This window comes from Akebia trifoliata, chromosome 13, assembly GCF_017979445.1.
Source record: "Akebia trifoliata isolate Shusen 1 chromosome 13, ASM1797944v1, whole genome shotgun sequence".
In the NCBI taxonomy this organism is placed as follows: domain Eukaryota; kingdom Viridiplantae; phylum Streptophyta; class Magnoliopsida; order Ranunculales; family Lardizabalaceae; genus Akebia; species Akebia trifoliata.
In genome coordinates this window covers 16,149,897-16,292,783 of record NC_141387.1, presented here as the reverse complement: position 1 = coordinate 16,292,783, position 142,887 = coordinate 16,149,897, and the positions used below count along the sequence as shown (strand labels likewise).

Sequence of the window (142,887 nt, the reverse complement as noted above, 5' to 3'; positions counted from 1 at the left end):
TGATTTTGTATTTTAATCGGTTTCTTGAAAATGTAATTTTTATTTTGTATTAAAATTTAATTTGATTTTACGATTTTAAATTAATTTTAAATTTTGAATTTTAGTTTAATTTTTAATTTAAATTTTATTTTGGTTTAATTTTTTTATTTGAGTTTTATTTTCCTAGGGATCAAGGTCTCTATGTTAAGATTAGATGTTAAGGGGCGTTTTGGTCATTTTTACGATTTTTGATGATTTTTTTTTTTTTTTTAAATTTCTCTGTTTTCATCGATTTGAGTCCCGTTAGATTCGAAATCACGTTCTGAGTGTAATGGAGGTACTTTCGAGACTTTTCGGACATCCGAAATTTATGAGGGGTATTTTCGTCATTTTGATGATTTTTTACAAATTTTTACCAATTTCTCTGTTTTCATCGATTTGGGTCCCGTTAGACTCGAAATCATGTTCTGAGTGCAATGGGGGTACTTTTGAGACTTTTCGGACATCAAAAATTTATGAAGGGTATTTTCGTCATTTTTGTGATTTTTACAGATTTTTAGGAATTTCAACGTGAGTTTTCTTTCAGTCACTGTGTGAGTATTTCTAAGTTCTAAAGTTATATTTTCCTAGCGTAGCGAGGTCTCTAAGTTATCGATTTGTGTAACTAACCTATGCGTACGTGCTTGCTAAGCCAGGTGTAAGATGTAGCGATCCTAAGCGTGCGTAAATTTCTAGGTCGAGTAGTGACGAGTAGGGAGGATGAAAAGAAACTAGAAACAGAAAGAACCAAGCAGTACTCACAAGCCTTCGAGTTCTTTTATATTCATCATTAGGAATCCACCAAAATCGGGTGACGAATTGTCGAATTAGGCAGATGCAATAATGGGGTGTCTACACCTTAATTCTTCAAAATCCATTTTTCTCACCCCCCTAACCTAAAATCAATCCACATCAACCAAAATCTAAAACCAACCTATACCCTCAAAATCCATTCCAAAATAACCCCCAACCAATTCCTAAAATCCAAAATCATTTCATAACCCAAGCCCAAAACACTCTAAAGCCTCTAAGCCCAAATCCATATCCAATTCATATCCAACCTACAACCCTAACCCATCAACCACTACCCACATCAACCAATCACCATCTTGATAATCAAAGATGACACATGTCATCACCCCATCTCACCTCCCTCACCCAACTACCTCACCCAACTACCTACCCCATTAATTTGCTTTAAATCCCATCTACCCACACATCAACCCATCACCTTTTCTCTCAAATCAAACACATCTACCCACACCCCTAACCTATACCTCCCCTAATCTACCCTTATCATTCCCTACAAAACCCACATCTACAACCTAAACCTACACCATCCTCTCAAATCAAATACTCAACCTCTCCCATCAACCTATCCCAACCCTTCATTTCCACCCACTTTAACACATGCATTCATCTCCCTCACCCTCCCAAAATATCATCAACCACCTCTTTAAATCCTCCATTCTCTTAAATCAAATACCATTTAATCACAACCACCATCTTAAACTCACCTCACCAAACACTCCACCCAAATGGGTTGAGTAGGATCCAAACCATTTGGGTCAAAACTCACCCATTTAACCCCCCTTCCCTAAATACCCTCCAATCTCCTCTAAATTACACCTACTTCTCTCTCAAACCCATAACCATTTTATCCTTCTTTTTCACTTCACCCCATTATATCCTTAAAATTATTCCTGAACATCTATAAATACCCTCATCCTCTTCCCAAAAATGGCCCCCAACTTTCACTACAAAATTATCTCCAACTCTCACTACTAACAACCATCACCAATCCTCCTCAAGTCTCATATACAAAAAAAAATATTATACTCCACTCATCTCTCTCATCATCTTTTCTCTACTCCTTCAACCATACAAGAATTGTATTTTCATAAAATACTAAGGACTCAAGAAGAAGAAAAGAAGAAAGAAGATACAAGGTGGGTTCAAGGCAATCCCCCCCCCTCTCTCTCTTCTACACCCTCTCCTCCTCCTTCTTCTATCACCCTCTCCCCTTCATTTTATTTTTTAGGATGAATGGACCCCAAGGCTAAAGGTCTATAAGGGTCATTTCCATCAATGGAATGACCCTATGATCAAGCCGAAAATGAACCCCTATCTAGGGTACAAATGCACAACACGTGGCACATCGTTTTTCATATTTTTTTTAATCAAAATGACAGATTTGAGTTGAGGTTACCACTATCTAGTGGGGAGAAAAGGGTGCCTAACACCTTCCCTTTTCTCCAACCGAACCGCTTACCCAAATCTCAAGGGTTGATTCATCTTTATCCATCGAGAGTCACCAAATACCAAAAATGTCACATTTTCTAAAAAAAATGCACATCGGGTGACCATTCACACCCACTTACAAAAATGAATGGTGGCGACTCCAAACCATTGTAGATGTGGTCATCGTAATGGCGAAATCCCGTGTCTACAGAATGAATAGGCTTTTTGAAGTGCTTACAAACCTAAGTTCGGGTCTGAGAAACGTGACTCCAACTTTTTGAATCATAGAATGAGTAGGCTTTTTGAAGTGCCTACAAACCTAGGTTCGAGTCTGAGAAGCGAGACTCCAATTTTTTTGAATCATAGAATGAATAGGTTTTTTTGAAGTGCCTATAAACCTTAGTTCGAGTCGGAGAAACGAGACTCTAATTTTAATAGGATTGTTTAAGTTCCTCTAAACCTTAGTCAGAGTCCGAGAAACTAGACTCTAACTTTTTTGAATCATAGAATGAATTAACAGGATTGTTTAAGTTCCTTAGCCCGAGAAGTGTGGCTACAATAGGCTCGAGTCCGATAAATGAGACTCAAACTTTTTCGAACTCTAAAAAAGAATTTCAAATAGGATTTAATGAAGTTCCTACAATGTTATGACTCTAATTACCACATTGTTAAACCTTGCCATGATTGTTTCTATTGCATAAGTGCATCTCAATTTTGAATCATTATTGTCAGTGAGAGAAGATCTCTAGGACCTGACACATTTTTACTCAGTAAGCATCACACCATTGCACACACGTGCACTTTTGCATTAGTCAGGAAGAATTTTCTAAAATTCGAGGATCTGACATCGTCAGTGAGAGTTCAAGCTCGAGGACCTGACAACCTTTTAATTGGGGGAGAGCTTTACCCTCAAGGATCCGAACACCCCGACAAATTTCTAAATCAGGCTGCAAAATGAACTGTCACTAGCTTTAGCATTCGGATATCGCACTATCTACCAAAATAGATTTTGCTATCTAGTTTGCTTCAACCCTCGTCCAAAGAGGGGCATCTGTAGACACCTCATTTTTGCATTCGCCTGATTAATCAACTCGTCAACCCGATCGCAATGATTCCCAATGATGGATGTGTATTCCATTGCTTTATTTTGTTACCAGATATGTTTCAGAAATCCGGATGAGGTATCTCGAATTGACAAAACCTTAGAAACCACGCTACGCTAGGAAAATACGACCCCAGAAACATAGAAATCATCATCTTGCAGACCAAAAAAAAGTTTCACGATAAAAATCACTAAAAATTGATCAAATTACCAAAATACCCCTAACCTCAAAACAACCCTAGAGCCTACGTTACGCTTAGGAAAACTCTCTCGAACACATAAAATAACAAATCGGAGCCAAATAAATCATTTCACCAATTTTAACAGAATTTGACAAAATTACAAAAATGCCCTTCATAAAGTTCATGATCATTTCACACAAAAAATTTCATAAATGACACAAACTAAATTTCCATTGAATTCCTTACGGAAAATCGATTCTAAAACATCCTAGAACATTAAAAACCGACTTAAAACGTGAAAAGTCCTCTCCGAGGGTAAAACGGTAATTTCACAATTTTCATAATTAAAAAATTCGAAATTAATAAATAAAATATTAAATAATTAAAGTGAAACATTAATGAAATTAATTTAAAATTTTGAACCGAAGAAATCGATCAATCGGGTTTTCAAGTAAACTTTTTGAGGGTTCGTGAGATATTTCTTTAAGGACCCCTCCATTTGGGGGTCCAAAGAATTAAAGATATTTTAGAGGGGGGTTCTCCAAAAATTAAAAGTAAGTCAAGCAAGACTGAAGTCAAGGTATTAAAGTCAATCAAGTGAAACTGAAGTCAAAATTAAAGTCAATTAAGCAAGACTGAAGTCAAGATATTAAAAGTCAATCAATTAAGACTAAAGTCAAAACATTAAAAGTCAATCAAATAAGACCAAAAGTCATAATAGAGTTCTAATTAAATAATAACTCAATCTAATAGAATTCTAACTTAAAAACAATTCTACCTAAAACAATTCTAATTAAAACACAATTATACCTAAAACAAGTATAACTAAAACACAACTCTAATTAAATACTAACTCTATCCAAATCAACCCCTAAAAACATCTATAAATAGAGGTGCTCACACCCTATTTTCGTATCAAATCATAAATCCTAAGAGAAGTAGGTCTAAAAACCCCCTAGCCTCCCATAAACCCTGGTTTTGGAGCCCCAACTCCTTACCTAACATCCCTCCTTCAATTTTAGCCTAGAAAACACCTAAAAGCCCTCAAAAAATACTCCCAAATCCGTAATAAACTTGAAGAGTTCAAATAAAAAAATAAGGAGATACCTTGATCTCGGAGATCCGAAGTCAAATCCGGAGAAAGAACGAAGCAAGGGAGTACGGTACAAGGAGCTCTTTTTGTCAGATCTGAGGGAGAAAAATCCTTGCTATCGGAAAGGTATCAGATTTTTTTATTTTTATTTCTATCTAGGTTTTTAGCAATGTGATTTACTTGGAAAGTTAGTAGAGACCGGCTTTGGCCGGGCGGGGTTGGTGCCTAACACCTTCCAACCCCGTAACGTGATCCCCGGACTTTTTTTTTCTCTTTCGTAGATTTGTTTACCTTTTTAGAGTCAGTTTGGTTCCTAGACCTTAATAACTAGGTGGCGACTCCCAAACCTCAAGGGTCAAAAGCGGATCCGCGCACCCCGCGGATCGAGGGCGCTTTCAGTTACTGTGGGTTCCCAAAGTCGTTCATTGATCACATCACTGGTACTCGTCTGCCGGGGTTTGAAATCCTCTTTGGCATGGAATAGCCTGAAAAGGAAACAAGCACAGAAGTTAAAGAGAAGAAAGTTGAAGACTGGCAGTTCGATCAGGACTCCCTCAACATCGATCAGCTATTCATTGAAGATCATAGTATCTTAGTGTTGTCAGTTGAGAAAGGGATCCCAAATCCTTAGTCTGTAATCAAACCCATTGTTGGATGTCTCTCAAATTATCATGTAATTAGTCCTATGTTGCATGTCAAGGCTGGGTCCGTCGGTCCCACTAGTCCTGTTCAGTCTGACATGCCAGTTGAGTCCTTTACTTCTGTTGAGTCGAGTAAGTTAGTTGTTTCTGCTGAGTCTGTTATTTCTAGTAAGTCTATTTTTCCTGCTGAGTCAAGTGAGTCTTTCAAGTCTGCAATGAGTCTTATTACCCCATCTCTTTTTAATGAAATAAAAGAAATTTTTTATTACCCCGAGTGCAATAATAATTTAACTAATAATTTGGCTTCGAAGGGAGAATCTTCTGACGAGAAACCTCCCCCTGAAATAATCAAATTACTTGAACAAGAAGAGGAATGTCAGGCTCAACCTCTAATAAAAGAAGTAGAAGTTATCAACCTCGAAACAAAAGAAAGTCCTCAAGAAATTAGGATAGGGGTCACTTTATCTCCCGATGAACGCAAAGGGATAGTAGATTTGCTCAGAAAATTCAAAGACGTGTTCACGTGGTCTTACAAGGATATGCCGGGGGTAAACACAGATATTGTTCAACATCGAATTTCGTTATATTCTGATGCTCGACCAATCAAACAGAAACTTCGACGTATGAAGCCGAAATGGACTTTGAAAATTAAAGAAGAAGTTACGAAATAGATTAACGCTGGATTTTTGGAAGTAGTAGAATACCCTGAGTGGATTGCTAATGTCGTCCCAGTACCGAAAAAGAATAGAAAAGTTAGAATGTGTATGGATTTCAGAGACCTTAACAAAGCAAGCCCAAAAGACAGTTTTCCTTTACCACACATAGATGTCCTAGTAAATAGTACTGTAGGGCACGCTTTGTTGTCCTTCATGGATGGATTTTCAGGATACAATCAGATAAAAATGGATCCTCGAGATATGCAAAAGACATCGTTCATCACACAGTGGGGAACCTTTTGCTACAAGGTTATGCATTTTGGCTTGAAGAACGCTGGAGCTACCTATCAAAGAGCGGCCACGACTTTACTACATGACATGATACATAAGGAAGTCGAAGTCTATGTAGACGATATGATAGTCAAATCCAAGGAACGACTGGGGCACGTTACTGCGTTAGAAAAGTTTCTCACAAGGATTCAAAAGTACCAACTCCGCCTCAACCCACAGAAATGCGTATTTGGAGTAATTTCTGGAAAACTATTGGGATTTGTGGTCAGTCAAAGAGGGATCGAAGTAGACCCGGTGAAGATTAAAGCTATCCAAGAGATGCCGCCGCCCAAGACTGAAAAGCAGATTCGAAATTTTCTGGACAGAATCCAGTATGTTAGCAGATTCATCGCTCAACTCACCAACTTCTGCAAACCTATTTTCAAGCTTCTAAAAAAGAATGAACCAACAATTTGGAACGAGCAATGTCAAAAGACTCCAAGTCAAGGAGTATCTCTTAAACCCACCTATTTTGGTTCCACCCACACCGGGCAAACCACTTCTTCTTTATCTGTCACTCACAGAAGAAGCTATTGGATGCATGCTTGCACAGTATGACAAAAATACTCGCAAAGAAAGGGACATCTACTACATCAGCAAGATGATGTTAGAGTATGAACGAAAATATTCGACTCACGAAAAAACTTGCTTAGCATTGGTATGGGCTACTCAGAGACTCCGGCACTATATGTTATCTCATTCAATTATCCTGTTATCTCGGATGGATCCTCTCAAGTATCTTTCCGAGAAGCCGGCGTTGACAGAGAGAACCGCGCGATGGTTATTGTTGCTATCAGAGTTTGACATCACGCATGTTACACAGAAGTCTATCAAAGGGAGAGCTGTAGCAGAATACTTGGCAGATCACCCTGTAGTAGAAGGAATAAGGCCTGTCGATCAATTCCCAGATGAGAACATCTTGCACGTTAAAGAAGAACCGCAGAACCAAACATGGCAGTTGTACTTTGATGGAGCCGCCAATCAAAATGGGTATGGAATAGGGGCATTCCTGTTTTCTCCGGAATGATGCCACATTCCTATCGCTATTAAATTAGCCTTTTCGAACACTAATAACACGGCTGAATATGAGGCGTGCATTGCAGGGCTCGAAGCTACTTTGAACTTGGGCATTACAGAAATTGAAGTTTTTGGGGATTCAGCCTTGGTCATACATCAGTCATTGGAAGAATGGAGGACTAGGGATGAAAAATTGAAACCTTATCATGAGTATTTGTTAAAATTAGTCAGTAAGTTTAAAGCTATCATGTTCCAACACTTGTCAAGTGAGGATAACAGATTTGCTGACTCCTTAGCAACTTTATCTTCAATGATCCATTTACCCCCTGGCATGGACTTGAGGCCGATCACTGTTGAAGTCAAAGACAAACCCGCATACTACCATCAGATCAACATTACTACTCGACTACCCGATGGAAAGCCATGGTACACAGATATAAAGAGAGTGTTGGAAACACAAGAATTCCCGGAAGGAGCATCGAGGAAGGAACGACAAACCCTATTAAGATTAGCATCTCAATTCATCCTGTGCGCAGGAAGTTTATACAAAAGGTCTTATGATGGGATTCATTTGTCGTGTGTTGATGAAGATCAAGCTGAACAGATAATGGTTGAACTACATTCAGGAGAATGTGACCCACACATGAGTGGGAAAATGTTAGCTAAGAAAATTATGAGACAAAGTTACTACTGGCCCACGATGAAAACAGATTATCATCACATGGTCAAAACCTGTCATAAGTGCCAAATACATGCGAACCTTATACATGTGCCACCATCTCAATTAGTGGGTCTGACTTCACCGTGGCCATTCTCAGTCTGGGGAATTGACATTATTGGTAAAATATCGCCTAAGGCATCAAACGGGCATGAATACATTCTAGTTGCCATCGATTATTTTACCAAATGGGTAGAAGCTGCCTCTTATGCTGTCCTCACTGCGTCTCGAGTTGCAAAGTTCGTTCAAACAAACATCATCAGTCGATACGGGGTACCTTCAGAGTTGATCTCTTATAACGGGTCACACTTCAAAGCTGAGGTTATTAAATTGTGTTCAAAGTTCAAAATCTCACACTATAAATCATCTCCTTACCGCCCTTAGATTAATGGAGCAGTCGAAGCAGCTAATAAGAATATTAAGACTATCCTCAGGAAAATGTATCAATCACATCGAGATTGGTCAGAAAAACTGCCATTTGCCTTATAGGCATATCAAACCTCAATTTGATCCTCCACTAGAGCTACTCCCTACTCCTTAGTGTATGGCATGGAAGCAGTCTTGCCAGTTGAAATGAAAATTCTGTCTCTCAGGGTCTTATTAGAAAGTCAGTTGGCAGAAGCAGATTGGGTTCGCCAACGGTATGAAGAATTGAATTTGATCGAAGAAAAATGACTAAGAGCGTTGTACCACGTGCAAGCTTATCAGAGAAGAGTCACCTGCGCATTTGACAAAAAGATCAAGGCCCGTCACTTACAAGTCAGGAACTTAGTACTCAAAGAGAATCAGGCACCTATCTTTGACCCTAGAGGGAAGTTCAAACCAAATTGGGGAGGTCCGTTCATCGTCAAGGAAATATTACCAGGAAAAGCTGTCAGACTTCAAAATCATGATGGAATCGAATTACCAGAACTAACCAACCTTGACCAAATCAAACGGTACTACATTTAAGGAGGCCATCTTTGGCCAAATCAATCATCATATTACCCAGCTACCGGGTTCAACATATCCTTTCTCAACCCCTTTACAGCCTTTTCAAAAAGAAAAATTATGCCTTTTTTCTTTCTCAGCCCGATCACCTAACCTAGGGAAAGGAAACTTCGAATTACGTTTTGGTCTGATCCCAAAATTCTGGGGTACGTAGCTAACCTGAGAAGTTACTTCAGGCCCGACCACATCAAAATAAAAAAAATCTATTTCCCCACACAATAAAAAATCAAGAAAAAATTCAAAAGAAAAAGAAATCTAAAATGGGGAAGAAAATTTAAGGAAAAAGAAAACAATTTAAAAGAAAACGCCACACAAGGGGCATTTGGGTTTTTGACCTCAAAATTCCTTTCTTTTTATACCCAGTCCTAAGCTTACCTATAAAAGTCCTCCTAAGTACCGTACGAAAAGTCAAGGAAGATAGCAAAGCATGATCAGACAGTAACTCTAGAAGTTCAGAGGAGAAGAAAAAGATAAAAAAATGATGAAGCCTACTAAGTTGAAAACCCGAAAAGGGCGACTTAGGCAAAAATTAAGGCAAGCTCGCAAGGTTGAAAAATCTGAAAGGACAACTTTGACAACAATCAGAGCCAAGAAAAAAAAGAAAATCGCGCTAGATCAAAAATCTGAAAATACGATCTAGGCAAAAGCTAGAGTAAGCTCGATAGATTGAAAACCTGAAAAGACGATTTAGGAAAAAGTTAGAGCAACAAAGAAAAATAGAAGAAGATCCCAAACTAAGAGCGGTCCAAGGTGAAACATCAGAAGTCCAAATAATCAAGTTCAATACTTAGCTTAAACAGGGCATAAACTCATAAGCCACCAGTATCTTGTCTACGATCGATCTGAAAATGTTTACTTCCCCGAGTGAACCAATGGAGAAAAGGGTGAATTCTATGATGAGTCCCAAAAGGAAATATTTTGTTCTCTTGAGCCTGACTCAAAATCTTCAATAAAATTAATCAAAATTAAAAGTTGGATCTTTATTGCGCTTGTGGTAATCAAATATTTCAAACCTTCATACAAGGGGCATTTTCTTTCTTCTTTAATATAACTTTTCCCCCTTATACTAGGGGCATTTTTTTTAATTTTTGCATGATGTGTTCAATTATCTTCAATGCCATGTTCATTGTCAAACTATGGGCATTTTATTTTTGAGCAATGATAATGAGAACCCCAAACTTAAGGTTACCTTCTTGATAACAGTTTTTCAAAAAACTTTTGAGGTTCAAAAGAAATAAAACTCGGGTTTTAAATTCATAAAACTTTTGGATAAAACCTCGAAGTTCAAACAAAAGCATTTTGGATCTCACATAGGAGATAGGACATTCATTCTATCTCAGATCTCTTCATTTCTAGATCCAACCCCTCTTTTTCAGATTCATTTTCAATCGTTCTTTCCCAGATTTATTCCTTTAGTCTCAGTTTTACTCAGTCAGATGCCGCCGTAGGCTTTCTCAGAATTATGCTCAGATACCGCCGAGGATTTTCTCGAAACTATTCTCAGATGCCGCCGAGGGTTTTCTCGGAATTATGCTCAAAAGCCGCCGAGGGTTTTCTCGGAACTATGCTCAGTTACCGCCGAGGGTTTTCTCGGAATTATGCTCAGATGCCACCGAGGGTTTTCTCAGAATTATGTTCAGTTACCGCCGAGGTTTTCTCAAAATTATGCTCAGATGCCGCCGAGGGTTTTCTAGGAATTATGCTCAGTTACAGCCGAGGATTTTCTCGGAATTATGCTCAGATGCCCCCGACGTTTTCTCGGAATTATGCTCAGATGCCATCAAGGGTTTTCTCGGAATTATGCTCAGTTACCGCCGAGGATTTTCTCGGAACTATGCTAAGTTACCGCCGAGGGTTTTCTCAAAATTATGCTCAGTTACCGCCGAGGGTTTTCTCGGAATTATGCTCAGATGCCGCCGAGGGTATTCTCGGAATTATGCTCAGATGTCGTCGAGGGTTTTCTCGGAATTATGCTCAGATGCCACCGAGGGTTTTTTCGGAATTATGCTTAGTTACCGCCTAGGATTTTCTCAGAACTATGCTCAGATGCCGCCAAGGGTTTTCTCGGAATTATGCTCGGTTTATATTCAAATTATGCTCAGTTTATGCTCAGATTATGCCCAAATTATGCTCAAATTTTACTCAGTTCCAACTTAAACTCTTAGATTTTAAATCACACACTTGCACAGTTGTTACATCAGTCAAGGAGAATTTTCTAAAATTTAAGGATCTGACACCGTCAGTAAGAGTTTGCACTCGATGACCTGACAACCTTTTAATTCGGGGAGAGCTTTACCCTCAAGGATCTGAACACCTCGACGAATTGCTAAATCAGGCTACAAAATGAACTGTCACTAGCTTTGGTATTCAGATATCGTACTATCTACCAAAATAGATTTGCTATCTAATTTGCTTCAACTCTCTGCCAAAGAGGGGCATCTGTAGACACCCCATTTTTGCATCCGCCTAATTAATCAACTCGTCAACTCGATCGTAACGATTCCCAATTATGGATGTTATTCCAATCCTTTATTTTATTACCAGATATATTTCAGAAATCCGGATGAGGTATCTTGAACTGACAAAACCTTAGAAACCATGCTATGCAAGGAAAATATGACCTTAGAAATATAGAAATCATCATCTTGCAGACCAAAAAGAAGTTTCACGATAAAAATTCCTAAAAATGACCAAATTACCAAAATATCCCTAACATCAAAACAACCCTAGAGCCTACGTTACGATTAGGAAAACCATTTCGAACACATAAAATAATAAATCGAAACCAAATAAATCATTTCGCCAATTTTAACAGAATTTGACAAAATTACGAAAATGCCCCTCATAAAGTTCATGACCATTTCACACAAAAAATTTCATAAAAGATACAAGCTAATATTTCCATTGAATTCCTTACCAAAAATCGATTCTAAAACATCCTAGAACATTAAAAACTGACTTAAAACATGAAAAGTCCTCTCCGGGGGCAAAACGATAATTTCACAATTTTCATAATTAAAAATTTTGAAATTAATAAATAAAATATTAAATAATTAAAGTTAAACATTAATAAAATTAATTTAAAATTTTGAACTAAAAAAATCGATCAATCAGGCTCTCAGGCAAAATTGTTGAGAGTTCGTGAGATATTTCTTTAAGGACCCCTCAATTTGGGGGTCCAAAGAATTAAAGATATAATAGAGGGGGGTTCCCCAAAAATTTAAAGTCAATCAAGCAAGACTAAAGTCAAGGTATTAAAGTCAATCAAGTAAGACTAAAGTCAAAATTAAAGTCAATTAAGCAAGACTAAAGTCAAGATATTAAAAGTCAATCAATTAAGACTAAAGTCAAAATATTAAAAGTCAATCAAATAAGACCAAAAGTCAAAATCCTAATAGAGTTCTAATTAAATAATAACTCTATTTAATAGAGTTCTAACTAAAATACAACTCTACCTAAAATAATTCTAATTAAAACACAACTCTACCTAAAATAATTCTAACTAAAACACAACTCTAATTAAAAGAACTCTAATTAAACACTAACTCTATCTAAATCAACCCCTAAAAAAATCTATAAATAGAGGTCCTCACACCCTATTTTCGTATCAAGTCATAAACTCTAAGAGAAGTAGGTCTAAAAGCCCCCCTAGCCTCCTATAAACCCTAATTTTGAAGTCCCAACTCCTTACCTAACATCCCCTCTTTGATTTTAGCCTAAAAAATACCTAAAAACCCTCCAAAAACACCTCAAAATTCATAACAAACTCGAAGAGTCCAGATAAAAAAAAAGGAGATACCTTGCCTAGGAGATCAGAAATCAAATCCGGAGACAGAACGAAGCAATGAGGACGGTACAAGGAGCAATTTTTGACGGATCTGAGGAAACAAGGTCTTTGCTATCGAAAAGGTATAATTTCTTACTTTTTTTTATTATCTAGGTTTTTTTAGCAATGTAATTTATTTGGGAAGTTAGTAGAGACCGACTTTGGCCGGGCGGGGTTGGTGCCTAACACCTTCCAACCCCGTAACGTGATCCCCGAATTCAGTTTTTTTCTGTTCTAGATTAGTTCTTTATCCGTTTAGAGTCATTGATCGATTCCTAGACTGTAATAACTAGGTGGCGACTCCCAAACCTCAAGGGTCAAAAGCGGATCCGCGCACCCCGCGGATCGAGGGTGCTTTCACCCGCTGTTGTGGTGATAGTGGTCTCATAGCTCAAGGGGACTGCCTGATCGGAGCTATAGAGGAATGGTTTAGGTGAGCGTATGATTATGGGAGGTGGATCGGGTTTCATATTGAGAATGAGGGGTGGTGGTGATGGTTTGGAGGCAGTGGTAGTAGGAGGAGTTACGTGAGAAGCTGATGGAGTATATCGAATGACGTGTAGTGGACGTGGAGACGAAGGGTATGGTATGTTAAGAGGGGGTCGAGTTGTTCCTTAAGAGTATGGTGGTGCGTAAGGTATGACAAGGGGAAGCTGGGTCGAATTTTGATGAAGGGATGATCCGTGAGGTATGACTAAAGGTGGTCGAGTAGTCGTATTTTGATGAGTGGGATGGATGGTGAGGTCGACCAATCTGAGTGGCAGTGAATTTTTTGATGCGTTAGTTGTGTAGTGGTTAACTGTGTTAACCGTTGATGCCTTGGATTCCTTGGTTAATTGGACTCTGATTTTTGTCCTAATGGGTGTTATCAAATCAGAAGGATTAAAGTTGAGTTCTCCGTCGATGACATTCACCCTGTGCCCACTCCCCTCTCCATTGTGAGTAGGTAGGGGGTTTTGATTGATGTTCTGTGGTTGGGGCGGGTTGGCAGACCCATCCAGGATGAGAGCCTTTTTATCGATCAGATTCTGTACTTGATGCTTGAGTTGCCAGCATTGGTCTGTAGAGTGCCCTGGTGCACCTATGTGGAATTGGCAGAAAAAATTGGGATTGTACCCTGGCCCTTTGGCAGCCTCAGGATTTGGCGAGCGCTTTGCAAGATACTCACCCCTGAGTAAGATTGGCAGTAATTCCGACAGTGTCATGGGTAACTTGGTAAATACTCTGTTGGGTCGTGCCTGCTGGTTCTGCCCATACAGTGGTGCCTGCTGTGCAACTGGTGGAGGGTTTGCCCTGAATTGGTTCTGAGGTGGAGGGTTCCATGTTGGCGGTGCTGGTGCCTATGAAGTTGTCGGTACTTGTGGTTTCGGTGCTGGTGAAGGGATGAAGAGGGGTCGATTCGGCTGTACGTTATTGACCTAAGTTTCTTCCCTCTTTTTTCCTAGAGGCACTGGTTTTCTCTAAGAAGGGATTCCTGTTGTTGCTTCTAGACTCGTAAAATCGAAGATCAGACCGGTTCGGATCCCGTCCTCGACCCGATCTGCTACTTGTACCAGGTTCGAGAATGCGCCTGTGATGTGCCCCACCAGATGAGTATAGAAGGCGTGCCCTAGTGTCGAGATAAACGTAGTATTCATCTCTTGCTCTGTCATTGCGGGCCTTACTTGTGAGGCGGTCTCTCGCCATCTCTGCGCATACTCTTTCACCGTTTCCCTCTGCTTTCTTGTCATTTTGGCCAAGTCGTTCCGATCTAGCCCCACATCAGTATTAAACCAGTAATTTTGCCAGAACATTTCGGCTAAGTCTTGCCAGTTCTTAATGAGTGAGTGATCCAATCCAGAAAGCCATTTGAGTGCCTGTCCCGTTAAGCTCCTCTGAAACAATTGTACTAACAACCTGTCGTCATCGCCATATTGATACATGGATCCACAATACAACTTCAGATGTGACAGCGGACACCCTACTCCGTTATATTTTTCAAACTCTGGACATTTGAACTTGGCCGGCAATTGAGCATTGGGGTAGAAGCATAGATCCTTGAATCGGGTTCCGCTCATAGTGTTGAGACCATTCATCCTCCTCATCTTTTCTTGTAGAGATTCGATCTGCTGAGCCAGTTTTTCATCTGTCAAGCTTTTGGCTTCCGTAGCCCTGTACTCACAGTCATCGTCGGGAATGACCACAGGAGGTGGTCGATTCTGTGGGATATAGAGCGGAGGCCCTTGGTATTCAGGCACTACAGGTGGCATCGTGGTTTGTGGTCCCTGTGGAAGCTGCTCGGGTAACTCTTGATTCGACCCGGATGCGTGTTGCTGTATCGTTTGAGCTTGTAGGATGCTGGCATTGGCTAACACAGTACTCACTATCTTTTCTTGCCTCTAAATTATCTTTAATAGTGCTGTTATTTGCGGGTCGATACCTGACGCTTCGGTCACTAGGGGTTGTGTCGGTTCGGAAGAACTCATGGTGACGGTAGACGATCTGAGAAAATAGGGAAGCACTTCTGACTGCTTGTATTTCTTTCGTTTGGCCACCTGTGGGTACAGACAACCAAGGTAAAGTTGCCTGATGTTTTTATTAAGTCAGGTAAAGTTGTTTATTATGGGTTTTAGTGAAAACGTAATTTCTTGGCGCGGCGCCGGCACCAACACGGAGTTGGTAAAATATTTTACAAAAGAATTACATCAGCATGGAGTCGGCATCGACACGGAGTCGGCATCAACACGGGGTTGGTATCAGCACGGAGCTGGCATTGACAAGGAGTCGGTAAGATATTTTAGGAAAGGTAATTTCATCAGTATGGAGCTGGCATCGACACGGAGTCGGGAAAATATTTTGAAAACAGAAATATCTCAGCACGGAGCTAGCGTCGACGCGGAGTCGACATCAACACGGAGTTGGCATCAGCACGGAGCTGGCATCGGCACGGGGTCGAGAAAATATTTTGAAAGAATAATTTCATCAGCACGGAGCTGGCATCGACACGGAGTCGGGGAAAATATTTTGAAAGGGTAATTTCATCAGCACGGAGCTGGCATCGACACGGAGTCGGGAAAACATTTTGAAAAGTAATTTCATCAGCACGAAGCTGGCATCGACACGGAGTCGAGAAAATATTTTGAAAAGTAATTTCATCAGCACGGAGCTGGCATCGACACAGAGTCGGGAAAGCATTTTGAAAAGGTAACTTCATCAACACGGAGCTGGCATCGACACAGAGTCGAAAAAATATTTTGAAAAGTAATTTCATCAGCACGGAGCTGACATCGACACGGAGTTGGGAAAACATTTTGAAAAGTAATTTCATCAGCACGGAGTTAGCATCGACACTGAATCGGGAAAGCATTTTGAAAAGATAGTTTCTGAGGTAGATCGAGTTAGAACAACCTATGTTTTTGGTGACCTCCAATTCAGTTCTCTGAAATCACCACCGGCCAGGCAGAACTCCAAGGAAGAGGCGGCGCACAATGGTACTCTTAAATCACATTGTTCTCTGAATAGACGTAGTCAATCCCCCTCGAATCAACAGGGTAAGATCTTTCTAGGCACCGGCTTTGATCAAGGACTACAATTGGTGCTTTTTGAAATCTGGTTTTTTTTTTTTTGAAAAGGATTGATTGATTGGTTGTTTTCTCTGTTAGATCATGGACTTGGTTTGAAGTTCGATATGGATTCGGCTTATAGTGAATCTGGGTCATGGACCTAGGCGAAACGGATCTAAGTTGTAACCCCTTTAAAAATGGATCTGGGTCGTGGACCCAGCCAGAACTGGATCTGGGTCGTGGACCCAGCCAGAACTGGATCTGGGTCGTGGACCCAGTTGGATTGGATCTGGGTTGTGGACCCAGTTGGGAAATGGGTCTGGGTCGTAACCCCGTTAAAAATGGATCTGGGTCGTGGACCCAGTCGGAAATAAATCTGGGTCGTGGACCCAATCGGAACTGGATCTGGGTCGTGGACCCAGTTGGAAACGAATCTGGGTCGTAACCCCGTTAAAAAGGGATCTGGGTTGTGGACCCAGTCGGAAATGGATCTGGGTCGTGGCCTCAGTCGGAACTGGATCTGGGTCGTAGACCCAGTTGGAACGGATCTGGGTCGTGAACCCAGTTGGGAAATTGGTCTGGGTCGTGGACCCAGTTGGAAACGGATCTGGGTCGGGGACCCAGTTGGAAATAGATCTGGGTTCCAGTTGGAAATGAATCTGGGTCGTGGACCCGGTTAAAAAGGATATGAGTTTGGACCCAGTCCACAAAATCATTTTGAGTCGAAAAATCCACAAATTCTACCCCTTCCCTTTTCTTTTTTTTTTGTTTTATATTATATATATATATTTTTGAAAACATTGATTAACAAAATCCACCTTACTTAATTTGTCCCAAAACTTGAGATTTTTCTAACGATGCCATCAACGTTGGATCGATTAGTAAGTGGTCCCCTTCAAAAATGGACTGTCGAGTTCTCTCTATAGGGTCGAGTTCACTCTGGTCTGTGTTAATGGCACGGATGTAATTTTTATTCTGTTATCCATATTTTGGGCACAGATGAGACATCTACTGTTTCAACCGTGCTCAAAACACGGGTAAAGTAGTCACTGTTTCAACCGTGTTCCCAACACACATGAGGCATGCTTTGACTCAACCGTGTTCCCAATACGGATGATGCTCATTTTTGTCCATCCATGTCATGGACACGAACCAGAAAGAAATCCAACTTCTGAAAATTCACAGAACTATTTTCTTTGTCCATGTTTTTCATATCTCCCTGTTTTAAGCCCTTTGCTCACTGTTTTTTTCCTTTTGTTTTGAATGATGCTATGTGCATTACTCCCTTTTACCTAAGGGAGGATAAGAATAAATCGGAACATCTACCTAATGAACTAGGGGTACCCCATTGGGCTTACAACTTGGGCTTCAAGGCCCGACTATGACTTGTACAATTATAACTTTTCTTGGGGGTCAATGTAGCATTAAAAATTTGTGTCCTAGCCTCGTCTAATCGGGCACATGCATGTGGTTTAATGGGTGGCTTCACGGCTACCCGATCTTCAAATCTCGATGCATACCGAAGTACACACATCGTTGGTTGGTAATCGGGTTTGATGTGTTCATTCCCGACACTTGAAATAACGATCTCAAGCCGCAAAACTACTAAGTATCGGGGTTTATATATATTGAGGGTGGGGTGGCTTGGAAGTGAGGCTATGCTCGTAAGTGCACATGTGCATTTTCATATTTTTATTATTTTTCATCGACCCCCTTACAAATATGTAACAAAAGGAACAAAAGTAAATAAATATTACAATTTTGATCAAGCAAAAAAAAAAAAACAACTAACACATAAGAAACAAACAAACAATGTTAGTGAATAATAATAAAAAAAATCTGCTTTTTTTTTTCAAAACAACCGAATTGTCACAAGGGATGAACCATGGGTCCCCAGTGGAGTCGCCAGCTGTAGATGCGTGGTTTTCGTCGTTAGGACGACCACATCTACAATTAATTGGAGTCGCCACCATTCATGTTGCAAGTGGGTGTGAATGGTCACCCGAGGTACATTTTTCGGAAAATTGTCATTTTTGGCATTTTGGTGACTCACAATGGATAAGGGGTAATCGAACCTTGAGATTCGGGTAAGCGGTTCGGTTGGAGAAAAGGGAAGGGGTTAGGCACCCTTTTCTCCCCGCCAGGTGGCGGTAACCTCTACATAACTTGGTCCTTTTGATTTTAAATAAATAAAAAAAGGTGCCACGTGGGTGCATTTGTACCCTAGATGGGATTTGTTTTTGGCTCGATCATAGGATCATCTCATTGATAGAGATGATCCTTGTAGATCTAAGCCTTAAAGGCCATTAATTCAAAATAAAATAAAAAGGGAAGGAGGGGGTTTTAGAAGAGGGAGGAGGAGAGGATAGAGAGAGAGGGGATGTTTTGAACCTACCTTGAGTCTTCAAGTTCACTCTTGTTTCTTCACTTCTTCTTCTTCTTCTATGCTTCTTAGATCCTTAGTGAAGTAGGAGAGTGAAGTTGTCCCTTTTTAGAAATTGGTATGAGAGAGTAGTAGAGAAGAGATGAGTAGAGAAAATATTTTTTTCCCTTTTTTTTTTGTATGAGACTTGGTAACCATTTTTGGGATGAGAGGGGAGGTATTTATAGATGTTTGGAGGAGGTTTGAGGGTATAATGGGATGAAGAGTTGAGAGAATAGAAAATGGCATGGGTATTTGAAGTGAAAGGTATGAAATTTAAAGTGGAATGGAGGGTAAATGTGTAATGAGTGAAAATGGGTGAGGTTTAGATCCAAATGGGTTAGATCCTACCCAAATTCATTTGGGTAGAATGTTTGGTGGGATGAGATAAGTGATGGTTGATGGGGGGAGTGGGGGTGTAAGAGGGTTGTTTAGAGAAGGAGTGTTAGGTTGGTTGATGAGGTGAGGTGTGTAGATTTAGGAGAATGGGTTGTGTAAGAGGTTGTTAAATTGGTTTTTGGGAGGAAAGAGGGGATGATGCCATGTGGCATATGTGATGAGATTGGTTGATGGTGATTGTTTGATTAGAGAGAAGGGTGTGGGTTAGTTGGTTGATGATGAGGGAAGTATGGGTTGAGGTGATTTTGTTTGAGTGTTTTAAGGAAAAGTGATGGGTTGATATGTAAGGGATATGGGTGGTTGATGATGTTAGAGAATGATGATGGGTTAGGGTATGAGTTGAGGTGTGGGTGGTTGATGATGTTAGAGAATGGGGATAGGGTAGATTAGGGTAGGGTATGGGTTGAGGTGATTTTGGAAAGAGGTGATGTGGGTTAGATGAGTTGCTTAGAGAATGGTGATGGGGGTGGGTGATTAGATGAGGGAGGTGAATGGTGGTGATGACATGTGTCATCTTTTGATGTTGAAGGGTTGATTGGTTGATGTGGGTAATGGGTAATGGGTTAAGGTTATGGGTTAGGTAATGAGTTGGATATGGGTAATAGTTAGTGGGCTTTTAATGTATTGGACTTGGGTTTAGGAGGGTTATGGGTTATTTCAGGTTTGGATAAGGTTTGTTTGTGGGTTGGATTTTTTAGGGTGAGTTCACTTTAGGATTTAGGTGGTGTGGAATTGATTTTGGGTTGAGGGTAAGGTTAGAAATTATTTTTAGGAAAGGAATAAAGGTTTGTGGGCCTCGAAGGGGCTTAGGGTGTTTGCGGATCTCGAGGTGGAGCGGCGGAAGGTAGATGAGGAGTAGGTATCCCAAGTCTCACATTTTTATTTTTTTGATTTTTTTTGAAATTTTTGAAATCAATTATTTGATTAAAATGCCACGTGCTGACGAATCGGGCTTTTTGGGCCCGTTTGAAGAGTTTCATCGATCGTTCGGTTCCTTTTGGATATAAAGGAGGTGTGATGGGTTTGAACATGTGTAGGATGGGTTGCAACCCTTCTTATAGGTCCCCTAGACCATTAGGAGGTCTTAGGGCCTTGATTTACTCAAAATTGTCGTTTTTATCATTTTGGACCTTAGAATCCCATTGGCCTATTTTGTTGGGAAACCGGTATTTTGAATGGAGCGGGGTAGATGGGATCATGTCGAATCCTTTTAGTGGACCTACTAACCCATTGAAAGGTGTTAGAGGCCTTGATTTTGGCGAAAATCGATGATTCGGGCCATCGAGGCCTGTTGGTCAAATTTATTGGAATATTACTGTTTTTGGACCCTTTCGAGTGAGGGCCCGTTCAAATTAGGGTGTCTACAACTAACATAAATAGAGAAGACCATGTTGAAGTCTCAAGGTTCCACCTAGTACCTCGAGATCTAGCATGGGGATTTTTGTTAGCGTTGCGGGAAGCTACAAAGTAGTACCAGAGCTCATTAGTAGTTCTGTATTGGGATTACGAGCTCTTTCGTATTTAAAAGTCCGTAGAGCTTAGTAAGCCCAGGATAAGATCCTAGGTTTATTATGTTAGTAATGGAAATAGCATCCATTACTAAATTTTGGGTCAAGGTAATAATTCATGCTTTCATGATTGTAGTCCTTATTTTGATAATTGCCTTGTCGGAGATATACAAAATAGAAATTAGTAGAAAAGGCAGAGGCCGAAAGAGAAACCAAAAAGCAACAAAGACAGGACAGGCTTCTGGTCAAACCCCCAATCTGACAATGCAACTAATGTCATTCATGGGATAGAGCTAAAACGTACACTAAGTTTAGAGTGGAGATGTTCTAGTAACAGACTGGACTAGTCGGGGAGGTGGCTAAATTGATGAAGCGCCAGGACTCTTCATAAGGGACAAACCCTAGTCCACCCTATGTTCCACCATGGGGACCATGGCCACAAGTTATATTTGTCAGGAATGAGAGAATTTTCCAACCTTAAGAACAAACATTGTAAAACACCGAGTTTTTTATTCGTCTCGACGAAAAATAAATAGTTAAATTTTAAAAAAAATCATAAAAGTGGGACTAAGGGTAAAATTGTAGGATTTTATTCTAGCAATTTTTAATAAAATTTAACCTCACCATTGGATTCAAAATGGTCAAAAAACATACTTTAGCCTATAAGCACGCTCAAATGCGAGTCCGAACAGAAAAATTACAAAATTCTCGATTATCGAGTCGGACTAGGCTAAAATAATGACTTTTTGCTAAAGTAAAAATTGTTAAGATTCGATCATACCATTGGATTTGTAACGAAAAATTATTTTTAAAAAATTGACTATTTACTTGTCATTTTAGGAGTCCAAAAAGTTGAATTATCGTCAAAAATGAAAACGACGTAAATTTTAAGGTCCCATTAAGCTGAAAAAGTAAATTTTTTTTAGACATATAATTTTTAAATTGGACCACATCATTAGATCCGGAACGAAAAATTAGAAAAAATAGAGTATTTATTCGTCAATTTTGGAGTCTGGACGGTCAAGTTATCATCAAACGAAACAATAGGTAAAATATCGATTTCGTCCCGCACTTATATAAATAATTTTTTTTTTTAATTCAAAACGCTATTCATCACCTCAATTCGTCCAAAAACCAGCCAACGTATTTGATAAAAAAAAAATTTATTTTTTTCACGATTTTCAACCTCAGATTCATTACAATCGGGTAATCATCGACTTTCAACACAAAAGAAGAAAAAATCCGCAGCCTCGACATTTACAAAACTCACCCAATATCTCTTCGTTTCATCTTCTTTTTCGCTTCGTATCATCAAAAATCAATCATATATATATACGGGAGTTTCGTAACTTCGACCTTGGATTTCATCTATTTCAAAGTCAAACCGTCCTTCGTCGCATAAGGGAGAAATGACGACAGTATCGAGATTTTCAAAACCACCGGATGTAGACACTCCATTTTTCAAAACCCAATTGCGATGGTTCCCAATGATGGATGAATATTCCAATGCTCTATTTTGTTACTAGATATATTTTAGAAATTCAGATAAGTTATTTCAAACTAACAAAACTGTAGAAACCACGCTACGCTAGAAAAATATAATCCCAAAAATATAGAAATCATCATTTTGCAGACAAAAATAAGTTTTACGATTAAAATCACTAAAAAATGATCAAATTATCAAAATACTCCTAACATCAAAACATCCTTAGAGCCCACATTACGCTTAGGAAAAATCTTTCGAATACATAAAATAACAAAGTGAAACCAAATAAAATATTTCGCCACTTTTCACCAAATTTGACAAAATTACGAACATGCCCCTCATAGGGTTCACAATTATTTCATGCCAAAAAATTTATAAATGACACAAATCGATAATCCCTTCGAATTCCTTACGAAAAATCGATTCCAAAACATTTCAAAACATCGAAAAACGACTTCTCAACACAAAAGTCCTCTTCAGGGGCAAAACGATAATTTTTCAATTTTAACAATTTTAAATTTTGAAATTAATAAATAAAATATTAATTAACGTAAAGTGAAACCTTAATAAAATTAATTTAAAATTTGAACTAAGAAAATTAATAATCAAGCCCTCAGGCAAAATTGTTGATGGTTGCCTACTTATTTAAGTAGAAACCCCTTCATCTTGGGGCCTAAAGAATTAAAATATAATTAAGAGGGATTTTGCGAAAATCAAAAATATATTATGTCATTGTACGTAAGAATTAAAATCCTAATTTAAGGAAACCTAATCAATCAAATAAGACTTAAGTCAAAACCCTAAGTTAAATAAACCTAGTCAATCAAATAAGACTTAAGTCAAAATCGTAATTCACCTTATCTAAAAAGAGACCTAATCAAACCCTAATTCTTCCAAAAAAAATCTATAAATAGGAGCCTCTACAATCTAATTTCGCAAGTCAAAATAAATCCTATGAAAAGTAGGTCAAAAAGTCTCCCTGGCTTCCTCCAAACCTTAATTTTGAAGTCCTAACTCCATACCTATCATCCAAACCTTAGCTTTTACTCAAAAAACCCCCCATAAACCCTTCAAAAATATCCAGAAATCCCTAAAATTCAAGAAACACTCAGATCTAAAAGATAGATACTTTAACTTGGAGATTAGAAACAGATCCAATGATAGAGAAATAGTAAGGAAACTCATATAAAGACACTCTCTGCCAATACTGAGGACACCATCGTAATCCGTTAGGTAATGTTTTTTATTATTTTTTTATTGTTATTAGGTCTATTTTGCAATGTAGTATTATTTGGGAAAAGCAGAGATTGACGTTTGTCGGACAAGGTTGGTGTCTAACATCTTCAACCCCGTAACCTGATCCCCGAACCTATTTTCTGTGTAGATCAGTATCTTATCTATTGGTAGAGTCAACATTTGGTTCTTAGACCGTAATAACTAGGTGGCGACTCCTAAACCTCAAAAATCAAAAGCGGATCCGTACACCCCACTAATTGAGGGCACTTTCACCAGGCCAGATTCAAAAATCAATCGTCTTAAAGTCCGATCCGTTTCGATTTTTGCACCGTTCGTCTAGATTTTTTTGCATACACTTCAATTATTTTGTATAGAGATTGTATGAACTCTTAATTTCTATGGATAATCATAGATTGTGAAAATTGCATTTAGGATTTTAACATAAACCTGTAATGTGTTTCCAAAAATATAGAATTCTTTTTGTTATTTCAAATTCATGCCAGAACTTGCATATTTGATATGTTTAATTGTATTTTATAACAAATTATACGTGGGTAGGATATTTCACCAGGTTATTTCTGCCAGTTGTGTTCTGTGCATTGCTCGGACCCTATTTTGATATAAATTTTGTAATTTTTCAATGTTATTATAAAAAAATGAATTTCATAATTGAAAAAAAAAGATTTAATATTCAATGAACTCATATTGAGTTGATTAATATCAAAAAGTGAATATCTTGTTCGACAAATTGAAAACTACAAAAATTGAAAAAAAAATGGGAAAAGGGGATGAAATGGTAAAATGTAATAATCACACCCGAGGGGTGATGTCTGCATTTTATATTGTAATGTTGTATGTAAGTTGGTGAAGGGATATCTAGAGATAATGATTTATTGCATGTCTATTTAAATTCTGTTGGCGCAAATGCTCCAAGTTCTATTATTTATTTTAGGTCGGGTGGCTACAGTTGCATGGTAGGAAATTGGATATTTATTCTCTACTTTGTATTGTTAATTTCTCTTTTCTTTTCAAATGAAAATAATATATATATGTAGCTATTTTGTGAGTTGTTAAAAAGTCTATGAATGCTTGAAGGGATAGTGCGTCATATCATTTAGAGTGGTGTACTATCCTAAAATGTACAGTAAGGACAACCAAACTAATACATGGTATAAGACACGTATGAAAGTGGAGTCACAATTGAAATCCGGGTTTATTCCTCTCTATCTTTACTAGTAAACGTGTAATGTAAAGGTAGTCGTCATATACGAATGGATCATATATATGGGAATCACATGCACGCCTGATAGGCATAGACGAAGATAATTAGTTAGTAATCACTAATAATCTATAGTAGTCGAACGTTTTGATACATTGAAAAGAAATTTATTACTTACGGTCACGTCAAACGGCCAGTCTGAACTGGATAAATGGTCCCGCAAGTGTGGTAAATAGCGACCAACCACAAAATTAGGAATTAATACTTTATTACAAAACATCATGTTTCTACTAAGAGTGATTCAGTCATAAATCCCAACTCTCTAATTCCACTATTATACCATTGTATATTATGTATCTATTATCTTATTTTGATACATAAAATGAAATGCATGTTTAATGTTTCCATTTGGTCAATTAGATTTGTATAAAAAGAAAATGTTATAGTGAGTACTGTTAATTGATGTAATGTGAGTTTTAAAATGTTTAGTTGTTCATCCATGCCTATATGTACCAGTTAATCGTAGTTTTCACTATAATACTTTGCATATTTTAAAATGATTCAGTATGATTATTTGTTCATGTTAGAATAGGTTATTGGTAGAAATTGTTTGCTTCCCTATTGGGTAACCATTGTTACTCACCCTTTCATTATCTATTTTTTTAGTTTGAGATTCAGAGCTTGGCAAGGCAGGTATAAAGCACGAGTGATGATCAACTAGCAGGTCAGATAGACAATCAAAGTTCGTCACCTGGTGAGTATTGGGGCTATACCCCCCAGTGGTGTCGATTTGTCCAGACGTATTATAGATTTTGAACTAAGCGTTAGGACTTTTGTTAGAGTGAGAAATGTTTGTATAATCTTGTACTTTGTTTATCCTTCCGCACTCTGATCTATCGTACGCTATTAGATGTATATAGGCTTCCGCTAGTATTATATCGTGGCGCCCTGCCAAACGCTAACACAAAATCCCATGTCAGATCTCGAGGCACTAGGTGGCACCTCGAAATTTCGGTATGGTCTCCTCTATTTATGTTAGCATTCCAAAGCGTTCAACCTACACCTGATAAACGACATACATTATCCTGCATATATATACAAAATATAATAACAACGGAAGCCTATATATATCTAATAATGAACGATAAATCAGAGTACGGAAAAATAAATTTATATACGGGATTATACAAAAATTTCTCACTCTAACAAAAGTCATAACGCTCAACACAAATCTATAACACTCTTGGACAAATCGAATATAATCCCAAAACTCACTAGGTGGCGGACTCTGGTTGTCTATCTTACCCACCAGATGACCCTCACTTGTGCTCTATACCTGTCTCAACACGCTCTGAATCTGAAACTAAAAAAAATGGAGAAGGAAAGGATGAGTAATAATGGTTACCTAGTAGGGAAGCAAATAATCTCTACCAATAACCTTTCTTAACATGAACAAATAAACATACTGAATCATTTTAAAATATGCAAAATTTTACAGAAAAAATTACGATTAACTGGTATATGTAGTTAGGGATTAGCAACTAAATATTTTAAAACTCACATTACATCAATTAGTAGTACTCACTATAACATTCTCTTTTTATACAAATCTAATTGATCAAATGGAAACATTAAACATGCATTTCAGTTTATATATCAAAATAAGACAACATATACATAATACACAACGGTGGAGTAATGGAATTAAAGAGTTGGGATTCACGACTGTATCGCTCCCAGTCGGGACATGAAGTTTCATAATAAGTATTAGTTCCTGATTTTGTGGCTGATCGTTGTTTACCACACTTGTGGGACCATTTATCCGGCTCAGGCTGGCCGTTTAACGTGACCGTAAGTAATGTGTTTCTTTTCAATGTGTCAAAACGTTTGACTACTATAGATTGTTAGTGTTCAATGATTAATCATCTTCATTTATGCCTATCAGTCGTGCATGTGATTCCCAAATATACAAACCATTCGTATACGACCACCATTACAATACAAGTTCACTGATAAAGATAGAGAGGAATAACTCGGATGCAGTTATGACTCCACTCTCATACACGTCCCATACCACGTATTAGCTTGGTAGTCCCTACCGTACATCTCAGGATAGTACACCACTCTGGATGATATGACACACTATCCCTTCAGGCATTCACAAACTCTTTAACAGCTCACAAAATAGCTACATATATATATTATTTTCATTTGAAAATAAAAGAGAAATTAATAATACAAAGTTAATAATAGATATCCAGTTTCCTACCATGCAATTGTGCCCACCCAGCCTAAAATAAATAATAGAATGGAAAAGTAAACAGCGCTTCGCGTTAACAAAAAGTAAATAAACATGCAACCAGTAACATTATCCCTAGATATTCGTTCACAAACCTCTACACAACACAATAATGTAAAATATAGACATCACCCCTCGGGTGTGATTATGACATTTTACCGTTTTCATACCCTTTTTCCCTTTTTTCTAAAATTTACAATTTTCAATCTTTCAAACAAAATATTCACTTTCTGATATTCATCAACTCAATATGAGTTAATTGAATATTAAATTATTTTTTCTAATTATAAAATTTATTTTTATCAATAACATTGAAAAAGTACAAAATTTAGATCAAAACAGGGTCCGAGCGTTGCACAGGACCCAACAGACGGAAATAACCCGTTGAAATATCCCACCCACTTATAATTTGTAATAAAATACAATTAAACGTATCAAATATACAAGTTCTAGCATGAATTTGAAATAATTAATTGAATTCTATATTTTTGGAAACTCACCACAAATTTTTAATAAAATCCTAAATGAAATTTTTACAATCTACGATTACTAATAGAAATTGAAAGTTCTTACAATTCTATGCTAAAGAATTGAAATAAGTGCACGAAAATCAAGACGATCAATACGGAAATCAAGGTGGTTCAAACTTCGAGGTAGTTGATTTTTGAGTTTGACCCAGTGGTTTTGAAGATCTCGACGTTGTCGTCTTTTCTCCCTTCTACGACGGAGGACGATTTGATACCGAAACGGATGAAATTCGAGGTCAAAATTTCAAAACTCCTGTATATATATACGACAGATTTTTGACAATATGGGATGAAAAAGAAAGTAAAACGAAAAAAGGTTAGGTGGGTTTTGTAGAGAACGAGGTTGCGGATATTTCTCCATTCTACTTCGGTCGTCGACGGCGAGCGGTTCGCAACTAATCTGAGTTGGAACGCTGAAGAAAAATAATTTTAAAAAAAAAACTGTTGGCTGGTTTTTTTGGATGGGTTGGGGAAGACGATGATAAAAAAAATTAAAAATTTTATTTATATAAACTTTGAGATGAAATTGATAATTTGCCTATTGTTTCGATCGACGATAACTTGACCATCCGGACTCCAAAACTGACAAATGAATACTCTATTTTATCTAATTTTTCATTTTAGGTTTAATGGTATGGTCAATTTCTACAAATTTTATCTCTAACAAAAATTTACATTTTTTGCCTGAGGTGACCCATAAAATTGACGTCATTTTCATTTTTGACGATAATTCGACTTTTTGATATCCAAAAATGACAAGTAAATAGTCCATGTTCAATAATTTTTCGTTATGAACCCAATGATGTAATCGAATCTTAAAAATTATTACTCTACCAAAGTAATTATTGTAGCCTAATCCGACTCGGTAATCAAGGATTTAGCAAGTTTTATGTTCGGACTCGCATTTGAGCGTGCTTACAGGCTAAAGTATGTTTTTCGATCATTTTGAATCCAATGGTGAGGTCAGATTTCCTAAAAATGATCAGAAACCTCCTAAATTTTTACCCCTAAGTCTCACTTTCAAGATTTTCTCAAAGTTCCATTATTTATTTTCCTCAAGATACGAATTGAAAACTCGGGGTTTTACATATATTTTGTATGTATATATGTAGGATAATGTGTGTCGTTTATCAGGTATAGGTTGAACGCCTTGAAATGTTAACGTAAACAGAGAATACCATACTAAAACTTTGAGGCGCCACCTTGTGCCTCGAGATCTGACATGGGGTTTTGTGTTAGTATTTAACGAGATGCCACAAACATATCTAGGGATATGATTATCTGTAATGACCTGAAAATCCTAAAAATGTATCTCGATGAAAGAATTTTAGATCCGTGCATTGATTTAAAAATATGGATTCTTAATTTTTAATATTTGACGAAAATTAACTGCACCAATAGATTTAGAAGGATAAAAAATATATTTTAGCCTGTAAGCACGCCTAAATCTGAAGTCGATTGAAAAATTATCAAATCCTCGAGTTTCGCATTAGATATTTTTCCAACATGTAAACAACACTTTAGAGATGTAATTTGAGAAAATCGATCATACTATTAGATTCGTGTTGAAAAATCACCCAAAATAGAGTACAAGTTTGTCCATTTCGACATTCGAAAAAAATAATTCCCAAAATGACAAGTATGTCCCAACTTAAGTTATATAAATATCTGAATTCTATTAGAATAATTAGAATTTTCTTATTCCCCTCTCTAAACAAATCTCAATCATTTTTCCTCGATATTTGAAACTCAGATCTACGCCAAACGTAAATGATCCGAGCTTAGCCGTAAGAAGGAAAGTTGTTCATCTAGCCGAGGGTTACGCGTGGACGCAAAGAAATCTGATTTTCACCAAAGAAAATTTTGGAGATTGGCCGGAGGCGCTTTTAAATTCTGTTTAACCATTGAAAATAGCTTGATGTAGGTTGCCTTCCCTTCTACCTTCTAGTTATGCGATAATTTCATAGAAAATCCATGTGATTGTCGATAAATCGATCATTTCATTAAGTTTATACATATTTGAACGATTTGAATCATGTTTGCATGTTTATTTATCATTGATTTTAGTTCATTTGATGTGATATAAGCCTTTTATAGTTGGTATAATATTTGGATCGATTTTGGTCGAGTTTCGAAAAAAAAAATAAGCAATTCGGAAAAGTATCCAAATGTTAAGTTTGGTTCTAATTTTTTTTTTGTTGCTTCCATATAGTATGTATACCCATTTCCTACCTTTATTTCATTAAAAATAGTTAAGTATTACTTTAAATTCTTTAATAAATAAATAAATAACCCATTTTAAATTTTGACCTTGAAAAATCATTTTTTCAACACTTAGCCAAATTTTCACAGATTTCTAACTTTTACGTCTTGTGATTTTATCTTTGTTTTCGAGTCTTTCGACTCAACCAAAATAATCGAATGGAATTGGTTGATGCTATATGGATTTCAAATTACTTTAAAGGTAAAATTACTTTGATAGATATGTAGAAAATTAGATGATAGATTGATCGATTTAATTGATGGATGGATAGAGAGAACGTATGTTCTCGATTAATTGATGGGACAGTGCCTCCAGTTCTACATAGTGGCCATGCCACGTAAAACGTGATTGATAGATAGAGGAATGAGATGGTTGATGAATGGAAGTGACAGATAACTGTCACTGGAGGGCAATACCAGACTTTGTTTGTATTTTTTATTAAAAGAAATGATATATTATATACAAAATAAACTATTTTGTTTACCAGTAACGGTTTGTAGAAAACCTATCAAAAGTGGCGCGTTGCTGTGTATCCGGTAGCGGCAAGTCAATTTAGGATAACACTAGATGTCATATGCTCTAAGGTAGTATGGGATACCTTAGAGCATATTACAGCTTATGAAATCCGAGAATTTCTCCTACTTATTTCCTGGGAAACGTTGTGTGTAAAGGCGGTCTCTGTATAGTGTAGAGCTAAGCGGGGTTCACATGCATTGCCTCTTGACAGGCTTCGACGAGAGGGGTCTCCTGGGCTAGTTAGTGATCACTGTTAGTCTGTAGTCGTCAAATGGTCGACCTCACCGTTAGTTGAACTCAGTATTGGGTTCTTGGTCAACGGTAAGTCTGAGCCGGATAAATGGTCATCCAACTGTAGTATGCTAGACCGGCCACAACATCAGATTATAACGATGGGATTCCACATCGAAGGTTAAGTTTGAAATATCGTATTTCCATAGCCGAGGCGGTTATATCGACGTGTTCCTCTGTTCTCTTATCAGTTACACCGCCGTGTTCTTATTATGTATCTTTTCCTTATTTTGTAATGATTGATAGATGTTTCCATTTAAAAGATGCATATGCTACTTTAAATAATTAAAAATGATAGATTAAAAGTTATTATAACTGTTTATTGAGTATGTTTAGACATTTATCGTATGTTACATTATGAAAAATTGCATTAGTTAATTGTTCTGATGATTACTCGTGCATGTATGACTCGCTGTTAGAATGGTGTTCATCCTGCTGACTAACATTCCCTTGTTACTCACCCTATCCTTCACATTTCAAATTATTCAGCTCTTGAGGAACCGTTATTTGAGGAGTCTTTTGAGGAGGTCCCCGAAAAGGAGCAGATTGATGTCTTGCCGCCACCGTGTCTTTGAGGATTAGTAGAGGATCCTAGCAGTTTTTGCTTGTAGATAAGAAACATGTTAGTTTAGAAATTTTTAACCTGATGTATTATGAGATTGAGGATCTTGACTTATATCAGTGTTTGTTGAATTCTTTCGCTTACTCTAGACTCTCTTATAGATGTTAGTTAAATGTTTATTCCGTTGCGTATATTTTCTTTTCATAAGTATTATTATTTGTGAATGTTCTATCAGGTTGTGTGATTGATTACCTCACACCTCGAGATTCTGACTGATGTATCGTAGGGATTTGTGTTGGGATTTTGAGGCGTGACAATGTGGTATCAGCTCAATATTAGTTCCAAATGGGACGAGAGCTCTTTTATATCTAGAGGTCTGTTAGAGTTTAGATTTGAAGATAGGATAAGGAATAATAGGAAATTTCTTAAAGGTATTATGGACGAGAAAATAATTAATTGAGGAATTAATGGATTGAGTGGTATTAAATGAAATATGTTTGAATGCATATATACTTGGTGTGTAATTAGTACTCTGCCTGAAATTTGATGACATGTCTTTTGAATTCGGAGAAATAATAAATATTGTTTAATTACAGATTTGATTAAATGGCAGGCAAAGGTAGGCCAGGCAAGAGTCCCCAACCCACAGATGCAGGGGCATCTAAGGCTAGACAGCCGACAGAGATGGAATTGATGATGTAAGCCATAATAACAATGTCTCAGAACCAAGAAAGAGTGCAAGAAAGACAGATGAAGATGATAGAAGATCAGGCGGTCTTGTGAGCCAGTTGACCGGGATGATAGGGGGCTAGAACCAGTCGGGTGGACATATACCCATGGCTGCTCCGGAGCACACTCCTGATTCTACACCTGATCAGGGTATACCCCCACCCCTACCAGCACAGATACCGAGACATGTGTGGTTGGTGCGTCCACCATATCAGGGTCATGCAGGTGCTCTTCTGAGAGAGTACAGGAATATGAGGCCACCCAACTTTGATGGAGCTGTAGACCCCACCATAACGAAGGAATGGTTGGAAGAATCCGACAAATACTTGTGCACTATGGAGTGTTCAGACACCTAAAAGGTCTTGTGTGCCTCTTTTATGCTTCAGAGGGGTGCAGCACATTAGTGGACTTCGGTGAAAGACAACCAACCAGATATTCAGAACAATTGGACGATCTTTCAAAGAACGTTCCTAGATAAGTATGTTCCCGCTAGCTCCAGGGACAGAAAGAGGATGGAGTTTGATCGGTTGGCACAGGGTAACATGACTGTGGACCAGTACGAGTCCCGCTTTACTCAATTGGCTCGTTATGCTCCCGAGTTGATTTCCACCAATTAGATGAAAGCTGAAAAGTTTGTTAGAGGGTTGAAAGTCACCTTCAGGAGTAGGATGGCAGCCTTCAAAGTTACTAGCTACTCCGAAGTGGTTACGATAGCCCAAAGGTTAGAGCGAGCAGATGAGGTCATTCACGAGCAGAGTGTTGGGATGAGGACGGTACCCCCACCAACCAAGAGACAAATGATTTACAGGCCCAGTAGTTCAGGGCAGCAATGGACCAGCCAACCACAGGGTCAGAGCAGTTTTCGACCCCCAGTATCTACAAGCAACTTTTCACGAGGACAGCAGCACCAGTGCAAGGCAGGGGTCAGGTTATTCGTTCGTAGAGTCAGACGACTAGAGGCCAGGGACAGACTTCGAGGCCTTAGGTTCAGACTGCTAGACCTCCACTACCGTCACAGAGGACACCTACAGGTCAAGCCAGTAGAAACGATTAGATGTTATGAGTGTGGAGAGTTGGGACATCTGAGGAGACAGTGCCCCAAGATCCCCCAGCAGACCCGTGATTCGATGACCCAGGCTAGGGTCTATGCTATGACGCAGGCCGATGCTACAACTTCTGAGGATGTCGTGGAAGGTATAATTATGTTATACAACTGTTTAGCACATGTACTGATAGATTCGGGTTCCACGCATTCATATGTATTATCTAGCATGGTAGATAAGTTAGAACTCTCTACAATAGACACCAATATCACACTTTCATTGAGGACTCCCTTGAGAAACAAAACAATACCACATCGGGTATGTAACTCGTGCATTCTTAAGATAGGAGATAGTTCGTTTGAACTGAACTTGATAGTCTTAGAACTTCAAGATTTCGACATCATTCTAGGCATGGACTGGCTAGCTGCATACCATGCAGTTATAGATTGTTATGCAAAGACAGTTAAGTTTGGCGTGCCGGGACAGCCAGAGTTTAAGTTCAAGTTTAAGGGAATTCAGAATCGTGTAATCGAGTGATAGAACCATCTAAGAATGGGACTGATTGGGATAGATTGTATAACATGAATGCTATCGTTAGTGAGGTGAATGAAGAATCACTAAAGGTGGAAGCAATCCGAATAGTATGCGACTATCCCGATGTCTTTCCTGCAAAGTTACCTGGGTTACCCCCAATCAGGAAGATTGACTTCTCAATCGAACTGATTCCAAGAACTAGACCCATATCAATTCCACCTTATCGAATGGCCCCAACAGAAATGAATGAGCTAAAAAGTCAGTTAGAAGAGTTGACAGGTTTGTGTTTCATTCGTCCGAGCAGCTCGCCTTGGGGTGCTCCAATTTTGTTCGTAAAGAAGAAGGATGGGTCAATGAGATTATGCATTGACTATCGAAAACTAAACCAAGTGACGATAAAGAACAAGTATCCACTCCCCAGGATTGATGATCTATTTGATCAGCTAAAAGGTTCCAAGTACTTCTCAAAAATTAATCTAAGATCGGGATACCACCAGTTGAGGATCAAAGAGGAGGATGTTTCGAAGACAGCATTTCGAACTCGATTAGGGCACTTTGAGTACCTAGTAATGCCATTCGGTTTGACTAATGAACCTGCGATGTTTATGGATCTCATGCAGCGAGTGTTTTGGGATTTCTTGAATGTCTTCATTATCGTCTTCATTGACGATATCTTGATTTATTCGAAGATGGAATTTGAGCATGTGGATCATTTGAATGTCACACTTCACAGGTTGCGCCAAGAGAAGTTGTATGCTAAATTTTTCAAGTACGAATTCTGGTTAGATGAAGTGAAGTTCTTGGGTCATGTGATTTTCAAGAATGGGATATCGGTGGACCCGTCGAAGATTGAAGCGGTTATGAACTGGCAGAGACCTACTACAGTTACTGAGATTAGGAGTTTTCTTGGACTTGCGGGATACTACTGTAGGTTTGTAGAAGGCTTTTCGAAGATAGCTTCGTCATTAACGAAGTTAACTCAGAAAGGGCTCAAGTTTGAATGGACCGATAGTTGCGAAACAGCATTCCAGGAGTTGAAAACTCGACTAACCACGGCACCCGTTTTGATAGTCCCTAAGCCAGGAAAGAAATATATCATTTATGTTGATGCTTCTCATACGGGACTTGGATGTGTATTAATGCAGGTTGGTCAGGTAATTGCTTACGTATCGAGACAGTTGAAAATCCATGAGAATAACTATCCGACCCATGATTTAGAGTTGGCGGCTATAGTGCACGCACTCAAGGTTTGGAGACACTATTTGTATGGGAAGACCTTCGAAGTGTATTCAGATCACAAAAGCCTCAAGTATTTATTCTCGTAGAAGGATTTGAATATGAGGCAGAGGAGATGGATGGAATACCTGAAAGACTACGACTTTACATTGCATTACCATCCAAGTAAGGCCAATGTAGTAGCAGACGCTTTAAGTCGTAAGAGAGATGGGGTGTTTGCTCACATAAAGATTGAGGAATGGAAAATGCTAAAAACTGTAACCGATTATGCATTCAACATTCCCTCAGAAACAGATGAGTAGAAATTCTATGTAGCTCACATGAGAGTACAACCCCAGATTGTTGAAAGGGTTATTGAAGCGCAAAAGATTGATACGGAATTTGAAGGGTACAAGGAGAAAGCAGAGGACTTTGGTGAGCAGAATTGGAGAATTCATGATGATGGTAGTATACGGTTCAAGAGTAGACTTTGGGTTCCTCATGACGCCTTGTTGAGGAAGGACATAATGGATGAAGCCCATAAGTCGTATTTTTCTATTCATCCAGGGTGTACCAAGATTTATCAGGACATGAAAAAAAATTTGGTGGTCAGGAATAAAAAAGCACATTGCCTAGTATGTGAGCATTGTATGATATGTCAGCAAGTAAAGGCTGAGCATAGGAGACCTGCAGGGTTATTGCAACCACTTCCTATTTCGGAATGGAAATGGGAACACGTAACTATGGATTTTGTTAGTGGGTTGCCAAAGGCCAGTGATGGGATTGATGTTGTATGGGTGGTTGTAGATAAACTTACTAAGTTTGCTCATTTTCTACCTATCAAGATGACTACACTGTGGATAAGCTGAGCAGGATTTATGTCTCAGAGATTATGAAGTTACATGGAGTCCCAATTTCTATTGTATCTGATAGAGATCCACGTTTTACATCTTAATTCTGGCAGAGTTTTCAAGTTGCATTTGGTACGAAGCTGAAGATGAGTACAGCATTCCACCCACAGACTGATGGGCAGTCAGAACGTGTTATTCAGATATTGGAAGACATGTTGACGGCTTGTGTACTAGATTTTGGAGGTAACTGGAAGAATCACTTGGCAATAGATGAATTTGCCTATAACAATAGTTACCAATCTAGTATAGGCATGGCACCATTTGAAGTGTTATATGGCAGACCGTGCAGATCACCGAATTGTTGGGCAGAAGTCGAGATAGTATTCTGTTGGGATCCGACATCGTCTCGGAGACTATTGAGAAGATTAAGACAGTTCGAGAAAGGTTACGGGTAACACAGAGAAGGCAGAAAAGTTATGCAGATCATCGTCGATGACCGTTAGAGTTTGTAATTGGTGATTTTGTGTTCTTGAAGGTTTCTCCAAGAAGAGGAATCAGTAGGTTTGGGATTAAGGGTAAATTAAAGCCGAGGTATGTAGGACCATTTGAGATCATAGACAGAGTTGGCACGGTTGCATATAAGTTGGCTTTACCTGTTCAATTAGAAAGGGTTCATAACGTATTTCATATATCGATGTTGAGAAAGTATGAACCGGACCCATCCCATATCATTGACTGGCAGTCTTTGAATCTAGAGGAAGACATATCAAATGAAGCGAGGCCACTACAGATTCTTGACCGTAAAGAGAAAATGTTGAGGTCACGAGCTATTCCTTTGGTTAAGGTGCTTTGGAAACATCACAATGTCAAGGAAACGACTTGGGAAAAGAAACGGAGATGCGTGCTCAATTTCCGGAATTATTCTTCGATTGAGGTATGTTTAATTTCGAAGACGAAATTCTTATTAAGGGGAGGAGGATGTAATAACCTGAAAATCCTAAAAATGTATCTCGAGGAAAGAATTTTATATCCGTGCATTGATTTAAAAATATGGATTCTTAATTTTTAATATTTGAGAAAATTAACTTCACCAATAGATTTAGAAGGATAAAAAAAACATATTTTAGCTTGTAAGCACGCCTGAATCTGAAGTCGATTGAAAAAGTTATCAAATCCTCGAGTTTTGCATTAAATATTTTTCCAATATGTAAACAACACTTTAAAGACGTAATTTGAGGAAATCGATCATACTATTAGATTCATGTCGAAAAATCACCCGAAATACAGTATAAGTTTGTCCAATTCGACATTTGGGAAAAATAATTCTCAAAATGACAACTATGTCCCAACTTAAGTTATATAAATATCTGAATTCTATTAGAAAAATCAGATTTTTCTTATTCTCCTCTCTAAACAAATCTCAACCATTTTCCCTCGATATTTGAAACTCAGATCTACGCCAAACGAGAATGATCCGAGCTTAGCCGCAAGAAGGAAAGTTGTTTCTCTTGCCGAGGGTTACGCGTGGACGCAAAGAAATCCGATTTTTATAAGAAAAAAATTTTGAAGATTGGCCGGAGGCGATTTTAAACTTCGTTTAACCTTTGAAAATAGCTTGATGTAGGTTGCCTTCCCTTCTACCTTCTAGTTATGCGATAATTTCATAGAAAATCCATGTGATTGTTGATAAATCGATCGTTTCATTAAGTTTATACATATTTGAACGATTTGAATCATGTTTGCATGCTTATTTATGATTGGTTTTATTTCATTTGATGTGATATAAGCATTTTATAGTTGGTATAATATTTGGATCGATTTTGGTCGAGTTTCGAAAAAAAAATCAGTAATTCGGAAAAGTATCCAAATGTTGAGTTTGGTTCTAATTTTTTTTGTGTTGCTTCCATATAGTATGTATACCCATTTCCTACCTTTATTTCATTAAAAATAGTTAAGTATTACTTTAAGTTCTTTAATAAATAAATAAATAACCCGTTTTAAATTTTGACTTTGAAAAATCATTTTTTCAACACTTAGCCAAATTTTCACAGATTTTCAGTTTTTACGTCTTATGATTTTATCTTTGTTTCTGAGTCTTTCGACTCAACCAAAATCATCGAATAGAATTAGTTGATGCTATATGGATTTCGAATTACTTTAAAGGTGAAATTACTTTGATAGATATGTAAGAAATTAGATTATAGATTGATCGATTTAATTGATGGATGGATAGAGAGAATGTATGTTCTCGATTGATTGATGGGACAGTGCCTCCAGTTCTACGTAGTGGCCATGCCACGTAAAACGTGATTGATAGATAGAGGAATGAGATGGTTGATGGATGGAAATGACAAATAACTGTCACTAGAGGGCACTACCAGATTTTGTTTGTATTTTCGATTAAAAGAAATGATATATTATATACAAAATAAACTATTTTGTTTACCAGTAAAGATTTGTAGAAAACCCATAAAGAGTGACGCGTTGCTGTGTATCCGGAAGCGGTGAGTCAATCTAGGATAACACTAGATGTCATATGCTCTAAGGTATGCTCTTCGGTAGTATGGGATACCTTAGAGCATTATTAGCTTATGAAATTCGGGAATTTCTCCTACTTATTTCCTGGGGAACGTTGTGTGTAAAGGCAGTCTCTGTATAGTGTAGAACTAGGCGGGGTTCATATGCATTGCCTCTTGACAGGCTTCGACGCAAGGGGTCTCCTGGGCTAGTTAATGATCACTGTTAGTTTGTAGTCGTCAAACGGTCGACCTCACCATTAGTTGAACTCAGTATTGGGTTCTTGGTCAACGGTCAGTCTGAGCCGGATAAATGGTCATCCAACTGTGGTATGCTAGACCGGCTACAAAATCAGATTATAACGATGGGATTCCATATCGGAGGTTATGTTTGGAATATCGTATTGCCATGGCCAAGGCGGTTATATCGGCGTGTTCCTCTACTCTCTTATCGATTACACCGCTGTGGTTCTTATTACGTATCTTTTCTTTATTTTGTAATGATTGATAGATGTTTCCATTTAAAAGATGCATATGCTACTTTAAATGATTAAAAATGATAGATTAAAAGTTATTATAATTGTTTACTGAGTATGCTTAGACATTTATCGTATGTTACATTATGCAAAATTGCATTATTTAATTGTTCTGATGATTACTCGTGCATGTATGACTCGCTGTTAGAACGGTGTTCATCCTGCTGAGTAACATTCCCTTGTTACTCACCCTATCCTTCACATTTCAGATTATTCAGCTCTTGAGGAGCCATTATTTGATGAATCTTTTGAGGAGGTCCTCGAAGAGGAGCAGATTGATGTCTTGCCGCCACCGTGTCTTTGAGGATTAGTAGAGGATCCGAGCGGTTTTTGCTTGTAGATAAGAAACATGTTAGTTTAGAAAATTTTAACCTAATGTATTATGAGATTGAGGATCTTGACTTATATCAGTGTTTGTCGAATTCTTTCGCTTACTCTAGACTCTCGTATAGATGTTAGTTAAATGTTTCTTCCGCTGCGTATATTTTCTTTCCATAAATATTATTATTTGTGAATGTTCTATCAGGTTGTGTGATTGATTACCTCACACCTCGAGATTCTGACTGATGAATCGTAGGGATTCGTGTTGGGATTTCAGGGCGTGACATTATCCAATGACAATGTTCACTGAGATTTGATGGTTATTCCGATCCGATCGAGATTAAGGAGTAGATTTTAAAAAATCAAAAGATTCTGAGCACCATGCAGTGCCCGAGATATCAATGGGTGACAGTGGCAACATTTCAGTTAAACAGGGATGCTAGTCATTGGTGTCATTCCGAGAGGAATGTCTTGGGAGAATGACCATTTGAGTAGGTGGATTTCAAGAGAATATTCCTAGATAGATTTATATTCGAGACTGCCCAAGAGATCAAATACTAAGAATTTTTGGGGTTGGTGCAAGGTAACCTATCGATTACAGATTATGAGTTGAAGTTCACTTGATTGTCACATTATGCGCCTGAGCTCAGTCCGACAGACCTGTAGAAGGTCTACAGATTTTTCAAAGGATTGCAACCCTATCTAAAGGCCAGCATGTCATTGATTAAGACCACCAGTTACAAAGACACAGTGAGTCGAGCTCAAAAAGTTAAGCGAAATGAGATAGAACTACAGACTTCCAGGGGGTAGACCAATAGACCCCAGACTTCTTTCCCTCTTAGATCGGATTCGGCCAAAAGGTCGATGTATTCGAGGTTGAGATCCTTTGGGTCAACATATTCACAGCACAAAATTTTTCCACCGTCGAGTTTTAAAGCAGTTGGGGCTCCAAAGAGGCCAATAGAGCCAAAAAGACCAATCAGGGAAATTCAGAAATCGTAGGCACCTACTTACCAACCGTCCACCCACAAAGACCTATACAAGCAGAACCATCGACATGTTTCACGTGTAGGTAGGCGGGCTACTTCAGGAAAGATTGCCCTCTAGCACATTGCGAACAGGGATTATTCCCAAACCCCAAGGTAAGGTATACCTTCTGACCCAGAAGGAGGTACCTATTTCAGATGAGGTGTTGGAAGGTACAATTTTAATTTCTAATGTAAGAATTTGAGTTTTATTCGATACTGGTTCCTCTAGATCATATATTTCTATTAAAATTGCACGGTTGCTATAATTAGAAATTTCGGACATGAGACAAGTAATGAAATTATCCACTTCCTTGGGAGATCACTAGGTAGTCTAGAAATTATATTGAGACTGTGTAGTTAGGATAGAGGACCAAGAAATGATTACTGGCCTCATAATATTAGATTGTTGCGACTTCAACGTTATCTTAAGGATGGATGGGTCAGTATGGAACCACGATCATGTCAATTGCTTTGCGAAATCAGTTATTCTTAGGAGAATAGGATTTTCGAGGGTTAAAGTCCAGGGATCCAGGTACAGAAGATACAGCTCTCCGTACAAGCAGTTGAAAAATCTGAGAGTGTCAAAGATAGAGAAGTCAGTGGGTATGGTAGAGGTAGCCAAAGAATTTGGGGATATCTTTTCAAAAGAATTACCGAGTTTATCGCCATGTCGCAAAATAAAATTCTCAACTGAATTGGTGCCAAGCACATAGCCTTTTTCTATTACACCATATCGAATGGCCCTAGTAGAAATCCGAGAGTTGAAAATGCAGATTGATGAGCTTACAAGCTTGGTGTTTATTCGACCGAGTTCCTCACCTTGGGAAGCATCGGTTCTGTTCTTCAAGAAGAATGATGGATCGCTTCGATTGTGTATTGATTATCGGAAGTTGAATCCAGTGACCATCAAGAATAAGTACCCCTTTCTATGCATCGATGACTTGTTCGACCAACTGTAGGGTACCCACTATTTTATAAAATGAATTTGCGATATGGGTACCATCAGTTGAGAATCCAGGAGGCGAATATTCTAAAGACTGCATTTCAAACCAGGCTATGATACATTGAGTATCTAGTAATGCCTTCCGGTCTGACTAATGCATCGACATCATTTATGGATTTTATGCACCAGATATTTTGGGAGCACATCAACAAATTTATCATCGTATTTATAGATGACATTCTAATCTATTTTAAGTCGAGGAAAGATCACAAGAGACACCTCAGAATCACACTACAGATCTTAAGAGAGCATAAGCTATATGTCAAGTTTAGCAAGTGTGAGTTCTGACTTTGGAAGGTGAAATTCTTAAGGCACGTAATGTCTAGTGATGAGATAGCAATATACCCTTCCAAAATAGAAGCCATTCTATCTTGGAAATAACCAAGGACAGTGACAAGCATCTGAAGTTTCCTTGGGATGGTAGGCTATTATAGAAGATTTATTAAGAGATTATCCACTCTTACAGCATCATTGACGAGATTAACTCTGAAGAATGTCCGATTTGAGTGGGATTATAATTGCGAGACTACCTTTCAAGAATTAAAAAAAAGATTGACGACTGCTCCAATTTTAGTATCTCTAATTCTGGGAGAAGGTTTGGCGATCTTTATTAATGCCTCCAAGATTGATTTGGGAGGTGTACTGATGCAGTTTGGGAAGGTAATAGTGTACGCATAGAGGAAATTGAAGAATAATGAGAAAAACTATCATGTTTATGACCTGTAGTTGACTGTCATATAGTTCTCACTATGCATATGAAGGCATTACGTATACGAAGAGAAGTTAAAAAGCATTCTCTTATCATAAGAGCCTCAAGTATATATTCTAGTAGTAAGAATTGAATATAAGACAACGACATTGGATGGAAAACCTCAACGACTATGGCTTACCTATGAGTATCACCTGAGCAAGCGAATGTAGTTGTCGACGCGTTGAGTAGGAATATTGTAGCACATATGATGGTAAAGGAACGGTAGTTGCTTGAGCAAGCCATAGAAATAGTGTTCGAAACTCTGAAGAAAAAGTATAGACCGCATATTTATTTAGGTATGCTGAATATCGAAAATGTACTGATAGCATGAATTAGAAAATATCAAAAAACATATAAGGATATGTAAGAATATGGATTGAAAACTATGGACTTAACAGATCTAGATTGGTCGCAAGGATCAGATGAGGTTCTCAGATTCCGAGGTAGGATGTAAAAACTATAAGACTCGTAGTTGAGGTCCGATATATTGGGTGAGGCACACCGTTTCTGATATTCCATTTACCCAATATGTACAAAAATATATAGCCACCTGCGTAGAAATTTTTGATTTTCTGGTCTGAAAAAAGTTGTCACAGAATATATGAATAGATGCCTAACGTGTCAGCAAGTTAAGGCAAAACACAGTAATCCAACAACCTTACTCCAACCATTACCCATAGCAGAGTGGAAGTGGGAATATGTGACCATAGACTTTGTAGTCGGATTACCAAGAGCCAGTGACGGGTTAGATGCCATATGGGTGATTGTGGATTAAGTGATGAAGTCGACACACTTCATTTCGATTCGAGTTTCATTCGATGTCGACAGACTAAACCAAATATATATCACTGAAATAGTTTGACCGTATGGAGTGCAAATCTTTATCGTGTTAGATAACGATCCCAGATTTACTTCCCAATTCTGAGAAAGTCTACACAAAGTCATGGGTACTCAGTTAAACTTCAGTATGGCTTTTCATCCATAGTCAAATGGATAGTCTGAGTAAGTAATTCAAATATTAAAGGACATACTGTGGGCATGTGTAGACACCCCATTTTTGCACTCGCCTGATTAATCAACTCGTCAACCCGATTGTAACAATTCACAATGATGGATGTTTATTCCAATGCTCGATTTGGTTACCAGATGTGTTTTAGTAATTTGGATGAGGTATCTCGAACTAACAAAACTGTAGAAATCACGCTACGCTAGGAAAATATAACCTTAAAAATATAGAAATCATCATCTTGCAGACAAATAGAAGCTTCACGGTAAAAATCACTAAAAATGACCAAATTACCAAAATACCCCTAATCTCAAAACATCCCTAGAACCTACATTACGCTTAAGAAAATCATTTTCAAACACATAAAACAACAAATCAAAACTAAATAAACCATTTCGCCAATTTTCACAAAATTTGACAAAATTATGAAAATACCCCTCATAAAGTTCACGATCATTTTGCACAAAACATCTTGGAAGATTGAAAAATGACTTAAAACGCAAAAAGTCATTTTTCATGGGTAAAATGATAATTTTATAATTTTAATAATTAAAAATTCTGAAATTAATAATTAAAATATTAATTAATGTAAAGTGAAATCCTAATTAAAATTAAATTCAATCAAGTAAGACTTAAGTCAAAATCCTAAAATCAAGTCAATCAAGTGAGACTTAAGTCAAAACCCTAGTCAATCTAATAAGACCAAAGTCAAAACCCTAATAGAATTCTAATTAAACTCTAAAACTATCTAAAAGATTTCTAAATAAACATTAACTCTATCTAAAATAATTCTAATTAAACACTAACACTATCTAAAAAGCACCTAAAATTTTTTTATAAATAAGGGTCTCTACAACCTAATTTTGTATCCAAGAGAAAACCCTAGAAAAAGTAGGTCAACGAGCATCCCCAACCTTCCCAAAACCTTAATTTTGAAGCCCTAACTCCTTACCTAACATCCATATTCCAACTTTAACTCAAAAAACACACAAAAACCCTTCTAAAACACCTCAAAATCTATATATAAAAAATCAGAAAACTCATATATCTAAGAAGAAGATACCTCAATGATGAGTGTCTCCAAACACTCAATTATACGCACATTTTCCGGATATTTATCTTGATTTTTGTACCTATTTCTCTATATTAAGATAATAATCATGATAAGCCTCAAACCACCACGTTGCATGTTAATTAGGCTTAATTATATATAAATAAATTCATTTACTAGATAAATCTAATTACGTGTGTTTCTTGTGCAGAAAATCAACAATTTCGAATCAAAATCTCAAGGCAAAAGCATTTGGGCCCACTTTGGAATGCCCTAACACTTTGGAATGCCCTAATCCTTAACTCATATTCTCCTCTTTTGTCTTTTTGTGCAAAGAAAAGTGGAGGCTACTTTTAGACTTTTCTACACACATTTTTCTCTATAAATAGAGCCTTCATTTCTAGAGAAAGGGTCCCATCTTGGTTCTCTTATCCAAGACTCCTTTAATCTAAGGTTCTTTGCCTATTTTCTTATTTTTTATATTTTCATTTTCTAGTTATTTCCTTTTGGCTAATTAGTCTTGTAAGAAGTAGAAGAAGAAGAAGTTGTAATTTTCTCCATGAAATGAAGAAAAGTTCTTTTATCTCTTATCTTCCCTCTCTTGCAATGACATTAGGCTAAGTTCCCCTCCATTGGAGAGTGGAAAAGCCTAGAGCAAGTTCTTGTGTTATTTTTAATTTCATGCCTTTCTTTTATTTAAAATGCTTATGAATTCTCTTTAAGTTTCTTGCACCTATTATTCTTAATATAGATACTTTATGCTTAGATTAGATCAAGATAAAGTATGCTTAAACTAGATAATTGGTAGTAGGAAGTTTTCAAAGAATTCTACTTTGTTTATGTTCCCTTATTTCATTTCATTTGCAAAACTTTCCGATCTAAGGAGCTAACACCAAGCCCTTACGATTGAGTTACAAAAAGGCTTGAAACTAAGAATTGCTCATCAACATGTTCTAGGTAGATCCACCTCTAATGGTGTTTTAATTTCATAAGTTTACTTGCTTTTAATTTCATTTACTTTAGTCTCTTTTCTAGTAATTTTACATTTTCTTATAAGTTCAAAAATACAAAGAAAAACAGTTTTAATTCCTTTTAGTTAATTTGAATTTTATCTTCTTAGCTTAACTCTATTCCTCCTTTCTCTTGGGTTCGATCCCCTACTTGCCCCACAAGTAAGGTAAACGTAAGATTATTATTAACTCCGGTGAGAAGAACAACGATAGTCTCATCAGAACTTAGATATCTGAAATCAGATTCGGTGATGGGCGAATAGCAAGGAAATACATACGAGGATATTCTCCGCCAGTACTGAAGGAATCGTCGTAATTCACGAGGTAATTTTCTTTTTTATTATTATTATTTGTTGTGTTTTTGGTCTATTGTGCAATGTACTCATTTTTAGGAATTAGTAGAAACTGACGTTTGCCAGGCAGGGTTGGTGCCTAACACCTTCCCACCCCGTAAAGTGATCTCCGGACCCGTATTTTCTTTTGTAGATTAGTATCATTTGTCTTTTAGAGTCAATATTCAATTCCTAGACTGTAATAACTAGGTGGCGACTCCCAAACTTCAAAATCAAAAGCGGATCCGCACATCCCGCGAATCGAGGACTCTTTCAGTGGCGACTCTACTGGGGATTATTGAGGATCAGACTTGAAAAATTCCAAGTATGGGAACATTGCCAGGAAGATCTAGTTTTTTTATTTAGTTCGGTTTATTATATTAATTTATTTGTTTATTTATTTTTATTTTTTTTATGGTCGATTATTGATTAGTTGTTTGGACTTTGAGTATTTGGTTTTGGCATATTATTTTCTATGGCTCAATCGAGGGTTATTTAGAATGACCCTAAATAATTAAAGAGATCAAGAGGTTTAATTGGGGATGGAGTGATGATTAATGAACCATGAAGTTTTTATTTTATTTTTCATTTTTATTTTTTGTTGTTTTAGGGTTCTATCTTTAAGCATTTTTTTTAGATAAAAATAAAAATAAAATTTTTTTGTTTAAGGGTGTGTGATGTATCCTTCGACAACATTTTTTATATATTTATTTTTAAAAAAAATTAAGCTTCTGTTAACAGCAACAATGTATTGGTAGGGTTGGTGTGCCATGAAATAAGATTTTTTATTTTTATTTTACACCACCTTAATAACAATACATGATGGTGTGTTTCGTGTGCCAAAAATAAAATCATTTCTTTAAAATTTACACACCATCTTCTTCATTGATTTTATACCCTATTCCATCGTTATCAACAGACTTGAGAGAACTCTCAGTCTAATTGATTTCAACCTCTTAAGCCCAATCAGTCTAGCACCCATAACAAGATCGCATATTCCTCACGATGCGGAGAGATGGAGCTTGGAATCGTAAGCTCCTCTTGAGATCAACTCAAGCTTAAACAATTTTACCAGATTGATCTCTCTTTTCTCAAAGAAAATGGTGCTGGTTCAAATTGATGGGAAGTTTCTTATTCAAAGTAAAATAGTTGATCTCTCTCGTAGAGCCGGGATTTTTTCTCTTCAAAACCAAATCTTTGTTGGCTTCTTTCCAAAAACTGTTTTGATTCTTTGACTAAAAATTTATGTTTTGTGGTAAAACCCATTTTTTAGGGAAAAAGGAAGGCTTAAATGCCGATTTATTTCAGAATGGAAGAGATCAATTTGAAAACCGTTTAATTAGGACCTTCCAAATCATCGATTTAATGTTGTTTTTATATTCCGATTCAAAGCAGAAATTGATATCGAAGGCCGTGTCAATTGTTAGATTTTTTTTCTATATATATATAAAAGAAGCTTGATTGTCGATTCCTATTCGCCTGGGAAGTGGAGAGATCGATCTGAAAACTAGGGATCAGAATCATCTAATTCATCAACTGGTTTAAAACGCTCATCAAATGAAAATTTGGGGGTTCATGGATTTTTTTTTCTTTCTTCCTTTAGAAAAAAAAAAAAGAGAACATACATTCGGCTCTAAAGTTTTCGAATCTATCTTGGATTTGTTGGCAGTATATCAGTCATCATCCAAATCAGTTTGGTTGCTGATGCAAGATAACGATGATGGACCACCCCTCTTAACGATTTGTTTCCTTTCTTTCTTTCAATAATTTTTTGATTACTTAACCTTTTTATTAAAAAAAAAAAGTAAAAATGAAAAAGAAATATTTCATGTATCTGTTCTCAAATACATCATTCATTGGGTTTTAGTACGAATGGGAGGTTGGATTTAAACCATTTTCGAAATTTTTCTGATTTTTTTTTAAAAAAAGAAAAAAATAGATCCGACGAGAAACCACGGTTTAATGATTTTTTTTTAAATTTAATTAATGAAATCGTGGTTGCTTGGCTGATCTCATCTTGGGATAGTCTTAACACACTGATTTCTACTTGCAATGCACCAATTCGTATTTAAACGATTATTTTTCAAAAGGAATTGGTGCGTTGTAAGTAAATATTGGGGTGTTAATAATTTTTTTTTGGGACATAACCCTCTTTCACTAAGGAGATTGCTTTTCTTTTTGTCACGTCAATTTTTCTCTATAACACATTATCGGCGTTTGTTATTTATAGAGATTGGTGTGGCAATAATAAATATATTTTTTTTTAGAAAAATCATTTTTTAAAGGAAATCTCCCCACCCCCAAACATCACTCTATCTTCAATTTAATATCTTTTGAAATCCTGATTTATTTCAGGTCGTCTAGATTAACTCTTGAATGGACTATATATATTTGTGTTTTGGACTAAGAATTGTATGATTGTTTTAATGATCGAATCGAGTATTAGTCCTTGTGTTGATTGCTCATCTAACATTGCCATGATCTTGATTGAGTTATATGTTTGATGTGCTTATTTTTGGATAATATTCATGTGCAATCAATGTTGTGATGATATGATCAGGGCCATGGGCCCATTTGTTTGGAAAAGTCCTAGGCACACCCCACCCTGGTTTGCAAACACCACTGACACGTTTATCGCTTTGCACGCTTGCATGTCCCTTATAGCAAACGTGGCCCGGTCTCTTCGGAGATGCGACTTCATTCATGAAAACCACAACTCTAGTCATGTACCTTAAGGTATATTAAACTGGGGCATCAGTACCGTCTGATCAAATGACTCTGAAAGGTATATCGATGCACCCAGGCTGGAGTGACCTGAGCCTTTGACCTATTGTAAGCTGCACAGTCACATATCCCGTTTGCCAACGTAGTACTAGTACGTGGTCAGTCCCCTCGTGTGATACCAAACAGTTTATAAAAGCTACAACTCTTGACTCGTATCCATAAGTATATCGAAGATAATATAAGTACATCAATTGCACTTCTTGGCCAAAACCAATGCCTAAGCGAGATCTTGCTCCGATGTACTACAGTACTAGGAGGATAGACTAGGTCGATTTTCGAAAAGACGTGATTTAATAGTGCCTTTGTTCAAGTATCGCGCGCCACCTCTAATCTGGGGATTAAACTGGCTGCTTTTGACTTCAGAGAAGTGAGTTAAAGTTTTACATTATCACCTATACGGTATATCAAATCAAATCACCACGTACCATCTGATTGAGCATGCTCGAGAGGTATATAGGTGAACTTGGGTAAGGGTGGCCAGATAAATTGCATTGCACGTTGTAAACCTAGAGTCTAGAAACATCCCTATAGGTCACGGCTCGAACTTATCGTGGGTGTTCCCGGGTTACTCTATCTAATCCAACCAAAAAGTAAGTGGATGAACCGGTCTACACCGCTCCAATCGAACCCACAATATCGATCCAACCCAACAGACTTAATTGATGAGACATACTGGTCAATATCATGTTAAACCAATTAGCCCAATTGGTAAATGGATCTTATGGATCGGTTGAACTAATTGACTTAAAAATATTGGATGAAGTGATGCAAGTGGAATATTTAAATTCATTGGGTCGAACCGACCCAAACTCAAATGGGTACATAGTTCCAATCACCTTGCATCGGCCAGTTTAATTCAATGGATTGAATATTTCATACTTAACAAGATCAGTAAATCATCTTCATGTATCCAACACTCAACTCTCTTTTGACCAAATCCTTCTCATCCACTTAGTAATTCATAAGCCTCCTAGCCCCCCTCTTACTAGAATGACGGTCCCTAATGAGTTTTTTGCCACCAAATGCAGCCTTAGCTAAGGGAGAAAGTTAGTTTGAATAAGGCAAAGATTCTAAAAAAGAAGACTCAGTCCTACTACTTGGAAACGGTGTCCCAAGTTCTAGTCTGTAATCAAACCCGTTGTGGGCAATTGTCTCTAGTTTTTTTGAGTCTTGAGTCCAGTTTTTTTATTTTATCAATTCAATAATCAAGATTTTTTTTTTATTAGTCAAGTTAGTTTGTCGAGTCTGCAATGGTGTCAGTCACCCCATCTGAATTTAATTGAATAAAGGAAATTTTTGAATACCTTGAGCGCATTAACGAATTAACTAATAAACTGGCTTCAATGAGAAATTCTTCTAATAAGGAACCCCCTCTTTAATGAGAAGATAAATGTCTTGCTCGATGAAGCAAAGGTCATTGACCTCAAAACAAAAATAATTCTCAAGAAATTCAGATTTGAACTGACTTATCCCCAAGGAACACAAAGAGATGATGAATTAATTTAGAAAATTCAAAATACTTACTTGCGTGGTTCTATGAGGATATGTTGGTTAAGTTTGGGTGTTGCTCAACACGAAATATATACTCATCCTATGGGAACATCACATGTACAAACTAGAATGGACTCACATAATCAGAGGAGAGGTTACAAACTATATCTACGCTAGACTTCTTAACATGATAGAGCTTCCAGAATAAATTACTATTCTCATACCAATGGAGTAATTAAAGCGGCTAACAAAGATCTTGAAACTATCATCATAAAAGAGGTGTCGGTCACACTGTGATTGTTCTAAGAAATTATCTTTCACACCCTTAGTATGTCAAACTTCGACTCGATCTTCTACGGAAGTTATAGTGCTTTGTTATATAACATGAAAGGAAAGTCAGTTGTTAGAAACAAATTAGATCCGTCAGCAGTATGAAGAACTAAACCTGATTGAAGAAAAATTACTTAGATCTCTATACCACATGAAAGCTTATCAGAGAAGAGTTACTCACACGCTTGACAAGAAGGTCAAAGTCAAGGATTTAACCATCGTACTTTAAAGAAAATTGAACACCCCTCCTCAACTATAGAGGAGGCTGAACCCAGTTGGAAAGATTTATTCATTAAGAAAATACTGTCTAGAAAAGCCATCAGGCTTCAAGGTCATGATAGAATTGAATTACTGGAACCAACCAACCTTGACCAGATCAAGCGGTACTATATTTAAGGAGGCCATCTTTGGCCAAATCAATTCCTATTACCTAGTTCAATATCTCCTTTCTCAATCCTTTACAGAATTTTTTTTATAAAAAAAATACATTTTTTCTTTTTCAGCCTGATCACCTAACTCAAGGGAGGGAAAATTCGAACTACATCTTGGTTTGATCCCAAAATTATGGGGTATGTAGGCAACCTGAGAAGTTACTTCAAGCCTGACCACATCAAAATATAAAAATAGATTCCCCGACAAAGAAAAATCTAAAAAGAAAAAATTCAAAAGAAAAAGAAATATCATCCAAAATGGGGAAGAAAATTCAAGGAAAAAGAAAACAATTTAAAAGAAAATGCTACACAAGAGGCATTTGGGTTTTTAAGCCTCAACATTCCTTTCTTTTTATATCCAGTCCTAAGCCTACCCATAAAAGTCTTCCTAAGTACTGTGCGAAAACCTCAAGGAAGATAGAAAAGCATGATCAGACAGTAACTCCAGAAGTTCAAAATGGAAGAAAAAGAAAAATGAAACCTGCAAGGTTGAAAACCCAAAAAAGCAACTTAGGCAAAAATTAAGGCAAACTCGCAAGGTTAAAAATCTGAAAAGACAACCTTGACAACAATCAGAGCAAAGAAAAGAGAAAAAATTGTAAGATCGCTAGATCGAAAATCTAAAAAGACGATCTAGGAAAAAGCTAGAGCATGCTCACTAGATTGAAAACCTGAAAAGGCAATCTAGGCAAAACTTAAAGCAACCAAAAACTAAAAGAAAATCTCCGTTGAGTTGAGAAGTTGAAAAGACGGTCCAAGCTGAAACATTAGAAGTCCGAATGATCAAGTTGCAATACCCAGTTTGAACCAAATATAGACTCAGTGGATACAAGTATCTCGTCTATGATTGATCTGAAGAGTTTCATGTCCCTAAGCGAACCGACGAGGAGAAAAAATAAATTTTATGATGAATTTCAGAAAGAAATATTTTGTTCCAATTTCTTTAAGCCTGATTCAAAATCTTCAATATAAAAAGTCAAAATTAAAAGTTAAACCTTTATTGCACTTGCGGTAATTAAAGATTTCAAACTTTCATAACAAGGACACTTTCTTTTTCTAAAGAGTACAGTTTTCCCCCTAACACTAGGGGCATTCGTTTTCAAATTATGTTCAATTATCCCCAATTCAATGTTCCTGTCAAACTAGGGGCATTTTGGTTATGAAACCTAGTCAATTTCAACCCCAAAGGATAAGGTTAACTTTGAATTAAAGGTTACCCTCTTGATAATAATTTTGAAAACTCCTAAGATTTAAAGAGAGCTAAAATATTTACCAGACCTTCAAAAATCTAATTTTTTATTTAAAAAAAATCAAATGCTGTGTAAATGCCACATTTATTCTCAAAAAATTAGTTCATTACTCTTTCACTCTAAGTAGGTAGAATATAAATTCTCAAAAAAATTAGTTCATTACTCTTTCACCCTGGGTAGGTAGAGTAGGACTCCCAAAAAGCTTAGTTCATTACTCTTTCACTCCGAGTAGGTAGAGTAGAACTTCAAAAAAAAAAAGAATTAATGCATTACTCTTTTACCCCGAGCAGGTAGAGTAGGACTCCCAAAAAAATTATTTCATTACTCTTTCACTCCAAGTAGGTAGAGTAGAACTTTCCAAAAAATTAATTCATTACTCTTTCACCCTGAGCAGGTAGAATAGGACTCCCAAAAAGCTTAGTTCATTACTCTTTCACTCCGAGTAGGTAGAGTAGAACTTTCCAAAAAATTAATTCATTACTCTTTCACCCTGGGCAGATAGAGTAGGACTCCCAAAAAGCTTAGTTCATTACTCTTTCACTCCGAGTAGTTAGAATAGAACTTCCCAAAAAAATTAGTTTATTACTCTTTGACCTTGGGCAGGTAAAGTAGGACTCCAAAAAAGCTTAGTTCATTACTCTTTCACTCCAAGTAGGTAGAGTAGAACTTCCCAAAAAAATTAGTTCAATACTCTTTCACCCTGGGCAGGTAGAGTAGGACTCCCAAAAATTAGTTTATTACTCTTTCACTCCGAGTAGATAGAGTAAAACTTCCCAAAAAAATTAGTTCATTACTCTTCACCTTAGGCAGGTAGAGTAGGACTCCCAAAAAGCTTAGTTCATTACTCTTTCACTCCGAGTAGGTATAGTAGAACTTCCCAAACAAAAAATGAATTAGTGGATTACTTTTTCACCCCAAACAGGTAGAGTAGGACTCCTAAAAAAATTAGTTCATTACTCTTTCACCCCAAACAGGTAGAGTAGGACTCCTAGAAAAAGAAGTTCATTACTCTTTCACCCCGAGCAGGTAGAGTATGACTCCCAAAAAAATAAGTTCATTACTCTTTCACCCAGGGTAGGTAGAGTATAACATTCAACTTTTTCTCAACTTTTGCTCAGATTTTTCTCAAACCTCAAAAAAAATTTCAAGTTTTGTTTAAAGTCAAATTTTTTCTCAGGTTTTCTTAGATTTTATGTTTTGCTCAGATTTTACTCAGTTTTACTCGAATTTTGCTAGACCCTTTGAGATTTATATCAGATTTCACGTGCACACACTTGCACATTTTAGTCAGGAAGAATTTTTTAAAATTCAAGGATTTGACACCGTCAGTGAGAGCTCTCGCTCGAGGACCTGACAATTTTTTGTTCGGGGAGAGTTTTACCCTCAAGGATCCAAACGCCTCGATGAATTGCTAAATCAGGCTACAAAACGAATTGTCACTAGTTTTGGTATTTAGATATCGTACTATCTACTGAAATATATTTACTATCTAGTTTGCTTCAACCCTCTGCCAAAGAGGGGCATCTGTAGACATCTCATTTTTGAACTCGCCTGATTAATCAACTCATCAACTCGATTGCAACGAATCCAATGATGGATGTTTATTCCAATACTCTATTTGGTTACCAGATGTGTTTCAGAAATTCAGATGACGTATCTTGAACTAACAAAACTGTAGAAACCACGCTACGCTAGGAAAATATAACCTCAAAAACATATGAATCATCATCTTGCAGACAAAAAGAAGTTTTACGGTAAAAATCACTAAAAATTTATCAAATTATCAAAATACCTCTAACCTCAAAACATCTCTAAAGCCTACATTACGCTTAGGAAAATCATTTTCAAAAACGTAAAATAACAAATCAAAATCAAATAAATCATTTCGCCAATTTTCACAAAATTTGATAAAATTATAAAAATGCCCCTCACAAAGTTCACGACCATTTCGTACAAAAAAATTCATAAATAACACAAACCAATATTCTCATTGAATTCCTTACGAAAAATCGATTCTAAAACATCCTGGAACATTGAAAAACGACTTAAAACGCAAAAAGTCTTCTCCGAGGGCAAAATGATAATTTTATAATTTTAATAATTAAAATTTTCAAAATTAATAATTAAAACATTAATTAATGTAAAGTGAAATCCTAATTAAAATTAAATTCAATCAAGTAAGACTTAAGTCAAAATCCTAAAATCAAGTCAATCAAGTGAGACTTAAGTCAAAATCCTAGTCAATCTAATAAGACCAAAGTCAAAATCCTAATAGAATTCTAATTAAATTCTAAAACTATCTAAAAGAATTATAATTATACGAGGATATTCTCCATCAGTGCTGAGGGAATCGTCGTAATCCGCGAGGTAATTTTCTTTTTTATTATTATTATTTGTTGTGTTTTTGGTCTACTGTGCAATGTAATCGTTTTTTGAAATTAGTAGAGACTGGCGTTTGTCGGGCAGGGTTGGTGCCTAACACCTTCCCACCCCGTAACATGATCCCCAGACCCATATTTTCTTTCGTAGATTAATGTTATTTACCTTTTAAAGTCATTATTTGGTTCCTAGACTGTAATAACTAGGTGGCGACTCCCAAACTTCAAAATCAAAAGTGAATCCGCACATCCCGCGGATCGAGGGCGCTTTCAACATGTGTTTTGAATTTTGGAAGAGGTTGGAAGCGTCACTTACCGTTGGTAGAATTCTCCTACAATAATAATTTTTAAGCTAGTACCGGCATGGCACCATTCGAGACTTTATACGGTAGATCATGTCGATCATCGATATGCTGGGCAGAGACATGATATATCATGGTGTTGGGACCAGAGATTATTGAGGAGACTATTGAGATAGTACGCATTATACGAGATAAACTAAAAATTACTCAGAATAGATAGAAGAATTATGCAGACAAGCGACGCAGACCTTTGAAATTCTAAGTTGAGGATAAAGTATTCTTGAAAGTATTACCCCGAAGAGAAATCTCCAATTTTGGTGTGAACGATAAATTGAAATTGTGATTTGCGGAATAGTTTAAGATAGTGGAAATGATAGGACCAGTGGCTTACAGATTGATTCTACTACCACAGCTTGAATAGGTTTACAATGTGTTCCACGTGTCGATGTTGAAGGAGTATTTGCCAGATCCTTCATACATAGTTGATTTGCGAGATTTAGAGATAGACGAAGACATGTCCTATGAGGAAGGTCCAATACAGATACTTAATAAGAGAGTAAAGTAATTCAAATCTAAATCTATTCCTCTAGTTAAGGTACTATGGAGACACTACAACATTGAAGAAGCTACGTGGGAAAAGGAAACTGAGATGTAGGCTAAGTATTCAAAACTATTCTATGACTAAGGTATGATGTAAATTTTGATGACGAAATTTTTATTAAGGGGGAGAGAATGTATTACCCTGAGTTTTTAATACATATCTCGATGAATTTTAAATAGTAAAATTTTGAAAAATGTCTTAAAGTGGGACTTAAGATTGGAAATCTCAGATTTTGATCTATTCACTTTTGAAAAAAAAATCCAACTCCTCTATTGAATTCAAAATGGTCGAAAAACATATTTTAGACTGTAAACACGTTCAAATTTGAGTTCATATGGGAAAATTACAAAATCATTGATTTTCGTATTGGAGATAACCTAAAAAGGTGAAATTTTGTTAGAGCAAGAATTTATAAAATTCGATCACACCATTAGGTCTGCAATAAAAAATTATAAAAAATGAAGTACTTATTCACAATTTTCAAATTTGGGAAGTCAAAATATTGTCAACCATAAAAACAAGTTAGTAATTACCAAATATGCCCCTTCAATCTTTATATAAGAGAACTATTAAGTTTTTTTATTTCATTCTCTTTTTCAACGATACCAAAACCCAGTCGACTCAACCCCAAGATTTCAATCCTCTTCTCACTTAAATTTATCGCGAACAAAACACCGTTGAGTCTCAGCGAATAAGAAAAAGTTGTTGGCGTCAACAAGTTCTATGTTCTCAACATCTTTGATCTTAGTTTATCTTCCTTTTTTCATCTCTCATAAAAAACCAGCGATTGAGTTGTGACACACTCCACTATAGGCTCAATTTATTTGGAGTCAAATTTGTCATCCATCGTAAAAGGAAAAATGAGTATCGTCATCAAGATCTTCACAAAATTATCTTTTGTTCGCATCCAAGTCCATCCAACCTTGATTTTTGTGTTATCAACCTCAACTTCTGTGACAGCTTTGCACTTCCAACAATCATGATCATTGGTAGATGACTTTTAATTCTTATTGGTAACCGTAGATTGCGAAAATTGCATTAGGATTTTAACAAAACTTGATGTGTTTTAAATTCTAGAATTATTTGCAATTATTTTCAAATTCATAGGAGACTTATGTGTTAATGTGTTTTAATCTCATTTTACACCAAATTATATGTGGGTGGGATTGTGTATCGAAAAATCGATGAAAGAATCCGAAAACTAGATGAAAATCCAATTTTCAAGCAGAATACCAGTTTTATCAGTAGGACTAGCAGTGCCACTACAAGAACTGAATTTGACATTTTCAATTTCACGTATTTCTAAAATTCCATTTTGATTAAATTTACAATAGTTTTTAATTATATTGTTAAAAATGAATTTTAAAGTTTGAAAATGATTAGCATTAAAGAAATTACTCAATTTTGACAAACGTTGGAAAAAGTAGTATGTTCGAAAAGATTGAAAAGTGAAAATATATATAAAAAAGGGAATGAAACGATAAAATACCAGAATAATACCCAAGGGATGATGTTTGCATTTTACATTGTTGTGTTGTGTGTGGGTTGATGAATGGATATACATGGGTAATTATTTCGATAGCATGTTTATTTCCTTTTTGTAACACAAGGTGTAGTTTAATTTATGTACTATTATGTATTTTAGGCCAATTGACCATGGTTTCATGGTAAGAAACTGGATATCTAGTATCAACTATGTAATGTTAATTTCACATTTGTTTTCAAAGAAAAATGACTATATATATATATATAGAAAGAGAGAGAGCTTGTGAATACGTGAAGGGATTATAGAAGAGTGATTTTTGATTTCTAAATATCACTTTTATGAAGGTTTGGAGTCTCCACCATTCATTTTGCAAAAGGGTGTGAATGGTCACTCGTAATATATATTTTTTGAAATAGTGTTGTTTTGGCGTTTAATGACTCTCGTTTGAACTAAGGTATCAATCAACCTAAGATCGGGGTAAGCGGCTCGATTAAAGAAAATGAAATGTGTAAGTCACCATTTTCTCTCCATCAAGTGGTGGTAACCTCAAAATAGCTCGGTCATTTTGGATGAAAATGCAAATAATAATAAAAAAGTATTACATGTTGACATCTTGTACCTTAAGTAGGGATTTGCTATCGACTTAACTTACAAAGATCTTCTCATCGAAGGAGATGATCTTTATATGGACCTAGCCTTGGGAAACAACATATGCTTCATGAGGTGAGAAGGACCCGAATACCGGTTGCCTCAAAACGATTTAAAAGGTTTAAAATTGATTTTTATTTTGAAAGTGGTTACAACACCTATACTTTCAACCAAGATGAAGTCCGATATACTGAAGATATGAGAGGGGGAACATCACATCTTAAATCTTTCTAAAAAGAAATTAAAAGGGGTGAGAAGGAAAGTGGAAGAGGGATATGGAGAGGGGAGAGAGAGAGGAAGTATGCAATTGTATCTTCAACTCTACCTTGAGGCCTTAGCTTCTTTCCTTCCTTCGTCTACTTTTTTTTCTTGAATCCTTATTGAAATATGAAAAATATTTTTTATAAAATAATGTGAGAATATGAGAATAGAGTAGAAGAGACTTGAGAAGATTTTTTTAGTCTAGGATTTGGTACCCATTTTGGAATGTAAGGAGGGTATTTATAGGTGTTTGGAGGTAATTTTAAGGGTACAGTTGGATGAAATAATGGAAATGGGTAGAATAGTTTGAGATTTATGAGATAGGGTATTTATAAATTGAGGATGGTGGAAGGGCATTTGTTTAAGGTGATTTAAATGGGCCATTTGTGATTCAAATGGGTTGGATCCTTCAAATTATTTGGGTTGAGTGTTAGGTGAGCTAAAAAGGAGTGGTATTTGGTTTAAGAGAATGAGAGTGTAAAGGAGTGGTTTGTTAATTTGAGTGTTAAGTAAGTTGAACGGAGTAATGAGAATGGATTGTGTAAGAGATTAGTTTATTGGATTTTGGGAGGGTGAACGAGGTGGTGACATGTCAAAAATGGATGGAGATTAAATAAGTGAATGAGTGTTTGATTAGAGAAGGGGGTGTGGGTTTTGTTTGTGAATATAAATTTGTAAGTAATGGTGAGGGTAGGTTAAAGAAAGGTATAGGTAGATGATTTTTTAGAAAAATGTGATAGTGATAGGTAGTTGGATGAGGGAGGTGAGTTGGAGTGGTGATATATGTCCCACTTTGACGATCAAAGGGTGATTAGTTGATGTGGATAATGGTTGTAAGTTAGGGTTATGGATTAGGGATGTGGATTTGAATTGGTTTGGGCTTTTGTATGTTGGGCTTGGGTTATTGGAAATATTTTAGGTTATTGGAATTAGTTAGGATTATTATAGAATGAGTTTTTGAGGGTGTGTATGTTTTAAGGTTTAAGTGATGTGGGATTAAGTCTAGATTAGGTTGGATAAGGTGAGAAATGATTTTTGATGAGTTGAGGGTTTGTGGGACTTAAACAGGCTTGGGATATTTTCGGTTATAAAGGTAGAGCGCTGAAAGGTGGAGGTATGCCAAGTCTCATTCTAAGTTCATGAATCCCTTTAGGGGTCTTAGGAATTGTCGAATTAATCAAAATGTCACATTTTGACGAATTGGATTTTTTAGTCCTGTTGGCAAATTTTATTAGAAAATCTGATATTTTTGGACTTTTTTCGAGTGTAGGCCTGTTCAAATTGGGGTGTCTACAGGGATAATCAGTCATATCATCCTGAGTGACATGTTATCCTATTATGTACAGTAGGGACAACCAAGCTCGTATGTGGTCTGGGATGTGTATGAGAGTGAAATTATAATTAAAATTTGGGTTTATTCATCTTTATCTTTGGTGGGACTACCATTGTTCTTCCTACCGGAGTTAATATTAATCTTACTTTTACCTTACTTGTGGGGCAAGTAGGGGATCAAACCTAAGAAAAAGGGGGAGTAGAGTTAAGCTAAGAAGCTAAAATTCGTATTAACCAAAATGAATTAAAACTGTATCAAGAAAATTTAAAGTTACTGGAAAATGAATCAAAGTAAATGAAGTTAAAAGTAAGTAAACTTATGAAATTAAAACACCATTAGAGGTGGATCTACGAAGAACAGGTTAATAAGCAACTCTTAATCTCTAGTCCTTTTATAATTCAATCGTCATGGCTTGGTGTTAACTCCTTAGATCGGAAAGTTTAGAAAATGAAATCAAATGAGGGAACATAAACAAAATAAATTCCTTGAACTTCCTACTACTAACTATATACTTTTGACATACTTTATCTTAACCTAATATAAGTATAAAGTATTTATATTAAGAATAGAAAGTGCAAGAAATCTTAAAGAGAACTCATAAGCATTTTAGATAAAAGAAAGACGTGAAACTAGAAACAACACACAAGAAATTGCTCTAGGTTCTCCATTCTCCAATGGAGGAGAGTTTAACCTAATGTCATCATAAAAGAAAGAAGGTAAGAGATGAAAGAACTTTTCTTCATTTCATGGAGAAATTTACAAATTCTTCTTTTTTTACTTCTTACAAGACTATTTAGTTAAAAAGAAAATAAACTAGAAGACAAAAGTACAAAAAATATAAGAGAAAAAGCTAAGAACCTTAGATTAAAGGAGTCTTGAATGAAAGAACCAAGAGAAAACTTTTTTCTAGAGATTGATGCTCTATTTATAGAAAAAAAGTGTGTAGAAGAATCTAAAAGTAGCATCTATTTTTTTTTTGCACAAAAAGACAAAAGAGGAGAACATGAGTTAAGAATTATGATATTCCAAAGTGGGTCCAAATGCTTTTGCCTTGAGATTTTGACTCCAATGCTGATTTTCTGCACAAGAAACACATGTAATCAGATTTATCTAGTAAATAAAATTATTTATGTATAATTAAACCTAATTATTATTTAATAACATGCAATATGATGTTTTGAGGCTTATCATGATTATTCTTTTAATACGAAGAAATACAGACAAAAATTAAGATAAATGTCCGAGAAACATGTGTATAATTAAGTGTTTTGAGACACTCATCAATCTTTATCAATGAACTTGTATTGTAAAGGTGGTCGTATACGAATAGGAATATATAATGGGAATCCCACGCATGCCTGATAGGCATAAACGAAGATGATTGGTCAGTGATCACTAACAATCTAGAGTAGTCGAATATTCTGACATATCAACAATAACCTCATTCCTAAGGATCACATCAAACGACTAGCTTGAGTAGTATAAATGGTCAACCTACCATGGTAATGCAGCGACCAACCACGAAATAAGGAACTAAAAATTAGTAAAGTATTTGGAATATCATGTTCTGACTGGGAACAATCTAGTCGTAGAATCCCAACTCTCTAATTCGACTAATCTACCATTGTGTATTATGTATCTATTGCTTTACTTTGACTTATAAATGAAATACATGTTTAATGTTTCCATTTTGTCAACTAGAATTCTATAAAAGAAAATGTTATAGAATGAATATTGCTGATTGATGTAATGTGAGTTTTTTAACAGTTTAGTTGTTCATCCTTGACTATATGTATCAGTTAATCGTAGTTTATTTTTTAAAACTTTGCATATATTGAAATGATTAAGTATTGCTTACTCATTCATGTTAGGTGAGGTTATTAGTATGAATTGTTATTGGACCTACTGGGTAACTATTGTTACTCAATCTTTACTTCTCATTTTTTTTAGCTTCAGAAACTGTAGTTGGCAAGACGGGCATCGAGCTGACGAGCGAGGATTATCTGGTGGGTCAGATTGATGACCATAATCCGTTATCTTTTAAGTACTAGGGTTACACCCACTAGAAATCACTTCGTCCATGATATATATAGATTTTAGGTTGAGTATTAGGACTATGTTAGAGAGAGGGCATTATTGTAAATCATGTGTATTTTTTATACCTTCTACACTCTGATCCACATTATATTACTCGATGTACATTTAGATTTCATTGTTATCCTATTTTGTTTAGTTATGCATATATGCAGGATATTATGGTTATTGTTTATCAGGTTTTTGAGTGTTTTGGAACGCTAACATAAATAAAGGAAAAACATGTCGAAATTTCGAGGTGCCACCTAGTACCTCAAGATTTGACATTAGGATTTGTGTTAGTATTGCGGGGGCGCTACATTTTATATTTAAGAGTATTTTATTTCCTAGCTTAACTTGAGACCTTGATTGCTTTGGGTGTTTGTGAATAGTTCCAGGTGAGTAGACCATCACACTTGACCCACTTAGAAAACATAATTTTAAAAGAAAATTTTATTTTATCATATTCATCCCCCTTTAAGACTACACATGGTACAAAGCTCGTAATTTCAAAATTTGGAGGTACCTCCCTCTTTTTGTTATACATGATCCTTTCACGTTTGGTGAATATTTGAGATACCCATTATGTTTTCAAGTTTGTGACATGTCCTTTGACTTTAGTCTTCTATCATCAACTAATGAAAAGTGGCCTAACGAAAAACGAGTTGGAAAACCATTTTCCACCATCAATTTTCATCCCAAAATCAAAATCCTAATCTCATATATTCTTCTTCTTCTTCTCTACCACTACCACTACTATCACATTCGACCTCCACCCTCTCCATTGTCATCACCATCACCACCACCACCTTTTTTTAATTCTTCTTCTTTCCTCCACCTCCATCATCTCCATCATTGCCTTCTCTATTTCTCCTATTTTTCTTTCTCATGTTCCTCCCTCTGCACGACTGCCCTCTCTCTTTTTCTCTTCTTCCTATTAAAATTTTTTCCATAATTTTTTAGATGCAATCAAACATTGAAGATTCATTTTCCAACCTCACCCATTTTCTCATGAATTTCAAAAATAAAATAAAAAAATCCACGTGACTTTCCATACAATCAAACATACAATAAATGTAGTAAAAAATCTTTGATGTTTTTCATTCCAAAATCATTCATATTTAGAGGATCTCCAATGATCTCCTCATTTATTGCCCTTACTTATACTTTAAGAGGAAAAGACAAAACATGGCTCCTTAAATATTTCTCCATAATGATCTTCCTCATTTTTCTACTCAAATATTAGTTTGTTTTTGCACAGACAGTCTTTTCAACACCCAAATCACCTAATATTATCATTTTGTCACATTATATTTGTGCCACTTATCATATTAATGACACTAGTCATTAATAAATGATGGCATTATAAGTATTTTTCAAATCTCAATATATTATCATTTTGTCATTACATCTTTTTTAAAGTAATTTTTGTTTAAAAAGATGAGGAGACTATTATAACACTTACTTTTTTTAACTTCCTCATATAATTTTTCATACTTATTTTTGAGGATGGGGAGGAGGAAATGCTCTTAGCCTCTTTTAGATACATGTTGATGATAATGATGACAACGATGATGACCATGGTGGTGGGGATAATAATAATGAGATGTTGAGGACATTGATGTCATTTTCATTAGTTAGTAAGAGAAGACCAAGGTCAATGGTCGTCCTATAATGAGGAGGAGAGAGAGAGAGAGCCTGAGCGTGCTCGTTCGAGAGAGAGAGAGAGAGAAAATGCCACGTGGTCCAATAGAAATGTGAGGCAGCGTTCCAAAATCGCTAACAGTGTCAAGCCGATCGAGCGCATCGAGTTTACAAAGGCAGCGTTCAGCTGACGCGGAAGGCCATTAGGGTTTAGCAAATAAATACGAGTTGTGTTCTTCACAGAACACACAAGCAATTTTTTTTTTTTTTAAATTATCAATCTCTCACTTCGGTTTCCTAAAGAAAAGCATTACAACAACTGTAGGAAGAAGGAAGAAGGGCTATTGGAAACCCTAGAAGCTACCGATCCCATATTATATATAATGCCTCCGAAGGCTGCAAAATCGAAGGATGCTACTCCAACTGAGAGACCCATCCTGGGCCGCTTCTCATCTCACCTCAAGATCGGAATCGTATGCTACCTTACCCTTTCATTTACTGATTACTTTGAACTTCAATTATTCTGTAAAAAATTCAAAATGAAGAAGATCCCCAAGCTTTTACAAGAAGTAGGAATGATTTGATTGCCCCATTCATATTTGTTAAATATAAAAGACCAACCCTTCTGAAGGTTTAAATTGATGTGAACTGTAGTAAGTACAGAGACATTTGTGAATCTGAGTTGGTTATTGGGTCTAGTGTTTTTCTCTATAAAAAATTGTTGTTCCTTAATTCTAAACTGAATTTATGACTTACTATTGCTATCTGAACTTGTTCCTTTATTATTAGTGTTTTAGGTAACATAGACTTTATGTGGTCATTGTTTTTGATCGACAGAAGGATTGGTTTAGCGAATGAAGTCTAATGGAGAAAAAAATAAGATTTAATAAAATAAGAACAACTCAGCTCTTGCTTCTAGGAAGATCCAATACTAGAAGAAGAGGCGAGCTCTAAGATTTTGTAGTATCTCAGCCACTAGATCTAATCAAACTTACACTACAATGATGAAATTACCCTTAATCGATCCTTGACATAGTTTATGACCAAGTAAACCTTTAATGACTAAACTTGTTGAAAATAGGCCTCCCTCTTTAGTTACAACTCCTTTCTGAAACAAATCATGCCCTTAAGTGCACTCAAGTGCTAAACTGGCTACTTTTAATTTGCAGGTTGGATTGCCAAATGTTGGCAAGTCTACTCTTTTCAACACGCTTACAAAGTTATCCATACCTGCGGAGAATTTCCCTTTCTGTACTATAGAGCCCAATGAGGCTCGGGTCAATATTCCCGATGAGCGGTTCGAATGGCTTTGCAAATTGTACAAGCCAAAGAGTGAGGTTTGTGACTGAAGTATCTAAAAGAAAATTGCTCTATTTTTGAGATTATTTATATTCCTTGGTTCTGAGTTGTTGTCTCTTGCTTTGTTTTACACAGTTTAACAGATTTTTAAACATGACCTTGTTTTCTGAGATAGGGAAATCTAAACTGAAGTCTTTCTTTCTATCATGGCTCTTCTTTTCCTAGACCTGCCCATATTGAATTCTTGTATTTCGGTTTTTATATCCTTTGTAATACAATTGCATTTGATATGCTTGATTCTGTTAAATGGTAGATATGTAGGAAAACTTATGTTTGTTTTGATTCTACTAAGTTGATATTTTGTTGATTTGGGCATCATATGCATACCCTTCAGAGTACTCCAAAGGAGAAAAAGACACTTAGATTCATTGTGGATGGACGGAGTATGGACGAGCATTGTTGATCCTTATTAGGTCGTATAGGTGTTTAGGAGCAATTTGGTAACTTTATATTGATTTTTTAATAAATTTTCATAGGCTGAAAATTTAAGGGAAATTAAGTTACGGGACCGGGACATAGATTGTATTTCTGCTTTTTTTTTTTAAAATATTATTTAAGTTGTTTTAAGTTTTATTTACAACCATTGGATCTCCTTATTTTAGTTGGATGGTTGAGATTAGATTTAGGGTTTAGAGAACATTATAAATGCTTACTTCTTGCTGTAATTCTCTTCAATGATGAATAAATTGAGATTGGAGCTTTGATATTCCCATTAATGGTGTGGTGTGAGACCATTTTGTACTGAGTCCAAGGTAACATTTGTTTTCTCTATCGATTTCTCAATCGAGGTGGGTATTGTTTTTTCTTAACGTCAAGCAAGCAGATGGAAACCTTTCGAGTTTTTAGTTCTTGTGTCTCAGAATGATAGCCTGTATTGGTTTAACTGAAAGTTGGACAAAGGCTTGCGAGGAGGTGAGCTGAGTCAACTATAGCTTGCGTGAGGTGGGCTTGGCCTTCACCTAAACTAAGTTAGTGACCGTTCAAACATTGTTGTAGAAAGATTTAAGGAGAAAAATTGCACTGTAAGGAGGAAAAAGCGTAGTGGAAATGATAACGCTTAGGTCGTGTGAGAGAGAAGCTCATTGACATCGATTATTGATCAACCCCAATTTCTATTTGAAATCTGTTTAGAGTGTCAAGATGTGTGTGAGTAAAAAGATAATAGTGATCCCTCTTATTAATTAATAGAAACTCGTTGTGGTCATTAAGTTAGCTTTGAAGTTTAATATGGCCTATGGGTGTCAAAATGTGCTTCGATGTTTGATCCGTTGTCAGTTGTGCTTTAAGATGTGTGGTCCTGGCTCATACCTATTGTGCTATTGACAGAATTGTTGTCTACAAACTGATCAAAAAATACTGAACCCCACGACCTTATGTGATTACCTACCTACAAACTCAGCTAGGCCTCAAGGCTTTTGCCAGTGAAATGCCTCACCTCATACCTTGGCATAAAAAATATGATCTCCACAACCATTTTTTGAGAAGAACATCATTCAAAGTTTGTTCTTCTCAACCCCTAAAACCGAACTCTTTGGCATATGCACTAATTTTGAATTGACTACGTGGAATTTCTTCTTGGCTCTTCTACTCGGAAGGAATTTTGAATTCACCATTGATTTATTATGCATGTAATCATTACGGTTATGGCTTTTAATATTTCTCATATTCATGATGATTTCATTGCTGAGCTATGGGTAATGGTGTTAATGCATAGGTATCAGCTTTCTTGGAAATACATGATATAGCTGGGCTTGTTCGAGGTGCTCACCAAGGGCAGGGGTTGGGGAATAACTTCTTATCTCACATTCGTGCAGTTGATGGAATTTTCCATGTTTTACGTAAGCTATTTTCCAATCTTTTGAGAGCTTCTATTGCCACACCAACATTTGCTAACCCCACCCCAAGATGTGTGCATTTCTTTGGTGATCTACATATGAATTATGGTGGCGTTAGCAAAAGTTGGTGTGGTCATAGAATCTCTTTTTTTTTCTTCTTTCTAGTATGGTATGAACTTCGAGTTGCTAGTTGATCTTGTTTATCTTCTGACGATACTTCGTAGTTTATTCTTCTTATGGGGAAAACTAAATCAAGATATTTGAGTGGGAGACAAATGTTAACATGACCTATAACTCAAGGATTACTTCATCGGGGGGAGTGAAAAATAAATTCTGTTGCCCTTCCCGTTGTATTATTCTGTATTAAATGGCTTAAATCACCATTGCGTAGTATAGGGTAGTTTCTTCACTGTACCTTTGTACAAGGTTCTATACTAATAATTAATGAGAAGGTCTGGATTTTTGAGTGTTTCCACCTCATGTAAGATCTATTGTACAAATTTAGGGGCCTTTTGTAGTTGCTGTTTGCTTCCTAGAATTGAATAAAAATTGATTCCGGCCATTGCTCATTTATTATAATTAGACCAACTACTGTCATTCTTCACAGAAATTAGAAAAACTAATTCTCTCTCTTTCTCTCTCATGTAACAAAGTTCATTACAGAGGAAGAAAGAAAATAAATGGCTGAGAATAGTTGCCGATGTAAATCTTAATACCTGAGACATTATAATTTACTGTTTCAAATTTTGTTAAAAGGACACCAAAGATCTTTAGTATATAAGTTTTCTTTTACAACTGTACTACCAAGCAAGAAATTTACCTTTTAGCATGTTTGTTTAGGAGCATTTGAAGATCCAGATATTATTCATGTTGATGATACTGTGGATCCTGTGAGAGATTTGGAGGTTATAACTGAGGAACTGCGTCTGAAGGTATTTTGCATTCTATTGGTAGAATTCAGATATTCTCTAAATTATAAAGCACGCTTCAAATGTATTTGGTATTCACAACTCCAGATTTTTAAGAACTTCTCAATACAACTAAGTGTTCATCTTAATTGATCCAGCTTTGCTGTCAGTATCTGTTACAATGTGTTATTTTACATGTCTAGTTCTTTTGTACACCAGATGATTGCAAAAAATTTAATTCGACATTTCACTTTGGATTGCAATTTGATCCTGGTTCCACTGTTCTTTTTGTCGTGTTCATTTTTTGTTTCTTCTGTTACTAGAGGAGCTTTTGTTGCTGTTTATGTGATTTAATAGTCATGTTTACTTTTTAGTTTTATTTTTGGTAATTGTGATGGATGCAACAACTTATGAGATATATGCATGAGAACTAGCATTGTGATATCCGTTCTGAATTAGAAGTTGGTTGTGTTTGCAAGCTAGTGCACTTCACACAATGTTTGTCGAGTCCAAAATGGGAGATTCACGATGAGAATGACAAGATTGGGTGTATGTTAGCTGTCAATGCCACGCTACCTGTCAATATAGGTACCATCTTTGGATGAAATAGAGGTTTATCAAGATGTTTCTCCTTGGAGATTGCTTTCCACAGGCAAGTTTACCTCTCGTTGAATTTCACCATGATTTTCTCTGAGTCATCTTAATTAAAGTTTTTCATCTTAGTAAGTTTCTGTTTCCTCAAAGCTGTAACTCCTGCATGCAAGACCTCCTTCCCCAAGTTCCCTGGTTTCTTCGGATGACAAAGTTGGGGAGCGGATCATCTTGACCATGGTGTAGTTTCTTTTGCTAGAGAGAGAAAAAATCAGAAAGTATGATCAACGTTGATTCAAAAAGTTTTGAAATCACAAGGGGATGGAAAAAGAAACAAAAATAAATTTGGTTAACCGAAAGGAGGAACGATTGGATGGGTTCTATGTTTCTGTTAGATTCAGAAGCTCCCTGGGCTTTCAGGAAAATAGTGAACCAGAGAGTGTCCTTAAAATTGGATGGGTTCGATATTTCTGTTAGATTCAGAAGCTCCCTGTTGGCCTCTAGAGGATTTTATCTCATAATAATACCTGAAGATATTGACAGCCTGGATTGGAAAAGGATGGTTGAGGGGCTGAGATGGGATCTGTCGATTGCAATGAATGCCAATGAGAGAGTTCAGGTAGAAAAAATAGGTTTTTATGAAAGGCAATTTGAGTTCTCTCAAGAATGAAGATTGGGGTGAGGGATACCTGTTCTCTGGTGAATCATCAGGCGATCAAATGTGTAGATGAAAGGTTTTAGAGCCGGGAGATGGGCATCTTAGAAGGAAATTCTGTGTGATGATGTCATTGCGGCCATTTCATTATTGGCATCTGAAGAGTATCACGTTTGTTTGATGGGAACAAGAAGGGTAGAGTTTATTTCAAAAATCTAAATCAGATTTTGAATTCTTCTAGAAGATTGAAACCCTCAGAATTCATCATTTTGTTGTGACATTTAGAAGATGGTGGGCTCAATCCTACTCAGTGTTGAACCTGTGGTTTAAAGAGGGAGTTTGAATTGATATTTGTGATATGCCATTATTCCTGTGAATATCTAATGTGTTCTCTCTAAGTAGGCTTCTCCTTAGGGGGGTTGTTGGAGATATAAAACAAACTCTAAAGATCAAAAAGTTAGATGCGGTGCACGTTAAATTGGCTTCATGCGGAGCTATGATTCTGAGGTGTATTTTGATTAACTATGGTGGCCTTAATACACAGAGTAATAGTTAGGGTTTGGGATCTGGAAGTGGAAGAACCTGGGCGACCAATCAGGATTGAAATCAGAGAAAGATCAACCGGGTATTCGTATAGAGTTGGGGAAGACGAATCAGTTGTTGGTTTATAGCAAGTTGGATCTGGTGGTATCACTCCATGGATCTAAAGAAGTTTCAAATCTAAATGGCCAAAAAAAAGTTGATAATCAAATTCAAATAAAAAAGCTGATTTTTCTCAATCCAGACCGCTTGATCAAGATCTCGACTCCCATCTCAACGAGTGTCTGGTGAACTCTCGATCTTACCAGCCTCATCTATGGTAACAGATTCACTTAGCCACACTCCTCTGGTTTTAGATCTAAATGTAGGCCCGATGAACTTCTGAAAGGAGCCAAAAGTCAGCAATCCTCACGGATAAAGAAAAATGGCACCAAGCTCAACCAAGTCATATTGGAAGGGCACAAAATCTGGAGAAAGGTGGCTACACGTGTCTCCAGTCTGCGTGCCCCACAAAGAAAATGATCATTGATTCTCATATCTCGATGAAGCAGTTTAATTGTCGATGGACTCCGTAGGTGAGGTGAAGACAAATTAGAAGTTTCAAATCAAATCTTATGGACATGATTCAAGACTTCTATAATGAGTTTTTTTAGACTTTTGAATTGCTCGTTTATTGCCTTGATCCCAAAGAAGGCGGGGGGTTGAGGATATTTCAGACTTGTGGCCTATCAACTTGGGGGACTTTAATGATTGGGAATTTCATGATTTGGCAAACTTAACAATTCACCTCGATCATGCTCAATGGAATCTCAAGGATGACAATAGAAGGGAGTGGATCCGCACGAGAAACAATATCTTCACTGTCAAGTCTTTTTCCTTTGAATTGCACAATTTCAATAATTCTTTCGATCACTTTCCCATAACTCTCATTAGGGGATTGAAGATTCCCTCCAAGGTGCGTTTCTTTGCTTGGTTGGTTGTTCTAGGTGAATTACCTACTCTTGACCTTTTATTTCGAAGGGGTTTTGTGTCTCCAAATTATTGTTTCCTTTGCAATTCGAACGGAGAATCAATGGACCACATTTTGATTCATTGTGAAATCTCTTCTCTTGTGTGGTCTCATTTCTTCAATCTCTTCAAGATTTCTTTGGTGGTTCCTAGTACGAGTATCTCTTTTTTCCAAAGTTGGGATCTATCTATGTTTACGAGGAGAAGGAAAATTCTTTGGAGGCTTCTACCTTTTGCCATTACTTGGGAGTTATGGCTAGAAAGAAATAAGAGGATCTTCAAAGGCTTGGAGACAAGACCTCATCCTAAACATCTTAGGTCTCATGTTCTTTTGGTGCAAGCTGTGGCCTGACTATGTGTCTTGGGACTTGGCATTCAGAAGAAACTTGAACTACTGGGAGATCCCAGCTGTTTCATCCCTTGGTGGTATTTTACCTTGTATTGACTGTGAGATCCCACAAGCCTTTCTTCAAAAGCCCGTTTCTTCTTGTGGCTTGCTGCCTTGGATAAACTCATACCCAAGACCATCTTAGTGCGAGGGGTGTTTTGCTTGCAGATTTTTTGCCATCTTTGTAAGTCCGACGGTGAATCCGTTAATCATCTCCTTATTCACTATGGGGTGGCCAATCAAGTCTGGTCTAATTCCTTATCTTTGTTCAATGTCTCCTTGTGTTATCCTCGGTTAGTTTTGTTACTCAATTGTTGGAGGTCCATAGACTTTGTTGGCAACGAGATGAATCTTTGGAACTTCGTTACTCTAGTTATCTATTGGGGTTTATGGAAAGAAAGGAATGGACGCATTTTTGATGAAAAAGAGCACACCATCCAGGAAATCATCTTCAATATTGTAGGCTTATTGTTCTACTGGTGCAAGCAGTTTAGAAAATTTAGGGGGTTTTGGTTTAAGGATTTTCTATTTAGGTGGAGGTTGATTTGAAGTGGGTGATTTTGTTTTTGTTTTGTTTTTTTTTTTTTTCGGTTTTTGATATTGTTCTTGCTTGGGTGGTTGTTTTTCCTCTTTGATTTGTTTTCTTGCTTTGTATTCTCTTTGTGGACTTCTTGTCCTCTTTTTAATAAAATTTTAGTTATCAAAATAAAATAAAATAACACTAATAATGAATTAAAGGCCCTAAATTTACCGAAACAAATAAAAAGACTCCTATATGCTAAATTCATTCAGCTCATTAATGGCCTATAAAGCCCTCTAAATAATGACCCAATGGTCCCTCCAAGCACTACAAAAGCCATCCATTTGCATCTACCCAATGTGGGGTCTTCCTAATGCCATGCAAATGAGATCGTCTACCTCTAATGCTCCACAAAACCACGAACTAAGTTCAAATAAAAATCATCCATCCTCAATTGTAATGTTGGGCCTCTCCTCCCCCGATAGACTCTATATAGTGATGTCTTCATTGGAGTGATGAATATATTTCATTATGTGATTTGATGTTCTGACCATATTCACAAAGTAGGATACGAGTTTAAAATGGCTAGTTCAACTTGGGAAAAAACAAGAAAAAAGGGAGTAAAAAGAGAAAGAAACAAGAAAAAAGCGATAAAACATAAAAAAATAAAATTATATTAAAAATGATTAAAATGTGTGTGTGTGTGGGGGGGGGGGGTGGTAGTGTTTGGCTGACTATCTCAGGACGACAACATTGGTTGACAAAATTTGTCCTACATGGCTTAAACTTTTGGATTTACAAATTTATAATAAATCACTTTTGGTGGGGTTAGAACCTTTGGATGGGGCAGAATTTTTGTGAGGATGATCTCTATGGTGAGGAGATCATCCTCACAAAAAATCAGCCAAGTCTGAAACTTCTAACCCCACCAAAAGTGATTTATTGTAAATTTGTAAATCCCTTTTGATGGGGTTAGAAGTTTCATATTTGGCTGATTTTTTGTGAGGATGATCTTCTCACCATAGAGATTATCCTGATGCAGGACGGTGAGGGAAGAAAAGAAAATATGGAAGTTTAGGGAAATTTGGTTGGGGATTGGGTTAAGGATTGGAAATTTGGTTAAGGATTTGGGTGACAATAGGAAAATGGTTTCCAAAACATTTTCCACTTTTGAAATTACGATTAGGGGAAGGTTTAGGGTATTTGGATTAGATTTGGGAAAAAGATTAATGAAGTAAGGCTTACAGAAAGTGGGGAAGGAATAAGGGTAAAATAAAATGGGATTTGTAGGTTTCAAGAATCAAGAAAGGGATTTCAAGAATCAAGAATGCAGAAAGGGTTTCCAAGATTCAAGAATCCAAGACTTCAAATATTCAAGATTTCTTTAAAAATCAAGAAAGCCAAATAATAGAAAAGAAAAATAAAGATTAGAAGAAAAAAGAGAAAGTGATAGAAAGATAGAACCTTGGAATAACACAAAGGGTTTCTTGGAGCTCATTGAAACTCATTAATAATGGTGGAGAGCTCACTTCACTCGATGAATGAAACTTATTCTTTTTTCATCAAAGTTTTCGTTGTTCATTAATAAAGAAAATAAATCAAAAATCCTAGTCAAACTAAAATACCAAATAAATAAATTTAATTTTCTTAACTTTCTCTCTCCTAATTTCAAAACCCTAAAACTTCAATAAAAGATAAACTAAAGTTACTAAACTGCCCATAAATATTATACTAAGAGCATGAGCCGATAAAACATGAAAATAAGCCTAAAAAACATAAAAATAAAGTCCTAAAACAACTCAAAACTAAAAAATATTAGTTATCTAAATTAATCTTGAATGATAAAATGATAAATCTAAATCCAATTAAGTAAAAACCTTAATAATTACAAATTTTTTGTCGGAACCCTTGACCGTTGACTTGATTTGTAGTGTTCCACATTACATCCTCACACAAAATGAGCCCAATCAGAAACTTTTAAGCCATGTGGGACAAATTTTGTCAACCAACGTTGTTGTCCTAATATTGTCAGCCGAACACCCCTCCTATATATATTATACATTATACATTTATTCCATATCTCTAAATATTTTTGAGCAAAAAAACATACTATTGATCATCTATGTATGATAACATGATTTCACACATAATTATACATGTTATGATGCTAAAAAAAGTTTAATTATCAACACATCTTTTGTTCGAAATAACAACTATGGAAAAAATTAAAAATCATGACATCAAGATATTATTATTGAATCCCATACATCCTCATTTATGAATCATTGAATCCTGTGTTATGTATCGAATCCAACATTAATCAACATTCATGAACTAAATCATACACAGCCGTAAGGCCACACAAAACCATTCCTTTTCTTTTTTAAATGTGGTTGAAATGTAAAGATATGCGTTTAAATGGAAAAGCACGATTTCTTTAAAAAAAATGTGATTTTTGAAAAAAACACATTTTTATGATTTTAATCGTTAGGGATATATTATGCATTTCAAACTCATTTTTTTCCAAAACCAGGCCATTTTTTGACTTAAAGCCTGGAGGATTCAATATTTTTTATTACAAGCTAAGCTTAGGAAAGATTAGAACACTAATGGAGAAAGGTGATTCAAAGGAATTCTAGATCTTCTTAATCCTCGTTTGATATGTATCAATTTATTTTCAAGAAGTGTGATCATCGAAGAACCAAGATGATACAAAATGACTCGAGGTGACCGATTTAGGGTACTGACTAAGATCAAGATAAAAACTTTCTCGAAACAACTAGGTTTCAATTGAAATTAAATCTCTCAAAAAACAATTCATGACTAACCTATGAATTTTTAGTCCAACAAAACAAAAGGGCTTTGGTGTTGGTGATTATGTCTTGAAACTCCTTTCCCTTGCCATCAAACACTCTTTTGTTTCTTTCCGTCTACAAACTCCACAAGATCATAAATGGGGAGGAACTTCCTAATCAGTCCGCCTCTTGTGGAAAAGGCATTGGCATGCCATTTGCCAACATTCTCTTGAGCTGTGACTTAGGTATATGTGGTTATTGTTTCATTATCCTTGTAATGAATTTTGTTTGCGCCTATTCATGTGAACAAACAAAAATTTAGAGCCAGCGTACAATATACGTTTGTCCAATTTCTGGGTCACACCCTAAATGGTTGGAGTTTTATTTCTTTGTTTTTTTGCATAATACTGTTTCTTTTTCTTGATTATTTGATGAATTAGGCACACACGCACCCTCTCACGCACTCTCTGACTCTCTCACATTACATAATGTCTTTATGTATGTCGTTATTACTGTTTATGTTATTCACATCTACATCCATTTCATTTTTTTTTTTGCGTAACTTTTTTTTTTTTTTCTCCTGAAATTGATTAGTAAGAGTGTCTAATTGAGCTCAGTGACTCGGTGCTGGTGACCAATAGACTCTACCAACTAAGGTAGTTGGCACCTGCCTTTGTGCATGATGTTATTAACATCGACATCCATTTCTTTGGGTTCAATTCTGTGATTTATAGTCCAGCAGCAGATTCATATATCATCATCGAAGCCATATCCTATGTACTTTGGATTCACTGAAAACACATTTAACATTTTGAATATTTCATCATCGTCATCATCATCTATTGCTTTCTTTGACTTTCTCGCAATCTGTGGCTTTGCTTATCTCTAGGATATTGAATTTATGGAGAGGAAGGTGGAGGATATTGAAAAGAGTATGAAAAGGAGCAACGACAAGCAGCTGAAAATAGAGCTCGAGTGTTGTGAGAAGGTTTGAGTCTCATTTGGTTCCAAGTGATATTGTTTTATGATCTGCCTGTGTTCTTTTTTTGAATTTGTATGTATACTCATACTTGATGCATTATCACTCACAAATTGGTGCAGTCTTTCACTGTCCAAGGATTTGACCCATACAATTACTAAAGCAAAGTCTTTGTCATTGCTGGAGTACTTGTTTTTCATGGTGTTTATTTATTATTTCCCATTATTGTTTCTTAAAGTTAAATTCAGTGCATGTCTAATTCTTCTTGATATTACTCTTACATACATTCAAATGGAGTTCTGACTTTGTGTTGAATTTCTTCCATTTTCAAATAGCTTATTAATGTATTGAAGCTACAGAATGTTTTTGAAATCGGGGAAGTCATATCACTCACAAATTGCACTGATTGTGATGCTTTATTTACTTACAACTGGCAACGGAGAGGTACATGAGAAGAAATCTGTGGAGGAGGGATATTTTTCTTTGCCTTCAATACCTTTACCATGCCAAAAGACATGTGCACATTACATGTGACATTCATCATTCATCATAAGCCTTCTAGGTTTCACGTGAAAGATATGTATCTAGAAACAGAACAATCTGGAAAGTATTTTGGCAGTCAAATCCTGCACCTGACCATCAATCTTAAGGTCAATCTATCATTAGCATTTGTGTGAGTTTGATTTTTTTTACATTTAAATTTGATTTCCGGATACCCCTGAGCAAGAATTACACCCCCCAAACACTATATTTATTGAACAAGCTGATCTGAGTTTAAGCAAATATTGAAGTGCAAGTAGTAATTAAGCTAGATGTTGGATTTTAATCTTGTACATTTGAACAATTTAAGTTGTTCATGTGATTGGTCATTATATAGACATTAGGTCGGTACCTTGTGAATCTGATGTGTTGACACTATGAACATTCAAAGACTAGATGATGCAGGACTGTGAATGTTACCCGCCGAGGATGATGAACCTGAGATTAGACTTAATTAATATAGGGGTGCAACTTGGTTCGGTTTGAGGTCAAATTGGAACCGAACCAACATATGTTGGTTCCACTAAATAAGAACCACAACCGAACCAAATTCCTTTGGAACCAAACCAACTCGTACCGAATTAAAGTCGGTTTGGTTCGGTTCGGTTCGGTTATAGGGATTGCCAATATTCTATAAATTGTAAGTAATATTTTTAATGAAAAAATAAACATAAAATTTTATACAATAAATCACAAATGTATCCATAAAAAGTCATTAGTTTATTCATAAAATGATCACTAATCTTTGCCCTAACTCTTAAAATAATTCATAGTAATTGTTATATACATATATAGTTATTTATTGCATAGGGGTTTGGTTCTCGGTTTGGTTCGGTTCTAAACAAGCTTGATCCAAGAACTGAACCAAATTGATCGGTTCTCCATTTTTGTAACTCGGAACTGAACTGCAACTTGTTCCAAACCGAACCAAACCACCCCAAAACCATCGGTTGGGTTCGGTTCTTGGTTTGAACCGGACCAAGTTGCACCCCTAAATTAATATAAGCATTATAAACATAAATCGTGAGCTCATACATTCATAGATATGCAAGAGAATTCAAGCGATAATAAAAAACAGCCCTAAGCTTTGTCACAATCCTACAGTAATTAGCAATTTGATGTAGGACATCTACAGCTCTAAGTAGTTTTCTAATTCTATTAGGTTTTATTTCTATTTCTACATCTAGTAGGATTTCTATTTCATAGTTATGTTTGGAGTACAATTCATTGTTATTTTCTAATTTGTTTTAAATTCGTTTTTATTATTTAGACTATAGTTAGAAGTGTTTAGAAGTCTTCAATTTGAGTTCTAATAGGATTAGAAAGTTAGTATTATGTTATAGATTGGTTAGGAATGTTAATTTTTAATATTTTAGTAGGATTACAAGTTGTTATGATGGAGTTATCTTTATAAGGAGCTCCAAATCCGAAAATCAATAATCAATTCAATTATTTTTTTTTTCTTTTAATTACTTTTTTAGCTTTATGCTTTATTTTCTTTCAAGCTATTGCTTGTTTATCAATTGAATCTATTGATTCAGATTGATTTTGAGTGTTCCATTGAACGCAATCTATCGAATTTATTGATTCACACGTTTCCGCTACGTCACAATTCAAGTACTTAATGATAGGTTCCAATGGAAGACATGTTTTCATCTAGCCTAAGGTTTTGGTTAGATGCTCAAGATAGGTTTCTAAGTTCAATTTCAAAGCAAAAATAGCTAAATAAGTAGTGTTGCTTTGTTTGACAACAAGTTAAAAAGGTTTGGAGAAGTTGTAGGATAAAAAAATAGAAGGTGATTAGGTTTTTGTGGTTGTTAAGGTGCTGGACAACAAGTAGGGCTTGAAAGAGAAGGTTTAAGGTGGTTTGGAACAATGTGGTTTTAGTAGGGAAGGTTTAGGTTGGGTTTTTATAGGTATTAGGGTTAGGTTTCAATGGATGAAGGAATTTTGATGGGGTTTTGGATTATATAATGGATTAGCTAAGGTTTATGGATGGTTTAAAGGTTCAAAACAGAAAATTAATAGAGAAAGTGAGAAAGAAGATGTTAAGAAAACATTAAATACCTATCTCGATAGAGAAATTGGTAGAGAAAAAGAATGTTATCTTGGACTCACTATAAAATGGCCTCACACCCCACCCATTGTTGAGAAGATCAAAGCTCAATCTCTATTTTTATTCATCATTAGAGAAAATTACAACAACAAACATGTATTTATAATGTTCTATAGACCCTAAATCTAATTTCAACCATCCTACTAATATAATAAGATCCAATGGTTGTAAATAAAACTTAAATACTTAAATAAAACAAAACCAAAAATACCATTTGTAGAGGATATTTTTGTACGACATCAAATAGCGACATGTGGTATACGAGACATGTTCACCGAGCTCCGATCCCCGAGAGGTGAAGAGAATCCAACCTGCCATATTCACTTCTTGACAAGGTCGGAGGAAGGAAAGTCGGATGCATAGGGAAATCGTCTTCGAAACTTGAAACAATATGCCGGAGAACGGAGGAAAGATTCAGTCAAATCGAGTCCTTGAGAATCAAGAATTCAATCATGCTCGCGAGGATCATGGGAAATTCCTAATTAAAAGGGATAAACATATACGAAATAAGGGACAAGTATGTTCCTTATAAAGAGGAACCACTAAAACGGAAAGGGATAAAACTAAGGAGAATTAGGGAGGATCTAAGGATTGAGATCTCTATAAATACAAGGGGTAGGGGCACGAAAAAAGAACACAATTTTGTCTTGATAAATCCTCAACTTACATTTTGCACTCAGGTTCTGACTTGGGCATCAGAGAGGTGGTGTTACAGGCACACCAAAGGGCAATAAGAGGAGGAAACCTATCGACCAGGGGGAATCTCGAGGTAGTGCAAGTTTTTGCATCTACACCATCCATGTCCCAATCCTGTAACTTTATTTCCCTTTGATTTTCAACCTATAAAAACTCATTATAAACCTTGAATTATAGAGAGAAAAAACTCTATCTTATTATTCTACAATGGAGGTACAAGGCTGTATATATAGCGAAGATATGGCAATAGGTCTGCCACAAAATCTGTTATAACTGGCAGAGAAAAAATCCCTTAAATCAAGGGAGGAAACAAGAAAGGAATACTAGAGAGATAATAGGAACTGGATTTCCTTATCTCTTTATTCACATTGTAGGCTAATAAAGGAAAAAATATAGGAAATAGAATAGGGAAACTATATCCCTAGAGACTAAGAAATAAATCGGGAATTCAACACTCCCCCTCAAGTTGGGGAATATATGTCAAACATTCCTAGCTTGGAAATTAGTTCTTCAAACTTTATTCTTGGAAGAGCTTTCGTAAGAACATTTGCCACTTGAAGGTGTGTTGGGGTGTATATTAAGTTTAGTATCCCAGCCTCAGCCTTTTCCTTGATGAAGTGACGATCTAATTCTATATGCTTCGTTCTGTCATGATGGACAGGATTTTTAGCGATACTTATTGCAGTCATATAGTCACAAAACACCTTCATTGATTCCCTTGTTGAAATCCTTAGCTCGTCAAGTAGTCTTTCTAGCCATAGACCTTCACATATACTTAGAGCTAAAGCTCTATACTTTGCCTCGACATTGCTTTTAGAAACCATAGCATGTTTCTTATTCTGCCATGGTACCAGGTTCCCCCATACATAGGTACAATAATTAGTGGTTGATCTGCGATATGTTACGGAGCCTGCCCAATCTGCGCCTGAGTAGAAATCAATTTCTCTGTTTGTTCCCTTTTTAAAGAATATTCCCTTATCAAGATTCATATTCAAGTATCTACGAATTCAGTAGACTGCTTCAAGATGTTCTTCGTTTGGCTTATTCATGAACGGACTTACCACACTGACAGGAAAACCTATGTCCGGTCTCGGAGATAAATAAGCTTTCCTACAAGTCTTTGATACCTCCTAGTGTCAACCGGAGGATTGTCTCCTTTGAAACCAATTTTGTAGTTTGATTCCATTGGAGTATCTGCAGGCTTGCATCCCAACATTCTAGTTTCCTTTAGTAGGTCTAAAATGTACTTTCGTTGAGAAACCACAATAACCCTTTTAGAACAAGCAACTTCCATGCCTAGGAAATATTTTAGGGATCCTAGGTCTTTGATCTCAAATTCTTTTGAGAGAACTTCCTTTAGGCAAACCATTTCTTTAGTGTGATTTCCTGTCACAATAATATCATCTACATAAACAATGAGGATTGCAATTGTCCAGTAGAAGAAAACTTTGTGAATAGGGTGTGATCAGCTTGCCCTTGTGAGTACCCATGCTTCTTAATTGCCATTGTGAATCTGTCAAACCAAGCTCTAGGAGATTGCTTGAGACCATACAGAGACTTTCGTAATTTGCAGACTTTGTTGACATGGATTCTTGTCTCAAAACCAAGTTGGATTTCCATATACACTTCCTCTTCTAAGTCACCATTGAGGAAAGCATTTTTCACGTCTAGTTGATGAAGAGTTCAATCTATATTTGTTGCTAAAGACAATAATACCCGAATAATGTTTAGCTTGGCAATGGGCACAAAAGTTTCTTGGTAGTCGATGCCGTAGGTTTGAGTGAACCCTTTAGCAACAAGTCTTGCTTTATAGTGACTCACACTCCCATCTGTATTGTATTTGACAACAAAGATCCACTTGCATCCCATTGGTTGCTTCCCTACTAGTAAATCTGATAGTTCCCATGTGTTATTCCTTTTTAGAGCATTCATTTCTTCTTGTACAGCATTCCTCCATTCTGATTTTTTAAGAGCATCCCACTGGTTTCTTCCCACTGGTAAATCCGATAGTTCCCATGTGTTATTCCTTTTTAGAGCATTCATTTCTTCTTGTACAACATTCCTCCATTCTGATTTTTTAAGAGCATCATGAATATTGTGTGGAATTTCCACATTGGATAGATTAGTAGTAAAAGCACGATACTCAGAAGATAGTCCATCATAGGAAACAAAATTGTAGATTGGATGTTGAGTGCAAGATCTTACGCCTTTCCTTAGGGCAATAGGAATATCAAGATCACCAATAGTAGTACTATCAAACTGAGAAGTGTTACTTGGAATCTCTGGATGTAGTCTCGGATTGGATTCATGGTTCAGCTTGGGGAATGTACGACTCTCTATCTCCTCTTGGGCCTCCTTCTTGAATATACAATAAACTCTTTGTCAACGGCAACAGGTTGTGTGCAGGCAGGGGTGAAAGCGTTAGTGTTTGGCTCGGTTTCAGGAGTAATGGTCTCAGTAGCAGGTGGAATAGAGGTATTAGGCTCGGTGTTCTCGGTTGGAAATAATGAAGAGTTAAGCCAAAAACTTCATTCCTGTATGGCTAAGTTCTCCCCTTGAATGGATGTTTTTGGGTAGTACGGCCAATTTTTGAAAAAGGTGACATCCATGGAATTGTAAAATTTTTTGGTGATAGGTGAGTAACACTTGTAACCTTTTTTAGTGGGATGGTTACCAACTAAGAGGCATTTAACAGACTTTGGTTCAAGTTTGCTTTGATGATGTGGCTGAACCTGGACAAATGCCGTATACCCAAATATTTTTAATGGTAGGGATGAGATGATTTGGTTATCCGTGTAGGAACTAAGAATGGCTTGGCAAGGTGTTTGGAATTTGAGGACTCTTGAATGGCATCCTATTGATTAAATAAGAGGCCGTGAGGATAGCTTCGCCCCAAAAATGTTTGGGCACATTTGTAGTGAACATAATAGACCTAGCCACTTCTAGGAGATGCCTGTTTTTTCTTTCTGCTACCCCGTTTTTTTGAGGTGTGTCGACACATGAACTTTGATGCACTATTCCATGATCCATCAGATATGTGCCAAGTGAAGAATTGAAATAATCTTTGGCATTGTCGGTTCTAAGAACCTTTATTTTTGTTTGGAATTGGGTTTGGATCATGCTATTGAAATTCTTAAAAATAATGGCTGCCTCTGATTTTTCTTTCGGCAAATATATCCACGTTACTTGAGTATGATCATCAATGAATGAGACAAACCATTGAGTCCCATAGATGATGTTAACTTTAGAAGGTCCCCATATATCACTATGGATGATTGCAAATGAGTGAGAGGAGCTATACCCTTGTATTGGATAGTTGTTTCTAGCATGTTTGGATAATTGACACACTTCACATTGAAAAATTTCTGATTTGATATTATTGAATAGTTTAGGGAACAACCTTTTTAAATGCTGGAAATTGGGATGGCCTAATCTATTGTGCCACAACATTATAACACTATTTTTATTGGAAAAATTTGAAAAAACTGGACATGACACTAACTACAGCTTGAGCTTGTTCACTTTTAGGTCTGTTAAGAAGATAGAGTCTCGCACATTCCTTAACATTGCCAATCATCCTCCCTAATTCCTAGTCCTGAAATTCACAATAATTTGAGGAAAAATTAGCAACACAATTTAGATCTTTGGTAAGTTTGCTAATAGACAACAAGTTGCAAGTCATATTCGAAACCATAAAGACAGATTTCAATGTCAGATTATTTGTAATAGTAACTGATCCAATTCCTGTTATTTTTGACAATGACCCATTGGCAATATTGACGTAGCGGAAGCGTGTGAATCAATAAATCAATAGATTGTGTTCAATGAAACACTCAAAATCAATTTGAATAATGGATTCAATTGATAAACAAGCAATAGCTTGAAATAAAATAAAGCATAAAGCTAAAAAAATAATTAAAATAGAAAAGATAATTGAATTGATTATTATTATTTTTTGATCGATATAATTGAATTGATTATTGATTGATTGATTATTAATTTTCGGATTTGGAGCTCCTTATATAGATAACTCCATTATAACAACTTGTAATCCTACTAAAATACTAAAAATTAATATTCCTAACCTATCTATAACATAATACTAACTTTCTAATCCTATTAGAACTCAAATTGGAGACTTCTAAGTACTTTTAATTATAGTCTAAATAATAAAAACGAATTTAAAACAAATTAGAAATTAACAAGGAATTGTACTCCTAACATAACTATGAAATAGAAATCCTACTAGAAGTAGAAATAGAAATCCTACTAGAAACATAAATAGAAATAGAAATAAAAATCTAACCAAATTAGATAACTACTTAGAACTGTAGATGTCCTACATCAAATATGAACCATCAAATTTTCAGAACTAGAGCTGTAAGTATTAAATAGTGTGGCATTACCGGTCATATGGTCTGATGCACCTGAGTCAACTATCCAAGGGTTGTGTTTCTCTTTTTGAGTGCTCAAAGCCATAGGTAATTTACCTGTTTGAGCAATAGACCCAGTTCCCATAGTATTCTCGGCAGAGGCAGAATTGGAGCATGTTGTTTGGTGGCTAAACATCTTCTGGAGGAGCTCAATTTGTTCTTTGCTACAGAGAGGTTTTCTGCCCTATCTTTTCCTCGCTGTTGGTCATATAACTTCGGCTTTCAAGTGGTGCTCTCGGTTTCCAGTTTGCTTGTTTGCCGTGTATCTTTCAACATATATCCTTGGTGTGTCCAGGTTTGTGACGGCGTTCACACCAAGGTCTTCTCTGCCTCTTTTGCCGATCAGGTGGATAAGAGGACTAGTATTGGGGTCCATGAGCAGCAAGGGCCGAGCTTTCAGCAACAGGTGGAAGATCTTGAGACCCCATCATGAAGCGTTTCCTACTTTCCTCCCGGCGTATTTCAGAAAAAGCTTCACGGAGATTGGGAAGAGGCTTTGTTCCCATTATTCTTCCTCGAATTTCATCAAGGTTGTTATTCAGTCCTAGCAAGAACTTGAAAACCCTTTTCTTTTCAACAAGTTTTGAATACATTTAGTTGTCGCCAATTTTGTGAGTGAAGATTAAAATATTGAGTGACAGAGAGGTCACCTTGACGCATATCGTGTAGAATGCCTTCAATTTCAATGAGTTCTGCTGTGTTTTTGGTAGCAGGATATGTCTCTCTTGCTGCTTCCCATATTTCCTTAGCAGTTTCATAGAGAAGAAAGTTCTCTCTTATGTCGTTGGTCATAGAGTTTATTAGCCATGACATGACCATATTATTCTCTACTTTCCATGCTTCGAATTTAGGGTCTTTTTTATTCTGAGAGGATGCTATTCCGGTGAGGTAGTGATCTTTGCCTTTGCCACCTATGAGCATCATCACGGATTGAGACCATTGGAGGAAATTTTGCCCATTCAGTTTATGACTGGTAATGGGAAGATGAGAGTTGTCATTTGCTCCAAGGTTGTGTGAGATTGGAATTTTGGAAGGTTGTTTTCCGGTAGCCATTCCGGTGGTTGGGCTGTATTTTGGCATGAAAAAGTTTTTTTATATTAGGGTTTTGGTATTTACAGCTCTGATACCATCTTGAATTATAGAGAGGAAAACTCTATCTTATTATTTTGCAATGGAGGTACAAGGTTGTATATATAGCAAAGATATGGCAACAGGTCTACCACAAAATCTGCTATAACTGTCAGAGAAAAAATCCCTAAAATCAAGGGAGGAAACAAGAAAGGAAAACTAGAGAGATAATAGGAAACAAATTTCCTTATCTCTTTATTTAAACCGTAGGCTAATAAAGGAAAAAATACAGGAAATAAAATAGGGAAACTAAATCCCTAAAGACTAAGAAATAAATCGGGAATTCAACAATAAAATTACCAAATTTTTCGTAGACACCATACTAATATCATAGGCTAATAAAACATGAAAATAACCCTAGATACTAATCCTAAACACTAAAATCGGCTCTTCTAAGCTTAAACTAAATAAAAACATGAAATATGATGACCCAATGAGAATGGTCCATGAAATGGTGCTCCTCCATACTCCGTCCAACGACTCTGAATGTCTTTTCCTCTAGAACACTCTGAAGGGTATGCTCGTGATGTCCTCATCACTAGAAATGTGTTCCTTTCCTTTGATACGATTTTTTGCTAATCCATAAAACATCCTAACTTCTTGGCATGGTCAGGGTAGGAGGTGTAGATTTGAGATACAAGGATTCAAATTTTACGAGAGCGGTTATTGCCAAAAAATATAAGGGTCATCGGTGATGTTGAAGTTGTTAGAGAAGATGGGTAGAAACCATATTGCAAGAATCTTACTTCTGGCATTGTATTTCAATCTAAATGATACCAAAAAAGAGGGATTGGGAGAAATTGAAGAAGGTTGAATATAGGTAGATGGGTTGGTTCCGCTGTTATGTGTAAATGGCTCCAAAAAATGCATGGATGTGGTAGCGTCTGGGACAGAAAAGGTTGACTTCTTGAAATCATGCTTAATGGGTCATTCTGGTAGTAGGAAGTTGACGTAAACGTTGTGCTAGAATGAGTGTTGGGTGAAAGGTCATCACGAGATTAAGGTTAAGAAATTTGCTTATACCTATTTGTCTTTCCTTGTAGGATGTCCTTTTGGAAGCACATAAAGAGTTTTGTTATTCTTATGTGATGGCACAAGAAGGTCAAGGTGTTGTTTGTTCTAGCTCTAGATTTGAAGGAGTCCACGTTTGTTTCTTTTGTGAGAGAAGTAAATCTTGGTAGCAACTTTGGGGGTTGAGCTTTTGGGTTTTCTGATTGAATCTTTGTTGGAACCAGGGTTCAGAGGTCAAGGTGTTCCAGCTCAAGTTTCGAAGGATTTTGTGTGTGTTTCTTCTATGAGAGTAGTAAATCTTGGCAACAACTCTCGGTTTTCTCAGCAATGTAGAATCCCTTGTAGAGAACTTGTAGTGGTTGGTCATTTATTCTTTCCTTATGACTTGAACTTGCTTAGAGGTAAGGGGTTTGATGATCTTGTGAATCCTTTTCTGGAAGCCAGGAAAGGTATGTGGACCAGTTTATTTACTTCTTTCTCAGTTGCTTTCTTCTAAATTCGTTTGTGTTCTTATCGCTTGGTTACCTGGTTTTTTTTGTTTTACCTTTTGTATAAGGATGGGCAAATTGTAAAAGTGAATGTCAAGCTTCAATGTTATGTAATTGTAACAATTTTCCTTTAATGAAAGATCCTTTTTTTTATGCATTTACAAAATTGCCAAGTTCCTTACTTTATTCTATTTTATTTTCTTTTAAAAAAAAGTGGAGTGGGAGCGTAAAATAACTTAAAAAAAAGGGATAAGGATTATGACGATTAACATGCACCATAGATAAAACATCATGTAGTTTATGCCCTAGGGGCTACAAAATGCCCAAAGGCTACAATTTCATGATAACGCCTAAAGGCTACAGAGGGAGGCGTCACACAAAGAATAAGAAGATACAATGAAGATGGAGACAATGAAACATCATAGACTCAAAAGTGGCTCTGAACCCAAAGATTTCACGGTGGCTAAATGATCATATAAGGGGCTAAATTTGCCTTTGAACTCCAAATTATCTTTAAGAGTGGTGACCTTTACCCGTTGCACCCCAAGCATAGTTTCTAAATGGCTCAGCTCTGTTCTGGTCGCTAGAAACTCTACTTATTGTCCTTGAATATTCTTTTCTACGACGGTGATCCCATTATCAAGCCGCTCTAAATCGTTAAAAGGCAACACAACAATCTCGTATTGAGCCCTCAACTATCCAATGCCAAACCCGATGCGCTCATTCGTACAAATTTTCCCACCCCATAAATCTAACTGATCTGGGGTGGTGTCATGCAGACTTGTGGAGGACATGGCTCACACTACCTTAAGCACCTCTAACACTAAATGAGCCACCACACCATCAAAGTATCACACTTCTCAAAAAATGTCTTGCACGGCATGTGCCCGCGTAACGCATGGATGGCCTTATAAAGATTTGCATCCTTGACTACAACAGTTATGCAGTTACCTTGACCCAAAATCGAGTCGTAGTCACCCCTTCATAGCTCGTGGAATCAGTTGCATAACCAGCAACGGAGGGACTATCTTGCAAAAAGGTTTGACTAATCGATATCTCGGGGGTCAGAATTCTCTCTCGAGCAATCCTGGTGGAAACATAGGCAACATATCTACCAAGCCATTGCCATTATCTCCCTTAACTGCGAGCCGACTATTTCTTGACTGAATGAAGTCAGTTGAGAAGCACCCACCACAACACTGGTGGTGATGCCTCATGATCCCCTACTTCATGCGAGGATGGAACATCCTCATCTACTCTGGGTAAGATTGCTCGACAGAAGGGCTCCACTGCTTGCATCTCTCGAGGGGCCATCAAAAGAGCCTATTGCTTCCAACAACTAATCATCTGTATGGTGCCCCAATCCTACGATACCATCGAGGTCATCATCGGGTACCTCAAACCCGACTACCTGCTGTGTGTTTTGAATCTTCGCTTTTGCGCAAGTATCAAACATTTCTTGATGTAACTTTAGGGGAATGTGATTTGAAGAATTGTTTGAACCACTACTAGTAGCTTGACGGGTTGGTCACTTAAACAAACTAGGCGAGGTGGAAAGAGCATCATCATTCCTAGAAGCGTCTAACAACAAAGGCGGGGCGGGGGGTTGAGTACTGTACAAAAGGAAATGTAGTCATCAATAATTACTTCAAAGTTTCCTTCCTTTTTAACAAGAAAAATAGAGAAAAAAAATGAAAAGAAGAGGAATTAGAAACAATGACACACCGTAGAAGGTAGAAATTCTAGAGGTTCACCGCCAATGCCCTAAACTCCTGATCGCCTTTGCCTCTACTAGCCAAAACTTGGAGCCGTTGAAGCACTGATGAGATATGGGGATGATTGGCAAGAACTCGACTGTGTTATTAGCCAGTGGAGGTGCCACCACAGGTGTTGTGACCTGCCTAACCTTTGGCCCGCTGAACTCTAGGGCGGTATGCACAATTTCGTTGTACCTTACGCTTCTTCGACGGTGTCGAATCTATATCGGCATCTGAAGAGGAGGTTGCCATCCCTTTTCCTTTCCCCCCTCCAAGTGGGATCTTGGTTAATTGTGGTAACTCTTAAGAGAAATTTTAAAGACCTTATCTTGTATGGCTTAGGCAAAGAGCTTGCAAAAGATCACAAATAGGCGTAAGTGTCGACCCAAAATTTTTATGCCTTATCATTAACGAAACACTGCCTGCCACCCTCAAGGAATGGTACAAAGTAAAATTTCAACCTCTCTTAAAAGGGATCCGGAGAAACGTAATGTAACAATGCAGAACTCACATAAATCTTCTTAGGTATGGCGCTCGGGAGACCTTGATTAAACCCACCCTGCTTAGCACATGATCGGGACTATGATAATCGATAGACCACTCTCCACTTAATAACGACACAACGTATCCTAGATGAGCACTCTTAAAAAGATCCACATGGCCCTCATAGAGATCCTCCCACTCCTTAAGGGAAAGACTCATCCTTGGGCATACATTCTTATTTGAGATACACTGGGCAATAATGAGTGGTATGGGTGATGCACCACCTCGGTGAAGTCATCAATCATAGTAGATAGGGAGGGACTTAGTGGCTCTCACACTAAGCCAACGCCACACCTGCGACTTTCTCTCGAAGATGCCTAAGTGGCGGCATTACCATCCTTAAGGTGGGCCCTTTTCTTCTCCTTGTCTTTGGTGGCACTAGAGAAGGGGCATAATCTGGGAAATGCTCCCATGCCCATAGTTGCAAAAAATTGGTTGATTAGAAGGAATGTACCATACAAAAACTGTTTGATATCCCCAAGTCCTCCACAAGTAACGGTAAGCATCGATAAAGGGTGCCAAGGAAAATGGGGCTAGAGGGGCTTGTCATCCTTGTGCGATCTTTACAACCAAAGGAAACAAAAATTCTTGAACCTTCTCATGGGGAGCACATTCAACCACGTGGCGGGATAACCAATAAGTCACAAACCCGACCAAGTGACATGTTTTCCTCCTTACCTCACACTTGTCCAAACTATAAGGCCTATTCCGACCCCAAAAATACCTTACCCACCTGACGAAATTTGCTTGCCTATAAGTCTCATTCTTCGTGCAAGCACTAACGTTGGGGTGCAAATTCTTCCTGGCTGCTACTTGTGCATCATTTAAATAACCCACGATCTATTTTTCTTCTGATGTCAACCTCAAGTCGCCTTTACAAACGTCACCCAATACGGGAAGCCCAAGGATCAAGAAAACATCCTCTAAGGTGATCGTAAGCTCTCCCCAAGCGCAAACAAATATATTTGTGGTGCTACACCAACGAGAAGCTAAATCTACTAAACTAGGAGCAATGTTGTCAAATGCAATTGCATATGCGAATATGTGATCGCATATGCGAATATGTGATCACATATGCCTTTTCCAAACTATATTTCATCACATATATAAAAGTATGCTATCTGCAAAATATGCGAGTGCATACTACGATATGCGATGGAATACTTTTTGGGCACAATTTTCTTTTTAGCATAAACTCATTTTTCTCTTATAAATATCCCACTTCTACCCCCATTCTTCTTTTACAACATCTCTTCTACCTTCTAATCTCTTTTACCCTCACAAAGCCTCCAATTATTAAATCTCATTACATGTTCTAATACAGTCTCTCATAATTTTGAATATTCTCATAATCTCTACTCTACACTATTACTCTAAAAGTTCTAGTCTCAACTAAACTTAAGCCACTCTCTCACTCTCAAGACTCGAAAGAAAAAGACAAGTACTTTATTGAAAATATTAGAATAGTTAGTTCTAGTTTGACTAATATTAGTTTATGCCTATTATTTTTCTGTAAGGGCATATATGTCCATTCACTTATTATTGGTTATAAATATATGCCAAGCTCTCATTATGAGACTTGACTTTTCTTTTCTAAAATTCTTCTTGGTATCAGAGCTAAAGAAAAAAACCTAACGCCACCTTCTTTGGCCCTTCCTCATCGTTTCTCCTCCTCCTCCCTTCTTCTTTTTCTACACTAATCGAAATCACCTAGCAGTAGTCTCATCCGGAGTTTCTCCCCTTCGGGGGTATTTTTTATTTTTTATTTTTTGATTCATATTCTCTTGATCGCATGTTGTGATAGAGACTTTATTAGCTTTACACATGCTGCAATAGAGATTTGCACTATGTTTTTTGCCCTACGTTAGGGTTTCTCTTTGCAATTAGCCCTAGTTCTGTTGGGTGAACTTTGATCATCCCTATAGGCCTTCGCTGTTTCTTACAGGTCCATACCTGCCCTGCAATCTGGTTTACAGGCCCCTACCTATGCTGTGATCAGACCTTTTGGACCCAATCTGACTTGCGACAACATCATACAACAACATACAATTGTTGAATACACTTTGATCAGCCCTACAGGCCCTGATCTACCATGTGACAGCAGCAGACAGGTGTTGGGTTCACTCTGATCAGCCTACAAGCGCTAGACTGCCTTGCGACAGCAGCATCAAGCTATTGGGTGCCTTGGATTAGCCTTATAGGCCCTGCGACATCAACAACAAGGGGTTAGGTGGCTTGCGATCAGCTGTACATGCCCAACGACAGTTGCAGCCAAGTGTTAGTTGCCCTTGTGATCAGCCTATAGGCCCTGCGACAGTAGCAGCCAAGTGCGTTCAGCCCTATAGGCCCTGCGACAGTAGCAGCCAAGTGCGTTCAGCCCTATAGGCCCTGCGACAACAACAACCATGTGTTAGTTGCCCTTGTGATCAGCCTACAAGCCCTGCGACAGTAGCAGAGGCTGTTTTTGTGACCTACGCCACCTCTACTTTAGTTGTCCTTCCCAACGACAGTAATAGTAGCTATTTTGGGTGTTGTCGACAACAATCAATAGTATTATTTGGCCTTCAACAGTACTAATACGGAAGATTTCCCTTCAATCCAAAGTTTCTTCCTGTTCATAGTGTGCAATGACAACGACTCATGAAACTAAGGACTCTACTTGAACCCTTGGGGCTAATTTCTCAGTCCAGCATATAACTAATGCCCCACTAGATGGTCGTAACTTTCAGATTTGGTCCTGGTCTGTGCGATTTGTAGTAGTGGAAAATCTGGGTGCCTGTCAGGTGTTATTTCTAAGCCACCCCTCACTGATCCAAAATTTGAACAATAGGAAATCGATAATTGCACCATTCTTGGATGGTTATTTAATTCCATGGAGCAACACATCTACAATATGTTTATGTATCATGAGACTGTCTCTTCTTTGTGGTCAGTTCTCACTCAGACATATGCACATGCTCGAAATGACTCGAGGATTTATGAATTTTACCGTGATATTGCTCAAGCTACGCAAGGAAATCAGAGTGTTGCAGATTATTTTGGATTCCTTCAGTCCCGTTGGGAGGAGCTCTCGCACTATGAGTCTATGGTTGAGTTGTCTGCCGAGGCAGTCAGGTATGTGGTCAAGAGGATTTCTTGACATCAGAAGTTGGGGAGTTCCAATAGTGACATCCCCGCTTAGTTTCTTACCTTAGGTTGGTTTGCCCTCTTAGTTGGAGGATAGTTGGGCTTGGGTGGGGAGTTCTAGTGGGATTTTCAGTGCCATCTTTTTATTCCCACTTGATTCGGTTGGGGAGCCCCCCTTTCTAGTTGTTTTGTTTTGATTTTCGATTATTCCTTCAAAAGTTGTTTTTCTTCTTATGGCGTGTGGTTTTGGATAAGCTTCTCACTATCGATTATCTTAGAACGATGGTTCTTGCGGAGTTTTGGTTTCTTTGTAGGTCTAATGGTGAATCAGTTAACCACCTTCTTTTCCACTGTGGGTGGCTCAACAAATTTGGTTTTCCTTTCTTGCTATGTTCAATATTTCTTTGTTTACCCCTCATTCGGTCGTGAACCTTCTGGATTGTTGGAGATCTACTGACGTTGTTAGTAAGGAAAAGATTCTTTGAAATTTCATTCCTTTGACTATCTGTTGGGGTTTGTGGAAAGAAAGAAATGGGCGCATTTTTTTAGGGAAGAAGAATTCTTTTCAGGAGATCTTTTTTAATATCATGGGGCTTTTGTTTTATTAGTGCAAGTAGTTTTAGAAGTTCATGGGATACCGCTTTTAGGATTTCTTGGTTAGATAGGAGCTTGTGTCTAGAGGGTGATATCGATCTGGTTTGTGGCAATGCTTGTTTGTAGTTTTTTTATATTTATTTATAGTTTTTTTGTTGCTTCTCTTCTTGTTTGTTTGTTTTTTTTGTTTTTTTTTTTTCCGTTTCTTTTTCCTTGTTTCCTTTTGAGGACTCCTTGTCCTCCTTCAATAAAATTTTGGTTATCATAAAAAAAAAAGAAGGGATGAGAAAAGGTGGAATTAATTGTTTTGAGTTTCCTATCATTTGTCGAATTCAATGACGCTTTAGGTGTTTGGAGAATTACACACGTATGACATGGTTATATTTGATGTAGGAGAAATATGAACTTTATTTCATTTTTGTCTAATTTCACTCAGAGATTGAAAATCATTTTGGTGCAAATGTGTGCATTCTTACATTTGATCATGATAGATAACATACATCAATTCTCTTTTGAAAATATTTATCTGACAATGATATTATACTTGAAACTTCTTGTGTGTCTATTCCTTAATAGAAGGGTATTTGTGAACGAAATAATAGACCCCTGATCGAAGTAGCTGAGGTATTGATGTTAAATATAAATATCCTTAAATGCTTCTTGATCAACCGCATGCCTTTTGCTCTAGGTATTTACGCCAGTGCATACCATGTTTTGTTGTGAAGCTTTACCACTATGGACTTGCAGTTCAGAAATTTACTGTCACTTTCCATGTCTACTACAGGTCAAAGCTTGGCTTCAGGCAGGAAAAGATGTGCGTCTAGGTGAGTGGAAAGCAGCAGATGTTGAGATTTTGAATACTTTCCAGTTGCTCACCGCCAAGCCTATTGTCTACTTGGTATGTTATATTTTCATTAAGAAATAGTGAAGATGATCTTTATGGCTGGATAAATTCAGTGTTGTTGATTACTTTCCTCTCTTTGATTTTAGTTTTAGAAAGAATTTGTTTTTTTGATAGGTAAAGAGAATTAAGAAGAAAAAAATTCAAAGTAGGAGGTCGAGATGACCATCCTATGGATTGCCAGAGAATAAAAATGAACAAGGGAAAAAAAACAATAGAGCTGGAGAACAAAAAAGAACTGACTTCTTGCTGCTCATATAATCCAACATGAACCCGAAATCATAAAACGGAAGCACTTAAACTTCTTATAGAACTGGCACAAAAAAAAATCATTGATAAATGACTAAGCATTTGCATGTAGGAACTCGGGAAGTGGAAGGTCCTTCCAAGTTTAACCTAGTCTAGTAAGTGACTCAGCATTTACCCCTAAGGTACTAGAAAAGGGGAAGGTATTCCCAATGACAACTTGATCTGGTCAATGATTGAGGGTCTACCTTGAAGTGATTTCGGAAAGTGTAAGGAGCTCTGATGCTTTATCCTATTCTGCTAAATAACTAAGTCTTTTTTACCTGGATGCACATGGAGCAGAAACTACTTCATCCAAGAACATGACTAAGTAAGGGCCCCGAAGATAACTACCAAGTATAGTAAATGAAAAAGTACATCCTTAAGGTACCTAAGGAAAAAGGCATCTTGTAAAGACATGGACACGCAATATCTCATCTGAGAGAGAGAAGCAAATGGGATTATGAAGGAAAGGGGTGCATCATTACAAATAATAAATAGTAAAACGCAGAGGAAAAAAAAAATCTTGCATGCTATACAAAAAAAGGTAGAGTTAGAAGCATTTATGAGAGGCGAAGCATAAAATGCAAAAAAAATAAAGAGAAGTATAGAAATCAAATCAATATTAGATACAATAAAGAAATATGAATATACAACAAAGTGCCCCCTCAACAAGTTGTACTTTTTTATTTTAATTTTAAGAAGATGCCTTAGAGGACTTTCATTTAAAAGGCAAAAAAAAAAAACAGTTAAAAAAACCCTACGCAATGGGTTGAAAATAGTGAGATTGGTAGAAGAGGCAACGATGTTAGGATCATCTCGAGTCGACAAGTTCACAACAACCTCCTCGATAGTAGGTTAAAATTGTAGCACTCAGGTATTAGACAAGACCACATTAGGTTGACTTCTAGGCTGGTCAACCTCCATGAGTTTAGCCTGCTTGTTTTCAGCAACTACCGGAGATTGTGTTTGGAGATGATCGTTACTACGTAGTTTGGGAAGGCCATTGTTCAGTCCTAGCTTGGTCCTACCCGAGAGATTCCAAGTTGGAGTGGATTGCCGACCCGTCAGACTGAAACAATTCATTAGCCTTGGCCTAGGTTCTATCCTAGGCTTCCTGAATGCAACATGCTTATCTTTCTAAAGTTTGTTTTACAACTTCTCAAGCATTCCTATGTCTTCTATCCGATCCTCTTCCCTTACTGCTAGGTAGTCGTCATCAACCTCCTTGGAACGATGTGGGTTGGTGGTTAGGGACTTGTGCAACTCCACCTCTTGACTCTTCAGTCAATCCCTCAACTACTCCAATTCTTCCTCCGTAACCTTCTTTTTAAGGGTGGGATGGGTTTGGGATAGCTGTTCCAGGTGATAGAGATTATCATGCTTCTTCACTTCCACTTCCAATTAGTAGCTTGAAAACTGTTTGATGACCTTGGTAAGGTGTTGGCAAGCCTCGATCTTGTGTAATTGTGACTGGGCAAATAAAGAAAATATGTATGACACATCAAAGTGAGTTCGTAAGTCCAGAATAAAAAAGGCTTTGGGTTAAGGAAATACCTTGGCCATCTCCTGATGCAACCTCATGAGTAGTTGCTCCTCAATAAGCCTTCCAACCTTTTCCAAATGTAGAGAAAGGCACGCCATCCCTTTCGAGATCTCTTTGTAGGATGCTTGGACTCTTCAGCTTCTGCAGGGCATGGTAGGTGTACACCCTCCCGATTAACCACCCCAGTTGGTTGAGATATGTGCGTGATACGGTTGGGATTGGAACAACATAGGCTGATCTAGGGGCTTGATAGGTCAAATGAAGGGGGCTAGGACAAAATTGTCTAGGTTAATGTCCATGTTGGCAATTGGGAATAGGTTGGTAGTTGGTAGAGGGTGTTTGGATGACTTGTTATGTTAGCATGATGGGAGAAGAAAGAGGAACGAGTTGGTGGACTGGTTCGACAAGAAGATGAACTCTATACCACCCGAGTAGTGTACCTTCTATGAGTAGTAGGAGTAGAAGTTGCTACATACCATTTGCAACAAAGAAACAAAATTAGCATTTAAAATACTAGATAAATAAAAAGGTTTCAGGGGGGGGGGGGGACAAATGAATAATTTACCTTGGAAAGTCCTTGGGACACAAAAGGCCAACACATGCTTCGGAGCCTAATTCCCCCCTTTGAATTGTTTTTTCTCAAGAATTCGATTAACAAATTGATAGAAGTTCCCAACAATTTTCTCAGGGCGTGGTGAAGGGGATTGAGAAGACTCCTTCCAAATGGGTTAAGGGGAAAAACAAACCAACGTTCAGCTAGCTTGCATTGATAAAGATCTTGTTGGTCCCTTGTTCAGACTTGTAGGCAGCCCAATGGAGATCTACTTTAGTAGGAATTTTGTACTTCCTCCTAAGTTCTAGTTTATTCACAACCGTGGAAATGGGAAAAAGTAAAGACGAGAAAGGGAACTAGAAAATGAAAGATTGGAATGACACATATTGAAGGTAGCCTAAAGAAGAGTTCTCTACCGAGGGAACCCCTATTTATAATAAAAGAATTTGGTAGGAATCAATCGGATGTTTACATGTAGTGAAAGCTTAACCATAAAAGACAATGACAAAGCTCATCATTATGACTCTTCGAACAGAGGTGCTCCGAGAAGTGTAATGAAAGCGTCTCCTCAAAAAGGCATATTGAATTGTGAAGTGACATGTGTCAGTATGTATCTTGGGGAGACAAAAAGCTATTCTTTATCCCTAGAGGGAGTTTATTTGGATAAAAATATGCATTCGATCATGATGAGATATATCAAGTTGGGTAGGAGAGTAGATACCTCGCAAAGATCTCTTGAAAGAGGAGAAATAGAGCTTGCTTGCCGTTGAAGGGTTCCAAACATCGGGTGGGCATTGTGTTGTTTTGTACCGATGAGAAATGCTTGGCAAAGATTAGGAAGAATGCTACTTCAGGACGGTGTATTATTCCACACGATATTTAACCGAGTCCACCCAATAGCCAATTGGCATGTTTTGTCTTCTTGGATGGGATGAGGGTCCAAAAGTGTAACGGTTGGTGTGAATCTCGGAAATGGATAATCATGGCTCCCTAAGATCATGGGGAAGACGTTATGGAAGAAAATTACCTAATAAAGAGGTGAGGACGACTTTATTTTGACTTTTGATCGTTCTCTACACTTCATATATATTGTAACTTGTGAATTGGAGACTCTGACAAGTACCACACCAGTGCCCGACAACAACGACGACATCTACCATGGATGTGAACTGTTGATCTCGAGGTGTTTGTGATCAGTAGAAAAATCAAACCACAAAGCTCAATAAGGTAGAAACATTTGTGTGGATACTTTATACTTCCTTGCCTACTAAGGACTCCTACTAACTTTGACTCCTACTGACTTTAGGACTACTATTATGATATACTAGTTTCAAATTCTAACAAACATAACCAGATTACAGAAAATAGAAAAAAGCCGATTCAGTGACCTGATGTCAGCCTTTATTGTGCCATCGTGGGGCTTCGTGCTCTCTTTTGTGGGAGGAAACATGTATGTGTGTGACATGATGTACCAAAACTCAGTGCTCTTTGCTGTACCCGCTTGTGTTAAACCTTCACTAGTATCTACGGAGGTACTGGAGGCCAATGGGGTCTGCTTCTACCTCATAAACTACATTGAACAAGAAATGAAGCTCTTGCACAAATGCCGTGTGGACTTGATAACTTTGTTAAGTTCAATTATCTTGTATGTGAATGCTGAAATCCTGAATCTCTGCGACATAATCTGATTCCTCATTGCAATTCTTTATAAATTACTACAATAAAATAAGGGCAAAGGGAGCTGCTCTGCTGCATCCAAAGTTACCACTCCAATCAAATCTAGGTTACCACTAGATCCTGGCAAACACTCTGGATGTCATTCTCCCACAAATATGTGGATTTAGAAAAATAGCAGTCAAAACTTTTGGAGAAGCTAAATCATTCGGGTTGTTTTGTCTGTTTTTCAGTTTTCTGAACTGGAGTTTCTTTATCTTCTTCCATTTTCAGTAATGATGTATTGACATCTTGATCATATTTATGCTTTTGTATGCAGGTTAACATGAATGAGAAAGATTATCAAAGAAAGAAAAACAAGTTTCTCCCGAAGATTCATGCCTGGTATGTCCATTTGTTTTATTTTCTTAAGCTTGTCATTGCCACATATTGTAGAAGAGTAGAAGAGATGAAAAAAAGATTGAAAAGTTGGGAGGAGTCCAACTTGGTATTGTCCACCTCCTCTATTACCATTTATATTAATAAACAAAAAAAAGATTATTCTGCCCTTGTGCACAAAAATGTATAAATAAATCCTATATTCTAGCACTCCCCCTCCGACATTCATATCATGCATACTCTGCTTGTTACACAAAACAAAAGAAAGTACCTTTGCTTAATGCTTTTGTAAACATGTCAAATTGATCAGCAGAGTAGATATATAGAGTAGAGTAACAAATTTCCTACATAGAATCATGTCAATAATGTAGTGGCAATCAACTTCAATGTGTTTCGTTTACTCATGAAACACCAAGTTACATACAATGAAAACAGTGCTATCATTATCACATTGCAATATCATCGGGTTAGGAGCATCGAAATCCATTTCTTGAAGCTAAGACTTCACCCAAATCATCTCATATGTTGTATGGACCATGTATCTGTACTCCGTGTCACACCCCAAAATCCTAACACACATCCCCATGATTAAGTGTTGGAATCACGAGATGTGAGATATTTCCCATACAATGATAAACACATATAATTCAACAATTTCAAACATTGATATGATATATCACAGCGAAAATATAACTAAATACAATACATTAATAAAAGCAACAATCCTATCTCATAACTCCCTTTATTTATATATAACAGAAAGAAATATTGGCACATACTTCCAAGAATATATGAACTTGCTATCTCATCATGAACCTAATACTCTATCTACTAAGGCTCACAACACACAAGCCTACTGATCCTGAAGCGACAACAATCATAAAGCTAATCATTGATCGTTGGGACTTCTTGAAACTAAAATGATTGGTAGGGTGAGTAACATAGGAGTTACCTAGTAGGAAACATATATTTTTAAATCATAGTCCTAGTATGCAGATTAATCACACAAATTCATTTGTAAACAATGCACGTTTATCAAAACATAAATCCATTTAAAAGATTTCAATAATTGTGAAAAAATAAAAATAAAACACGGTCAACTTTAAGAAATGGGTCAAATAAGTGGGTCGCTTTCTTGACTACTATAGACTGTTAATGATTATTGACTTGTCATTTTCGTCTATGCCAATTTGACGTGCATGACATGAAACTTTCATCTTTTTCGAAATATAAATCTTCTTTTAAAAAAAAATATTAAATGAAAAATAACAACCAAGTATGTGAGTTGAATACTCAGTTTATCACTCAACATAATACACCATCTTTTTTTTTCACTTCTTTTTTTCATTTCATTTATTTTCATGTTTAGCACGGCAATGAGCCAGAGCATTTCACTCTTTTTTTTTTCTCGTGTCTTACACAATACTCGAATCGAAATGGTCTCTCATATCTCTCTTTCATCTCACATCTCTCTTTTGTCACTTACATGACGTACGCTCAAACATCTCACTATTGGATACTTACTCCACATACACACTCAATTGAGAATCACGTTCTCACTAACATCATAAGTTATCACATCTCCAGTGTGACTTTAATATAAAGGAATTATAATCTCTTTTGAAAATCATTTTTTTTCCATCAATACAAAGTGAATAAAAACATTTTTTTTTCTAAATCACGATGAAATACAGGAGCGTCAAATATCTAATTTTTCATAAAATTTATTTTGTTCAGTTAATTAAAATCATCGAAAAACTTGTTATAATTTTTCATTCTAAGAGTCTTTCAAATTTTTTTTTTTTTTCACAACAATATTTCTATTTCTAAACTAAATGGTTAATCAATTAGCTCAGGATCTTGCTCTATTATTCCATTTGTTTTAGTAATAAGAAATATTATTGCTTTTATTCAAAACCAATTTTACAAGAAACACTTTTACGATTAAAACATTTTATAGGATTGTTTTGGTGCATCAACAAAATCTACTATAACATAAATACAACAATATATGAAAATTTTAATCTAACATGCATGAATTTGTTTTTGCATAATACATATATTGAACATAGAATTTGAAATAACTAATTTACTTTGAAACAAAAACATTTTTAAAATAAATCTATGACGACAATTATGAAATTTGAAGTTCCCTACCTCATTGGATTCAATTCTTAGCTTCAAACCTTGACATCCTGAATCTTTATTTAACTAGTCTAGCTTTCTATTCACTTATACTTCTTGACAAGATCAACACGTAAATTAAAAGCCAAGAGATAAACAACTTTAGGATTCGACTTCTCTCAATAGGTTTAATAGAAATGAATATGAATTAGCTCTTTATATATATATATATAGGAGAACGCTAACGTCTAAGACCCCATGGGGACATTAGCATTCTCCAACACTTTTTTTCCAATAATACCCCTATTCATCGTCTTTTAGTGAAAAAAATAGGGGTATATTGGTTTTGACATAATAAATGCTTGTTTGCATTGATTGCCAAATCATTTATTGCAAATAAGACATTTAATTCTAAAGATTAAATGCCCTTAACATTTATTATGTGAGAGACAAATATTTATTATGTAAATAAGCATTTATTACATAAAATGACTAATATACCCTTGTCTTTTTTAATAAAAGACAAAATGAGTTGGGGTATTATTGGAAAAAAAGTGTTAGAGAATGCTAGCATCCCCATGAGGTCTTGGACGTTAGCATTCCCCATATATATTCTTATTATATATATATATATATATATATATCTTCTTCTAAAATATCTTTTTGGATCAATTAATTTAATTAATCAAATCAAACTCACACAAAACTATGCTTCTTGACAGTTCTAAACCTATAAACAATACGTGATTGACTTACAAACTATCCCATCATAACTTTGATTAATAATCAACAAATTTTATAAAATTTATTCTGCGAGATACGTAATAAATTTTCAGGGTATCACCCGCCTCTATACTTTATCTAACATCTTTTTTAACATCATTATATGAAGAAGTTATTATCCATCAAGGTGTAATACCTAGATGTGGATTGTTTGTCAAAATGATTGTCGTCTCGTCTTCTATTAGAAAAATCGAACTTTCAATTGTTGATATGGTTTATATAATTTGCCTTTTACTTGGGGCTCATTTTAAATACTATAAGATACGCTACACAACACTTCATTGTGGTTGTCGATATGCATGCATAAACTAATTCACAAATCAAACTGCGAAGGTAATATCTATATGAGTTATAGTGAGATAAATCTGCTTCCCTACTAGCCATCGGTATCGTCTAGCATCATTGTACAAATCCCATTGATCACTCTAAAGATTGTAATCCATAAGAATATCAATGGGCTTAGAACCCAACATACATGTTTAACATGTCTGTGACATATTTCCCCTATTAGATAGTAATACTAGCATTATACCTCGCAGCCTATATGCTAGATAGAGAAGGGAATCATGATCCTTGCTGTGAGCATGGTGGCACAAATAGGTTTTTAGCATTACAATCCTATCGGTGGCGCTCTTAGAGAATAATGTCATCCATATACACTAGAAGGATGGTCACACCAATAGAGGTGTAACGAACAAACACCAAGTGATCAAAGTGTGCTTACTAAAATCATATTGCCTTAAACTATCAAACCAAGCTTTTAGAGATTGCTCAATTCATATATTATTTTTTACAATCGACAAACAATGTTAAGCTTTTTGCTAATCAAACAACATGGAGGTGGTTGTTGATACACTTACTCTTGTAAACCACCATTCAAGAAGACATGTTTTTATGTCTAATTGATATAAAAGCCAGTCCATAGAGATGACCACAAATAAAAGAACCCGAACAAATTTAAGAAGTGTAACATGTGAAAAAGTCTTAAAGAAGTTTATAGCCTAGGTTTGCGATGTAGATAGGCTTGCCAACACTTATCTCAATGCCTATGATCGAGTTAAGATGCATCGAATGAATAAGCAACATTGACTGAGTCAAATCAGTCAAAATCGAGTCAACTTAGTTTGACTAACTGAGTCAACTTAGTCCCATCTTTGACTAGTCTACTAGACTTGGTCCAACTTTTCTTCAAGAATCGTTCTTTTATTGAGTTTCTATTTTTTAAATTACTTAAGTAGTTCTAGTTAGTTTCTTTTTCAATTCTAGTAAGTTTCTTTTCCTAGTTAGTTTCTAATTTGTTTTATGTCTCTATTCTTCTCTAAATTCGTTTTTATTCTTTAGGTTATGAATAAAAGTGCGTTTAGGTGTCCAAATTGAGTTCTAATAGGATTTGAAGGTTAATAATATGTTATAGATAGATTAGAAAGTAACTTTTTAGTATTTTATAAGGTTCCTAAGTTGTTAGGAGGGAGTTATCTATATAAGGAGCTCCAATAAATAAATTTAGCAGTTAGTTTTTTTGGAGATTGATTAATAAAAGAAAAAGAAGACTTTTTATCCTCTTGGTGTTTTTTTTTTTTACCATAAGAACTCAATATTGGTTCTTAATTTTAGTGTTTGCGATTGATTTCCATTAATCTCAGATTTAGATTGAACTTTCTTGTCTATGTTGCTTGACATAGAGATTCTTCATTACTCCTAGTTCTTGGGATTTCACCTTAGAACCTGATTTTTATCATAAACTCTGGGTTTGTGTGTACTCTACATTGGCAACAAATGTTCCATCAAGTAGAGATGATTCTTGATGGTGTATATATACCCGTCGGCAACCCATTGTCTGTTTACCTGGCATAAAATGCACAGTTTTATATCCATAGCTTATTTCTATCTTGATGAAGACAATACCCGTTGCTAGTATTTATAAATAGACAAAAAATAGAACCAAAGCAAAACTAAGAAATAATGAGGTAACCCGATGAAAAAAGTCAAAATCAGCCAATGGATGATAAGTCTAAGAACGATACCTTTACGTAGAGCAATGTGTAAGTCAACAGAAAGATCCTTAGTGATAGGAGGGGGATGGAGGTTTAGGCACTCTAGCTGATGTAGACTACAAGATGTACTTCTTGTTATAGATTTGTAGAAGCAATGGTTATGGTTGTTCCACATATGTAGTATCAATGGAAAGAAGTAAATAAATGGTACAAGAAATGGAATTCTCCTCCTGAACTAGCAAATATGTTAGTATTATACACTGACCATCAAGAGAAAAAAAAACTACTTTAAAGAAAGTAATATCAACAGTAACTTAAAATCGTCGAGACATGGGGCAATTGATAGCCTCTTTGTGTACAAGAATATTCCAAAATATACATTTGATCGCTCGCGGAGAAAGATTATCACAATCACATTCTAATTTTTGTACAATAGAAACACAACCAAAATGCGTGGAGCAAGACCAAAAGAAGGTAGATTGAGGATGAATACATAAAAAATAATACCCACCTTCTAGAACAGACAATGGAAACATGAATAAGCACATTATCTCCCCTATAAACTCTTCAAAACATGTATAGTGATCATTAGGGTATGGGCAACGTCTAGCAAATATCGATGTTTGACCACATCATTTTGTCGAGATGTTTATATGCACAAGAAGTATGGTGTATGATGCCATTTTGGGTACAAATGACTTGCTATTCCTATTTGCTATATATATTCAAAAGCATTACCAGGTCTAAGGATACAAAGTGATGTACTAAACTGAATAACACTCTTTATGAAAATAACTCAAAGTGATCTTTCATCAGAAATAACAATTCCATTCTACAAAATCATAAATAAAACTTAACTAATTATAAAAAATCATACATACTCTTGACTCTAGCGAGATCCCACGTCTTTATGAATAACATCAAAAGGATTTGACTTACTACTATCTACACATTTGGAAAATGATGTAAGGTATTTGTCCAGTTTGCAAGCTTCACGTTCTGAGATTGACATAGGATTCATTGCAACACGGCTTTGAGGTCGTGGGTTCTAGTCAGTTTGCAAGTGTTAAGCCTCACACTGTTCAAGCTTGCTGATGGAGTTCAATCAGAATTCAATTTAGTAATCCGTTGCGAAGATACTTTTTCTTTTACCTTGCTATCTACCCCGGACTGAAACCTCAGACAACTACATCTATTAACATAGGCACAATGTTTATTTCAATTTCTTTGGAATAATATAATTGGAATTTCATCCATTCGTAAGGATTGTCATTGCAGTCTTGCAATAATCAACTTCATTCATTCTTAAAGGCTTGACTGAGGAATATGGGTGTTCCGAGCTTAAGAAATTTTGCCACTCTGTCTCATCAAGGTCTAAAGAAATATTTTAACAAGAAATGCTGCGACTCTCCCGTTTCATATTTCTACGGAACTTATGCTTACCAAAGACATTCTTTTTCCTCCATTAAGCATAATTATTATTATTTTTTTGGCAATATACCTAGTATCCAGTGAACACAAAAGATTTGTACCTTTACTGAATTTTTTTCCTACCCTAATGCTATTTTGAGATCTCTCTTTTATTGGAAGAAGTCATACTTGTATTAATTTTTCTAGGGTGCAACAGCATGGCGGCGAGCCAATTATCCCTTTTAGCTGTGTTTTAGAAAGGAATCTTGCTGATTTACCGGATGATGAAGCTGCAAAGTATTGTGAGGAGAACACGGTACAAAGGTCAGTTGAATCCTTGTTATAATTTTTCCTTGATGGGGAATACATGATTGACTGGAACATTACACTAGAACTAATATTGATTCTTTTTTTAAAATTATGTTTAATGCTTTGTCTTCTTTTAGTTCGTATGTGTTCGTATCCGCTGTTGGTACCTTAATCCATGTTCATTTGGTCATCCTTTCTCTCTTCTAGAACCTTCAATTTGCACATTCCATCTGGCTGGGGCTGTAATTGGATTTTGTTGCACATGAACAAACCATCTCAGTTGACTTTCCCCTAATTCGTATGTCTTCATATAAGTTGTTTTTATGTTCCAATTCCTTGTAACATATATGCTGTTGTTATTGGTTTATCTTAACGTGTTTATTCGGTTTTGAGAACTGTAGCATGTTTCATTCAGATGCAGTCTTGCTTGCCTGATTCATGTTTGACTAATGACCATTGTGCCATATATACATAATAAGGGGCTACTTGCAATAGATGAGTACTAATCGGGTAAGCCAAATGACATGATCTGAATTTCATCCACCCTTCCAAAACAAATAAAAAAGAACTAGTAAAAGCCAATTTGATCCATGAATAAGCCAAAACAAATTGATTGCTAAAAACCCTCGATGGCTGAGAACTTTGAAAGTTTCTAGAAGATCGAATACTTGAAGAAGGTAAAACTATGTTAAAGAAGATGGTCTAGTCCTATCTCAAAGAAAGATGAAGCTTTTCCAAACGAAAATTCAATTTTTTGGATATAAAATAGAAAAAACAGACAATTACCCCCAATTAATAGAGTAATTCAATTTGGTGACAAATTCCATGATGAAATAACAAATAAAAAACAATTACAAAGATTTCTAGGCTGTTTGAATTATGTTCTTATATTCGTTAAAGACTTTATTGTTGAAAGAAAATTTTTACAAGATAGACTTGAGAATTTTTTTTAAGAAACCTTGGGAGTATTGAGCACTAGGGGTGCACATGGTTCGGATTGGTTTGGATTTTGTCAAAATTGGAACCGAGCCAAACATGATCGGTTCTACAAATTTGGAACCGAACCAATCTAATTACCCTATAGAACCGAACCAATCCAAACCAACCTTGGTTCGGATTGGTTTGGATCGGTTCTCGGTTCCTATATTTTCAAAATAGAAAAATTAGTATTTTTTCTTTCAAAAGAGGAACCCTTTGGATCAGATCATAAATAATGCCTATTTTTAAAATGAAAATGATTTTATGATTAAATTCTGACTGAAATCTGTAAAAATTGAAAATTATAGGAAGCTCAATGAGACTAAAAAAAAATTAAAATTTTAAAATTGGTATTTTGGATGGATTAGTGAGGAAACTAATCTATAAATGGTAGACTAACGTATCCAAGCCTAGGTTCGTATAGTATATTTCATTTTACAAATATGGCATAAAGGTTCTCGTAAAAAAACAAGGAATCAAACTCTTTCAAAAAGTTTTTCCATAAATGGGTTGATTCATTTTAGAGTTGAGAGAGAGATTTGTGTACATTTTTTATGAGTTTTTGTTAAAAAAAAAATAGAGGAGATAAAGTTGAAGACTTTGATGAGTTACCTCTACGTAACACATATATATTTATATATATATTATAATAAATACTTCGGATTAGTTTGGTTCTCGGATTGGTTCGGTTCTATTATAGCCCTAATCTGGAACTGAACCAAATCAATCGTATTTTTTAATATACAATCTGTACCCGAACCAAACCATGTTCAATCTGAACCAATCCAATCCAAAAGGCTTCGGATTGGTTCGGTTTTCGGATTTACCCAATCCAATGTGCACCCCTATTGAGCACACCAAAGCTGTTCAAGAAATAAAACAATGTAAAGTTTCTTTCTTGCCTCAATATACCTTATATAAATTTCCAAAAATTATCCAAACAAATGTCTTTGAAATTGGATATGGAGGTATTCTCCTCCAAGTTCAGCCCTCACAAGAAGAACTGGTGTAGTTAAGGGCGAGAGGCACAAAGGGCTCTTGATGCTTGAGGCTCAAGGCACAAGGCGAGGCGCACGTTTGAGTAAGGCGAGGCGTAATAAAATTATTAAAAAAATAGTGAAGGATGGATTCTAGATATAATATAAAATTATAAATATGAGTTTTATAAACAAGTTAAAATATTCAACACTTCAAGAAGGAGAAAAATGATCAACAATAGTAGAAAAAATAGTAAGGAAGAAGAAGTATAAGCATGCAAGCAACATGTGTTGTTGCTTTTACGACACAACAACTGGGTGGGTTTGAGCCTAACTTGATTGAGCCGTAACCTGACCCTAAAGAGGCAAGCTCTACCTTTAACCAATCCTATACCCTTATTGGGCCTAGGTAATTTCCAAAATCAAATTCCATTTTCTTATCTCTCTTCATCGTCCTGCATCACTAGGTCAACAAAGCTCTAACCTGGCCCTAATAGGCTTGGGTGGAATAAAATGATAAAATATAAATTAAATTATTTTAATAATAAAAAATGTACTTTTCAAATAAATCTTTTTTTCATGTAAAGATTATAAAATCATTTATGAAATTGGTGTCCCACTTAAATAAAATACATCTATTTTATTTAACTTTTAGTGAGGCGTGCTCCTTGCGCCTTGCTATGCCTCATTAATACTGTCCCACCTCACATGTATTAAGGCACCATTGGGCCACCCCGCCTTGAGGCGCGCCTTAGGTGCACTAAGGCGCATGCCTTGACTACATTGAGAAGAATAAATAGTTCGATTTCTATTGGAACTTGGAACCCCACTCCACAAAATTACTCTACAGTTAAATAAGAAATCCTAGCGATAGTTTTATCTATACTCAAATTTCAAAGTGATATTTTGAATAAAAAAATTCTTTTAAAAATCGATTGCAAAAGGATGTAAAAAATTTAGCCTCAAATTTTTTTTTTCTAGATGACAAGCTTTACTTTCCATGTTTGATTTTGAAACTGAATTTATAAATGATTCAAAAAAATCTCTTACTGATTTATTGGCCCATGAATTCTTACAGAAAAATGTGCTATTAGATCTATCTTTCAAAAGACAAAGTCAAAAATCCGAAGGTTCAAATTCCCTATGATCCTTCATTTTCTCTCAAATCTGACTATCTATCCAAAGCTGACACCTTTTTTTTTATCTAGATTGCCATATGTATTATAATCTTTTGATTTCTCAAATTCCGTCCCAACTTTTCCCAATTAAGCACTTTAATTCTAAACAATCAAACATTTTTTCCAATTTCTATGAAGCTATTTTTACACAATCTCAAAGTGCTGTAATAAATAAATACAGAGAAAGATGGTGAAATTACCTTTTTAAAGCTTAAAATCCTTCATATCCTTTCTCCTCGAGAATGGATGTTCCCTTTCATTTTAATAAATTTGTCCAATACAGAACATCAAATTCCAAACTGGTTCTTTGCTAATTGGTGGTTATTTTATGGGTCCATGTCTCATGTCATTCCAATTACTCTTTTAGATCAATATAATTTTTTTTCTTTTTCTTCTAAACTCAATAATGATGATCATGCCTATATTAATATGGTCTCCTTTTGCCTAAAATGGTTATCCATGGATTATCGGATGAGATTATTTGAAAGAAATATTTGAGTCAATCCCATCTTTGTTCCGTTGCACTTGGGTTAATTGGTGGTAGAAATTTGATTTCACTAGACTAAAAGAATTTCAAAAGTCTCAGTTTTTGACCTTCATCAATCTTTCCAAATAAAGTCTTCTAGTTTAAAATCTCCCACTTCCAAATCTTCTAAATTCATACCTCACAGACTTCTAAATGTTTTCCTCTAAAAAATTTTCTCTAGTACTTTAAGAATTGAAACGTATGTTTGAAGATATGAAGGCTCTCAGAGACTCAATATTTGTCAAAGCTTCAAGCTCTGAGTTAACTCAGCCGCTTGACAACCGATTCACAATTATTTTTAAAGACCAAAATAATAGCCAAATATTCGCAAAAGTTTGTCATATTAGCAACAGAAGCTTGACACCTCAACAAAGCCATATGGGAATCATATTGCCTCAGCTATGTTAAAAGCTCCAAAACAATATCTTGGTAACTAACGCAATCTTTAGAAGTTTTTTGTCGGTTTCTCATTGTAAAAATATAAATAGTAATTATATGATTGTTACAGTTGTAATAATTGTAAACTCCATGTTAAAGAAGATGACATCCTCGAAAGGATCTGTTTCTTATTCATATTGCGAGTTTCTTCTATTGGCAAATTTAGTTGATTGACTTTTGTTTTTGAAATATTTTTAAATTTGTTAGCAAAATGTCCTTCCTTTCCACGTTTAGCAGATTTTGTTGTTTTATATTTTTTTTGTTTGGATTTTTTTATTATAAATTCTTGGTAAATTATTACTTTTAATGTTTGAAAAATGTTTTCATCTTGTAAATCTTCGTGGTGTTTTTTGAGTTTTTCTTTTTGAAGAAGTTATTATGGGATCAAAACCAAATGGATAACAGAAGTCTCCTAATTCTCTTTTGGCATTTGATTTTTGATTCTATTTTTGTAGCTTATGGTCAGAATATAATTTTAGGCCAGTAGTATTTATTGATTGTATTTTCGCCATAAGTAAAATAATCATAATTATGAGTCTATATCTTTCTTTTAAATTTTGTCTTACCTTTTTCTACAAAAGCGGGGTAGTCCTGCAATTTATTTGTCTTTTCAAAATGATTCATTACTTTGAGATAATCTATATAACTTCGATAAAAATTCTTATACCAATGAAAATCTGTTAAGGTATGAAATTTGAGATTGATTAGTTACGTAATTTGTTTCTTCAATAGCTTGATATTTTTCTGTAAAATGATGGAACTATATATATATATCTTCATTTTCATTTTTTATTGGTTCACCTTGTTCATCTCATTTGGTTGCATTTAAAGTTTCGTCTCTTTGATTTTGAAGTAAATAGTCATTCTACCAACCATATAATTGGTCAGAAAAGCCAGTGCCAATGGCTAAACAATATTCTTTTGGGAGTGTTTGTACATATAACTAGCATTAGCATATGTAAGCATTTGATTTAAAATGTCTAAGATTTGGTATTCAGATAGGTCATCTATATTCCATTCATAGAATACATTTCCATCAAAATGAATTGAGGATTTTTTGATTCTTCAAATTGAAGTCTTCTATAATATTTTTTATTGGTAGGTATTGATTTTTTGGCCTAAATATCTTATTTAAGTCAGGATTATTTAGACATCATTGTATTGAATTTTTAGAAATAGAATTCTCGGAAATTAATTTTTCATTATCAGAATTAATAATTTGATTAGTATCTTGATTGAGAACATTGATTGTTGTTTTGTCATTCTAATTTGATAGTTTTTTGGTTAATTCTTCAAGGAAATTAGAAGATATTGTTTTAGGAGGAGTTAATGTTTCATAAATAAGATTTTCAGAGAATAACAACCTTTTAGATGTAGCTTTAGATGTTGAAGCTTGTGCTACTTTCGGGGGTATTGGAGAAAATCCAATCTTCAGACTTTCTAACTGTTATTCCAGTGTATTCAGATAAACATTTGTATAATTGTTTTGCTCAATTACATGAGATAAATCCTTTTGGGTTGCAGGTTTTTCTTGAGTGAATATTTTCTCATTTTTTAGGGGCATAGCGATTGCTTCCGAAACATTAATAGAATGAAAAGGAGGAAAAGTTGAGTCTATGGTTTCCCCTTTAGATGTTTGCCAAATTTGATTATTTTTTCGTAACATCATTATAGAATGTGTCTCGGAAATTTAATTGAGTTTTTAGCTTGCTAAGCAAAGGAATGTGCTGTTGTTTTGTTCCATTTCTTCAAACCATTTTTCTTTTAAAAATTTTTGTTCGTTAGAAGAAAATGTTTTAAAAAATCAATTTCTTAAAGGCTGGTTACTTATATCTTGGTTCAAATAGGTTTATCAATTTGTAATTTTTAGATAGAAAAATTAGATTTGTCTTATAGGGCATCCAAAATCAGATTTAGTGGGATTGAATTATTTACCTCTTTGCAGTGTATAAAGGATAATAAATATGAGTTGGAGCAGAGTGAAAGGCTTTGTTGTCATTTTCCTTTGAAATTAAGGGCCTAGAAGTTGAAGTTTGGTTCATCTTGTTTTTGAAAATTTATTTCAAATGATTCATCTGGAAATTCTAGTATTGTTTGAACCTGATCATTTTCTTTAGGTTCAGGATCTTGGGTTTCTTCTATAGTCCACTTATCTGTTAGATCTATATTTTCCCAACCGATTGGTTTAGTAGTTAACACTTTATTTGCAAAATTTGTCAGAAATAAAGTTGTTAAACTCTTAATTTGGTTAGAATTAGCAATATTTGGAATCATCCTGTTCATTACCTCATAGTAGATACGGTAAACTCTGGCAATATTTTCAAAATTTGGCATGTCAAACCCTTTTTTTATTATTCCTATTGTTAAGGCTTTTGAAGCAGTTGGGTCTGACAGTGAGGCTGTAAAATTAGGAAAGCAATTAAAGAAAGCTTTTCCATCATGAAGACTTGCCTCAACTAACCTATTAATTGGTCTTTAAATTTATGATGTCGTTTATTTCTGACATAGACTTAGGCTGAAGTATTAAGTCCTGTTTGAGTTAGGGTTTTATGGCTACTTGGATTAGACCGAAATGAATATATTTGTTTTTTCTTTTAAATTGTTCAATTATATTTGGAGGAAGCAATTGAATTGTCTATGCCTTTTGAGTAATTTCTTGAGTTTGTTCAACTGTTTTTATTAAATAGTCTGAATTATATTTAATATACTTTGTTTATAAATATCTTTTGTTGAAACCTTTGAAATATTCCAATTTTTTAGTGATTGGGTTATATTTTCCAAGATTATTTCTTCACTTTTTTTAATTAAAATAGTTTCAAGGGGTTCATTTGAAGAAGATTCAGATTTTTTCTTGAAGTGTTTCAATTTTTTTTTTCCATATTTGTTTTGGTTCTAAATCATTTATCTTCATAATACTAGTGGCTGGTCAACAACTTACTGCTAGACTTACAACCTTGCTAGACTTACCATGTGACTAGGAAGCCTTGGACCTAATATTTGGGAAGACTCATGTTTAGGACCAAGATAATATGAAACAATTTTGAATAAATCAAGCAACACTGAATCTTTTTCAAGGAAGATCAGAACTATTTGTATAATTAATAGTGAATGGTAAGATTAACTTATGAACAATTAAATGTAAGGCAATAAGGTTGAAAATGTAGAAATTATATAAAAGTACCTTGACCAAAAGAACACTTGGCTCTGATACCAATATGCAATATCTTTGACAAACTTTCAAAGTTGACTCTTTGACAATCTTTACTCTTACATGGCTTCAAATAGAAGGATGGTTTAGAGAATTGAATATGGAATGAGGGCAGTATTTGGAAAAGAAAAGAAAAATGATAGTTTTGATTTAGAGAATTTATTTGGGATTGAAAGATTTGAGATTGAAGAAAGAAGATAGGGATCAAAGGAATGTTGTAATGAATTTGAAAGGAAAGTAAAGGGATGAGAATTTGTGTTTTCACTCTTGCCTCTTTTCGAGAAATTTTCGGGTATTTATAGAAAAAGTGAGAATTAAAAGTATACAACAGATTTGAAATATCTGGCGGATTTAAAATCGTTTGAAATCCAAAAAACTCAAGAATCAAGGTGGGTTTTAACTATTGGACTGACACAGACTCAATTAGTACACACACTATTGAGTTCAATTATTACTCACACTATTACATGATTTTATTATAATTATGGTAGTTACTATTACAAACACTGTTTACAATTATTAAAACTACTACAATTATAACAACTATTTATCTTTTGACTATGAGAAATTAACAAAATAACTTCTAAACATTGCTTTAGTAATCAAGATACTGTTTTGAAGCTTTTGACATGGCAGCGGCCATGTGATTCCCATATGATTCTGCTGAGGTGTCGAATTTCTGCTATTGGTATGGCAAACTTTTGGATTGGATAACTTTTGCTAATATTTGGCAATTATTCTGGTCGTAAGAAATAATTGTGAATCAGTTCATCAGGCGGTTGAGTTGATCCAGAGCTTAAAAGTTTGGCAGATATTAAGTCTTTGAGAGCTTTCATATTTTCAGACAATACACTTCATTTCTTGAAGTATTTGAAAAAATTCGAGTAGAAACTTATTGAGAAGAAGTGGGTGACATTTGAATGGCTTCTTAAATCATTTGGAAGTGAGATTTTAAACTAGAAGACTTAATTGGGGAAGATGGTTGAAGGTCAGAAATTGAGATTTTTGAAATTTCTTTTGGTCTAGTGAAATCAAATTTATCCTGCCATTTAACCCAAGTGCAACAAAACATAGATGGGATTGACTCAAATATTTCTTTCGAATAATCTCATCGAAGAATGGCACTCCCCCAAATCTAAATACTCAAAATCATCTAGATTTGGACACATATTTCGAGGGATGATGCTGAGAACATATCTCAGGCATAGAATATCACAATAACTGCAAAATTTATGCAATTGAAATAAAATGGCAACTAGCTAAAAGTTTTCCAATAATAAGAAATAACCCAAAATCTAAGCACTATAACGAATCAATAGAATTTGTCTGGTATCCTCACTACTTATCTCTCTAAAGCAAAACAAGCAGATAGAACTACTGAAATAAACAAATTTACTAAGCTATTTTGTCACCTCTATCATCTCCATGTACTACACTTGAAAATATGTAGAAAACAAGGGTAAGCCAACAACTCACAAGTTGTTAACTACTCAACCTGTACCAATGATGTAAAGCAGGACAATACAAAGTCATTGTTCAAATTCTCCATAAATGAATAACTTATGTGGGTACAAAGTTACTGTTCAAATTATCAATAAATGAATAACTTATGTGGGTACATTAGTTAAGTTTAATTTATCACCAATGATCTAAAACATCCTATGTGTAACTCGACTACATGATTGGATACACAAGATCATAGACACGTAGAAGACGCATGATCTTCTATAACAACTAAATGATTGAAGTTGTCTATTTAGAACCAATAGCCATCAATCCATAGGAAGACATATCTTCCACTTGGCTAGTTGTTCAATGGACGCATCCAAACTACACAAAGTCTATGCCGACAACATAACAAGATTCCTTTGGTTCAATTGGACGATCGAATGTGGCAATCGGTTCCAAGAACTACACCTAGATTTTGACAGCGATCATCTAGATCCAACTATAACAAGTAAGTATGAGCTCATTCATACTGGTGGCATTGTACGAAATGTAATTCAAACTGACCTTGTCCATCCAACAACAAAAGAGGGGTAAGAGTATACTAACTCTAAGGTATCCTTTAATGACAACACATTATCACTAGACCAATCTGGTTTTACTAACCCAATCCCGCTGAAAGGTACCCAATGACTCACAATTATAGTTAAGACTTGGCGTACTATCATTAACACAGTTAACTCTACACCTTCTCGGTCTATCGATTTGAACCTAACATACAAAATGACCCTTATACAATTGGAATCTAATGTGCAAAACCACCCCTAATCTATTAGAATCTAATAGGCAAACGACCACCTAATTGATTGGAGTCTAATAGGCAAAACAACCCCTTAATCGGTTGAATTCTAGTATGTTTTATACAAACAATAGGACGAATCTAACCCGATAACATACAAGGAATCAAAGGAAAACATGAAGAGAGATTTCACTTGCATCTTTTAATGTGCAAGTAATAAATGTAAGAAGATGATTGGAAAGGTATATTCTTCTTGCTCCAACTTCCAAAACCTCCTTCAATGCTTTCTAATAGCAAACCATAACTCTAATGTTAGTATGAATGTTTTGTTATCTGCCTCTGCTCTCGGGTGCCATGTAACCTTATATTCATAGTTGTGCCTTCCCTATCAAATCGGTCTTTTGGGCTTAATGGTTTTTCAGCATGGTTCGTATAGGGCACGGGTTCGAGTCTACTTGAAGGAATTTTTCACCCTTATGGGTGAGGGGGAGTGTTGAGTGTTGTGCTATCCGCCGCTGCTCTTGGGTGTCACGTGCTCACATATTGTGCCCCAGTTTGACCTGTGACCCTCTTATATTCTTAGTTGCTACTTTCCCATAAGATTGTTCTTTTGGGGTAAATGGTTGTCAACTTGTTGAGTGTTGTGTTATCCGTCTCCACTCACGGGTGTCATGTGCTCACGTCTTGTGCCCCATTTGATTGGTCTTTTCGGGTAAGTGGTTTGTTAACAATAGGCAGGATCATTATTATCGAGTTTACAAGGAAGTGATTCTTTTATTTTTTTATTTTTTTATACTGTTTAAAAGAAAATTTGGAATGATATGATACATGAACCCATAATTTGATGTTCTCTAATAGGAAAAAATTGAATTAATCATGAGTGACTATTTTTTGAGTTATGAATTAAAAGGCTGTATTCCTAAGCATTCATATAGTCCTAATAATTATAAGAAAATTCATGGCCAGTAGGATTTTGAAAAAAATTATTAAAATGAAAGGTAACATTCCATTCTCGAGGAGAAATGATTTGTAGGATTTTAAGCCTTGAAAAGACAATTTCACTCTTTTTCTCTGTATGATTTATCAGAGCACTTTTAGATTGGGTCAAAATAACTTAATAAAATTTGAAAGAAAGGTTAGATTATTTAGGATTAAAGTGCTTCTTTGGTAAAGTTGAGAAAAAATTGAGAAATTGAAAGATTATCATACATATGGCGATCAATAGAAAAAAGGTGATTGACTTTTGATAGATAATCAGATTTGGGAGTAAATGAATGATTATAGGGAATTTGAACCTTTAAATTTTGAATTTTGATTTTTTTCCTTTTGTCTTTTGGAAGATTGATTTGATAACTCATTTTCTATGTAAGAATTCACGTGTGAAATAATCCGGGAGAGAATTTTTTGAATCATATATAAATTCAATTTGAAAATCAAATATTGAAAGTAAAGCTTGCCATCTAGCAAAAATTTGTGTTGAGGCTAAATTATTAAAATCCTTTTGAAGTACGTCTTTGACAGCTTTGCAATTGATTTGAAAAGAATTTTTTGTTCAAAATATCACTTTGAAATGTGAGTATAGATAAAACTATAGCTAGGATTTCTTTTCTAATTGTAGAGTAATTCTGTTCAGTGGAATTCCAAGTTCCACTATTGAATCGAACTATTTGTTCTCCTTGTGAGAGGTGAACTTGGTGGAGAATACCTCCATATCCAATTTTAGAGGCATCTATTTGGATAATTTATATTAGGTATATTGAGGGAAGGAAGGACCTTTACACTGTTTTATGTTTTGAACAACTTTGGTGTGCTTAGTACTCCAAGGTTCCTTGTAAAAATTTTCAAGTCTATCTTGTAAAATTTTTCTTTCAGCAATCAATTTTTAATGAATATAAGAAGATAAAAAAAACAGCCTAGGAATCTTTGAAATTGTTTTTTTTTTCTTCTGTTATTTTATTAGGGAATTTGTCAGCAAATTGAATAATTAATTTGGGTAATTGTCTGTTTTTTCTCTTTTATAATAATGAATGAAAGATAATCAGTTAATAGTTTGTTCATTTAAATAAGTAATTTTATATATTAAGTTGCTTAGCTTGTTGTGGGGCTCTCTATTACTTGCACCGAAGTTTAGCAGGGTGTTGTTGGTCTTCATTTTCTCACTCCATATGATTGTTTATTGTAGTTTGAGAATTTATGAGTGTTTTAATGTTTGTCTTATCATTTCCTCAATTTCAATGAGAATTTCTACTATATTTTGGTACTTTGTACAACATTTTTATTTCCATGAAATTGAATATATTTTGGCACTGATTGAAATACTTATATTTCCAGGCTGTCCAAAGTAGACACTGAAATCGAAATTTAATACCTTGTATGTTATGATAGGTTCTGCATGCTACTCTCTGAGGTATAAAATCTGAAATTTTCTGTTTTTTCTTCTACAGTGCCCTTCCGAAAATCATTAAGACAGGATTTTCTGCAATTAATCTGATCTACTTTTTCACAGCGGGCCCCGATGAGGTAATAATTTTACTCGACAAGCATGTGATGCCATTCTTCTCATTCATTTATTTCCATCAAGTTTTGTGCAAACTGACTTATGATTTATGATTTTTTTAGTCTTGTACAACCATTTATATGTTTGTGTTACTGGGTCAGTTTGCTTCTTATTTAATCTTAAGTGGTATATATATCCTATCTGATTGATCCACATGACAATGATCAAATGTTTTTATCTGTTTAGTGGGTATACAAGTTTACTTTGTACTTGTGGGGTAAGTGTATTTGCGAAGGGCGGAGAGGGGGTTGTTCTCTATCTATCATCAAAAGACCTTCATTAACCTATATCTTGACACTTTCTTGGGATTTAATTCGTCCGCTGGTAAATACGTGGTCGTGTAGCAATCTCCCCGTAGACATCTTAGTAGCTCTTGATTGTAACTTGTAAGTTCTAGGTTGCACTTCCCTCCTAGTCTCCCTGTGGTTCTTTATCAGTTTAGGAGAAGAGGGTTTGTTCCCTCTAGTTAACTTTACCTGGTTGTTAGAAGCTATACTAGAGAAAACATGCAACGCTTTTGAAATTATGGAAGTTATTCTGGCTTCAAGACGGCATAATGAATGCTTATACAGTAGTGGGGTTTTTTTTTATTTATTTATATTTTTAAATTGCATTGGGATAATATATGTTTTGGAATGTAATTATTGTTTATAGTAAATTAAAGTTGTAGAGATCAATATTTATCTCTTTGTATTCAACTTTACAAGTACATGAAAATGCTCTTTTCAATCTCATGTTGCTTCCCAACCCTTCTTTTCAGATGAGCATGTTAGACCACTTGTGATCTTCCCTACAATGCTTCTTGCATCATGTCAATCGTTGTACATATGACAAAGTGACAATAGTTTACTGTTAAATCCTTCTTGTAAACTATTTATTTCTTGCAATTCTCCTAAACAGCATGTTTGTGCAGGTTAACATGTTAAAATTAGAAAGCTGTTATTGCCACACCAACTTTTACTAATGGCACAACAATTCCTATGTAAATCACCAAAGAATTGCACATAGTTGGTGTGATGTTAGTAAAGGCTGGTGTGCCAATAATAACTCTCTAAAATTAAGGCTGCAACTTGGTTCAGTTTGGGGCAAAATTGAAACCGAACCAACATATGTCGGTTTGGTTCGGTTCGGTTCTATGGGTTGCCAACATTCTATGAACTTTCTTGGAAGTAACATATTTTAATTGAAAAAAAAAAACAAATATATAATAAACATAAAATTTCATGTAATAAATCATTAACCTATCATAAAAAAAGTCATTAATTTATCCATAAGAAACAAGTCATTAGTCTATATTCTAACTCCTAAAATATATATTTATTTATTGCATGAGGGTTCAGTTCTATACAAGCCTTGAACCGAGAATCAAACCAAATTGATCGGTTCTCTATTTTCTTTACCCAAGACCGAACCACAACTTGTTCCAAGCCGAAGCAAACCAGCCCAAAGCTTTTGGTTGGTTCGGTTCTTGGTTTGAACTGGACATAATGCACCCCTAGTTAAAATCCCTGCCTGTCTTGCAAACATCCTTTGGTCTTGCACATTTAATGCATTTTTCTTCTGTATGATTTAGGGGACTATTCTGTTCTGATGTTTTTAATTTTTGTTCACATTAATCTCCTTATCTTTGTCTGTCTACTAGTCTCTAACCTTTTATTTTTTATTTTTTTTATTGAATTTGAATGGCTGACTTATGTGACAAAATATGGGTTTTCACAGGTGAAGTGCTGGCAGATTAGACGGCAAACGAAGGCTCCTCAAGCAGCGGGTGCCATCCATACTGATTTTGAGAGAGGTTTCATCTGTGCGGAGGTTATTCCCTGCTCTCTCTCTCTCTTATAATTTCCCACATATGTTCCAAGAATCGTGTTTGAGTGACTTTAAAAGCATCTCTGGTTCCACACACCCATCCATGTCAGCAAAGTGTGAAACAGGGTGAATTTTAAAGTCACTCCAGCATTTTCCATGTTCCAATTCATTTTATTTTTCTCCTTTCCTAGAAGAGAATTTTGAAAGCTTGAGTACCATTGGAACTTGGTTTCATGGGGATTGGATTTCAAGAAGAATATGTCATCCAACATAAGCAACATGGCATAATTTGATTGATTTGCCAAAGCTGTTATAGGGACAGAAATTGAATTGTAAAGGTGTAGAATGAGTTAAATAGCCTAAAGTATTCTTTCTGATGGAGTCTTACCAACAGCTCAGGTTCTCTGCTTTGGTGTCTCACCAATCTGTACAAAAGAGTCAGAATTCACAATTTGCATCAAGGCAAAAAAGTAGAGTAGTCGAATAAAAAAACCCACACAAAAGAGTCATAATGCTCTCTTGAGGGCCTTTGTAAGTAGATGGACATGTGGGTTTTCTAACATTAGATCTTCCAGCTAAGTAATATGAATAACAAATTTCCACGGACTTAAACCTAATATACTTTTAAACAATATTAGCTGATGAACAATATTTTAAAGAACCTTGTACCAAAGCAGTCCTAAACATTGTACCATAGCAGTCCTAAACATTAGTCAGGGAATCCGCCTTCTCATCGACAGGGTGATGTCTAAACAATCAAAGCATCTTTGTAACATTCATAATAAGATAAAATTTTTGTGCTACTTTATTAAGTGTATGACCATTTGATATAATAAATATAGAGAGAGTCTATTGCCAACACCAACTTTTGCCGACGCCACCCAAATTCATATGTAAATCACCAAAGAATTAGCACACATCTTGGGGCAGCGTTAGCAAAAGTTGGTGTGGCAAAAGAAGCTCTCTAAATATATTGTCTATTTGAGAATGAAACTATATGTTACTGAAAAGTCATGCAACATTTTTTCACTGCTTCGTGTGCCTCCAGGTTATGAAATTTGAGGATCTAAAGGAGCTCGGTACTGAATCAGCTGTAAAGGTACATTATACAGTCTAAACTTCCTCATTAAATGAGTTCATTATTTCTGTTCTTTGTCATTTGTTTCACAGTACATTTTCTTTATTAGTATTAGGTTCGGTGAGTAATGCTGCTAGCAGAATATTAAGTATTTCAAGGATATAGAAAATAGAAAATTACCAAAATGGCCACTATTCTCTTAATTCTGAAAACGATAATTACCTGTTTTCGGAAATAAGTTATTTTACCAAAATGGTTAAATTTGAAATGAACAGTGTTTTGATACCAAAATGCCCTCAAGGCCTTGTAATAACAAAACACTGTTCATATTAAATTTTACCGTTTTGGTAAAATAACTTATTTTTTAAAACAATAAATTACCGTTTTTGGAATAAAGATGAATAGTGCACCATTTTGGTAATTTTTCAATTTTCGGTGCATGTTTTGGTAAATTACCCTATAGAAAATAAAATAGGTAATTGAGGAAAATAGGACTCACATGCAGTGTACTCTATGGGACCCATACCTTCCCCAAAAATCTGATGTGATCTGCACAAGGCATAGTATTTGGTCATTATTGGATATGGTATCATCTTCATCTCATTCTAGTTTCCAGATACTGGGGCAAGCACCATGAATCCTATTTTGTACCATTTTCCTTCATGTCTGTTTTCCTATTACCCCCATCTTTGTCATTTTCAGTCTTCATCTTGCCTTTTAGAACCCTCGATTTGAACTAAAGCACTCCTTGTCACTAGCAATGTTGTTGGTCTTCTTTGCAGAAGCTTAAACCATTTCAAATAACTTCTCCTTTTTGAGCTATTCCTTAATTTCCTCGAATATAATCATTTCTGATTTTGTATTTCCTAGTCTTACCACATTCATCTCAACATCCTTGTCTCTTCCCTTCGCTCATTATATGATGTTGTTCTTTGACAACACAACTCCATAAAATATTGCTGATCTCTATTGGCTGCCTTGTAAAGTTCTTTTTAGCTTGATCAATACTAATTCTACGAGTTGACCTGTCACTAATTCTATGGGGTTGCTTCCTCACAAAATTCTCCATCTTTTTGTACAATTAAACTTTGAATAAAGTGGCCTATCATGAGTACTGCACTCTCGGTGGGTCGAGAAGAATTTTAGAAGAGAAAATCACAAGTCTCATAATGAGAGATTGGTATATATTTATAACACATAATAAGGGAATGGACATAAATGCCCTTATACAGAAAGAATAATAGAAATAAATTCATATAAAACAAATTAGAACTAACTATCTATTCTAATATTTCCAATACTCCCCCTCAAGCTGGGGCAAATATATCAACTAGGCCCAGCTTGGCGAGATGAGAATTTATGACTGAAGGTCCAACAGACTTTGTAAGCATATCGGCTAGTTGATCTGAAGAAGAAACAAAGATTGTCTTAAGTACACCAGACCGAACTTTCTCCCTGAGAAAGTGAACATCAACCTCAATGTGCTTAGTCCTTTCTTGAATGACTGAGTCAGATGCAAGCATGATAGCAGACTTGTTGTCACAAAACAACGACGAGGAACCAACAGTAGGAAATCCCAACTTTGTTAACAAAGATCTAAGCCAAAGAAGTTTACATGTGCAGCAGAGGAACGAGAAACAACACTTTGTTTCTTACTTTTCCATGAGATAAGATTACTGCCATAGAAAGTACAGAAATCAGATGTAAATCTCCTATCTGTATGAGAACCCGCATAATCAACATCAGTGAAACATGATAGATGTGGCTGAGCAGTGGATGAATAAAATAAGCCTAGACCGGGACGAGACTTCAAGTAGCGAAGGATACGATACACGGCATCAAGATGTGAGGTACGTGGAGCATGCATAAACTGACTAACTATACTAACTGCGAAGGTCAAATCCGGTTTAGTATTAGTCAAAAAAATTAAACGGCCTACGAGTCTCTGGTAAGATGAAATATCAGATAAAAGTTCCCCAGATTCAGCATGAAGGCGACGATTTTTATCCATTGGAGAAGATGCAGGATGACAACCAAGCATACCAGTGTCCTGAAGAAGATCCAAAGTGTATTTACGTTGAGATAACGAAATACCACGGCGTGAGCGGGCTATCTCTAACCCCAAAAAATACTTGAGGGGACCTAAGTCTTTAACCTCAAAAGCACTACCTAACTGCCTCTTAATCCTGTCATGCACTGTGCATCATTTCCAGTTACTATAATATCATCCACATAAACCAAGATAATGGTATTGCGGTCATCTACTCCTCGTCGAATAAAGCAAATATGGTTAGAGTGGCATCTGGAAAACCCCATAGATAAGATGACCTCAGAGAAATGCTGGAACCAGGCTCACGGAGATTGCTTTAGGCCATATAGAGCTTTAAGAAGACGACATACTTGCCCAGAATACTCCCCCTGAAGACGAAACCCAGGAGGGATCCATATAAATGATCTCTGTTAGATCACTATGTAGAAAGGCATTCTTCACATCAAGCTGGTGAAGAGGCCATGAATGACAGGCCGCTAAAGAGATAAGTAAACGAACAGTAGACAGTTTGGCTACAGGGGCAAATGTGGCTCCAAAGTCCTTTCCCGGAGTCTGCGTAAATCCCTTAGCGACAAGTCGAGCCTTGTAGTGATCAACAGTACCATCGGCGAGATACTTGACTGGGAAAACTCATTTACAACCAACAGTCCTCTCCCCAGAAGGAAAAGAAACAAGATCCCAAATGTGATTCTTCTGCAATGCATCCATCTCAGTAGTCATGACTCTAGTCCACATAGGATCACGTAATGCCTCAGAGACAGACTGAGGAATCCGAATAGAGTTTGTGGTGGCAAGATAGGCGCGATAGAAAGTAGAAAGACCATGATAGAAAACAAACTAGGCGATAGTGTGATCAGTAACACACCCTCGCTTACCTTTATGAAGTGCAATAGGTAAGTGAGAGTCAGAAATAGAAGGAATAGGCGTAAGTGTAGAAGGGGATATACCTGAGTCTAAGGAGGAGGTTGGCAAAGTTTGAGAGGGGGGAGGGTGACGAGAGTAGACTTGCAGAAGCGGCGGTGAAGATGAAGATGGAGAGAAAATTGGAGATGGTAGTACTATTGGAGAAGAAACCTGCAAAGGAGAAAAGTCCTGCAAAGAAGATGAAGTACGAAAATATGGAACGTTTTCAAAAAAGTGACATTCAGGAAATGAATAATACGATGAGAGAGGGGGTCATAGCACCGATAGCCCTTTGACATAGAAGAGTAACCCAAAAAGACACAACGGGTAGCTTTGTCATCGAGTTTGGTGCGATGAGGAGTTCTATCTTGAACAAAGCAAGTACACCCCTAAACTCTAGGTATAATAGGAAAGAGAGTGTTACTAGGTCGAAGAACATGAATAGGCACCTGTCCGCCTAAAGTGCAGCTCGGAACATGATTTAGGAGGAAAGTAGCAGTAAGAACTGTCATATTCCAATATGACTTGGGAACATGCATCCCTCGCAGAAGGCAACGGACAATATTCATGAGGTGGCGATTCTTACGTTCTGCCACCCCGTTTTGCTCAGGAGTGTATGGGCAGGTTAACTGATGAAGCATACCACACTCATGGAGATGAGTGCGAATCCCATCAGAAATATACTCCCCACTATTATCTATTCTAAGAGATTTGATGGTAATGTTGTATTGAGTTTGAATCATTTTAAGGAAATTAACCAAAATAGGTAGTACCTCAGAGCGAGAACGCATTAAATAAACCCAAGTACAACGCGAATAGTGATCAATAAATGTAATATAATATGTATGACCATTAAAAGCAGTAACAGGGGAAGGCCCCCACACATCAGAATGAATCAAATAAAAAATAGCATTACCTCTATGCATGCGAGGAATATAAGAGGTACGTGTGTGTTTAGAAAGCTCACACACAGAGCACTGAAATTTGTGTCCATTACAAGATTGTTTTAAAGTAGGAAATAATGAACATAAGTGCTGAAAATTAGCATGTCCTAAGCGAGCATGCCATAAGTCTAAAGTCTGAAAAGAAAACGTATGAGTTCCAGTGAGTGGGAGCACAGAAGCTGGGACAGCAGTAGATGGAGCTTCAAACAGGTACAACCCATCCCTCTCATATCCCTTGCCAAAAATCTTCCTCGAAGTCAGGTCATGAAAGACACAGTGAGTAGGAAAAAATGTTACAGAATAATTCAACAATTTGGTAATACTACTCACAAACATAAGGTTAAGAGATAAGTGAGGAACATGGAGAACAGAATCGAGAGGAAAACCAGGGGTTAGAGATATAGTACCCTTACTGTGAACAGGGGTAAGAGACCCATCAGCAAGATGAACCTCCTTATGAGTAGGAGGAAAAAAAGAATAAATAAAATGATTGGACTCACCGGTCATGTGATCAGAAGCACCAGAGCCATTCTGAGTGGCATGAAATGCAAAAGAGGTACCTGGAGGTGTGGTAATAGATGCAACTGTCGAGGATGAAGGAGTCTGAGACTGGAGTTGATCCCGTACAATAGCTGTAATCTGTGTCTGAAGCTGTTGCAAATCAATAGTACCAAGGGAAACATGGTCAACAGAGGTAGATTCTACAATAGCAGCACGGGGCTGTCCCCCAGAAGATCTCAACAGGTTGGTATAGAGTTGAAAATAGCGGGCCTTCTCATGGCCAATCTTCCCACAATGACTACATGTAAGACCATTTCCTTTACCACGCCCACGACTCCCACGGCCTCGATTCTCGGATCCTAGAGTACGGGAATTAGTAAAACCTGAGTTGGCTGCAAGAGCCATCTGATCTGTATCTGGAGCTGAGATAGTGACAGGAAACTGAGTCTCAGAGGGAATGACACGGCGACGACGCTCATCGCTATCAACAGTCGCGAATATCTCAAATAATGAAGGTAGAGGAGTGGTATTAAGGATTTGGGTCTGCAATGCCTCAAATTTAGAGCGTAAACCCATGAGGAACTGATATGTCTGATGTTGAGCAATCCTCTTGACCACGTGTTCGGCTGCCTCTGCAGATAACTCAGCCATAGACTCACAGTGCGAGAGTTCCTCCCAACGGGACTGAAGGAATCCAAAATAATCTGCAACACTCTGATTTCCTTGGGATGCTTGAGCAATATCACGGTAAAGTTCATAAATCCTTGAGTCATTTTGAGCATGTGCATATGTCTGAGTGAGAGCTGACCACAAAGAAGAGACAGTCTCATGATACATAAACATAGTGTAGATGCATTGCTCCATGAAATTGAATAACCAACCAAGAATAGTACAATTATCAAATTCCCATTGTTCAAATTTGGGATCAGTGGGAGTGGCTTAGGAATACTACCTAATAGCCAACCAGATTTTCCCCGACTACCCAAATAAAGTCGTACAGACCGAGACCAGCTCTAAAAGTTGCGACCATCTAGTGGCGCATTGGTGATACGCTGGACGGAGAAATTGGCCCCAAGAGTGGTGGTAGAATCCTTAGTCTTGTGAGTCGTAGTCATTGCACACTATTAATACTGGTCTCGGTCATTGCAAGAATAGTACAATTATCAAATTCCCATTGTTCAAATTTGGGATCAGTGGGAGTGGCTTAGGAATACTACCTAATAGCCAACCAGATTTTTCCCGACTACCCAAATAAAGTCGTACAGACCGAGACCAGCTCTGAAAGTTGCGACCATCTAGTGGCGCATTGGTGATACGCTGGACGGAGAAATTGGCCCCAAGAGTGGTGGTAGAATCCTTAGTCTTGTGAGTCGTAGTCATTGCACACTATTAATACTGTATTTGGATTGAAGAAAGATCTCACGTGTCAGTACTGTTTAAGGCCAAATAATCCTATTGATTGCTGTCGGCAACACCAGAACCAACATCTACTGCTGTTGTAAGATTGAACCAACCAAATACCACTGTTGTGAGATTGAACCAACCAAAATAGTCACTGTCGCAGGTCTTTGTATACCCTAAGAAGTGTTTTAGGGTTGACTATGTGTTGTAGAAGTATCGTAGAGCAAAATCAGATCCTGTAGGGCTGATGGAAAGTCAAATACAGACCTGTAGGCCAAGGTAGATGGAATCGCAACACAGCTAAGAGGTGTTGTAGGGCTGACTGTGTGTCATAGAAGTGTCGTAGGGCAGATCAGACCCTGTAGGATTGATCGAAAGTCAGAAACAAATCTGTAGGTCAAAGTAGATGGAATTGCAACATAGCCAATAACCTACTGCTGCTGTCGCAGGTTACTTTAGGTTATCTAGACTTGATCGCAGGCACTCTAGAGTATGTAGGTTGAATCACAACTCAAGTATGAACCTGCTGTTGTTGTCGCAGGTCACTGTAGATCATCTAGATCTGATCGCAGGTGGGATACAGGCCTGGAGAAACCTGTTGTTGCTGTCGTAGAGAACTTTAAGGTTTGTAGGTCTGATCGTAGATGAGATTCAGATCTACTGCTATAGTCGCAGGGTATTATAAGATCCTAAAGGCTAATCGCATGCCAGATACTGATCTACAGATAGCCTGCTGATACTGTTGAAGAGATGTGTGTGATCTATAGTTGTTGTTGTAGCCTGAAGGCTGATCGCAAGAAATCTTTGGGGCTAATAGACATGCACCCAACAACACAAGGCTGATTGCCAAGGGTAACTCTAACTTAAAGAAAAGAAAGAAAAAATTTATTGATCACAGTGCAAATCTCTATTGCAGCATGTGAATTAGAAGACTGTTAGGTGATTGGGTTTTTCTCTTTGGATCTGATACCAAGAAGAATTTTAGAAGAGAAAATCACGAAGAATTTTAGAAGAGAAAATCACAAGTCTCATAATGAGAGCTTGGTATATATTTATAACACATAATAAGAGAATGGACATAAATGTCCTTATACAGAAAGAATAATAGAAATAAATTCATATAAAACAAACTAGAACTAACAATCTATTCTAATATTTCCAATAGGTCGCCATGGTTTTTTCCCTAGCTTCATGAATAAAATTTGTTTTACTATCGTAAAAAAATCTTTCATTGGGCAGACCTCTAAACCAAGTACTATTTACGCCAACTCCCCTAAAGTTGAAACTACTTTCCAAACCTTGTTTTTTAAAGCTAGTTATAGGTTCTCCCGTAATAAAAGTATTTTTTTTTAAATGACAAGATTACCCTTCATATATAAGTATTGATCATAAATAGATAACTAGTTCCTGGGAGTGTGTGACAACAAACTCTCTTAAGGGGGCTCCTGGTTCAGCCAACTAGGTCTCAACAAGCCTTTTTGTTGGGATATTGTTACTATAGACATTTTTGAGGCTCGTCTAGAGTCTTTGTATCGCCCCAAAATCCTAACATGCATCCCCATGATTAAGTGTTAGAATCTCGTGGTGTGAGATATTTCTCATATAGTTATAAATACACTCAACAATTGTAGACAATGCTATCATATCTTGCAGCGGAAGCATAACTAAATACAATATATAAACAAACGCAACAATCCTTATCACAACGCCCTTTATTTATATATAACAAAAAGAAATATCGGCACATATTGCCAAGAATATACTAACCTTCTCTTTCCATATAAATTGACCTACTCCATCTCCTAGTGTTGGCAATACACAAACCTACTTATCCTGAAACTGCAACAATCCTAAAGTTGATCATCGATTATTGGAACTTCTTGAAACTTAGATGATTGGTAGGGTGAGTAACAGGGGAGTTGCCTGGTAGGAAATATATATTTCTAAATCATAGTCCTAATATGCAGATTCACACTAAAAGCAATTTTAAAAATATGCATGTTTTATTTCAAATAATATTTACGGAAACAATCAAATTAACATATTGAAATAACTACATTTAAATAACCTAATTGAAATACTATAAATGTAAACATCTGTAAATCATCTCGACATCTACATAATATATAATCAATGATAGTGTGTTAGAATAGAGGTTGAGTATCATGACTGATGTGACCATCTCAATTAAGATACGTGTATGTTCTAATACTTCACTGATATGGATGATTTTGTGACAAGCAGGGCAAACCACTAGGGGGTAGCTGTTTATCCGACTCAGGTTGGTCGTTTGACCAGTGTAATAGTGAAACATGTCTTTATAACGTGGGTCCAATCTACTTGACCACTCTAGATTGCTAATGATCATTGGCTAGCCAGCTTCGTCTATACCCATCGGGTGTGCATGTGAACCTCAAATAATTCTAGTATTGTACAAATACTATTTTTACATCTTATTTTCCATTAAAGATAAAAAGGAATTTTCCAGATTCCTAGTGTGATGTTACGTTCTTATGCATCCATACTACATAAGAAATCAAACATCGTAATAGTTATCCTAGAATGACGTATGAATCCGGAAGTGACACAAGAAGTTATTTTTTTAATCAATCTCTTTAATAGATCACTCAAATAATATATAAGTAAAATTTCTCTTTTTCAAAATAGTAAGCTTCTCCTTTTCGAAATATGAAACTTTTTCTTTTTCAAAACTTGAAATTCTTCTCTTTTTCAAAACATAAATTAATTTGAAAAGTAACACTTAGTATGAGTATGAATACCTAGTCTTTCTATGAAGTATCATCTGGTCACAACATTCATCCTCATTATCGCGCAAACTAGGAAAATAAATTATACCTCGGATCAAGCGACCTAAATCTAGGAAAATAAATCGAACCTCGCAATCACGCGAGCTAAATCTAATGTACTCTAGGTATTCATACACCATACACATCAACAAATTGAGAACTTAGTTCTCAGTACAAAAATACCCGACAATTACACCTCCAATATTACTTTAAAACATACAACCAGGATCTCTTTTGAAAATCATTTTTCCCTTCAGTTCAAACCTTGAAATTTCCTTTACAAAATTAATAAAATCATTCTTGAAATCTCAACAAAATTTTCAAGCATATAATATCCATCTTTTCATAAAACAATTCTTTTCAATTAATTGAAATCGTAGAAAAATTTATTTTAATTTTCAATATTCCTTAGTTTGAAATTCTTTGAATTTTTTTTTCTTTTGAAAAGCAATTTTAAAGATATATATATTTTTAAATTAGAACTTTTTTGTTGCATGTTGATGTCAACAAACTAAATCTTCTATAACATAAATAAAACGTTGATATATCCAAATTCTAAACTAAAATGCGTGAAATTTTGCCAAAATACTTGCATTGAATATAAATTTCGAAATAATCATTACTTTGAAACAAAAAACATTTTTTTATAAAATAAATCTATGGCTACAATTAAGAAATTTGAAGTTCCCTACCTCATTGGATTCAATTCTTAGCTTCTGAACTTGATGAATCTTTATTTAACTATCATGGCTTTTGTTTAACTTCCTAACGAGATCAAAACCTAAAGCAAATGCCAATGAGCAATCATATTTAGATTGTACTTCTCTTAGTAACTTTAACCGAAATGAATATGAATTAGCTCTTTATATGCATATATATTCTTCTAAAATATCATTTTGATTCAACTAACTTAAACCATCAAATCAAGCTTACAGAAAACTATGTTTTCCAACTATTTTAAATCTAACGAAAAGACTTGGTTGACTTAAAAACTCTCCTATCACAACTTGATCAATAATCAACCAATTGCATTAAACTTATTCCTCGAGATACATAATGAAAATTTTAGGGTGTTACACTCTGATAAGCAAACCTTGCATACTGGAACATTACTCTTCTTGCACTTATACCCAATGAGCAGGGAGCCAATGATTTCAAGAACTAGGATAATTATACTATTGAATTATATTCAACACAAAATATCTAATACAATTAAAATATTATTTATCTATGAAAGATAAAAGTGCCCATCATTTACAATGGGTGGATACATTTCTTTATAGATAAATTATAAGGGATAATTATTATATCCGACAATATTATATGCAAAAAAATGTTTTTCACTATTGTGAGTGTGTCCCTTTAATTTTTTTTTCATAATCAGGTTCTTACCAACAAATAAAAAATAGAAAAAAAATCATTGCAGAAAAAGATTATGAAATATTTGAATAATATTTTTTAAAATAATTTATAATTGAAAAAGGAAAATTAGGTAGGATATTACTTCGTGTGTCTCTTTTATGCTATTTTAGAATGCAATGGTGTAAATAGAAAATAATGATTTAAAAAAATGACAATGAAGACTACCATGTTTTCATGTTTACTATTTATAATAGACTTAAGCATCCGATTGAAAAGTGAAAGATTGTCTTTTAAAATAAGGAATCTATTAATGGTGTTAACAATTTATGTCTAACATCATTGCACCCTATTGTTCTTTTGTAATTTTAATTGAATTGTTGTAATGAGGGTTAATCTTTTTATTAGAAGATTAATGGGTTGGTGAATGGAGAATTTGTAAAGAAATTCAATAAAGCAAGGTTTGGAGAGAGTTGTTTCAGTTTTAAGGGAGAACATGTAAATAGTAGTTGGGTTTGGGGTGTGCCCCAGTAATATTTTTTTTCATGAATTGCTTCTGTAGTTCTAGTTTTGAATTTACTTCATTGTCTAGAAGATTAATGGGTTGGTGAATGGAGAATTTGTAATGAAATTCAAAAAACAAGGTTTGGATAGAGTTTTTTCCATTTTAAGAGAGAACATGTTGGGGGTAAATTCAAAAAAATGCTAGAAGAACGAAACTTTCGATTATGAAGGAAGTGGAGAATAAAGGATGACTTCCCCTATAAAGGGGTTGGGGTGAAAGAAATTGGTTTATAATGTGCTTAAAATTATGACATGGAATGTTCGGGGTTTAAATGATAAGAAGAGGGTGTCAGTTAAATATTTGGTCCGAATTGTTTTTCTTCAAGAGACAAAGCTGGAGGTGGTCAACGACAGTGTGGTTCGTGAGTTGTGGGCTTGTAAGGAGATCGGTTGTTATATTCCTGTGATTGGGACTTCAGGTGGTATAATTGTTATGTGGGACAAGAGTAAAGTGATTGTCGAAGAATCTTTGCTTGGAGCCTTTTTTACGTCCATTCTTTGCAAGTTGGTATCTTGTGATTTCTAGTGGGTGTTTTCAGAGGTTATGGTCCCACCAAAAATCGGGAAAGAAATCAATTTTGGGATGAGTTAGGTGATATTAACGCTTATTGGGATAAGCCTTGGCGAATTGGGGGAGATTTTAATGTCATCCAGTTCTCGTTTGAAAAGATAGGGGTTTTGAGAATTTCTTCAAGGATGCGTAGATTTGGGGAATTTGTTCAGTCTTTTGAGCTAATGGATTTGCCATTTTGCGGGAGACAATTTACTTGGTCTAAAACCCAAGACTTACCCACCTTAAACAACTTGATAGATTCTTGGTGATGTCCAGTTGGGAGTGCTTTTTAGATGTTAGTCAAGAGTCAGTTCCGAACTTGGCTTCTGACCATTTGTCCAATTCTTCTTCAAATTGGTCCATTGATTAGGTGGCCCTTCCCGTTCAGGTTTGAAAACATATGGTTGATACATGATAATTTCAATGATCTCATCGAGAGCTGGTTGAGGTGTTTGAGTTTTGTTGGTAGACCGGGGGTGGTGTTTAGATTGAAGTTGAAGGACATTAAAGAAAAGCTCAAGGTGTGGAATAGGGAGGTGTTTGGGTGGATGGAGGTGAGAAAGAAATAGATTTTGGCGGTGATTGAGGAGCTAGATAGGAGGGAGGAAGGAGGTAGTCTCTCTCACAGGGGTAAGGCTAAAAGGGGTTCCCTTCATGAGGAGTATAAGCAAAGGGTGAATATGGAAGAAGTTTGTTGCCGTCAAAAGTCGAGAATTAGGTGGTTGAAAAAGGGGGATGGGAATACTAAATTTTTTCATCATATGACTAATGCACATAGAAGATCCAATCTCATTACTAAAATTAAGATTGGAGGATATTGGATTGAAGGGGAAGAGGAAGTTAGGCAGGGTGTAGTAGATTTCTACATATGTTATACTCGAAATCTCACGAAGTGCGGCCCAAGCTCGATGGGTTGCATTTTGATTGTATTTATGATTCTCAGAGAGGGTGGTTGGAGAGGCCGTTCATAGAAGATGAAGTTTTTGCAACTCTTTCTAGTTTGTGTTTGGATAAATCGTCGGGGCCGGATGGGTTCACTATGGGGTTTTTCAAAACTTGTTGGAATACTATTATTAGAGAGGAGTTGATGGCGGTAGTGAATGACTTCTTCAAGAATGGTGTGTTAGATATGGGGTCAAAATGTTCTTTTGTTGCTCTTGTGCCCAAGGTGGGAGTGGAAGACATTGTAGATCTTAGACCTATAAGCTTGGTGGGTGCTACTTATAAAATCATCTCTAAGATTTTGGCTACGAGAATGAAAGAGGTGATGAATGGGATCATTGGTCTTAAGCAATGGGCCTTTTTGAGGGGGAGATAGATCACGGATAGGGTTCTTATTGCTAACGAGTGATTAGATTTGAGGTTCAAATCTAAGGTGCCGGGTGTTGTATGTAAGATAGATTTGGAAAAAGCTTATGATCACGTTAGTTGGGGATGTTTGCGATATTTGTTAGAACGTATGAGTTTTGGGCATAAGTGGATTTATTGGGTTATGAAATGTGTGATCTATTCTTCTTTTTCCATCCTAGTTAACGGTTCCCCAGAACGCTTCTTCAAGAGTTCTCGGGGCTTGCAGCAGGGGGACTTGCTTTCGTCTTTTTTGTTCTTGGTGGTGACCGAGGCCTTGGGGAGGATGATTGGCATGGCGGTGGATAACAATGACTTGAGTGATTTTCGTCCTAGTGCGAGGAGGTCATTGGTTACACAGATGCAGTTTGCAGATGACACGTTGGTCTTTTTGGATGATGACATTAATCAGGTTAGATTCCTTGGAGGCTTATTATGTTGCTTTGAAACTATTACGGGGTTACCGGTGAACTTATGTGAGTAGTGTGTATCCAGTGGATCAAGTGGTGGATGTGGATTTTCTTGCAGAATCCTTGGGGTGCCTAGTGAGCTCTCTTCCATCATCTTACTTGGGTTTACCATTGGGGCACCCTTACAATTATAAAAGTATTTGGGAACTAGTGATTGAGAGGATTTCTGGAAGGTTGAGCTCATGGAAGCTAGGTACCTATCCAAGAGGATTAGCACAATGATTAAGGCAAGCTCTATCTGCTGCTTGTATTTGCTTCCTTTAATCTATTAAAAAAAAACATGTAAATAGTTCTTGGGTTTGGGCTCTCCCCGGTAATATTTGTTCATGTATCGCTTCTGTAGTTCTAATTTTGAATTTACTTCATTCTCTAGTTTCATCTCCAGCACATTATCATCATTTTCCATGAAGCAATTAGTCCATCCATAACTAGTGAAAAAAAAAATAAAAAAATGAGGAGCTTCCTTAGTGCAAACCCATCACAACTAGAAACTCACGTATCTGATCACTTACTGATGTAATGCTAATTATAACTCAAGACACATATCACTTATTGTTCTAATGCTAATCCCACCTCAACATATATAGTATAAATGTCTTATTAGAGACATTTAACCTTAATTTGGTCTGCTTCCATTGCTCCAAGCTTTCGGGACTCATATTTCCCTGTTCTTTGCCTTCTTTTCACAGGCTTCTGGGAAGTATAGGCAGGAAGGGAAGACTTATGTAGTTCAAGATGGAGACATTATATACTTCAAGTTCAATGTTTCCGGGGGTGGAAAGAAGTGAGCGTCATCTCATCTCATCTCTTTAAGACAAAAGTGAATTTTCGAGTCAAGAGTTGGTCATTTAACTTTATTATCTAAATCCCTAAGCTATTTAAAATTTTCTATTCTGCTGTTATGCGTACTTTATTTCTTCTTAATTAAGTTGTAGAGTCACCCAGCAAAAGCAGATGACAATACTACCCAAATATACTACAGTTTTTTCCCTATTTTCATTATGAATGTAGGAGTGGAGTGTTCTGTAACACTCATGAAATTCAAATATTTAATTTTATAGTGATTAATTTGAACAGGCATGAATTTGCTTTCTGTGAATTCATTTGTGAGCTGTATTTGAGCTATTTTCTTATTAATATTTAATAGTACTTAGACCAGTTTCTTCTAATCAATTAGGGCATGACATGGGTTGGACCTGATCTTGATCCAATTTGGATACTACCAGTCCAACTCTGGGTTGGGGTTGGGTCAGACACTTCTTGAATGTTTGATTTTTGTTTTTCCATCTATTTTACTTCTTTGCAAGCTTAAGAATAGTACTATATTTTACCATTATACCCTTTGATTTTATAAGAATCCATGTCGAAAAGTAGTATAAAAGAATAGTTTTGAAAAATGTAAAAACATAGTTTTCAAAGCATTATGTATTCGGATTCGGAAGGTTCTAGGCATGGATTCATATCCTATAGGGACCTGAGTCGGGTCAAGGGACATTAAATCATATTCAAACTGTTTTTAAGATTTGGAACTAAACGAAAAAATTGCAGCTCCTAGTGTGAAAACATATTTACTGACATATTTAATATATCTGTGGTCTATTACAGTTCATTATGTACATTAAAATACTGATAATTCTGTAATATTGTATTTGAGATATACCTTGTGTTTTATTCTTTATAGATAGTGATTAGTTAGGGTCAGAAAGTGTTTTAGCAAGAGTTGAATCATACTTGTTAAATTTTTTCAATACCATTTCTATATAATTAGATTGGGATAAAGTTGTCCCCTTAGAATTTCTTATTATTTTTATTCCAAAGATCACATCAGCGAGACTCAATTCTGGTGTTCTTCAAACGTTTAGTGAAGCCATGTCTTCCCCAAAGGTTCTTTTTTGTTGGAAGGAAGCTGTAAATAGTGAAATTAAATCCTTTTTGAAGAATTAACACCTAGGAGTTAGTTAATCTACCTTTTGGAAGTAAAGTAAAAGCATATGATGTTAATGGATTTGTCAAAGAACCATAGAAAAATGGGGAACGTTCGGCACCCTAACACTTTGCCTTACGTGTTTTGTCTTACATGGGTTAAAAGTTTTAGAATGGGCTGATTTTTGCTGAGGATGATCTGTACGGTTAAAAGATCCTCTTCACCAAAATCAACCCATTCCAAAATTTCTAGCCCCGTGTTTACAAGTTGAATAATCGTGGATCGTCTATGTTTTGTAAACCATTTTTGATGGGGTTAGAAGTTTTGGAATGAGCTGATTTTTGGTGAGGATGATGAGGAGATCATCCTCACCAAAAAGCAAGCCCATTCCAAAACTTCTAACCTATGTAGGACAAAACAGGTAGGGTAGAGCATAGGGTGCAGAATGTGACATTAGAAAAATATAAGACTAGGTTAGTAGGAAAGGCTTAGGCAAACAAAATGATTTGACTTTTTTTTTTTTAAGACACGTACTCATTAACCTTGAGGAATGATTGACTTGTTAAATAGCAAATGCCATGGTGTGCGACCAGCATATGCTATGCACAAATGCCATTCACACAGCATATGTGATGGCATAACAGGAGAAAGCTTTTAAGAAAAAATAATAATAATGAAAAATAAGGAAAAAATGAAAAAAGGTTAGGACACACCCCCTTACATTTTGATGAATATTAGAGATACCCCTTTTCCCCCCCACATTTTCAAATTTATGACATAGATCCCTTGATCATTGTCATTAATGAGGGACCAACAAAAGATGACGTTTAGGTGAATAACTACTTGTCAAAGACTTAAATACCCTCACTTTGAAATATCTCACACTAAATTCATCTGTGAATCAATGTCTTTTAAATTTATTAAAATACCCTCATTGTTTCTTCATTCCTTAATCAGTTGAGAAAAATTAGTTGAGTGGTCTTGGGCCCACATGTCCTGCCAAGTTGGCAAATAGATACATCAATTTCTAAAGTTATTTAGGTCATATTAAAATTTAAAAAAATGGCAATGGGGGACATGGATTGCCATGTTGGCAAAATAATAGGTCAACTAAAGGGTCATTTAGATCAAATCGTTAAAAAATGAACTGTTGTAATCTTGATCAAAGACAATGAAAATTGATGGTCACAAACTTCTAAGTTTTAGAATAAAATTCAATGGTAATAGCTAACCTTTTTATTTTTGAAAATTTTAAAATTTTGAAATATATAAGATAATGGCATCCGATCATCTTTTTGGATTCTACAAATAGATGTGGTTGGGAAATCTCTCCCCCTATCCTCAAAAGGATCGAGTTGACTTGTCTTGAGCCAATTAGTATGGTATGAGTCAAACTATTAGAAATAGTTACATCATTTACATATGAAAATTTTTAAAAGATAATAATCATAAATTTTCGACTACAAACAAAACTAATAAATGCACACATATGAATTCTTACTTTATATAGATCATAAATATTTAATTCAATAAAATTTGATATTTATTGCAAAAAACACCAAGCCTATTTGAATTGGTTGAGATTTTCAACAAAAAAAAAATATAAAAAATGAAATTTTCTTACAAATTTGGAGAATGTATTTTTTCATAAAAAAAAATATGGGGAATATGTTTTTTTAATAATGTTTTTCTAATTAATTTGTTATTAACATGGTAGATGCATAAACTGTGTTGAACTTAAGTCATGACTATCATCAATGTTGGTGTTATTTTTCATACCAGAACTTCTATTGCAGCATCAATTTTCGCTAATACCACCCCAAATGTGTGCCAATTCTTTGCTAATTTACATATGAATTGGGGTGGCGTTAGCAAAAATTGATATGACAATAGAATCTCTCTTTCTCATAACACATTTTAAAGTGTTACACAAATTCACATAGTGCCATACATGCTTCTTGACTTTAAGCTCACACACACATTAGACATGAATGAAATAAAGATAGTCCAGATTATAAAAATGTTCACATGTGACATTGTGTAAACAAATAAATTATAAAAAACACTCCACATTAAAATGTCGCTAACTATTCCAAAAGTTTCGTTAAGTCAAAAGATTAATCTAAACCATGCCAACTTACCAAATCACGAGCTTTATGTGCAACCAAATAAGCATTGTTGTTTATGGATCTGTAATGTAGAATGACTATTGGATTATAAATAAAACAATATAAGACATTTGTAAATACTTAAATCTAAATACCTTTTTGAGAAATCAAGATTCACTATTCAGTGCTTGAAATTTTAACCTTGGTGGACACTAATAGCTTCTATTGTTGTGCCTAAAAATACTACATTTTTGACATTTTTGTTTTTGAGAGTTTTTATGTTTAGGGACTTTTTCATCTTATCCCTCTTCCTAGATATCTTTGGTCGGCCTGGTGACCTCTTTAATGGAGGTGGAAGTACCTCAAATGCAGGCTGTAAATGCAATTCCAAGATATAAAAAAATTTGGAACTACACATAATTAAAATAGAAAAAGTCCTACACACACATCTGACCATTCATCAAGTTAGGAGCAATTGTCCTAATATGCCCCACGTATGTCCTATAGTGTATCACTGAGTGATATTTACTACAATAATTACAGAAAAGAAAATGAACATATACATGAGATAATTTCAACAATATATATATATATATATATATATTTGTAATTACTTAGACCATCTTAATCTGTGTGGATTTATCACGCAGATTGCATGAATGCAAGGAATACCTGAGACTTGCCACTCATAACACGAACAAGTTTTATCCTCTAAATTGATCTCCTGTAGGTTGTTAGGACCCTCAACGGAGGAAAGATAACTATTTGCTCCTCTTACGATAAATCCATTTGTCTTTAATTTTAATTTCTCTATCTCCCTATCAACTCTAGGTACAACACCTCTCTCGGGCCAACCTTAGGCTTGCTGTCTTCATTTACGCAGGAGTGTCATAAGCATCAAATGCAATTTTTCAAGTAATGTCACTATTGGATGATCCCTCAACTCAATAATCCAATTGTTAAAAGACTCGGAGAAATTATTTGTAATGAAATTAGTGCAAGCTGATCTATCAAAAAATGCACGGCTCCAATGCTCAGGCCCAATCTCGTTCAATATTAAAAAAACACGTTTTTCTCTAGCCTCCAATTCTTGCATTACCTGTTTATGCTCCATGGGCTTGTATGACCTAGCAGCTGGCCATGCCAATTTCTCCATTTCTGAACCCTTCCATTGATGTCTGAAACAAAATCTATGTTGCGCATTGGGTAATATATTTTTCAACTGCATCAAGGAGGTCCTTTTGTCTATCTAAGTATATAGTAAGTGATGCATCATGTCATATTATCCGAGAATTAATCAACTCTAAGAAATATGTCCATGTTTCTTTGGTTTCTGACCGACAAATATAGAATGCCAACGGAAATAATCCATTGTTCCATCTAGTCCAACGGCTGGGAGAATAACACCCTCATATTTCCTTTTGAGAAAACATCCATCCAAACCTACAAAGGGACGACACCCATGCAACCATCCCTCTAATGAAGCTTGAAATGATATACAAATGCACTTGAAACGATGATCTTCCATATTAACACCAGCACATGTGATACTCTCAGGATTGCTCAACAAAATTTGTCTATAAAGCTCAGGAGTAACTATGTAACTCCTATCAAATCTCCATAAATACTCTCGAGAGCCTTGGTTCGAGCATGCCATGCAATCCAATAAGATATCTTCAATCTAAAACTTTCCCATATTTTTGCTATCACATCCCCTGTAAGGCTTGAGATGCTATCTGATTTTCAGTTCTATTTGTTTCTACTTTCAGGATCACCTTGACAAATATGTTCTGCGTGCATTGTCCAGACAATGAATGTATGATCATCATTGATGCGTGAACATGGCACTGCCACCACATACAACCATTGCCATCGTTCTTACCCTTACAAATAGGCGTAACCCTCTGGCCCTCATTCTTAATAAAATGACAAGTGAAATGTTTCTGAATAGCATACATCCTTAAATGATCTCTTTAAGCATTGATAATTGTTTCTTGGCCAACTTGATATCTTCTCTCCAAACGTGGATCTATATCCTCATATTCCTCAATATCAGTACTTTTCTTTGATTCAGGACAACTGTTATAATCATCAACTAATACATGGAGATATTCGTCATTGTAATTATTTTCAATTGTAGAAGGATCAATAGAAAAAACATCTACCTCCTCAATAGAATCAGACAAACTCCAATTCACAAATATATGACTGCCCCTCCGGATAGCTCCATATGCCTTGAAACATATCTTTTATATTAGCGTCATTATCAATCTTTTTGATTTCTCCCTCTGATAACCAACTAATATCCAATACAAAAGTTGAGTTGAGGCCAATACAATCTAAAATTTCTGCTACAAAATCCAGGTATGAGCACCTATCCATGTCTACCCCTTCAATTATTCAGACTTTGCCATTCCTATAATCAGTAATCAGACATCCTTTATTACCAAAAGCTCTCCATTGCCCATCATAATGTACAACGAAGTCAATACAAGTATCCACCATTTTTGTAATAACTACAAATATGAATTGGTATCAATATATTTCTTGTATCTCTAATAACAATTATTATATGTAATTACCCAACATATGAAGTACAATAAATTATATTAAATAACATTTTAAAACACCACCCACAAAATACTTCAAAAAAATGTCAATTATAATAAATAAGAACATCTAAAAGAAACTGAATGATTGAAACATTACCAAATGCATCTAAAATAATCTGAAACATAAAATAAAATAATGATTCTTTTCAACTAGGATAATTATAAAAGCACCACACGAATTAATAAAGGTAACCCACACCATAGCCAATTTTTTTTTGTCTTATATGGGTTAAAAGTTCCAGAATGAGCCGATTTTTTGTGAGGATGATCTCTATGGTCTGGAGATCATCCTCACCAAAAATCAGCTTATTCAAAAACTTTTAACCCATATAAGACAAAACAATTTGACTATGGTGTGGGTTAACCTTATTAATTTCTGGGATGCTTTTATAATTGCTCTCAACTAAGCTAGTTGGCATACAACCATCCTATGCCAGACAACCACTGTAACAATATTTTTTTTAAACATAACTAAGTTGTTTAAACGGAAGCACATTAAAACACATAGATTACCTGTAGGCTAACGTGACTACCTAGTAAGATTTCAAATCTTACCAAGGGTTGTTGGGCCCACGTGAATCACCACATTGGCATTCCAACACCCCAACACTCTAGATTTCATGGAAAAACTTTGATTGAAAAAAAACCTAACTAAAAAATTGATCTTTTTGGACTGATCAATGGTGTTGAAAATAGACTGCTATCGACCTTTCAAATTTAAAATTAAATTTATGGTGAAAATAAGTTTTTTTTTTAAAAAAAAAAAAAAAAAAAATTATTGTCAAAATTTTTAGAATTCTGTCATATACAACCATATGGCATCGAATCGTGTTTTTGGATGCCACAAGACGATGAGGTTAGGAAATTTCGTAACTTAGTAAGGAAAGTGTTTTTCATTACACATTCATCTTCTCCAACCTTTGTTTTTTTTTTTTGTTGTTGAAGTTAACGTCCTTTGTAGGCTATAATTTCATGGTTGCATCAAATTTAATAAACTAGGAATGGGTAGTGAACTTTCAAATTTTAAATTAAAATCACAGGTGAAAAATAACTTTTTTTTTCCAAAAAAGATGTAAAAACTTGAGATTTACAAGCATGATCATGATTTTGAGATTACCTTTGACTGGAATGAGACAATAAAGTGATCTTACCTCCTCTATAATGTGTGAGTCATGCAAAGAATGAATGGATGATGATCAATTTTCTCTAGGGTTTTAGTATTTAAAAAAAAAAAATGAGAGGTTGAAGATGAAACAGGCTTTCTAAAAAAGAAAACCGAAGACTTTCAATCTTACACCTTAAACCTGACGTCCCATACTAATTTTGATATTAGAGATCTTGATTGTTTTATTGGATTTTAATTACGAGGGTATTTTAGTCTTTGGATAATTCCTTATCCTCCCCCCAAACATGGGCATGGCTTAACTGGAAGAGTATTTCAGCCTTCTGATAAGTAGTTATTCTCCAAAGTGTGATATGTTGTTGGTCCCTCATTAAGGACAACAGTCAAGGGATGGGTGGGGTGGGTATCTATAATATTCATCAAAAGGTAGGGGTATGTCAAATCACACAAGAAATATAAATATAAGATATAAAATAACTACCTTAACTGCACCCTTCTTTAAACTACCCACAATCTTACACATTCAAGTAAATACCCCATGACCCATGTATCCCAACTTCTCCCACAACAAGGTTATATTCCATGCATCCAACCTATTTTATCTATTATATTCCCATAAGGAATTGATTCCATACATCGTATGTATTATATTCTACCATACTCTCATCCCTATAGATGCACATAACATTCCACCCTCTTGAAAGTGACCTTGTTCTCAAGGTTAAAACCTCCTGGATCTTAAATGATGTTGGAATCAATTACATCCATTTATCATCCGTCTTCTAAATTACTTCTTTTTTGAAATTAAAATTTTCCTCCTTACAATCAAGTTCTTCGATCTCTATGTGTTGGTACTTCTTGAAAATAATTGATTTGGCAATGGATGCATCAATTTCAACTGGGAACATTGAACTTCTTCAAGCTACTAAATCTTTGGAATATTTTTTTTGTTTATTTGGAGAATTTTTTCATTTAGACAAAGACACTCCTTCAAGCCATCATCCATAAACTCGAATTGATTTTTTCAACTCCTCATCCATTGACCCAATTTCCATCCTAGGATCGCTGCTCTAAAACCAATTGTTACGTGCCTACTTAGATCGGATTGCAAAAATAATTTTTAAAAAATATGAAAAATATTGAGATTCATCTAGTTCGAGAGAGATCGAACCTCTTAAGTGACCAATTCAAGATAGTGAATCTCTAATCCAACTAAGGACTAAATATTTTTTCTCTGGATAATTTCATTAAACATAAAAGAAACACTACAACAGATATGGCAATTAGGAATGGTTTATAAACGTTTCTAAGCTAGTATGAAACGGTCACAAGATCGCCTATAATCGAGGTGTCAACGGCTAGTAGTGGTTCTATATCTCAAGATTTGGAACGGTTAAAAACCGTTCCAAATCTGTATTTATATAATTAAAAAAAAAACAAAAAATCTTAGACATCGATTTAAAATTTGATGTCTATAAGACCGATGTCCTAATTTTGAGACTTTTGGCATCGGTTACAAACTGATATCTAAAATAGTCATAAACCGATATCTAAACTTTAAAAAAAAAATTAAAATTTTTTTTTCTTCGCACCTATTACCTGCGATCAAAATAGACCCAAATATAGAACATTGAGGTCCTCTATCACATTTATTTATACAAAAAAAAAGTTACAATGAGTCATAATTAACAAAATTACCAAGTACTTCGCCATCAAAATTAAAAAATTGAATCACCATTGTGAATCACCCCCCCCCCCCCCAAAAAAAAAAACAAGAAACCTACCCATCACTTCCTTCCCTATATTACCATATATACATTACAAGATGGAATCACAAAAAAAGAAATGAGTTATTTACACGCTCCAAAGGACATTTGAGCTATTACTCCATAATCAAATCCATCACTATTCTTGTCTCCACATCACCTTATTACCTTTCTCTTAAAACCTTTTTCTTCATACTTACCTTTCTCTTAATATTTACACGCCCCAAGGGGTCACACAGTAATTTATAGTCTTTTGGTACTTGGGTCCCACCTGAAATCCCGCAAGTGTATATTTTGATTAAAGAAAAGAAAAGAACACAAACTAGAACTCTCGAGGTCAGTATTTGCCTGTAAGGACTTCTTTTAAACTTCTCAACAACGGATAACAAGAGCTCAAGGTACTTATTCCTTCCCTTTGTAGAAAAGCAACAAAACAAATTGCAGCCGAGCCACACTTCTCCTCCATCACATCCCACACAAATGCATTTATCTGTGTTGCTCAGTTTCTAGAATCTACACCAGCACCTCTACTGTCAAGAGAATAATTGAATCCCTTGGTGCCAGGTACTCCTTTACTCATGCTTGCAATGTAAATAATATGAAAATGTTGGTTGGACAGGGAGCAGTAGCAGAGATATCAACTCAAATGTAAATGGTTGTGTAAAGAGACGTGTAAAACAAAAACTTGACTGCCATAATATTATAGGTTTGTGGAGATTAAGGGAGCCCCACTTGTACGAACGATAATGATACTTGAAAATAATAATGTTACAATTTGCAAGTAACAACATAAAACAGAAAAAAAAGGGCTAGTTTTAATCATCGTTTTCTATACCTTATAATACCAAATATTGGGCTAGCTCTGGGCGTTAAAAAGGTAAAGTAAAAAAAAAATGAAAATGGTTCCCAACAATGAGAGGCACATTATAAAACCATGATCTTCAAGTAAATATGCAACGGTAGACACTACGTCAAAAAAGCCCAAATTCTGCACTTATTTAGTGTTTATTTCGACGGCCCAAATCTCACGTTTATATTCGCCAGCCCAAAACCAGTAGTTAAGCCTACTAAAATAAATCGACAGCCCCAGCCCAACGAACACTGCGAGATTCCGGCGCTACTCTAGCGGTAAATTCGGCGGCTCTAACCCGTCGTTTTTATTTCGTCGGTCCAAAGCCCACGTTTAGGCCCATACAATAATTCAACAGGCTTAGCCCACCGAATTTTTTCATCGTTTTACCGGCCCAACGGACTCTCCCTCTCTCATTCTGTTCATTTTGTTTCATTCTCTCGCATGAACTCGATCTCCTCTCTCATTCTGTTTCATTCTCTCCTCTCAATCTCTCGAACTATCGGACTCTCGGTCTATCGATCTCTCTGATCTTTCTAACTCTCGATCTCTCGATCTCTCTATTTGTTGAACTCTTGGTCTCTCAAATTCTCTGATCTCTCAAACTCTCGATCTCTCTGATCTCTCGAACTCTCCTTTCGATCCCTCGAACTCTCCTCTCTCTGTAAGCCTCTCTCGATCTCTCCTCTCTCTGTATTTGATCTCTCTTTCACTTGCGATCTCGTCATCATCTGCGCCTTCCAAGAACTGAAGCTCAAATCGAAGTACTTAAGCGCAAATCCTTGATCTTCTCTTCTCAGCCAACTATTTTCGAAGCTCAAATTGAGATAGCCATTTGATTGGTTCAGTTCTAGTAAGTATTGTTTCACATTTCTAAATATTTTCTGTAGAAATTGTTAAATTCTTCATCAATTTTTAAATTCTTCTGATTCTTCATCAATTTTCCCTTGTTTTTAGGGTTTTTTTAACAGTTCAATTGATTTTGTTTAATTTTTCTCAACAAAATTAACTTATAAATAAATTCTTATTTATTTCCTATATTGTTTATAGATTTGAATTCTTATTTAAATAAATTCTGGTTTGATTAGGCACTTAATCTATCATTTGGAATCTGATGTTACACTTGCCTGTAATCTATCAAGTTTTTTTTTTCTCTGTTAGAGCTTCTAACTTACCAATTTCCATCAGATTAGGCATTTAGCTCACCTATAATGTTGACTGAGTTTGACTCATACATATATTCAACATCATGTCAGCAATATAATCCATCATTCTAAGGCATTTAGTAATTTGCATTTGGTTACTCGGAGATTGAGTATCGTTACATATATTCAAATGTATAAATTGGAAAACTTGACCAAACTCTGAATTGGAACACTTGATATATGGTTTGACTTCGGTATTTATCACATCTATATATAGGCTTTGATTGACCTGGGTTTTACTTATTTCTAGTAAAAAGTGGAATCATGATTAAATAGGCAATATTCAAAATTAGAGTGACACAACTGCATTTTCACTAAACTGTAACTTCAGGTTTGAGACATGTGTTACAATGAAACTCTAATGAACTTTCTACTAGTTCAATGTTTCCGGGGGTGGAAAGAAGTGAGCGTCATCTCATCTCATCTCTTTAAGACATAAGTGAATTTTCAAGTCAAGAGTTGGTCATTTAAGTTTATTATCTAAATCCCTAAGCTATTTAAAATTTTCTATTCTGCTGTGTAGTTTGCATACTCTATTTCTTCTTAATTAAGTTGTAGAGTCACCTAGCAAAAGCAGATGCTAATACTACCCATATATACTGCAGTTTTTTTCCCTATTTTCATTATGAATGTAGGAGTGGAGTGTTCTGTAACACTCATGAAATTCAAATATTTAATTTTATAGTGATTAATTTGAACAGGCATGAATTTTCCTTCTGTGAATTCATTTGTGAGCTGTATTTGAGCTATTTTCCTATTAATATTTAATAGTACTTAGACCTGTTTCTTCTAATCAATTAGAGCATGACATGGGTTGGACCTGATCTTGATCCAATTCGGATACTACCAGTCCAACTCTGGGTTGGGGTTGGGTCAGACACTTCTTAAATGTTTGATTTTTTTTATTTTTTATTTTTCCATCTATTTTACTTCTTTGCAAGCTTAAAAAAATAGTACTATATTTTGACCATTATACCCTTTGATTTTATAAGAATCCATGTCGAAAAGTAATATAAAAGAATAGTTTTGAAAAATGTAAAAAAAATTTCCTACTAACGCAAAGGTTGAAACGAATGTATAGTGTGTCATGGATTGCAGAGAACATGAAATGGCATTCTAAAGGATGTCAACAACGCAAAGAGTTTATGTGTCATCCAGTGAATTCATCTTGTTGGAGGGGAGTGGATAGTAAATGGGGAGATTTTACTGTTGAGCCACGCAATGTTCGGTTGGGACTTCCAACAGATGGATTTAATCCATTTGGGATGAAAAACAACTCATACAGTTGTTGGCCTGTTATGGTTGTTCCGTATAATCTGCCACCATCTTTATGCATGCGAAAGGAGTTTACGATGTTGACACTTTTGATTCCTGGGAGAAATGGTCCAGGACATGACATTGACATGTACTTGCAGCC

At 36.0% G+C, this 142,887-nt stretch overlaps 1 protein-coding gene across 1 annotated transcript; it reads left to right on the top strand.

Moving 5' to 3' along the window:
• Positions 1-62,173: 62,173 nt before the first annotated feature.
• LOC147388022 (GTP binding protein) lies at positions 62,174-130,981 on the top strand. Its single transcript, XM_086420204.1, has 12 exons — positions 62,174-62,495; positions 63,192-63,359; positions 65,096-65,219; positions 66,057-66,148; positions 73,511-73,609; positions 90,817-90,930; positions 95,311-95,375; positions 101,888-102,004; positions 113,984-114,059; positions 115,816-115,908; positions 116,954-117,004; positions 130,572-130,981. Exons 1-12 carry the CDS (start codon positions 62,406-62,408, stop codon positions 130,668-130,670), a joined length of 1,188 nt encoding a protein of 395 aa, XP_086276330.1. The 5' UTR covers positions 62,174-62,405; the 3' UTR covers positions 130,671-130,981.
• Positions 130,982-142,887: the final 11,906 nt, after the last annotated feature.

Excerpts from the sequence above, each read along its gene's own strand:
- LOC147388022 (XM_086420204.1), top strand. The coding sequence starts at position 62,406 with ATGCCTCCGAAGGCTGCAAAATCGAAGGATGCTACTCCAACTGAGAGA. Across the intron at positions 65,220-66,056 it reads TGGAATTTTCCATGTTTTAC|GAGCATTTGAAGATCCAGAT; the intron begins GTAAGCTATTTT and ends ATGTTTGTTTAG. Across the intron at positions 102,005-113,983 it reads GAGGAGAACACGGTACAAAG|TGCCCTTCCGAAAATCATTA; the intron begins GTCAGTTGAATC and ends TTTCTTCTACAG.